General features: G+C 35.8%; 2 protein-coding genes across 2 annotated transcripts; both read right to left on the bottom strand.

The window, feature by feature from the left end:
• Positions 1–28,528: 28,528 nt before the first annotated feature.
• Positions 28,529–66,550, bottom strand: LOC118761266 (protein mono-ADP-ribosyltransferase PARP14-like). The gene is made up of 5 exons (XM_036499032.1): positions 66,472–66,550; positions 48,427–48,796; positions 35,016–35,149; positions 34,154–34,331; positions 28,529–29,532 (listed from the first exon to the last, which is right to left on the bottom strand). The coding sequence occupies exons 2-5, from the start codon at positions 48,671–48,673 to the stop codon at positions 29,267–29,269; spliced, it is 825 nt and encodes a 274-aa protein (XP_036354925.1). The 5' UTR covers positions 48,674–48,796; positions 66,472–66,550; the 3' UTR covers positions 28,529–29,266.
• Positions 66,551–66,576: 26 nt separating this feature from the next.
• LOC115228864 (protein mono-ADP-ribosyltransferase PARP14-like) lies at positions 66,577–100,969 on the bottom strand. The gene is made up of 6 exons (XM_036499033.1): positions 100,888–100,969; positions 91,804–91,940; positions 91,299–91,526; positions 90,465–90,692; positions 81,498–81,549; positions 66,577–66,680 (listed from the first exon to the last, which is right to left on the bottom strand). The coding sequence occupies exons 2-6, from the start codon at positions 91,885–91,887 to the stop codon at positions 66,592–66,594; spliced, it is 681 nt and encodes a 226-aa protein (XP_036354926.1). The 5' UTR covers positions 91,888–91,940; positions 100,888–100,969; the 3' UTR covers positions 66,577–66,591.
• Positions 100,970–115,889: the final 14,920 nt, after the last annotated feature.

The raw sequence follows: 115,889 nt of genomic DNA, 5'->3' as shown, positions 1-115,889 counted from the left end.
TTTAAATTAAAGAATTATGATAGAAAGAATACTTAAAGTAAAGAATTATGATAGAATGAATACTTAAAAAAAAGAATTATTATAGAAAGAATACTTAAAGTAAGAATTATGATAGAAGAATACTTAAGAAAGAATTATGATAGAAAGAATACTTAAAATGTAAAGATTATGATATAATGAATACTTAAAATAAGAATTATGATAAATGAAATACTTAAAGTAAAGAAGTATGAGATAGAAAGAATACTTAAAGTAAAGAATTATGATGAAAATACTGATTTAAATTAATAATTATACCTAGAATGAATACTTAAATAAAGAATAATGATAGAAAGAAGACTTAAACTAAGAATTATGATAGAATGAATACTTAAATCAAGAATTATGATAGAATGAATACTTAAAATAAAGAATTATAACTAGCAATAATACTTAAATAAATTATGATAGAATAATATTAAATAAAGAATTATGATAGAAGAATACTTAAATAAAGAATTATGTATAGAAGAATACTTAAATGAAAGAATTATTGATAGAAAGAATACTTAAATAAAGAATGCTGATAGAATGAATACTTATAAAAGATTTATGATCTATGAATACTTAAAGTAAAGAATTATTATAGAATGATACTTAAATAAAGAATTATGATAGAAGAATACTTAAACCATAAGAATTATGATAGAAAGTATAACTTAAACTAAGAATTATGATAGAAAATACTTAAAATAAAGAATTATGAAGATAGAATGAATACTTAAATAAAGAATTATTATAGAAAAATACTTAAAATAAAGAATGATGATAGAATTAATACTTAAAATAAGAATTAATGATAGAAATACTTAAAATAAAAAGAATAGATGATAGAGTATACTTAAATAAAGATATGATGAAAGATCTTAAAATAAAGAATTATGATAGAATGAATACTGAATAAAGAATTATGATAGAATGAATACTTAAATAAAGATTATGATAGAATGAATACTTAAAGCAAAGAATTATGATAGAAAGAATACTTAAAGTAAAGAATTATGATAGAATGAATACTTAAAATAAAGAATTATGATAGAATGAATACTTAAATAAAGAATTATGATAGAAAGAATACTTAAAATAAAGAATATGATAGAATTAATACTTAAAATAAGAATTATTATAGAAAAATACTTAAAATAAGAATTATGATAGAAGTATACTTAAAATAAGAATTATGATAGAAAGAATACTTAAAATAAGAATATGATAGAATGAACTTAAAATAAGATTTAGACATAATGAATACTTAAAGTAAAGAATTATGATAGAAAGAATACTTAAAATAAGAATTATGATAGAAAGAACTTAAATTAAAGAATTATGATAGAAGTGACTTAAAATAAAGAATTAATTTAGAATGAATACTTAAATAATATAGAACTATGATAGAAAGAGACTTAAAATAAAGAATTATGATAGAGAAGTATACTTAAAATGAAGAATTATGATAGAAAGAATACTTAAAATAAAGAATGATGATGAATGAATACTTAAAAAAAATAAGATTTATGATAGAATGAATACTTAAAGTAAAGATTATGATAGAATGAATACTTAAAAATAAAAATTATGATAGAAAGAATACTTAAAATAAAGATTATGGAATACACAGTATACTTAAAATAAAGAATTATGATAGAAAGTTTACTTAAAATAAAGAATTATGATAGAATGAATACTTAAAATAAAGAATTATGATAGAAGAATACTTAAAATAAAGAATGATGATAGAATGAATACTTAAATAAAGAATTATGATAGGAATACTTAAAATAAAGATTATGATAGAAAGTATACTTAAATAAAGAATTATGATAGAAAGTAATACTTAAAATAGAATTATGATAGAATGAATACTGAAAATAAAGAATTATGATAGAAAGAATACTTAAAATAAAGAATTATGATAGAAAGAATACTTAAAGTAAAGAATTATGATAGAAAGAATACTTAAAGTAAAGAATTATGATAGAAAGAATACTTAAAGTAAAGAATTATGATAGAAATAATATTAAAATAAAGAATTTTGATAGAAAGAATACTTAAAATAAAGAATCATGATAGAAAGAATACTTAAAATAAAGAAAATATGATAGAATAATACTTAAAATAAAGAATTATGATAGAAAGAATACTTAAAATAAAGAATTATGATAGAAAGAATACTTAAAATAAGAATTATGATAGAAATAATACTTAAAAAAAGAATTATGATAGAAAGAATACTTAAATAATGAATTATTTTAGAAAGAATACTTAAGTAAAGAATTATGATAGAAAAATATTTAAAGTAAAGAATTATGATAGAATGAATACTTAAATAAAGAATAATGATAGAAAGAATACTTAAAGTAAGAATTATGATAGAATTAATACTTAAAGTAAAGAATTATGATAGAAGAATACTTAAAGTAAAGAATTAGATAGAGTAATACTTAAAATAAAGAATTATGATAGAATGAATACTTAAAATAAAGAATTATGATAGAATGAATACTTAAATAAGAATTATGATAGAAAGAATACTTAAAAAATAAAGAATGATGATAGAATGAATACTTAAAATAAAGAATTATGATAGAAGAATACTTAAAATAAAGAATTATGATAGAAAGTATACTTAAAATAAAGAATTATGATAGAAAGTATACTTAAAATAAAGAATTATGATAGAATGAATACTTAAATAAAGATTATGACATAATGAATACTTAAAGTAAAGAATTATGATAGAATGAATACTTAAAATAAAGAATTATGATAGAAAGAATACTTAAATTAAAGAATTATGATAGAAAGTAATACTTAAAATAAAGAATTATGATAGAATGAATACTTAAAATAAAGATTTTATGATAATGAATACTTAAAGTAAAGAATATGATAGAATGAATACTTAAAATAAAGAATTATGATAGAAGAATACTTAAAATAAAGAATTATGATAGAAAGTATACTTAAATAAAGATTATGATAGAAAGTATACTTAAAATAAAGAATATGATAGAATGAATACTTAAAATAAAGAATTATGATAGAAAGAATACTTAAAATAAAGAATTATGATAGAATGAATACTTAAAATAAAGAATTATGATAGAAAGAATACTTAAAGTAAAGACTTATGATAGAATGAATACTTAAGGTAAAGAATTATGATAGTATGAATACTTAAAATAAAGAATTATGATAGAAAGAATACTTAAAATAAAGAATTATGATAGAATGAATACTTAAAGTAAAGATATGATAGAATGAATACTTAAAATAAAGATTTATGATATAATGAATACTTAAGTAAAGAATTATGATAGAAAGAATACTTAAAGTAAAGAATTATGATAGAAAGAATATTTAAAGTAAAGAATTATGATAGAATGAATACTTAAAATAAAGAATAATGATAGAAAGAATACTTAAAGAAAGACTTATGATAGAATGAATACTTAAAGTAAAGAATTATGATAGAATGAATACTTAAATAAAGAATTATGATAGAATAATACTTAAAATAAAGAATTATGATAGAATGAATACTTAAGTAAAGATTTATGATATAATGAATACTTAAAGTAAGAATTATGATAGAAAGAATACTTAAATAAAGAATTATGATAGAAAGAATATTTAAAGAAAGAATTATGATAGAATGATAGTAAAATAAAGAATAATGATAGAAAGAATACTTAAAATAAAGAATTATGATAGAAGAATACTTAAAATAAAGAATTATGATAGAAAGAATACTTAAAATAATGATTATGATAGAAAATACTTAAAGTAAAGAATTATGATAGAATGAATACTAAAAAAAGAATTATGATAGAAAGAATACTTAAGTAAAGAATTATGATAGAAAGAATATTAAAGTAAAGAATTATGATAGAATGATACTTAAAATAAAGAATTATGATAGAAGATAATACTTAAAGTAAAGATTATGATAGAATGAATACTTAAAGTAAAGATTTATGATAGAAAGAATACTTAAAATAAAGAATTATGATAGAAAGTATACTTAAAATAAAGAATTATGATAGAATGAATACTTAAAATGAAGAATTATGATAGAATGAATACTTAAAATAAAGAATTATGATAGAATGAATACTTAAAATAGAGAATTATGATAGAAAGAATACTTAAAATAAAGAATGGATAGAAATGAATACTTAAAATAAGAATTATGATAGAAAGAATACTTAAAATAAAGAATTATGATAGAAAGAATACTTAAAATAAAGAATTATGATAGAAAGAATACTTAAAATCAAGAATTATGATAGAATGAATACTTAAAATAAAGAATTATGATGTAATGAATACTTAAATAAAGATTATGATAGAATGAATACTTAAAATAAGAATTATGATAGAAAGAATACTTAAAATAAGAATTATGATAGAAAGAATACTTAAAGTAAAGAATTATGATAGAAAGAATACTTAAAGTAAAGAATTATGATAGAAAGAATACTTAAATAAAGAATTATGATAGAAAGAATACTTAAAATAAAGAATTATAGAAAGAATACTTAAATAAAGAATTATGATAGAAAGAATACTTAAAATAAAGAATTATGATAGAAAGAATACTTAAAGTAAAGAATTATGATAGAAAGAATACTTAAAATAAAGAATTATGATAGAAAGATACTTAAAGTGAAGATTATGATAGAATGAATACTTAAAATAAAGAATTATGATAGAAAGAATACTTAAAATAAGAATTATGATAGAATGAATACTTAAAATAAAGAATTATGATAGAAAGAATACTTAAAATAAAGAATTATGATAGAAAGAATACTTAAAATAAGAATTATGATAGAAAGTATACTTAAAATAAAGAATTATGATAGAATGAATACTTAAAATAAAGAATTATGATAGAAAGAATACTTAAAAAAAAATAATTATGATAGAAGTATACTTAAATAAAGATTATGATAGAATGAATACTTAAAATAAAGAATTATGATAGAATGAATACTTAAAACAAAGAATTATGATAGAAAGAATACTTAAAGTAAGAATTCTGATAGAATGAATACTTAAAATAAAGAATTATGATAGAAAGAATACTTAAAAATAAAGAATTATGATAGAATGAATACTTAAAGTAAAGAATTATGATAGAATGAATACTTAAATAAAGAATTATGATAGAAAGAATACTTAAAATAAAGAATTATGATAGAATGAATACTTAAAGTAAAGAATTATGATAGAATGAATACTTAAAAATAAAGAATTATGATAGAAAGAATACTTAAAATAAAGAATTATGATAGAAAGAATACTTAAAGTAAAGACTTATGATAGAATGAATACTTAAAGTAAAGAATTATGATAGAATGAATACTTAAAATAAAGAATTATGATAGAAAATACTTAAAATAAAGAATTATGATAGAAAGTATACTTAAAATAAAGAATTATGATAGAAAGAATACTTAAAATAAAGAATTATGATAGAATGAATACTTAAAATAAAGAATTATGATAGAAAGAATACTTAAAGTAAAGAATTCTGATAGAATGAACTTAAAATAAAGAATTATGATAGAAAGATACTTAAAGTAAAGACTTATGATAGAATGAATACTTAAAGTAAAGAATATGATAGAATGAATACTTAAAAATAAAGAATTATGATAGAAAGAATACTTAAAAAAAGAATTATGATAGAATGAATACTTAAGTAAAGAATTATGATAGATGAATACTTAAAATAAAGATTTATGATATAATGATACTTAAAGTAAAGAATTATGATAGAAAGAATACTTAAAGTAAAGAATTATGATAGAAAGAATACTTAAAGTAAGAATTATGATAGAATGAATACTTAAAATAAAGAATAATGATAGAAAGAATACTTAAAGTAAAGACTTATGATAGAATGAATACTTAAAGTAAAGAATTATGATAGAATGAATACTTAAATAAAGAATTATGATAGAAAGAATATTAAAGTAAAGAATTATGATAGAAAGAATACTTAAAATAAAGAATTATGATAGAATGAATACTTAAGTAAAGAATTATGATAGAATGAATACTTAAAATAAAGATTTATGATATAATGAATACTTAAAGTGAAGAATTATGATAGAAAGAATACTTAAGTAAAGAATTATGATAGAATGAATATTTAAAGTAAAGAATTATGATAGATGAATACTTAGAATAAAGAATAATGATAGAAAGAATACTTAAACTAAAGAATTATGATAGAAGGAATACTTAAAATAAAGAATTATGATAGAATGAATACTTAAAATACAGAATTATAATAGAAAGAATACTTAAAATAAAGAATGATGATAGAATGAATACTTAAAAAAGAGTTTGTAGATAGAAATAATACTTAAAATAAAGAATTATGATAGAAAGTAATACTTAAAATAAAGAATTATGATAGAATGAATACTTAAAATAAAGAATGATGATAGAATGAATACTTAAAATAAAGAATTATGATATAATGAATACTTAAAGTAAAGAATTATGATAGAATGAATACTTAAAATAAAGAATTATGATAGAAAGAATACTTAAAATAAAGAATTATGATAGAAGTATACTTAAATAAAGAATTATGATAGAAAGATACTTAAAATAAAGAATTATGATAGATGAATACTTAAAATAAAGAATTATGATAGAAAGAATACTTAAAATAAAGAATGATGATAGAATGAATACTTAAAATAAAGAATTATGATAGAAAGAATACTTAAAATAAAGAATTATGATAGAAAGAATACTTAAAGTAAAGAATTATGATAGAATGAATACTTAAAATAAAGAATTATGATAGAATGAATACTTAAAATAGAGAATTATGATAGAAAGAATACTTAAAATAAAGAATGATGATAGAATGAATACTTAAATAAAGAATTATGATAGAAAGAATACTTAAAATAAAGAATTATGATAGAAAGTATACTTAAAATAAAGAATTATGATAGAAAGTATACTTAAAATCAAGAATTATGATAGAATGAATACTTAAAATAAAGATTTATGATGTATGAATACTTAAATTAAAGAATTATGATAGAATGAATACTTAAAATAAAGAATTATATAGAAGAATACTTAAAATAAAGAATTATGATAGAAAGAATACTTAAAGTAAAGAATTATGATAGAAGAATACTTAAAGTAAAGAATTATGATAGAAAGAATACTTAAATAAAGAATTATGATAGAAAGAATACTTAAAATAAAGAATTATGATAGAAAGAATACTTAAATAAAGAATTATGATAGAAGAATACTTAAAATAAAGAATTATGATAGAAAGAATACTTAAAGTAAAGAATTATGATAGAAAGAATACTTAAAAAATAAGAATTATGATAGAAAGAATACTTAAAGTAAAGAATTATGATAGAATGAATACTTAAATAAAGAATTATGATAGAAAGAATACTTAAAATAAAGAATTATGATAGAATGAATACTTAAAATAAAGAATTATGATAGAAGAATACTTAAATAAAGAATTATGATAGAAAGTATACTTAAAATAAAGAATTATGATAGAAAGTATACTTAAAATAAAGAATTATGATAGAATGAATACTTAAAATAAAGAATTATGATAGAAAGAATACTTAAAAAAGAATTATGATAGAAAGTATACTTAAAATAAAGAATTATGATAGAAAGTATACTTAAAATAAAGAATTATGATAGAATGAATACTTAAAATAAAGAATTATGATAGAAAGAATACTTAAAGTAAAGAATTGATAAAAATACTTAAAATAAAGAATTATGATAGAAAGAATACTTAAAGTAAAGACTTATGATAGAATGAATACTTAAAGTAAAGAATTATGATAGAATGAATACTTAAAATAAAGAATTATGAGAAAGAATACTTAAAATAAAGAATTATGATAGAAAGTATACTTAAAATAAAGAATTATGATAGAAAGTATACTTAAAATAAAGAATTATGATAGAATGAATACTTAAAATAAAGAATTATGATAGAAAGAATACTTAAAGTAAAGAATTCTGATAGAATGAATACTTAAAATAAAGAATTATGATAGAAAGAATACTTAAAGTAAAGACTTATGATAGAATGAATACTTAAAGTAAAGATTATGATAGAATGAATACTTAAAATAAAGAATTATGATAGAAAGAATACTTAAAATAAAGAATTATGATAGAATGAATACTTAAAGTAAAGAATTATGATAGAATGAATACTTAAAATAAAGATTTATGATATAATGAATACTTAAGTAAAGAATTATGATAGAAAGAATACTTAAAGTAAAGAATTATGATAGAAAGAATATTTAAAGTAAAGAATTATGATAGAATGAATACTTAAAATAAGAATAATGATAGAAAGAATACTTAAAGTAAAGACTTATGATAGAATGAATACTTAAAGTAAAGATTATGATAGAATGAATACTTAAAATAAAGAATTATGATAGAAAGAATATTAAAGTAAAGAATTATGATAGAAAGAATACTTAAAATAAAGAATTATGATAGAATGAATACTTAAAGTAAAGAATTATGATACAATGAATACTTAAAATAAAGATTTATGATATAATGAATACTTAAGTGAAGAATTATGATAGAAAGAATACTTAAGTAAAGAATTATGATAGAAAGAATTTAAAGTAAAGAATTATGATAGAATGAATACTTAGAATAAAGAATATGATAGAAAGAATACTTAAACTAAAGAATTATGATAGAATGAATACTTAAAATAAAGAATTATGATAGAATGAATACTTAAAATACAGAATTATAATAGAAAGAATACTTAAAATAAGAATGATGATAGAATGAATACTTAAAATAGAGAATTATGATAGAAAGAATACTTAAAATAAAGAATTATGATAGAAAGTATACTTAAAATGAAGAATTATGATAGAAAGAATACTTAAAATAAAGAATGATGATAGAATGAATACTTAAAATAAGATTTATGATATAATGAATACTTAAAGTAAAGAATTATGATAGAATGATACTTAAAATAAAGAATTATGATAGAAAGAATACTTAAAATAAAGAATTATGATAGAAAGTATACTTAAAATAAAGAATTATGATAGAAAGTATACTTAAAATAAAGAATTATGATAGAATGAATACTTAAAATAAAGAATTATGATAGAAAGAATACTTAAAATAAGATGATGATAGAATGAATACTTAAAATAAAGAATTATGATAGAAAGAATACTTAAAATAAAGAATTATGATAGAAAGTATACTTAAAATAAAGAATAATGATAGAAAGTATACTTAAAATAAAGAATTATGATAGAATGAATACTGAAAAAAAAGAATTATGATAGAATGAATACTTAAAATAAAGAATTATGATAGAATGAATACTTAAAGCAAAGAATTATGATAGAAAGAATACTTAAAGTAAAGAATTATGATAGAATGAATACTTAAAATAAAGAATTATGATAGAATGAATACTTAAAATAAAGAATTATTATAGAAAGAATACTTAAATAAAGAATGATGATAGAATGAATACTTAAAATAAAGAATTATGATAGAAAGAATACTTAAAATAAAGAATTATGATAGAAAGTATACTTAAAATAAAGAATTATGATAGAAAGTATACTTAAAATAAAGAATTATGATAGAATGAAAACTTAAAATAAAGATTTATGACATAATGAATACTTAAAGTAAAGAATTATGATAGAAAGTATACTAAAATAAATAAAGAATTATGATAGAAAGAATACTTAAATTAAAGAATTATGATAGAAAGTATACTTAAAATAAAGAATTATGATAGAATGAATACTTAAAATAGAGAATTATGATAGAAAGAATACTTAAAATAAAGAATTATGATAGAAAGTATACTTAAAATGAAGAATTATGATAGAAAAATACTTAAAATAAAGAATGATGATAGAATGAATACTTAAAATAAAGATTTATGATATAATGAATACTTAAAGTAAAGAATTATGATAGAATGAATACTTAAAATAAAGAATTATGATAGAAAGAATACTTAAAATAAAGAATTATGATAGAAAGTATACTTAAAATAAAGAATTATGATAGAAAGTTTACTTAAAATAAAGATTATGATAGAATGAATACTTAAAATAAAGAATTATGATAGAAAGAATACTTAAATAAAGAATGATGATAGAATGAATACTTAAAATAAAGAATTATGATAGAAAGAATACTTAAAATAAAGAATTATGATAGAAAGATACTTAAAATAAAGAATTATGATAGAAAGTATACTTAAAATAAAGAATTATGATAGAATGAATACTGAAAATAAAGAATTATGATAGAATGAATACTTAAAATAAAGAATTATGATAGAAAGAATACTTAAAGTAAAGAATTATGATAGAAAGAATACTTAAAGTAAAGAATTATGATAGAAAGAATACTTAAATAAAGAATTATGATAGAAATAATACTTAAAATAAAGAATTTTGATAGAAAGAATACTTAAAATAAAGAATCATGATAGAAAGAATACTTAAAATAAAGAAATATGATAGAAAGAATACTTAAAATAAAGAATTATGATAGAAAGAATACTTAAAATAAAGAATTATGATAGAAAGAATACTTAAAATAAAGAATTATGATAGAAAGAATACTTAAATAAAGAATTATGATAGAAAAATACTTAAAATAATGAATTATTTTAGAAAGAATACTTAAGTAAAGAATTATGATAGAAAGAATATTTAAAGTAAAGAATTATGATAGAATGAATACTTAAAATAAAGAATAATGATAGAAAGAATACTTAAAGTAAAGAATTATGATAGAATGAATACTTAAAGTAAAGAATTATGATAGAAAGAATACTTAAAGTAAAGAATTATGATAGAAAGTATACTTAAAATAAAGAATTATGATAGAATGAATACTTAAATAAAGAATTATGATAGAATGAATACTTAAAATAAAGAATTATGATAGAAAGAATACTTAAAATAAAGAATGATGATAGAATGAATACTTAAAATAAAGAATTATGATAGAAAGAATACTTAAAATAAAGAATTATGATAGAAAGTATACTTAAAATAAAGAATTATGATAGAAAGTATACTTAAAATAAAGAATTATGATAGAATGAATACTTAAAATAAAGATTTATGACATAATGAATACTTAAAGTAAAGAATTATGATAGAATGAATACTTAAAATAAAGAATTATGATAGAAAGAATACTTAAATTAAAGAATTATGATAGAAAGTATACTTAAAATAAAGAATTATGATAGAATGAATACTTAAATAAAGATTTATGATATAATGAATACTTAAAGTAAAGAAATATGATAGAATGAATACTTAAAATAAAGAATTATGATAGAAAGAATACTTAAAATAAAGAATTATGATAGAAGTATACTTAAAATAAAGAATTATGATAGAAAGTATACTTAAAATAAAGAACTGATAGAATGAATACTTAAAATAAAGAATTATGATAGAAAGAATACTTAAAGTAAAGAATTATGATAGAATGAATACTTAAAATAAAGAATTATGATAGAAAGAATACTTAAAGTAAAGACTTATGATAGAATGAATACTTAAGGTAAAGAATTATGATAGAATGAATACTTAAAATAAAGAATTATATAGAAAGAATACTTAAAATAAAGAATTATGATAGAATGAATACTTAAAGTAAAGAATTATGATAGAATGAATACTTAAATAAAGATTTATGATATAATGAATACTTAAGTAAAGAATTATGATAGAAAGAATACTTAAAGTAAGAATTATGATAGAAAGAATATTTAAAGTAAAGAATTATGATAGAATGAATACTTAAAATAAAGAATAATGATAGAAAGAATACTTAAAGTAAAGACTTATGATAGAATGAATACTTAAAGTAAAGAATTATGATAGAATGAATACTTAAAATAAAGAATTATGATAGAATGAATACTTAAAATAAAGAATTATGATAGAATGAATACTTAAAGTAAAGAATTATGATAGAATGAATACTTAAATAAAGATTTATGATATAATGAATACTTAAAGTAAAGAATTATGATAGAAGAATACTTAAAGTAAAGAATTATGATAGAAAGAATATTTAAAGTAAAGAATTATGATAGAATGAATACTTAAAATAAAGATTATGATAGAAAGAATACTTAAAGTAAAGAATTATGATAGAATGAATACTTAAAGTAAAGATTTATGATAGAAAGAATACTTAAAGTAAAGAATTATGATAGAAAGTATACTTAAAATAAAGAATTATGATAGAATGAATACTTAAAATAAGAATTATGATAGAATGAATACTTAAAATAAAGAATTATGATAGAATGAATACTTAAAATAGAGAATTATGATAGAAAGAATACTTAAAATAAAGAATGATGATAGAATGAATACTTACAATAAAGAATTATGATAGAAAGAATACTTAAATAAAGAATTATGATAGAAAGTATACTTAAATAAAGAATTATGATAGAAAGTATACTTAAAATCAAGAATTATGATAGAATGAATACTTAAAATAAAGATTTATGATGTAATGAATACTTAAATTAAAGAATTATGATAGAATGAATACTTAAAATAAAGAATTATGATAGAAAGAATACTTAAAATAAAGAATTATGATAGAAGAATACTTAAAGTAAAGAATTATGATAGAAAGAATACTTAAAGTAAAGAATTATGATAGAAAGAATACTTAAAATAAAGAATTATGATAGAAAAATACTTAAAATAAAGAATTATGATAGAAAGAATACTTAAAATAAAGAATTATGATAGAAAGAATACTTAAAATAAGAATTATGATAGAAAGAATACTTAAAGTAAAGAATTATGATAGAAAGAATACTTAAAATAATGAATTATGATAGAAAGAATACTTAAAGTAAAGAATTATGATAGAATGAATACTTAAAATAAAGAATTATGATAGAAAGAATACTTAAAATAAAGAATTATGATAGAATGAATACTTAAAAAAAGAATTATGATAGAAAGAATACTTAAAATAAAGAATTATGATAGAAAGTATACTTAAAATAAAGAATTATGATAGAAAGTATACTTAAAATAAAGAATTATGATAGAATGAATACTTAAAATAAAGAATTATGATAGAAAGAATACTTAAAATAAAGAATTATGATAGAAAGTATACTTAAAATAAAGAATTATGATAGAAAGTATACTTAAAATAAAGAATTATGATAGAATGAATACTTAAAACAAAGAATTATGATAGAAAGAATACTTAAAGTAAAGAATTCTGATAGAATGAATACTTAAAATAAAGATTATGATAGAAAGAATACTTAAGTAAAGACTTATGATAGAATGAATACTTAAAGTAAAGAATTATGATAGAATGAATACTTAAAATAAAGAATTATGATAGAAAGAATACTTAAAATAAAGAATTATGATAGAATGAATACTTAAAGTAAAGAATTATGATAGAATGAATACTTAAAATAAAGAATTATGATAGAAAGAATACTTAAAATAAAGAATTATGATAGAAAGTATACTTAAAATAAAGAATTATGATAGAAAGTATACTTAAAATAAAGAATTATGATAGAATGAATACTTAAAATAAAGAATTATGATAGAAAGAATACTTAAAATAAAGAATTATGATAGAAGTATACTTAAAATAAAGAATTATGATAGAAAGTATACTTAAATAAAGAATTATGATAGAATGAATACTTAAAATAAAGAATTATGATAGAAAGAATACTTAAAGTAAAGATTCTGATAGAATGAATACTTAAAATAAAGAATTATGATAGAAAGAATACTTAAAGTAAAGACTTATGATAGAATGAATACTTAAAGTAAAGAATTATGATAGAATGAATACTTAAAATAAAGAATTATGATAGAAAGAATACTTAAAATAAAGAATTATGATAGAATGAATACTTAAAGTAAAGAATTATGATAGAATGAATACTTAAAATAAAGATTTATGATATAATGAATACTTAAAGTAAAGAATTATGATAGAAAGAATACTTAAAGTAAAGAATTATGATAGAAAGAATATTTAAAGTAAAGAATTATGATAGAATGAATACTTAAAATAAAGAATAATGATAGAAAGAATACTTAAAGTAAAGACTTATGATAGAATGAATACTTAAAGTAAAGAATTATGATAGAATGAATACTTAAAATAAAGAATTATGATAGAAAGAATACTTAAAATAAAGAATATGATAGAATGAATACTTAAAGTAAAGAATTATGATAGAAAGAATACTTAAAATAATGAATTATGATAGAAAGAATACTTAAGTAAAGAATTATGATAGAATGAACACTTAAATAAAGAATTATGATAGAAAGAATACTTAAAGTAAAGAATTATGATAGAAAGAATATTTAAAGTAAAGAATTATGATAGAATGAATACTTAAAATAAAGAATAATGATAGAAAGAATACTTAAAGTAAAGAATTATGATAGAATGAATACTTAAAGTAAAGAATTATGATAGAAGAATACTTAAAGTAAAGAATTATGATAGAAAGTATACTTAAAATAAGGAATTATGATAGAATGAATACTTAAAATAAAGAATTATGATAGAATGAATACTTAAAATAAAGAATTATGATAGAAAGTATACTTAAAATAAAGAATTATGATAGAAAGAATACTTAAAATAAAGAATGATGATAGAATGAATACTTAAAATAAAGAATTATGATAGAAAGAATACTTAACATAAAGAATTATGATAGAAAGTATACTTAAAATAAAGAATTATGATAGAAAGTATACTTAAAATAAAGAATTATGATAGAATGAATACTTAAAATAAAGATTTATGATATAATGAATACTTAAAGTAAAGAATTATGATAGAATGAATACTTAAAATAAGAATTATGATAGAAAGAATACTTAAAATAAAGAATTATGATAGAAAGAATACTTAAAGTAAAGAATTATGATAGAAAGAATACTTAAAGTAAAGAATTATGATAGAAAGAATACTTAAAATAAAGAATTATGATAGAAAGAATACTTAAAGTAAAGAATTATGATAGAAAGAATACTTAAAATAATGAATTATGATAGAAAGAATACTTAAAGTAAAGAATTATGATAGAATGAATACTTAAAATAAAGAATTATGATAGAAAGAATACTTAAAATAAAGAATTATGATAGAATGAATACTTAAAATAAAGAATTATGATAGAAAGAATACTTAAAATAAAGATTTATGATAGAAGAATACTTAAAATAAAGAATTATGATAGAAAGAATACTTAAATAAAGATTTATTATAGAAAGAATACTTAAAATAAAGATTTATGATATAATGAATACTTAAAGTAAAGAATATGATAGAATGAATACTTAAATAAAGAATTATGATAGAAAGAATACTTAAAATAAAGAATTATGATAGAAAGAATACTTAAAATAAAGAATTATGATAGAAAGTATACTTAAAATAAGGAATTATGATAGAAAGTATACTTAAAATAAAGAATTATGATAGAATGAATACTTAAAATAAGATTTATGATATAATGAATACTTAAAGTAAAGAATTATGATAGAATGAATACTTAAATAAAGAATTATGATAGAAAGTATACTTAAAATAAAGAATTATGATAGAAAGTATACTTAAAATAAAGAATTATGATAGAATGAATACTTAAAATAAAGATTTATGATATAATGAATACTTAAAGTAAAGAATTATGATAGAATGAATACTTAAAATAAAGAATTATGATAGAAAGAATACTTAAAATAAAGAATTATGATAGAAAGAATACTTAAAATAAAATTATGATAGAAAGAATACTTAAAATAAAGAATTATGATAGAAAGAATACTTAAAATAAAGAATTATGATAGAAATAATACTTAAAATAATGAATTATGATAGAATGAATACTTAAAGTAAAGAATTATGATAGAATGAATACTTAAAATAAAGAATTATGATAGAAAGCATACTTAAAATAAAGAATTATGATAGAAAGAATACTTAAAATAAAGATTTATGATAGAAAGAATACTTAAAGTAAAGAATTATGATAGAAAGAATACTTAAAATAAAGAATTATGATAGAAAGAATACTTAAAGTAAAGAATTATGATAGAAAGAATACTTAAAATAAAGAATTATGATAGAAAGAATACTTGAAATAAAGAATTATGATAGAAAGAATACTTAAAATAAAGAATTATGATAGAATGAATACCTAAAATAAAGAATTATGATAGGAAGAATACTTAAAATTAAGAATTATGATAAAAACAATACTAAAAATGAAGAATTATGATAGAACGAATACTTAAAAGGAAGAATTATGAATTAAAACCAGAATTTAAAAAAATTCTGTTGGCTTGCTTTCCTTGATTTCAGCAAAATGTATTTCTGTAGTGGGTATATAATATGATGGGGAAATTGACGATTAAAATAGGCATGGATTTACTTTTTCTTTTGCCCTTGTTTATATGTTGTTTATAACTTTAACCTTCGAAGTTATTTTAGTATGCTGCCACTTTTTGATTGAACTTTTTTCTGTAAGAAAACTTCATCTCATATTAGTAGTAGATGTATATATATATATACACGTGTATATATATATATACATATATATATATATTATATATATATATATATATACACACACGTATATATATATATATATATGTATACACACGACAGCAGGCTCCCTTCAGTTTCCAAATCCACTCACAAGGATTTGGTCGGTTGGAGGCTATAGTAAAAGACACTTACTCAAGGTGCCACACAATGTGACTGATTCCGAAACCATATGGTTTGTTAAGCAAGCTACTTATTACACAGCCACTCTTGTGCCTGTTATAGATCATTCATTTTAATAACATAATTTGGTTAGTAAACGAATTTCTCTTATAAACAATTTCACCACGAAAAATTTCTCTGATATAAATCTTTGCAGAAAGATGATTAGATCAATCAAATATTTTTCTTCATTATTTTATCGCAAATACTGTTACAATAGTTACAATAAAGTGTTCATTTATTTTTTAATTTTTTTGTTTTGTTATGTCAACTGATTTCCTTTTCAGGTATGGTACATGCGCACTCATATCGTTTCATTTTCTGTCATTTTCAGTCAAACAAGCAATGGAATACAAGGATCCCAGTATACAATATTGTAAACATAATTCTCAGGTTTATTCTCTATAAATTTCAATGGTATGTAACATGAAATTTCTTTGATATTTTCAATAAATTCGTGTTGTATGTGCATCACATGCATATGTGGGTGGGTGTCAAGAGAGTTTGTTGGAGATTTTGCTGTTATTTCAGTAGGATCTAGTCTTTCTCAATCACACACCCCCCCTTAATTTTGCTCAGATTGCTTTCATTTTTGATGTATCCATGCAACTCTGAATTTTGATTACGATCAACCAATTACTTTATCTCGTAAATTAAAGAATCTGGTGTTATTTGGAATTAAAGCTGGGAAATTTAGGTAATTTTAGCCAATCAACATACAGTGTGGCATTAACAGCTTGTTACCATGACAACAGGGTGCTGCATTGTGGTTCACTTTACTGTTGTCTGCGAGTTCGTGGTCCACTTTCCTGTTGTTTGTGACGCACATTGTTCGATGTTGATTTTTTACAATTGATTCTTCACACCACAAGATTCTTTTCACCCGCATGTTTTGTTTTAATTTTTCTGTGTTAGTATATTACATATTTTTCTGGACTTCTGTGTGTTACTCCTTTTCTGTGCTTTTAGTGTATTTATTCTTATTGTAGTTTACAAATCCAAGCACGAAAACGTTACTCAACTTTGGTGTCTCCAAAGAGACAGACGTCCCCTTTTCACACACACACTTATATATTAATGATGTACATAAATACATGGCAGGTATACATAATACTGAAATACACCTAAAGTAAATACATGCAGACAAATGTATTAATATAACAAATTTTAAGAAATTTTAAAAAATACAATCAATGAATGAGAAAGACTAAATCCAGATGATAGATGTTGATTTTATTAGGTATTTCTGTTTATTTACAAACCTACACTGAACAGGTGAGATGCTACATTTCACAGAGTACAACCTTAAAGTTGACACTGCTTGTCTCGCTATAGGCAAAAAATACCCAGGTTTTTCGATTTTTAAACCTCTGTAACTTTTTTCTCTGAGTTTTTTATCCACAACATCATATCTTCGAAGCAATGACACTGGAATGCTACATTATTATAGCCAATTTTCAGATTATTTTACTGTCTTCTACAAAAAGCAGATTTTTTTGAATGGAAAAAAACTAGATCTGGAAAGTACTCACATTTTTTGTAAATGCCCCTTCAAGTTTTATTTTGTAGGAAAAAAAAAACAGGAAATTTCCAACCATTTCAGTTGTGAAAAACTGAATACTTTATTTTAATTTTTTGCAACACAATATATATAATACCTTTTTACCGCAGGAAATTTCTCTGAAATTTTATCGCCAAGATACAAAGCTGACCAGTATGAGATTTTTGTTGAAACTCATCCCCACCTCTAGGAATAACTTTTTCCAAACATTTCCGATATAATTGACTTCTAGGCCATATGAAGCATATATGTAAAAAGATTTATTTAAAAATATGTAAAAGAGTTTGTATGAGATTTGGCTGTTATTTCTAGCATGTGAATAGACTACTTGAAGGCTTATTTAATGTATGGGAGTAGGTGGGGTACGTCTCTGCCATGTACACCCAATTTTGATTTCAAAGTATTTAAAAAGTTATTGGAAATCATAAAGAGAAACGAATGACAGAATCAGGCTGACTGCATTTTAAAACCAAAGATTTAAAAAAAAATTCCAAAAAACTTTTCCCTATGTCGCCCACCCATCACCACACCACTTCCAGAGTTTCACTTTTAGCATAGCAGTCAATGCATGTGCAATGGCGAAAAGGGTTTCAAAACTTCATGTTTATGCCGTAGATTGCAAAGGGTAATTTTTTTTTTTATTGAGATTTTACAAAAGTTTGGGGAAATTTTTTTCAGAATCATTTCGGAAAAAAATCAAAAATGAAGAAATTGGGTGGTGGAGAGGATTGAAATTTTGAAATACCCATTTTTGCCAATTTTTTTTTCCAGATTTGTAGTCTCTGTGCACAAAAATGGAGGTTTCTATAAAATAAATAAACAAAGGGAGGATTTTGGTGGGGTACAAAAGGAATTCTTTCCTTTAACAAACTAAATTTGATTTCTATTAAAACTGAATTAGTGAGACTGCTTAGAAGACGCCAACTTTGACAAAAAAGCTCTGTTAAGAATATTATTCAGCTGCTACCATAGTTGAATGATAAAACATACATACATGCAAACAAACAAAAATACCTTATTGTTGATGTTGAAATTCCAATGAAGGAGCTTTGGATCTAGATTAGAAACCTGTTCCTTCTCTATTGGCAAGACATCTTGAAATAAACTGAATAATGACATACATACATGATGGCTGCCAATTTGTGTTCGAGTATTGTCATCGCCTGAACGAAATTCCTACATATGTGATGCTCGTACATAACTGTTCAGTCCAGCCAAAGATCTAAATTCTTTATGACACTGTTGGTAAGTGTGAATGACATTGGAGCTCTTTTGCGATTCATCCTTGCTGTGCATATTCATATGGCGCTTGAGTTCTCACGAGGAGGCACACTCCTTTCTACAAACCTTCCCATTTCATACTCAGTGTAGCTGGCAACCGCTTTTTTAAGATGACTGCATTGATGGCCTTTCAATCCCACCAAACTGAGGCAAATATGCCCACAGTCATTATAAATCCCTTCATTTCTTCAAGGAAATTCTGATAATGGCTAAGGGTATCCTTTCCTAGAATTTCTTTTATTTTTCAGATACATACATACACATATGTATACATACATACAAAAATATATATGTACATACATACATCATACATATATACATACAAATGTACATACATACATACAAACGTACATATATACATACAAATGTACATACATACATACAAACGTACATATATACATACAAATTTACATACATAGCATACATACATACAAACGTACATACATACTTACATACTTGCATGTATGCAGAGATGTGTCGAAATGTCTGTAGAAATCTCTGAGATGATAGTGAAATTGATCATCAAAGCAATCCATCATCGACCAATAGCCAGATTATTACCTCCCACTTTGAAGTGTATGTGTTTGCTATCCAGGAAATGGAAATATCAAATATCTGATGCACAAAAGGGATAGAGATACAGGAAAAGCAGTAAAATGTGATGACTGATGCAGGCTTTGTGGTATTAACACCAAATATATCACACACATCATAAGCAGTTGTCTGAAAATGTCATCACGGTATTATCTACCAATGGGACATGATGTTGTAGCTAGGACACTATAATGAAATCCATTCGAAGAATAATCCCCAGGACAAAGAAATAAGAGCCCACAATTTGATAGAAGCCATAGCCACTCATAATTATAAAAGGAGTACTGGTGAAAACCTCAATAAAATGTAAGCACAACAGACCTGATATAATGATTTGGGATAGAGAAGAGAAACTATGCACAGTTGTCGAAATTAACCACCCAGCAGATGTTAACATAAAGCTGAAGGTCAGTGAAAAGAGAATACCTAAGCTGAACTATGGAGAAATCTTCAGTTACTCTATCCAGATTACGAAATCATGTTTGTAACTGTAATTATTGGGGCCCTGAGATATATAACACACTACCTAAATACCAATCTTGAGAAATTAGGCTTCTCAAAACCAGAAAGGAGAAAGCTGATTTGGAGACTACAGATCCAGTCCAACACTGGAACTGTAAAACTTTCCAGAAGTTTATCCTTTGAATATCTATGAGCATGTCTAGGTATGTAACTACATGCATGAGAATACATAGCTGTACTGTCTGAAATAAGAAAACAACACAGAAATCTTGTGACAGTATGGCTTGTCTATAAGAAGGCATTCAACTCTATCCCTCATTCATGGCTGTTGAAGTGCCTACACCTGGCAAAAGTACCTTCCACTCTAATTGTGAGTCTCTGTAGAGAGACTCACAAAGACATGGACAACAGTTCTCACCCTTCCAACAGAGAACACAATAATTATTTCTGATAGTAAAGGCATTTCAAAGGGAATATTCCAGGGAGATGGTCTTTCTGTACTTCTTTTCCTTTTGCCACTGAATCCATAATCGTTCCTACTGCAGAAAACAAATGGCTACATACTAGGATCTTCAACTGCTAGAAGTATCAATGAAACTCATAATTTCTTTGTAGACAACATCAAGATCTATGCTAAAAGCATTGACAATGCCAAAATACAAACTGGAATTAGTAACATTTTCAGCGGATATAGGCATGGAATTTGGCCAACAGAAATGTTTGTATTTGGTCATAGAACGAGGAAAGTCAGTTCCCCAAACCCCAAACCTGTGCATCAACAGTCTCTCTATCTCCCCATTCCACATAAAGAATGTTACAAATACCTAGGGCACATATATGAAAGCACTGAGAATAAAAATAGTGTGACCTGAGAATGTTACACCAGACTTAGGACAATATGGTAGTCAGGACTCTCCTCTAGCAACAAAACAATATCCCACAATGCATTTGCAATACCAGTGCTGACCCCCAACATTTGGGATACTTGATTGGTCTGCAGAGGAAATCCACTCCATACATATTAAAACCTGCAAAATCCTGACACCAACCGGGAACTTCCAAAGAAACAGTGATGTGGACAGACTCTACCTAAGAAGAAATGAAGGTGGTGGAGGCCTGAAATCAGTGCAGACGGCCTTTGAGTGAAGACCACTACATCACATCATGCTTTGAAGGCTACGTGTTTGCAATCCAGAAAGAGGAGATTGCCCCAAAGTACCTGGTGAACAAGAGTGACAGTGATGCTCTTGTCATCCCAAAGTGCAACCGCATGTGTAGGCTATGTCATGTTTCAGTGGAAGACATCATGCATGTGATTAGCAGTTGTCTTAAAATGTCTTCATGGTACTACCTCCCTATGCAGCACAATGTTGTCGCTAAAACAATTTTCAATGCCATCTGCAAAAAAAAATAACTGTCTTGAAATAAACTTAGAAAATTCCTCTGTTATGAAATATTCCCATCAAAACTTCTGTCAAATGTAAACATAGCAGGTCAGATTTTGTTGCTTGGGACAGAGGGGCAAAGGTATGTACCGTCATAAAGGTTAGCTGCCCTGAAGATATAAATATCTTTTTGAAAATCAAAGGACAAGAGGACAAACCTCCAGATCCATACTATGAATTCATATTCATACCAACAATACATCCCAAAGATGGAACCCTGTATCTTTGTTGAAAACCAGCTCCCACCTCAGTAGAAGATTTATAATGATTAAAGAATTGAAGAGATATACATACATAGATATGTCAGTAGAAAGCTCCGTGATGATAGTAACATTGATCATCAAAGCAGTTTATTATGGACCAACAACCGGATTAAAACCTCCCACTTTGAAGGGTATGCTTTTGCAATCCAGGAACAAGAAATATCAACCAAGTACCTGATGCACAAAAGGGATAGAGATGCAGGAAAAACCAAGTGATGCAGATTTTGTGGAGTTCACACTGAAGATATCATCTACATCATAAGTTGTCTGAAAATGTTATCATGGTATTATGTGCCAATGAGACATGATGTTGTAGCTAGGACACTATAATGAAATCCGTCAGTCTAAGAAGTAAGAGCCAACAGTATGGAAGAAGCCATAGCCACTCATAATAAAAAAGAATACTGATGGAATGTTCTGGTGAAAACCTCAATAAAATGTAAACACGACAGACCTGATATAATGATTTGGGATAGAGAAGAGAAACTGTGCACAGTTGTAGAAATCAGCTACACAGCGGACATTTACATAAAACTGAAGATCAGTGAAAAAGAGGATATTTACACTGGACTATTGAGAAATCTGTAGTTACTCTATCTGATTACAAGTTCAGGTTTATACCTGTAATTATTGGTTACCTATAAATGCTTATCAATATAGGATTCCATTATTCTATATTATCAAATTATTCTATTTTATCATTATTCTATATTATCTATACTTTGATAATATAGAATAATGGAATCCTATATTTGGAATACAAGACAATATAATGGATTTTACACATAACTATTATGGATTATTACAGAAGACTAACCAAGGAAGTATATATGGATTTAAAGACTCATACTAAAGTGTATTTATGTATTTACCAAAATCAAAAGCAGCAATTTTTAATTTTAATTTAAATTTCAAACAAACACCATTTTATAGTATTACTTCAAATTTAAAAAAAACTACCATTCGAAATGCTATACAAAATTCAAATTTTATATCTTTGAAGAGCAAAGGAGTTGTCTATAAATGCTTATCAATATAGGATTCCATTATAGGGACAACTCTTCTGTGAAACGATCGTAAAATGCTTTAAATACTTAATTCAAAACTTTTAAACTGTCATTATTATATATTTATACTTATACATATATTTTTATATATATTTATATTTTTAATACAACAATTATTTTACACATGTATACATCTTTCTGAAGAATTTTCTAATATTGATTTCCTGATAATAATAATAATAATAATAATAATAATAATATATTATAAAATATATATTATTGGGACCCTGGGATATGTAACACACTATCTAAATACCAATCTTGAGAGATTATCATCATCACTTAACGTCCACTTTCCATACTGGCATGGGTTGGATGGTTTGACTGAGGTCTGGAGAGCCAGCGACTGCACCCAGTTCCAATCTGATTTGGCAATGTTTCTACAGCTGGATGCCCTTCCTAATACCAACCACTCTGTGAGTGTAGTGGGTGCTTTTCACATGTCACTGGCACAAGAGCCATTCAGCAGGTACTGACATTAGTAACGATTGGTTGATGCCTTTTGCATGGGGGGCAGTTATTCGGACCTGGCATCGACAACGTTTGGATGGTGCTTTTTACGTGCCACTGGCACGGGAGCCAGTCAGGCGAACCTGGAATCGACCAACTTTGGATGGTCCTTTATATGCTACTTGCATGGGAGCCAGCCAGGGGCACCGGCCCTAGCTATATTGCTTTTACTTGGCTCAACAGGTCTTCTCAAGCATATCATATCTCCCGATGCATCAGGGGTATTCTTAACAGGGCTGGGCATGTGTGGTTGCCATCTCACTTTAGTTGCCGGGTCTCCTCAATCACAACACACCTCCAAAGGTCCCAGTCTCCTGTCATTGCCTGTGAGGCTTAATGTTTGAAAGTCATGCTTTATCGCCTCATCCCATGTCTTCCTGGGTCTACCTCTTCTACATGTTCCTTCTACAGGTAGGGAGTGGCACTTCTTCACAGTCTTCATTCATATATAACGCATGACCATACCAGCGCAGTTGTTTCTCTTGCACACCACATTTGAAGCTTCTTATGCCCAAATTTCCTTTCAGGGCGCTTACACTCTGTTGTGTATACACACTGACATTACACATCAAGCTATTCTTACTCTAGTCGCTACACCTCTGCTACAGACTTGGTCACCTAGGTAGCAGAAGCTATTAACTACTTCTAGTGTTTCCCCTGGCATGTGTTGGAATCTGTTATTTGTCCCTCTTCAGTGGTCATTGCCACTGAGCATTTGCCACACACAAAAACTATCTTCCCATTTAACCTTCCTTTGCTATTTCCACACCTTTTATGTGTTCATAGCTTACACTGGGTACATTGTATGGTTTCTACTCACACCTTTTCTACAGATAAAGCAGGGTCATCTACCCAAAGGGGTTTGTGATTTGACAGCCTTCCTGCTTACTAAGACTTTGGTTTTTGCTAGGTTAACCCTAAGGCTCTCTGATTCTAGATGTTGCTTCTACACCCTAAACTTCGTCTCCAGTTCTGGCAGTGACTCAGCTATTAGAGCCAGGTCATCAGCATAGAGGAGCTCCCAGGGGCAGCCTGTCATGAATTCCTCTGTTATTGCCTAGAGGACTATAATGAATAAGAGGGGGCTGAGGGCTGATCCTTGGTGAACACCTACTTCTACTCAAAATTCTTCTCTATACTCATTGCCAACCCTCACCTTACTGACAGCAGCCCTGTACAGGGCTTGTACAGCTCTTACCATCCACTCATCTATCCCTAGTTTCCACATTGACCACCAGATAAGGGATCAGGGGACCCTGTCAAAAGCTTTCTCCAGGTCAACAAAAGCCAAGTACAGAGGTTTATCTTTGGCAAGATATTTCTCCTGCATTTGCCTTACCAGAAATGTAGCATCAGTGGTGCTTCTCTCTGGCACAAAACCAAACTGCATCTCATCTAGACTAACTCTCTCCCTAATTAGTTGGGCTATGACCCTCTCTGTAACTTTCATCACCTGATCAAATAATTTGATACCCCTGTAGTTATTCCTATCTAATGCATCATGTTTACCAGTGTAGCAGTTGATTATGGCGCTGCTACACCAGTCATTGGGTATGACTCCTTCGTGAACTACCTGATTTACGATACAGGTGAAAGACCCTAACCCACACCACCCCGATATTTGAAGCATCTCTGAAGTGATTCCTGATGGGCCAAGTGCTTTCCCTGTCTTCATATCCTCAATTGCTTTATCTCCCACGGTACTATCGATTCAGGTAGCTGGTTCCTCTACTGGGTCAACCTTTGGTAGACTCTCCTTCCCATTCATTCTCCACATTCAACAGTCTTTCATAATGGCATCTCCAAGCCTCTTTCTTTGCAGAATCATTAAACGCAAGGGCACCTTCATCCATGAAGACACATTTCTCTCCTATGACATCACGGTTTTTCTCTCACAGACTGTCTTGCGATCCAAAATACTTCAGTTCTCTGGACCTCGTGTCACTGAACATTGGCAAACTTCTTCTTTTCTGCATCAGCAACCATGTATGGGTCTCAGAGCAACTCCCAGATGACTGGATCGAGAGCATCATCCTCCGCTTCCAGAAAAAAAAAAAAGAATGGCCACAAACTCATCAGCAGAGTCATCACTCTCTTCTCCATCTCAAGCAAGCTCTTCACCAGGATCCTTCTCAGCCATGCTTGTCCTGCCATTAGAAGTAGATTCTGCCTACATCAAGCCAGATTCATGCCAAATCGATTTACCCCCTACTGTACTTTTGCCTTTGTCTCATCATTGAAAGATCTTGGTAGTTCTGCAAAGATTTGCCACCTCTACATCACCATCATCAACCACATATTCCACTGGAAAATCCTCAAGCTTGTTGGTACACTTCTCAAGATCACCGCCCTGTTCCAATGGCTCTATTGCAGTTCGGAGAGATGCATGTGGGTGAATGTGAAAGACTCTGACTTGCAAAGAGGACAGCATGGTCACTCTCAACTTCTTTGACTGTATCATTATTTATCTGATGATCAAGGTCTGTGAGTGGGTCTCTCGCATTACTTGAAGTATGTGGATGATACCATCCTATTCAACAACTCAGTTGACCAGCTCAGGGACACACTGACCAATTACAGAGATGAATCAACAAGGCTTGGACTTCACGTGAGTTGAGTGAAGACCAAGCTGATGCATGTCAGAGATGGCCTGGATCCTCCCCCACTCTACACCGGGCCTGATGCCATGGAGTTTGTTAGCTCCTTCATATACCTGGGTTCTACAGTCACCAACAATGGAGATCTGACACTGGAGATTAACTGCAGATGTGGGCTTGCCACTGGGGTCATGTACTCCCTATAGAAGCCCCCTCCTGTGCTACTGCTCTATTTCCCAGAAGACAAAGCTCCACATCTACAATGCATCTGTCCTCTCCATTCTCCTCTGTGGAGCAGAAATGAGGCCCCTCTTGAAGACTTTGGCAAAGAGGATTGATGGCTTCAGAAGCAGAACCCTGAGAACCAATGAGAACACCAGATGTTACCTGCATGTTTCCAACAAAGACTTGCATGCACTGTACAGGCATGTCCTCCATCTCCTATTAGATCATCCTACCAAAGTTTAACTCCCATTCAATGCAAGAGCTGCAGGCTGGAAAGGTCTGTGGCAGACCCTGTACCAAATAGCTGAATATGGCTAAAGAAAATCTCCAGTGACTCAATGTTACCTTGGAAGATGTACAGTAGGGCTGGCACAGGACCACCAGCAATGGGGGTGGGGAGTACTAATGAACCTGGTTGGCTCTACATATGATGATGTTCCTGGGGTCACTAATCTGGGATGACCTCACCCCCATCATACAAGATCACGAAGGGCAAGCAATTTTTGCAACATGGAAGTTAGACTATTCTGTAAAAAAACACTTTGAGAATTACCCTACATTTTCCATGATACTAGTTGAGAATTCCAAGAAAGATGGTGAAAGTAATGACAATAGTGTTCTGTATCCTAATAATACCCAGTATTAAACCACTAAGAGGGTGGCTGTTATCTGGTAATTTTACTCAAAAATGGTAAGCATGAATACTCCACTGGTTTTTTCACCAATTGTGTCTGATAAGCATTTAATGTGTACCAGATGGGCTCTGTCTGATCATGTGAACAAGGCTTTGGTAAGAAGGAAGAATTTTTTCATCTTAAAATCACATTTCCAAAATCAGAGGGCAATGTCTACCATGCCATAAATAAGTTTATGTTTTATTTTTTTAAATACAATATAGAATATTAAGTTTTAACAAGATTTGAACTTGCAGCCTTTATTTTATTTTAAGCAATAATTATTTCTGATGTAAAAAAGAAAAGATCGAAAATGTTAACATAACATGATGATACAGTGCAAATAATTCACAAAATTTTATGTTCAATAGTTTTAGTGTTACAAATTTGACCCCCTTTGCTCATAAATGACCATGGGACTGCACTTAGAAAGTTCTCCTCCAATGCACAAATCTGAACAAAACTGCTTACGAAAGACCAGCAGTCACCCATCAGTACCAGCCTCCCTCTTCCATGTCACTAATGTTATCCAAGAGAAAAGCAAAGGTTGACACAGCTTGGCACCAGTGACATTGCAACTCATTTCTACAGCTGAGTGGAGTGGAGCAACATGAAATAAAATGTTTTGCTGAAGAATACAACACACAGCCCAGACCAGGAATTGAACTCACTACCTCGTGTTTGGGAGCCCAATGTTCTAACCACTGAGCCATTACAAATTTGAATAGTTTTAGTGTTAAAAATCTGAATATGAGGTGTAGTCAAAAAATATCCAAAAGATAAGTATTATTAAAAGATTCACCATTTTGATTTCGTCCCCTTCAAAGTATTTGCCTTGGGAGTCTACATACTTCAGCCAGTGTTCCTGCTACTGCCGGAAACATTTCTGGAAACCACTTTTGAGGATTCCGTAGAGCTGTGATGTTGAATTTTGTTTAATGTCTTCTGTTGACTCAAATCTTCCCTCTTTGAATGTTATTTTGAGCTTTGGGAACAGCGAAAAGTCACACAGAGCCAAGTCTGGGAAGTAGGAAGCCTGATGAACAAGTGGTGTGTTTTGCTTGATGCTTGGACGATGTAGGTAGAAGGAGTGGGTGCATTGTCATGTTGGAGTTGTCAGTTCTTTGCTGCCCACAGGTCGGGTTGTTTTTGTCACACAGTTTCACAAAGGTGATGAAGAATACCCACGTAGTATTCTTTGTTAATTGTCTGACCTTGTGGTGCATATTCATGGCTCACTGTCCACTGAGGTGCAGCCATCTTTGAACTGGCTGAACCATTCCTTCATTTGTGTTTTCCCCCTGGCATCATCTCCAAACACCTGAATCTTCTCGATAGTTTGGGCTGGCGTATCACCAAGTTTTGGGCAGAATTTGATTGAGTATCTTTGCTCAATGCTCTCAGTTATCTTCACTCAAAAAAGGAAAGTCACACAGCACACTCTCCACGTCTGTACTCAATGTGTCACTGCAGGCATGAAAGTTTTTGCACATGCTCATGAAGGACATGGTTACTTAACCATATGGATTTTGCTCACACATAATTATTTTGTGCAAAAACAATCAAGGTCAGATACTGTTGATTACATGTAGTTTTAGTGTGACAAGTCTGCATAGTTTCAGCGTATACAAATTTGAATAGTTTTAGTGTTACGAAAGACTTCATTTTCAAACAGAGAATGTAATCAAATAATTAGGATATGCCTGAAAGTCATGGAAAACAACATAAATCCTGGGTCTTTGAATATCATCAACAGCAGAATTGTAAGAATCCTGTAAAACTTTTAATCTCCGGTGTCCTTGCATCATTCTTCCCACAAGAACACTGCATTTGTATATTCTCTTTGTTTTGTTAGCGTCAGGAACAGAATATTTATCATTTGCAGAATAACGGATGCGTCTGGCAAAATAAACTCCATTCCCAAATGCGGTGGCTAAAAATAAAGAAAGAAAAAAAAGATAAATATATAAGCAAAGTAGCTAGTTGTAAAATCTCAATAAAGGGTGAGAGTAGTAACTACAAGTAAAGTTATATACAGGGAACAGGCTGCACTTATAACCAGCTGGCAGATCTACCTAGGGTTAAAACAGTAGTAACACTGAATATTCAGTTTCTGGTTATTTTCTCTTATTCCTTTCTGTTGAAGAGTGTAGGCTCAAAATGTCCAAATTCATCAACATCATCGTCATCATTTAATGTCCATTGTCCATGCTGGTATGGGTCAGATGGTTTGACCAGGGCTGGCATGGTGGAAGGCTGCACCAGACTCCAGTCTGATTTGGCATGGTTTCTACCGCTGGATACCCTTCCTAACACTAACTACTCCGAAAGTGTAATGGGTGTTTTTTCAAGCCATCAACACAGGTGCAATTTACATGACACCAGTATCTGCCACGACTGTGGTTTTATCTTGCTTGATGGGTCTTCTCAAGTGCAACATAATGCTAAAGGTGTCAGTCATTGCCTCTGTGAGGCCCAACACTTGGAAGGTGCTTTTGTGCCACCAGTATCTGCCACAACTGCGATTTCACTTGGCTTGATGAGTCTTCTTCTCAAGCATATCATAAGGACAAAGGTCTTTGTCACTGCCTCTGTGAGGCCCAACACTCAAAAGGTGCTCTTTGTGTGCCACCAGCATGGGTGGCAGTTACATAACACCAGCATCAGCCACAACTGATTTCACTTGGCTTGACAGGTCTTCTCAAACACAGCCTTTTGCCAAAGCTCTCAGTCACTAGTCATTGCTTCTGTAAGGCCCAAAGTTTGAAGATCATGCTTCACTATCTCATCCCATGTCATCTTGGGGTCTACCTCTACCACAGAGATCAGCACTTCTTTACATGGCTGTCCTCGTCCAAACACATCACATGACCATACCAGTGCATTCATCTCTCTTGTACATCACATCTGATGCCTCTTATGCCTAACTTTTCTCTCAAGATGTTTACATACTGTCGAACATGCACACTGACTTTGCACATCCAGTGCAATGTCATCAAGCCTACACATTTCCTTGGGTGTCACAGCCCATGTTTCACTGCCATGTAGCATAGCTGTTCATACACTGGCATCATACAATCTGCCTTTCACTGTGAGGGAGAGGCCTTTTGTTGTGAGCACGGATAGGAGCTGTCTGAACTTTGCCCATCTTAATGTTATTCTCAGAGCATCCATCTTTGCTACTAACTTGGTTACCTAGGTAACAGAAGCAATCTACTACCTCTAGCTTACTTCCATGGCAATTGATGGAGTCTATTTTCTGTACGTTTTCAGTGTTTATTGTACGAGTGCATCTTCCACATACAAAAGCTGTTTTACCTGTTAACCTTCCTCTGATATTGCTGCACCTTTTATGTGTCCAAAGGTTAGATTAACTCTTATGGCCCTTTGATTCTAGATCTTGCTTCTATACCTGGAACTTCTGTAGTTCTGGTAGTGATTCAGCTATAAGAGCAAGGTCATCGGCATAGAGGAGTTACCAGGGACAGCCTGTGTTTAATTCCTCTGATATTGTCTGGAGGACTATGAGGAACAAGAGAAAGCTTAGGATAAATCCTTGGTAAACCCCTACTTCTACCCTGAATTCTTCACTGTACTCGTTGCCCACCTTCACCTTACTGGTAGCATCTCTGTACGTGGTTTATACAACTCTCACCAACCACTCATCTATTCCTAGTTTCTGCATTGACCACCAGATAACAGATCGGGGGACTCTGTCAAAGGCTTTCTCCAAGTCAACAAAAGCCAAGTACAGAGGTATTTGGCTAGGTATTTCTCCTGCAGTTGCCTTACCAGAAATTTAGCATCAGTGGTGCTTCTACCTTGCACAAAGCCAAACTGCATCTCATCTAGACTAACTCTCTCCCTGATTAGTTGGGTTATAACTCTTTCCTCAACTTTCATCACTTGAACCAACAATTTGATACTTCTGTAATTATTCCTATTTAATGGTTTCTTTATTACCCACAAGGGGCTAAACACAGAGGGAACAAACAAGGACAGATAAATGGATTAAGACGATTATATCGACCCCAGTGCTTAACTGGTACTTAATTTATCGACCCCGAAAGGATGAAAGGCAAAGTCGACCTTGGCGGAATTTGAACTCAGAATGTAGCAGCAGACGAAATATGGCTACGCATTTTGCCCGGCGTGCTAACGTTTCTGCCAGCTCGCCGCCTTATTATTCCTATGTAATATGTCACCTTTACCTTTGTAGCAGTTGACTATAGTGCTGCTACACCAGTCATTGGGTATGGCTCCTTCATGGACCAACTGATTGACTATATGGGTGACTAGACCATAACCTACACCACCAGATGTTTGAAGCATCTCTGCAGTGATTCCTGAAGGGCTGGGGGGGGGGCTTTCCCTGTCTTCATGTCTTTAATTGCTTTATCTACCAAGAGACATATGTTGATCAGATCCCTTTAAACAACCAAGTGGCAACATGTAAGTAGAAAATGTTTATAATATTTCCATTCTGTAAACTATACAACACAAGTAAACTTGAGAGAAAAGTCAGAGAAAAGAATTCTATTGATAAATTCGAACCTGTTTTAAATGGACAGTTATAGTAATGGTGATAATTATAATGATGATGCTGATAATAATAATAAATAGTACTGCTGCAGCCACTGATACCACCACTACCACCTCTAACAACAACAAAAAAAAAAAGGTGATGATTAGGATGGTAGTAGCACTGAGCATATGACCATAGACTAAATTGAAATGTAAATATTTCTGGAATAATAACAAAAGAATTCAATGAAAACAAGAATGTTGTTTACAACATTCCAAAATATAGCCAAACAATTATTCCTTTAGGTGCAGTCAAAGTAAAGAATCTTTGATGTACCTACCAAGCTGTGACATCTAAGCCACATACTGATAGGTCAAAATACTATTAGAATGTAGTTGGTGCACCCACCAAACTGTGACATTGAAGCCACATGCTGATTGGTCATAATACAGCTCATAAGATTCAACCTGCTGCAGCCTTTTGCTGGGTATTTAAAAGATAAATCTAAGCATTTCACTAGAGCTGTCAATTGTGGAACATGCCTTAGACACAAATAATTACAGAGGCATCGGATTGCTGGATCAAATGGTGAAAGTCACAGAAAGTGTCACACCTCAATTAATCAGGAAGAGAGTTAGCATAGATGAAATGCAGTTTGGATTTGTGCCAGGAAAGATCACGACTGATGCCATATTCCTGGTTAGGCAACTGCAGAAGTATTTAATCAAAATTAAACTTCTGTACCTGGATTTTGTCTGCTTCCTTATCTGGTGGTCAATGAGGGAGCTCAGGGCAGATAAGTGGTTGGTGAGAGCTGTACAAGCCATGTACAGTGAAACTGTCAGTAAGATGAAAGTTAGCAATAAATATAACAAGGAATTCAGACAACAAGTTGGAGTTCATCAAGGATCAGTCCTCAGCCCCCGTTTGCACATCATAGTCCTCCAGGCAATAACAGAAGAATTTAAGACAGGCTGCCCCTGGGATCTCCTCTATACTGATGACCTTGCTCTTATAGCTGAATCACTACCAGAACTAGAGAAGAAATTTCAGGTGTGGAAACAAGGACTAGAATCAAATTAACTTAGCAAAACTAAAGTCTTAGTAAGTAGGGGAGCAGACAAATTACAATTTTTTTCTGGTTGATAGCCCTGCTCTATCCATAGAAGAGGCATAGGTAGAAATTCCATAAGATGTACAGAGTGTAAGCTATGGACTCATAAAAGGTGCAGCAATATCAGAGAATGATTAAAACAGAGAAAATATCTTTTGTGTGTGAAAAGTGGAAAAGTACAATAAACACTAAAAATATACAGAAAATAGACTCCATCACATGCCAGTGGGGGAAGCTAGAAGAAGTTGATAACTTCCGTTACCTAGGTGACCAAGTCAGTAGCGGAGTTGGATGCTCTGAGAGCATAGTTGTGAGAATAAGAATAGGCTGAGCAAAGTTCATAGAGCTCCTACATCTGCTGACAACAAAGGGCCTCTCTCTCTCTCAGAGTGAAAGGCAGATTGATGCCTGTATGCAAACAGCTGTGCTGCATGGCAGTAAAACATGGGCTGTGACAGCTGAGGACATGTGTAGGCTTGAAAGAAATGAAGCTAGCATGATCCGTTGGATGTGCAATATCAGTGTGCATGTTCGACAGAGTGTAAGTATCTTGAGGGAAAAGTTGGGCATAAGAGGAATCAGATGTGGTGTACAAGAGAGACGACTGTGCTGGTATGGTCATGTGATGCGTTTGGACAAGAACAGCTGTGTAAAAAAGTGGCAAACTCTAACTGTGGAGGGAACCTGTGGTAGAGGTAGACCCAAGAAGACATAAGATGAGGTGGTGAAGCATGATCTTCGAACTTTGGGCCTCACAGAGGTAATGACTAACGACCGAGACCTTTGGTCTTCCTCTGTCCTCTCTGTGTGAGAAAGGATTCTAAACAGCAATCAATGTGGAGAGTGACTGTCCAGCTCAGGACAATAGGAAGGGTGGGTAGATGATGATGATGATGTTGATTATAATATACTTACCGTTTTTACCACAATAGCTACGGTTGAATCCTGATTTATTTATTCCATCAATAGATCCTTCAGCAGTACCATGCCAAAGGCCATCAACTTCATTTGTAATGTTTGGATTTTCTACCTCAAATTTTCTTTTCAATGCTTGGTATCCCTGGTACAATGTTTTATTTTGAATTCTCTCAATCTGTAGAAAAGGAAAATACATTTATGAAAAAACAATCAGTTCACTTCTTTGACAAGGAAATAACGTTTGTGGTGAAATCCACCAACCTTATCTGCTTTTGGTTTTATTTGATACCAAATGTTGTGTAGTGGCTAGAATAAAAATGGGTTGGCCAAAGCTCAGAGCTAAACCTAATATTTCAAACTTTGTTTGTAACAAAGGGCCTTTCCCTCAGAATAAAGGCAGGTTGCATGATGCCTGTGTATGAATAGCTATGCGACATGGCAGTGAGACTTGGGCTGTGATGAAGTGGTGAGAAAGGATTTTCAGACGTTGGGCCTCACAGAGATGACAAGGAACCAAGACTTTGACAGTTTGCTGAGCTAAGTAATATCATGGCCAACTATGCGTACAGGCACATCTTCTACATCCCTTTCTCAGCTGCGAGATCCTAATCTTGCAGGCTCATGTGTGCTGGTGCCATGTAAAGTGGTTGTCATTAGAAAAGGCATCTAACTATAGAAACAATGCCAAAACAGACAAATGGAGCCTGGAGAGCCCTCAAGCTGGCTAACTCTTGTCAAACCAGCCAACCTATGCTAACAATGATGATGATGATGATGACAATAAGCCATCCAAAATAGGTTGATGTAATGAGATTTAAATCTTTTATACAAACAATAAATAGAAGTAGAAAATACAAACTTTGATTATACGATAGGAAGGCAAATTCCGACTGAAAGTGGCCTGGATGTCATCATATTCTGGTCCATTTTTGACTGGAACAATTTTAATTAATTCCCCATCTTCCATTGGTGACCATGTATCTGGGATTGGTTCTAAAGTTCAAACAGAAATCAAATATTTCAGAATTAAAATAAAATTATGAACCCTTTCTGTTGAAAGTTTAAAAAAAAAACAATGCAGGAATATTTTGACTAATTTTGGGGTTTAGACAACAAATATTGAAATATAAAACACAGCACTGTAGTCTAGTAATAGTTGTAGTGGGGGTGTTGGTGAGATAATGGTTGTGATGGTGGTGGTGCTAGTGGGTGTGGTGATGAACTCCTACCAAAGCAGACATTAGAGCACTGACATCAAACCATCCAACCCATTTCTGGCATGGAAAACAGATGTTAAAAGATTATGATGATGATGATGGCCTCAGATATATATATATATATATATATATATATATATATGTGTGTGTGTGTGTGGTGTGTGTGTGTGTATATAAATGTATGTATGTATGTATGTATGCATGTATGTATATATATATGTATATGTATATATATATGTGTGTGTGTTTGTGTGTGTGTGTGAGTGTGTGTGTGTGTACACATTTATCCTCAGCTACCTGGACAACTGCTCCCAGCAATCGTCACCCAACAGTGTAAAATTAACAGCGGACCTTGAAGCAATCCAGAGAAGATTCACAAAGAAGATCGTCTCTTTGCAACAGCTCAGCTACTGGGAAAGGTTGAAACAGCTAAGACTCTAATCCCTGGAGAGAAGACGGGAGAGGTATGCAGTAATATATGTCTGGAAGATCCTGGAAGGAATTGTGCCAAATTTTGGCATTGACAGCTACACCAATGCCAGAACGGGACGACGCTGCACAGTGCCAAAGATCCCAGCAATGCCATCACGCTTCAGGACCAGCTTCTGCAAAAGCCTGGGTTTCAAGGGCCCACAGCTTTTTATTATTCTCTGAAAGAACCTGAGGGACCAACACAAAGTGAATGTAGGCGTTTTCAAATGAAAACTGGATCTCTTCCTGTTGAGAGTCCCAAAGAAACCTATCTCGTGGCAAGAGGTACAAATGAGGGCAGCAATATCAAACTCTCTTAGTCACCAAATGCCACATATTAGAGGAAGCTCTCAATAATAACAGTGTAGCAAAATGGCAGGGCCACAGCTCTGAGCTGAAACTACAATATATATATATATACTGTTTGAAGTGGTGTATAGATTTTATGTATTAAGAACAAGGAAGTAGTCAGAATTTTGGTTATTACCCAGAAAAAAATGAAAGGAAAGTTGTCTTTCTCTTTTTCTTTCTTCCTTCTTATCTTTTCATTTCTTTATTTCTTTTGCTCTTTTTATCTGTCTAACCAAGCCTCCAAAAATTCACCACAAAAACTTATACACACATACATAGATTCAAAATAAAAAGAACTTTCTCTTTGCAATTCAACTCCAGATTTTTTTAACAAACCCTCATATGTATAAAACCATGAATTTTCTGTAACTAAATGATTCTTGATAAATATCTCAAAAAAATATGAAAGCCCTAAATAAATAATTATCCAGTATTCTGACTACTTCCTTTTTCTTAATATATATCTGTGTATATAGTTAGATGGTAACTTCAGTACGATGAGCACCACTATACACCACATGGTTTAGCAAGAGTTATCGCATTCAAATTTCCATTTATTTTGATATGGGGCAAAGTGTATAATATGTCAGATAATAAACTTTGTTCATCATATGTTATCCCCCTTTTGTCACCTATACAAGTTGCAAGCATGCTTTCGTAACTTCCTGTGTTAAGATCTTTAGGGATCACATTATTCTATCACTTTGTATGTATGTATGATTATGTACATGTATATCTCTATATATATAAAACTGAGAATGTGTGTCTGTCTGTCTGTCTGTCCGTCCGTCTGTGTGTTTCCCTAAAACTTGAGAACTACACAAACAATTTCATTCAAATTTTACACATGCCTTACTTGGGGCCTATGTAGTTTCATGGGCAAAAAACATGTTCAACTTCTTGCCTAGAGCGAGCCCATAGCAATATCATATCTTCTCCACTATTTCAGTATTACGTGTTAAAAGTAAAACAAAAATATTTCTCTATTTTATGTCAGATGCTTTCACTTTAACAATAAAAATAATAATAACAATTGAATTATATGTAGTAAGTAATAATTAAAATCAAACTAAAGTATAATATAATCGTAACATAACAAAAGTAAAAATAGCAATTGGTATAAAATTGCATCAATGACTTGAACTTGAATAAGTGGTTTCACATGAATGGGAATAAATTGAAAATAAAATTAGCATGCAGAAATGGAATAGTCCAGATGGACTATTATACATAAAGGACTATAGCTTCAACTGCGTACTGTTGTTATTATTATTACTGTTTAATTATTGTTATCACGTTTGTTGGTTCCTCGTAAGGGAAACGTTGTTGTGTTGCATTTGTTAAATAATTGTAAACTGTAACCCTCCCCCTTTGGGAGAAGGAGCTTTGGTTATTGTTTAAAAATTGAATTGTATCCCCATTTGGGGAAATTGACAATATTTTCACCGTTTACACAGAAGCATTTTCGTTAGAATGCCTTCGATAGAAGAAAGTCCAAAAAGGAATTTCGCTGCAGCCGTCAGCGGGCGCGAAATCATTAAAATTAAAATGGAAGAAATACAAACCTATTTCGGATTGATTACCGACAAAGACGGTGAATCTAGGATAACACCACCAGACAAAATAAAAAATTAAATTAAAGAAAAGACTATTGTCTATAACGTATACAATGTAGAGAAAAAAAAGATTTGAACACCTGGAGGAAAGCACCATCGAAAAGTGTCTTGGTGCGACTATGAAAGATAGTCGCGGTAAATCGCCACAATAGAAGCAAGGTTCAAGTCAACAGAGCATGCAAGGGAGTACTCGACTCGAACCTTGCAAAGTGGAAATATTTTATTTTCACCTTTATATCTGGGACGTCCTACATCCCAGATAAAAATTTAAAGTGTCCCCTCAGAAGTAGAGGTAGGCTGGATTGTAGCCACACTTCTATACAAGAGGGAGGAAAAGATACAATTGATCGAAATTGCAAGATCCAGTTTGTTATATATTTTGAGTATTGTTATCACTAGCGATATCAAGATATAACTTTATATTTTGTATTTTATGTGTAGATGTATATATATAGATGTACATGTAATATGTACAGATATATATACACATATATACATGCACTAGTACTATAACCCAGCAACGACGGGTCATAATGCTAGTATATTTTCACTTCATAATTTGACACTGAATTGTAAGTATGTATTTTATTTATCCTTATGTCATATTGTTATTTTGATATTCTGGTTAATTACGATGTATTTAATGTTGTTTTCATAGGAGTGTTTATGTATATGAGATTGTGTGCGAGTTTTTAGTTGTATAATTTATTTATCTGTATGAGTGGGGTGTGTAAATATTGTTGTATATATCGAGTTTAGTGAGTATGTATATGCGTATATGTGAGGGAGTATATGTATCTGTTGTGTGTGTGTGTTTTGCGTGTGTGTGTGTTTTGTGTGTGAATGTGTATATGGGTTTGTTATTTAGGTTTTGGGATGTATGTGTTAATTTGTCTGTGTGGGAGGGAGTGGGTTTTGGTGTATATGGAGGTTTAAAGTTAGTATAGGTATGTGTATAAGTCGTGGGTCTGTGGTTTACGTGTGTGTATTTGTGTGTGAATGTTTAGGTTAGGGGGATTGCTATATAAGTTTGTTATAGGGTTTAGCAAAGGGAGGTTTTATCGTTATATGTTTTTAAGAGTTTTGGTTTATCATGGTTTTTTTAGGGAATTCGTAGTAATTTGTCTATTTTCGATGTTGGTTGTTTTATTACATTGTTTCATTCATAATTTTTGAGTGGTGTTCGTTTTGCCACGTGAATATTATTTTTAATTCCATTTATTCATTTCTCCATTCATTAATTTAGAGATGTTCGTTTCCAGAGCGGTTATACTTTTTATACATATGTTAAGTTCCTTGGTAAAGTAATTTTGTTTGGTGTATATGTTGAGGCTTATATGTACTTGTGGGTGTGTGTGAGTGGGGTGGGTGTTTGTATTTGTTATGGGTGTGTGGTTTACGTGTGTTTTTGTGTGTGAATGTATAGGTTAAAGGAATTGCTATATAAGTATGTTATAGTGTTTAGTAAAGGGAGGTTTTATCATTTCTGTTTTGTGAGTTTTAGCTTATCATGGTAGTTTTATAAAAGAATCCATTTATAATTTTTGTGTTTATTTGTCTGTGTGGGGTTGAGTGGGTTTTTGGAGTATATGTTGAGGTTTATATGTATGTATTGGTATGTGTAAGTGGTGTGGGTATTTGTATATGTCGTGGGTGTGTGGTTACGTGTGTGTATTTGTGTGAATGTTTAGGTTAGGGGGATTGCTATATAGGTTTGTTATAGAGTTTAGTAAAGGGAGATTTTCATTATATTTTTTATGAGTTTTGGTTTATCATGGTAGGTTTGTTAAGGAATTCGTAGTAATTTGTGTCTATTTGCGATGTCTGTTGTTTTATTGCATTGTTTCATTCATAATTTTTAAGTAGTGTTCGTTTTACCAAGTGAATATAATTTTTAATTCCATTTATTCCATTTCTCCGTTCATAGTTTTGAGTGATGTCCGTTTTCTAGAGCGTGAATGTGGGTTGTATGTGTGTGTGTGTGGGAGTATGAATAAGTATTGTGTTGAAGTATTTAGCTATTTTATTTATTTATAGTTGCCTAGACGTTTTTATGTGTATGTATAGGGATATATATATAGGTGTGTGATTTAGTGTATGTAGTTAGATATGGTTATATATAATTAGGTATATGTGTATGGGTGTATATATAGTTTATTATTATATTTTATTATTTTTTTTTTGTTTTGTTTTATTTTTATATCTTATATTTTATATTTTATATTTAATTGTTGATAGGTTTTTTTAGTTTATATATTGTTTATATATTGATTATATATGGATTATATATAGGTTATATATGGATTATATACTTATATTTTTTCATTCATACTTTAATTATTTTAAAATTATTATTTTTATATTTTAAAATATTGATTTTTTAGATTGGAAGTCCACCTGAAGATTGTCGATCAAGACAAGAAACGATTGTAGTGGCGGTTTTTTTGACTATTTATTAAAATTTTATGTATTGATTAAGTCTTTCCTTGTTTGTTTTGCAAAATAGTGGTTTTGTCTCTAATAATATTTTATAATATTTTACTATAAAATTGGATTTAATCCTAAATCTGATTTTTTCCCTGTAAATTTGGATTTATTCCCTAATATTTATTATATATATATTATATATATATATATATATATATATATGTGTGTGTCTCTTCTGTTTTTTAATTATTATAAATCTTCCATGATGAGGCAGCCAGTTTTGAACAAAGATACAAGACTACTACATCTTTGGGATGTGGTTAACACCGACAAATTCACATTTGGAACTTGAGAAAAGTCTTGCATGTTTTTACTGTTCCACTTGCAGATTGCACTTGTAATGTACAAATTAGATGGTTACTTTCTCTTTCTGAAAATCCCAATTCGTCCTGATTCACCCTTAAGCATTTACTAACGAAACCTAGTGCTCCAATTATTATTGGTATGAATATGAATTCATAGTCTGGATATAGAAGCTGGAGGTTTCGAAGCAGTTGTCCATGGATATCTTCTTTTTCTTTGATTTTCAAAGAGATATTTATATCTGCAGGGCAGCTGACCTCTATGATGGTACATACCTTTGCCCCTCTGTCCCAAACAACAATATCCAGTCTGTTACGCTTACATTTGACTGAAGTTTTGATGGGAATATTCCACCAGTATTCCTTGGGTTGGTGCTTATGAATGTATTCCATAGCATATGGGTTTTCAAAGTTTATTTCAGGACAGTCTTTTTTATGGATGGTGTTGTAAATTGTTTTAGTAACAACATCATTCTGCATAGGGAAGTAGTGTAAGGACAGTGTGATGCGAGGTAACAAGAATGGCTCTTTAGTACATCACACAGCTCTTACAATAAATATATATTGGACTAGTACAATTATTTGCCAGAGAGAAAAAGGAGACACAACCAAGTAGAATGATTAAGGGAAGATTTATTGATATATTAATATGTATGTCTGTGTGTGCATCATGTATACAGAATAATAGGCAGGCCATTATGAGAACAAAGTGTGTGTGTGTAAGCATAGATATATGTGTGTGTTAAGAACATATAAGGATGGCAATGAAGAAGAAGACAGGGAAAGAGTCTATAAAGAGAAATGAGGAGAATGTTCATAGACACAAGTAAGATAAATAATACCAGTTCATAGTTAGTACACGGTAGTTGAAATACTGCATAAAGAAGTTGCAGCCATGATGCTGAGCTGGTGACAGGTACATGTCATACGTGAAGTTGTGGCTGTGATGCTGTTGCTACCTGAGTCACTTGGTACAGGAGTTCTTGCAGGTTATATCTTCACTGTTGATCCATGGTGAAGTAACTCACAAACAAAGAAGTTTTGGAACCTGGGTGAGTTGCTTGCTGAGTTGTGTATGTGGAGATGTTGACATTAGGATGATGGTGGCGACAGAGATCGAGGTTGCAGAATGCTGTTGGATGAAGTTGGTGAGCCTCAACATAGCTGCTGTGGTAGCATGTTGTCTGGTGTCATCGCTGGAACTGGCTGTCTATGTGGTCAGTGGCTTTACCTTAAAAGGTCAGGAACTAAAGACATGTATTGAGGGAAAAACTGAGTTTTTATATAATGTAGCAGGCTCAAAATAGGGTTTGGGAAAGGTTGTCCCATGTGATCTTAGTAATATGCAGCAGTTGGTGCAATCAGGTAAGAGACATAATTGTGCCAACACCAACTAATCAGAGTAGTGGACACAACAGGAACCAAATAGTGATCAAAGGCTACCTCTTATCTGCTATGTACATACATATAGTCTACAATACAGTAGTACCATGAAGACATTTTAAGGCAGCTGCTAATCACATGCATGACGTCTTCCACTGAAACATGACATAGCCTACACATGCGGTTGCACTTTGGGATGACAAGAGCATCACTGTCTCTCTTGTTCACCAGGTACTTTGGGGCAATCTCCTCTTCCTGGATTGCAAACACGTAGCCTTCAAAGCATGATGTGATGTAGTGGTCTTCACTCAAAGGCCGTCTGCACTGATTTCAGGCCTCCACCACCTTCATTTCTTCTTAGGTAGAGTCTGTCCACATCACTGTTTCTTTGGAAGTTCCCAGTTGGTGTCAGGGTTTTGCAGGTTTTAATATGTATGGAGTGGATTTCCTCTGCAGACCAATCAAGTATCCCAAATGTTGGGGGTCAGCACTGGTATTGCAAATGCATTGTGGGATATTGTTTTGTTGCTAGAGGAGAGTTCTGACTACCATATTGTCCTAAGTCTGGTGTAACATTCTCAGGTCACACTATTTTTATTCTCAGTGCTTTCATATATGTGCCCTAGGTATTTGTAACATTCTTTGTGTGGAATGGGGGAGATAGAGAGACTGTTGATGCACAGGTTTGGGGTTTGGGGGACTGACTTTCCTCGTTCTATGACCAAATACAAACATTTCTGTTGGCCAAATTCCATGCCTATATCCGCTGAAAATGTTACTAATTCCAGTTTGTATTTTGGCATTGTCAATGCTTTTAGCATAGATCTTGATGTTGTCTACAAAGAAATTATGAGTTTCATTGATACTTCTAGCAGTTGAAGATCCTAGCATGTAGCCATTTGTTTTCTGCAGTAGGAACGATTATGGATTCAGTGGCAAAAGGAAAAGAAGTACAGAAAGACCATCTCCCTGGAATATTCCCTTTGAAATGCCTTTACTATCAGAAACAATTATTGTGTTCTCTGTTGGAAGGGTGAGAACTGTTGTCCATGTCTTTGTGAGTCTCTCTACAGAGACTCACAATTAGAGTGGAAGGTACCTTTGCCAGGTGTAGGCACTTCAACAGCCATGAATGAGGGATAGAGTCGAATGCCTTCTTATAGACAAGCCATACTGTCACAAGATTTCTGCGTTGTTTTCTTACTTCAGACAGGACGGCTTTGTTTATTAAAAGTAGTTTAGCACATCCCCACACTCCTTTCTTTCTATCAGCATTGTTCATCAGTCACAATGTTGTTCGACTCACAATGGACCTGGAGGAATTGATTCAGGTGACTTGTGCACAGTCTGAAGTAATATTTATAAAATTTCATCTTCTTACAAGTTAGAAAGACCCCTCTATGTGGACTTAACACCCACAATTTAGTCATTTTATCTAAGCAAAAAGCGAATACAGTTGCGCTCTTTGAAGCTGTAGGTTACCTGAGCATAAAAGATGAGCATTATTTGTAATTCAATGGTACAACAGTGTAACAGTTTGCTTTACCATACACTTACATTGTGATTTCTGCAAAGTGCTGCATAAATTGTCAAGTAAATGAGAGGCATCTTTGCCTCCACAGATTCAGTTGCAAGGTGTTGAGTAAAGTTATTTGATTGTAGATCTCCTTTCAGTCTTTTTATTATCACTGGGTCACACATAGTCCCCAGATGGTAACATTGATTTCAAGGCCTTCCCAGATGAGTGACTGGTTATTCAAAGACATTTATAGATTTTAAATTTATTCTGTCCAGTTACGTATCAGTATAGTGTTCATTTGCAAACTCCAGAGGTGACACTTTCATTTCCCTTTAGCCCTCACGTCACACAGTTGTTAATGTTGATTTCAGTTGGGTCACGCCCTTCCAATTACTATAGATTCGTAATGCATCTTACGGCTGTGCCTGTCTCCTGGATGGTGAGGAATCCTACATTAGGAGTGGTAACGACTAGGGTAGGGTAGCTGACTGCTTATTGTGATCATTTGTCTTTTGGTTTCCTGTAGCTTTGCTCTCTTTTACAAACCCAGTGAACATATATTTCCTATTTCAAAGAAATTCAAACAATAGATATAAGATCCTAGTTAAAAAGATTCTCAATAATTCAACTTCTCTGGTTGACATTAAGACACTCACCCCCAATAGGGGCCTTAACTCCCACATTTTTGAGCTCCATGACCTCCATTTTTCAGGAGCAAAATCTTTTTGACAGGTTCAATAAGACTGGAATTTTTATGTGCATAAAAATCAGTAGTATGAGATACATGTATCATGATTACAATTTCTTTAGGATGTGTAAAGAGGGAAATAACACTCATCTGCAATTTTGATGAAATTCGAAACAAAGATATTCCAATTCATTACAGAAAATATAACAGAAAAGTGTAATTCATGGAAATCGATCAATGGAAATTGCAGATGTGTTACCAGTGCCGGTGGCATGTAAGAGAACCTTCCGTTTCGCGACCGTTGCCAGCACCGCCCCGTTTCGTGTCCGTTGCCAGCCTCGCCTGGCCCTTGTGCCGGTGGCACATAAAAAGCACCATCCGTTCGTGGCCGTTTGCCAGCTCTGTCTGGCACCTGTGCGGGTGGCATGTAAAAAGCACCCACTACACTCACGGAGTGGTTGGCGTTAGGAAGGGCATCCAGCCGTAGAAACACTGCCAGATTTGACTGGGCCTGATGAAGCCTTCTGGCTTCACAGACCCCAGTAGAACCGTCCAACCCATGCTAGCATGGAGAACGGACGCTAAACGACGATGATGATGATGATGATGATGATGGTCAACGCCGGGTATCTCTGCTAGTATATTATAAAAATATGTTAGTGTTATTTAATTTCTGAATGGTTTTACTGCTGTTTGTTTATGTAGTTTGATTTGTTTATCCATCAGTTTCTATTAAGATAGAGATGTGAGTAAAATTAATAATAGAGAAACGAAGATAAAACTTTGGAAACAGCCTAAAGGGAGATAATTGAGAAAGACTTGAAAGTCAACATAAGATCATAACCATGTAAAGTAAAAATAACAAATAATCCAGAATCCTTGTCCGGTACAGGATTGATCCCAAAATCTAATCAGTTCATGCCAGTCACAAGGCCAAACATCCGTGAAAGTTTTATCTGAATCCATCCAGTGGTTCTTTAGAGATCTTGTCCACAGATAGACAAATAAACAAACATGACTAGAAACTATGCCTCCACCCAAGGCGGAGGTAATAAAACAAACATCGCAATCTAAAGGGTGGCAAGCTGGCAGAATCATTAGCACGCTGGGCAAACTGCCTCGTGGTATTTCGTCTGCCATTACTTTCTGAGTTCGAATTCTACTGAGGTCGGCTTCACCTTTCATCCTTTTGGGGTCGTTTAAATAAGTACTAGTTACACACTGGAGTCAATGTAATCGACTTAATCCCTTTGTCTGCCCTTGTTTGTCCCCTCTGTGTGTAACCCCCCCCCCCCGGTGGGCAATAAAGAAATAAAATCTACTTCACAGAAAACATCCATCACTGTAGTTTTCTTCTCCCCACCTCTCCTCTCCACTTCCTCAGTAGCTCTCTTCTCCCTTCACTCTGTAGTTTGCTGCTCCCTTCTCCCCCACTCTCTGTAGCTCTCTTCTCCTTCCTCTCTAGCTTTATTGGAACACACTTTCGTTTGTTTTCTTCTCTCGGTAGCTTTCTTCTCCTCCCTCTCTAACTCACTTCTCCCCTCTCTCAGTAGCTTTCTTCTAACCCTCTTTCTGTTACTCTCATTTCCCCCACTTTCTATTGTTCTCCTCTCCCCACTCTCTGCATCTTTCTTCACCCCCTCTTTTTGTAGCTTCCTTCTGATCCTCTTTCTGCTATTATCTTCTCCTCATCTCAATTTAACTCTTTCTCCCCTCTCTCTGTAGTATTCTTCTGACCCTCTTTTTGCAGCTCTCTTCTGCCTCTTTCTCTCTGTAGCATGCTTCTCCCTTCTCTCTCTAGTTCTCTTTTCCCCTGTCTCAGTAGCTCTCTTCTCCCCTTTACTGTAGCTTTCAGTTGCTCTCTTTTCCCCTCTCTCTCCCTCTGTAGCTCTCTTCTCCACTCTTTTGTTGCTCTCTTCTTGCATCTCTCTGTTTAGCTCTCTCCGTGGACATTCTTCTGATCCTCTCTCTGTATCTCTCTTCTCCCCTCTCTCTCTCTGTAGCTCTTTTCTCCTCTCTGTACCTTTCTTATGATCCTCTTTCTGTTTTAATATTCTCTCTGTCACTTTGTAGCTCTTTTCTCCCCTCTCTCTATAGGCCTCTTCACTTCTTTCTCTGTAGCTCTATTCTCCCCCCCACTCTCTGTAGTTCTCTCCTCCCCTCTTTCTGTTGCTCTCTTCTCCCCCACTCTCAGTTGCTCTTTTCTCCCCTCTCTGTAGCTCTTTCCCCTCCCTCTGTAACTCCCTTCTTCCCTCTCTCTGTTGCTTTCTCCTGACACTCCTATAGCTTTCTTCTGACCTTCTTTCTTCTTTCCCACTCATTGTAGCTCTATTCTCCCATCTCTCTGTAGCTCTCCTCTTCTCTCTCTCTGTAGCTCGCTTCTTGCCACTGTAGCTTTCTCCTAACACTTCATCAGTAGTTCTCTTCTTCTCTCTCCCTGTAGCTTTCTTCTGACCTTTCTGTTGTTATCTTCTCTCCCACTCTATGTAACTCTCTTCTCTCTTTCTCTCTCTCGGTAACTAATTTTCCTCACTCTCTGTAGCTCTCTTATGACCCTCTTTCACTGTAGCGTTTTTTACCCTCTTTCCACTGCTCTCTTCTAGCCTCTCACTGAAGCTTTCTTCTCCACTCTCTCTGTAGCTCTTTTCTTATACTTCTCTATAGCTCTCCCTTCTCTTTGTAGCTCTCTTCTTCCCTTGCTTTATAGCTTTCTTCTCCCTTTTCCCTGTAGCTCTTTCCCCCCTTACTCTGTAGCTTTCTTCTGACCCTTTTTCTGTTATCGTCCTACTCACTCTCTGTAGCTCTGCTCTATTCTTCCCTATCTCTGTAGTTCTTTTCTCCTCTCTCTGTGTAGATCTCTTCTTGTCTCTCTCTGTAGCTCTCTTCTCTCCTCTCTTTGTAGTTTACTTCTGATCATCTTTCTGTAGCTCTCCTCACCCTCATGCTGTTGCTTTCTTTTCCCTCTCGCTGTAGCTCTCTTCTTGTCCCCTCTCTGTTGTTTCCTTCTCCCCACTCTCTGTAGCTCTATTCCTTTCTCTCTCTAGCTCGCTTCTCCTCTCTTCATGTAGCTCTTTTCTCCCCCCCTCTCTCTCTGTAGCTTTATTCTGACCCTCTCCTGGTTGTACTCTTCTCCCCCTCCCTCCATAGCTTTCTTCTCCCATTTCTCTCTAGCTCTCTTCTCATCTCTTTCTGTAGCTCTCTTCTGACCCATTTCTGTTGTTCTCTTCTACTCCTTTCTCTGTAGCTCTCTTCTCTTCTCTCTCTCTGTAGCTCTTTTCTCTCCTCTCTCTCTGTAGCTCTCTTCTCCCTTCTCTCTGTAGCTCTCTTCTCCCCTCTCTTTGTAGCTTTATTCTGAGCCGCTTTCTGTTGTTTTCATCTCCTCCTCTTTCTGTAGCGCTTTCCTTCTCTCCCTCAGTAGCTCTCTTCTTCCTTCTCTCTGTAGCTCTTTTCTCTCTCTATCTCTCTGTAGTTCTCTTCTTCCTTCTCTCAGTTGCTCTCTTCCCCTCTCTCTTTGTAGCTTCTTTCTAACCCTCTCTTCATCCCCACCCTCTTTTGCACACTTTTCCCTCTCACTGTAGCTCTCTTCTTGCCCACTCTCATTTGCTCTCTTCTCCCCCCCCCTCTCTGTCTATGTAGCTCTTTTCTATCTATCTCTTACGGAAGCATTCTTGTATCCCTCTATCTCTATAGTTCTCCTCTCTCCCTCTGTTTGTTGCTCTTTTCTCTCTCTCTCTTTGTACAATGTAAAGTGTGACTAGAGAAACCAACCAACCAACAGTTATCTTTAGATATAAAAGTGAGGTTGTGTGTCTGTCTCCTACGATTTAGATTCCTAACTACTCCCACATTTTGCGGTGCAGTTTAACCAAAACCGGGTATCTTATAGTCGTGATTCATATCGAGCCCTTCTGGGTATTAGCGTGCGTCTATGATGAGTCTACGATTTAAAAAGAAATTTACCATCATTTTTTTCCATTTTAATGCATTTTTTCGCTATTATATAAGGGAAGTAACTCTCTAAAAATGTCTACGATGAGTCAACAATTTAAAAAAATATTTACAATCATTTTTTTTTTTCCATTTTAATGCATTTTTTGGCTATAACTCTCTAAAAATGCTTATATAGTTATTTCCCTTACAAACCCGAGCAACGCCGGGCGATACTGCTAGTTACTGATAAAAAGACAACAAAAAACAAGCAAGAACGTCTTTATAGTAAAAAAAATATGCACGTACCATACCTTAGGTTTTGTTTTCTCTTCATTTTAAATTTCCTCCCTTCGTGTTGAAAACACATTTTCTTAATATCATATTTTATTTTCTTCAAATTAAGGAATCTTTTTCCCAGTGAGTATGCTTTCTCAAGCATGGCATTTTCTTTGTCACTAAACATTCTTATGTTTTCTGGATTATTTTCATCAAAGTAAGACCATTGTGCAATGTCTTTAAAAATGATTTCCTCATCAGCCTCTTTGTATTCCATTAATAATGATTGGACATCAAGTTTAGCATTTTTTACATGAGAATGTCTGCCATGAATTTCAATTTTGTCCCTGATAGAAATCTGGACTTCATGATCTGTACCAATACTCTTTAAATTCGGCTTCTGAAAAGATAAAATAAAAAACCAAATTAATTCTAGAAATGATACAGATCATTGTCATCATCGTTATCATCATCATATAAAGTTTGCTTTTTTTTTATGCTAGCATAGAGTGGACAGTTTGAGAGGCTCTGGCAAGCCACAGGGCTATGGTGATCTCCAGTCGTCTGTTGTGGCATAGAGTCTGTGGCTGGATGCCGTTCCTAATACCCACCACTTTACAGAGAAAGGCACTGGGTACTTTTTCTTTCTTGACCCACCAGCACAAGTGAGGTTGTCAAGTAACTTGCAAGGTAGAAAGAGAGAAGAATGAAGAAAGGAAAAACTCCTGATATGAAGTGAGGGACGTGGGCGGGGGAGGTGAGTATTGGAGGGAAGAAGGAAGTGGGTTTATGCTAAAGCTTAAAGTATGACTGGGGGAGAAGCATTGATGTTTTGCTACAGAGGGGAATACATGGGTACCACACATTATCTAGGGGTGGCTGGGGGTAGTTGGGAGGAGATGATAGTGATGCAGTGATAGAGCAGACTCTTAGGGGACAGGAAGAGGAATATAGGAGAGGAGAGAGAGGTTCAGGGAAGGAAGGGGTTCTTGTATATGTGAGGGGAGAGTGGCTGGTGGTTAGAAATGTGGGGTGGGTAGGAAAGAGAAGGTTCAGTTGATAGGGAATGTTTGTATGGTAGAGGGGGGGTTAGGTGAGAGACAGACCAAAAGATTGATGGGGGGAGGGCAGTGGTGTGCAATGTTTAGGAATGGAAAATAGGGAGATGTAGCAGTATCTACGGGGTGGCTAGAGTGAGTGGGGTGTGATGGCATAAATGAGAGGGTGCTGAGGGTGAAAGCAGATAGGTGAGATGTCTTAATGAAATGGAATGGAATGTGGCAAAGGAGAGAGAAAAACTAAAGGCAAAGAAAAGTGATTGGTGAAGTAGCATGGGAGGAGGAGGAGGAGGAGGAGGAGGATAATATGTGGAGTGATGGAGGGCTGGGTGTTGGGAGAATGCTTGATGGGGCAGGATGGGTTACAATCATAACAAGAATACTTTCTAGACATCATTTTTGCTGTGTTGGATGATGAGTCTTTTCAAACACAGTGAATCACTTGTCATCTGAGTTCTTTATCATCTCCTCTGTGAGGCTCAACATCTTGAGATCAGCCTTCACTATTTCCTCTCATGTCCTCCTGGGCCTCCCTTTTTCATAAATTCCACCCACTTTGAGTGACTAGCACTTGTTCGTGCAGCTGTCCCCCTCCATAAGCATCACATGACCAAACTAACACAATAATCTCTTCTACACATCACATTTGATTCTTCTGGCACCTAACTTTTCTTTCAAGACTATAGCACTTTGTTGTATATGCACACTGATGTTGTACATCCTCCAGAGCATGCTAGTTTCAGTTCTCTTTGATTTTCACATCACCATTTGTAGGCCACATCTCACTACTTTGTTGTATTGTTTTTCAAACACATGCATCATACAACCTACCTTTTATTGAGAGAGAGAGAGAGAGAGAGAGAGAGAGAGAGAGAGAGAGAGAGAGAGAGAGGAGAGAGAGAGAGAGAGAGAAAGAGAAAGAGAAAGTAAAGAGTTCTTTCATAGCCAACAGAGGTAATAACTCCCTGAATTTTCTCCATCCAGTTCTTATTCTAGCAACTATACTTTCAGTACATCATTTCTTCTAAGGAGTTCCCAAGGTATTTGAGAAAATCTATTTCCTATTGTCTCCTTAGTATCTTCCACATACAATCACTTCTTCCTCTTTTAGCTTCCCTGTGATTCCACTGCACTACTTATGCATCCATAGTTTGCACTGGGTACTCAGAACAGAATTCCTACCAACACATTTCCCATACGTCAAGTGAGACTTGTGGGCAGTGGAGTCTTGTCTGCTTTCCTGCTTTCTATAGAACTTTGGTCTTGGCTAAATTAATCTTAAGCAACTTCATTTCTAAAGTTTTCTTCCACACCTGGAATCTCTTTTCTAATTCTACAATAGATTCTGCCTTGAGAATGATGTCATCAGCATAGACTAGCTCCCAAGGGCACCCAGTTTAAATTCTTCTGCTATGTTATGAAGAGTAATGATGGATAAGAGAGGACTGATAACCGAGTCCTGTTGCACTCCTACCTGTAACCTAAATTCATTACTGTACTCATGGACAACGCTCACCTTATTGATTGCACCCCTGTATATGGCTTGTAGGTCTCTCACAAGCCATTAATCAACTTCTAGCTTCCTCAGAGTCTACCTCATCATACAGCAGAGAACCAGTGAAAGGCTTTCTCCAGGTCAACAAATACCAAGTACCATTCACTGAATGTGACATCTTCTCGTATAGTCTGATTCACAGCATTAGGTCATAGCTGACTCCACCGGATACTTTCAGCATCCCAACAGTAATTCGTGATGGATCAAGGACTTTCTCTATTTTCTCATACCCTTTTAATCTGTGTCTGTCATACTGCTGTCAACTTGGGTGGCTGGTCCCTCTGTTGGGTCCATATTGGGAAAATTCTCTTTCTCCCTGTCATTCTCTACATTTCATAGCAGCACTGGCATCATACCTCTTTATTCTTTTCAGGATCATTAAGTGCAAGCATACCACTAACCATCTGCACAATATTTTGATTTCCTATGATACTCTCTCTTGAAGTCCAGAATATCTCACATCTCTGATTTCCATACTGTACAACATTGGACAGCAGTCAAGTTATGAAATATAATCTTCTTAATTATTTGAAATATTCTAAATCATTCTAAATTCTAAATCATCTGAAATATTATTTTTTAAATTAGCCAAACAATTTCTTCTTCAGATTCTCTTAAAATGTATTTTCTGGTCAAAAACACAGATCCATGCTATTTACTTTCGTGTTTTTGTTTTTACGTAGTCTCCCTTGTCACTGAGAGAGGAGAGGCAAGATACAAATAGAGCCTAACTTATGCAAGCATAGAAAAGTGGATGTCAGAATGATGAAGTTAATGATAATACATACATATATACATACATACATATATATATATATATATATATATATATATATATATATATATATATATGAGGGTCAAAATATATATATGAGAGTCAAAAAGTAATGCCATTTTGTTTAGGGCAGGAATAATTACCAACACAGGAACATGTATCATACATCAAAATGAAGCTGGTCCTCTCTACTTCTCAACATAGTCACCATTCCTCTCAATAGCAATGTTCCACCTTCAAATGAGAGCATGTATTCCTGCCCCATAAAATTCTGTTGACTGTTCTTTGAGCCACTTCTTCACTACAGTCGTCACTGGAATAATGTTTGCCTCTCAAACATTCTTTCGTTGCGCCGAAGAGAAGATAGTCTGAAGGAACTAAATCTGGTGAGTGTGGAGGTGGTGAAGAAGTGGCTCAAAGAACAGTCAACAGAATTTTACAGAGCAGGGATACATGCTCTCATTCAAAGGTGGAACATTGCTATTGAGAGGAATGGCGACTATGTTGAGAAGTAGGGATGTGATCCACAGAGGACCAGCTTCATTTTGATGTATGATACATGTTCCTGTGTTGGTAATTATACCTGTCCTAAACAAAATGGCATTACTTTTTGACTCACCCTCGTATATATTAGACAGAATGAGATAAAAACAAGACTGTGAAGAGTTTTCAGAACATTTATAATGAAATAATCTTTCAGCTGTTTCTGGGATATTATGGATATTTCTTCATCAAAGACGGTGTGAGAAAATATTTGAGTTCGAATTATTGTGGAAAAGGAGGAGATATGGTATAAAGCACCCATGCTGGCATTGCATAAAGGACATCTGGGATGGCACCACATAAAAGCACCCAGTACACTCTGTACAGTGGTTGGCATTAGAAAAGCAGTCAGATGTAGAAACCATACCAAAACTGCTGCAGCTCTCTAACTTGCCAGCTTCTTTCAAATAGTCCATGCCAGCAGGAAGACTAGATGGTAAATGATAAAGATGGTGATCTCTCTCTCTCTCTATATATATATATAAAGGGAAAGTTTATGAAAATAAACAAAAGACGAAGACAGGTGGTGTACAAACAAACAGATGTATTAGTATAGCGCTCAGGAATAGAAAAAGTCTCTTACATTTCGAGTATATATATATATATATACACTTTCTGCTGTTTTTAAATAAAGCATATTACTCTGCCTCTGGTATTTGAGTACTCTTTTTTCCACCTTGTTTCACATTTATGTGCTTACTCCGGTAAATATATATATATATATATATATATAAATGGAGTTAAACACAGGTGTTATTTAAATTCTTTTACTTCTGACATATGTTCTGGAAACAACATTGCTATTATTCCAGAAAGAAACCAAACACATCAATGAGACATTTTAGCAGAATGTGATGACTGCGTATAATGATGAAGGGAATGCTATTAAGTTATTTTAAAAAAAAACCGTTAGTAGATATAATGTCTAAAGTAGTTTATAGAAAGAGAAGGAAGAGAAAGAAAGAAATTAGCAGAAAACTAGTAGTGGAGAGATATAGAGCGATAGGTGAATTAGAATAAAGCTTAAAAGCATGGAAGTAGATATATTTAGTGGAAGTGAAATGTAAGAAGACAGTTAAAGGTCGAATTTTATCGATTAGTGGAAATGACTTATAGGAACTAAAGGTTTGGTTTTGCCAATGTTTGCAATGATAAACATGTTCTATAAATGTATTTATTAATATATCTAAATGTAGAGTAATGATTAGATATTCTTTTGGACAACTGAGATGAAGAACTACCTATATAAAAAACAAAGACATCAGAACTGGAAGTAATTTTACATTGATAGAGTTTCTAGTCTTAGAATTACTGCTAAGAAATCGAATAACTCTGCTGTTATTATTTAAAGAATGGTTAGTATTAACAAAATTAATGTTGGTATTTTTCAGTAAGTGGATTTGTATTTAACAACTCATTATTATGCAAAGAGATGGTTTTTGAAAGATTCGGTGTGAAGTAATAATCAAATAGTATCTTGAGTTTTTCGAGAAATTCTTTTCTATAGCTTCACGAAACTGGTCAGGGAAGTTATATTTGATCTCTTTAACATATGGAAGTATTAACCAAACAGTTTGGAAGGAATTAACTTTGTTATTAGGGTAATTATCTTTAAAATACATCGATGTACCTTTATAATGAAAAAAGGGTATTAAATAACGGTTATCTCCCTTACACTGCAGAATTACAATTACTTGATTTGGTGTCGTAATTGGAAATAAAATTAATATTGTTAATATCTTAATGACTTGATTTCATGCCCTGATTAATAGAGGTAGAATTAATGTCACTAGGGTTAATAAAGGTAATGCTTTTCTTTATAGCTGGTCTCTTTCTTTGACAATAAAGACATTAAACAGCCCTCAAACGATCCAGCTTCAGAATTCCAAAAAGTTATTTAAATCTAAAAACAATCCTCCACCTAACCCAAGATTGAAACAGTTTGAAGATGATTTCTGGTCTATCGTGAGGAATGTGAAACTCCAGCATTCACCCTCAAGGAATAAACTCTTACCAAATTAGGATAGTTTTTTTCTAACACAAAAAATCTTTCACAAATCATCTCTTCGCATAATAATAAGTTGTTAAATATATATAGAAACAAAGTTGAACACACATACACGAGGTTAGTTTGTCGGGTAACTGCATTTTTAGGCATAAGGGAATAGAATTTCAATACGCTTGTTGTGAAAACACCCAAACAGGTCACAGCCAAGAGAGACAACTCACATCAGATCCCTTTTTTTTTTCATTTTTTTTTTCAGACGGTGAGACGTCAATGTTTTGCCTTGTTCTGACTTATCAATGCCGTGTACTAACCAAAGAGCCTGCTGTGAGCTGTCAAACTGGATATGACACTATATTTTAAATGGTTTAAGAACCATCTGTTGGCATGTCCCAACATATCATGCCATGGACAAGATTCAAATATGAATTAGAAGCAGCATAAGGTAAATGAACAAAGTCGAACACACATACATGAGGTGTGTGTGTGTTGTTCGTTTGTCAGGTGGCTGCAATATATATTAGAGAGAGAAGACCGTACCCTACACAGGTAGGTGACCCTGTCCGGAAGGTATAAGCTGGAATTTCATATGGTGCACCCAGTGTAAGCTACGGACACACAACAGGTGCAGTGGATTAATAGGTAGCTTATCAAGAGAAGACGGTTATCATATGTGGAAGATGCACAAGATCCATAAAAAAACTTTAGAGACTCAGGAAGTTGATTCTCTTAAACGCCTTGGTGGCTCATTAGAGGTAGTATATAACTTCTGCTATCAAGGAGAGTAAATTAGTAGTGGGGGAGGATGCATGGAGAGTGTAACAGCTAGAATAAGAATGGGATGGAGAAAGTTCGGAGAGCTGTTACCTCTATTGGCCCCAAAAGGTTTCTCTCTCCGAGTGAAAGAAAGATTTTATGATGTATGTATATGGACAGCAATTCTACATGGTAATGAGATGTGGGCCCTGAATGCAGAGGGCATGTGAAGGTTAGAGAGGAATGAGGCCAGTATGCTCTGCTGGATATGTTTGACAGGGTGCCACTGTTCTGAGAGAGAAGTTAGGCATAAGAGGAATTGGTTGCTGTGTGCAAGAGAGAAGCCTGCACTGATTCGGTCATGTGATGCACACAGCTCCATAGAAAAAAGTGATAATCTTTCAAAGGAGATGGAACACATAGAAGAGGGAGACCTAGGAAAACATGGGAAGAAGTGCTGAAGAATGACATTAGGACATTAAAATTTCAGGCAAGGTGACAAAGGACTGAAACGACTGGCATCCTGCTGTACTCAAGAAGACCCATAGACCTTGAGCAGATCAAGAAGATGTACAGCAGAAGTGTCAACACCAATCCCCATCATAGTGAGGATTGACTTGCAAGAGTCCTGGGCTGGTGCCATGTAAAAGTCCAAATATAGCACGATGTAAAAATGCCAAGCACTCTCTGTAGAGCAGTTGGTGTTAGGAAGGGCATCCAGTCATAGAAACCAAGCCAAAGCAGACTGGAGCCTGGTGCAGCCCATTTCGCAGCTTGCCAGCTCTGGTCAAACTCTCCTACTCATGCCAGCAGGGTAATATGGGTAATAACCATATAATAACCTATCATCTTCCCAACAACAATCTTGGGTAGCTTTTTCAGTTCCATATGTTTAACACTCGTGGACACGTTAACAATATCAAAAACCAACACACCCTCCATGACTTTCAGAAACATTTTTGCACTCTCAGAATTGCTGAAGCATGGAATAAACTACTCACATCAGTCTTTAGCCATCAAGGCACTACATCCTTCAAAACTTCCATGCTTTCAGAAATTCACCAACAGTACACCTGATGTCTCCTCCTCCTTTTTCTTCTTCTTTTTCTTCTTCTTCTTCTTCTTCTGCTTCTCCTTCTTCTCCCCTCCTCTTCCTGTACCTATAGCAGGCTTATTACATGCAGCCTATACTACCGTGGTATTCATTCTTGTCAGCTACCTAATACTTTCCTGATTATTATTATTACTGAGTGAGAGAGCAGTGCATGGCCTATCAGGTGGGGCCCAGTTAGAATTCTCTTTAGGTCGGGTAACCCATCCCACTCAAAAGGTCCCAGAATAGAACTTTTTGTTTTGTTCAAAGAAGCGCTGGTGTTTCTCGTAGCGGCGGATCCTTTGTGCTTTGGCAAGGATATCTTGCTTCAGCTTTTCTTTTATCTCAGGTAAATCTTTTTCTGTGATGTTGTATTTGCACAGTATTTTTGTTTTCTTTTTGTTGCTCAGTAGCGTTGATTGTCTACTGATTTCATTAAGAATCGACAGATCTTTTCTCATTTTTTGTATTTTGTTTTGGATGTTATTTATCCACAGGGTTTGTTTGGGTGGTGGTACTCCTGTTTGGATAGATTTGAGTGAGTATCCAGCTTCTTTTGTGGCTGCAGTGGCTGCTGCCTATATTATGTCATTTAGCTCAGTGATATTGCCATTTGTTTCTGTGGCTATTAGTTCCGTGACAGCCAGGTTTATGCTATTTATTATCGATGTTGTTTTTTGGTCTATTTTGATTTTTGGGAGGTATGGTTGGTGGTCCATTTTGAGATCTGTGTTTTTCGGTTCTTTGATTATTCTATTTTTTATGGTATCATAATCATTAGGCTCCCCTTCGTTGTTTCCAGGTTTTAGATTTGTGTCGCTTTTTTTCTCATTCGTATGTTTGTCTGTTGTGTTTTGGTTTACTGCTTTTCTTACATTATTATTCATCCTTACGGTCTGGGTTTGTTGTTTTTTGTTTACTTCGTTTTTATTGGAAATGTTACGTTTGTCTTCGTGTTTTACTGTTTCAGTGTTTATATTATTGGGCATTGTTGTGTGTTTACTATCTACATTTTCCTGGTGTATTTTTTCTTATAAATGTTCTATTTCTATTTCTGATATTTTTTTGCGTTGAGAATGTATCTTCGTATGTTAGCTAGTTTATTAGGGTTCATTGCTGTATCCAAGTCTTTGTTTAGGTTATTTTTCTTCCATATTTTATATGTTGTTGTGTTTTTGTTCTTTGGGTAGAGCACTGCTGTGAAGTGTAGGATAAAAATATATTCCTCACGTGTCCATTTATGCCTTTTTGGTTTTATTTGCGGGACATGAGGAACAACGTCCGGCCCATTATTTTGACGGTCGCCATTTTCGTAGGGTACTGGTCCGTTCATTTCTGTTGTCACATTGTTTTGCACATGTAGCTTTTCGTACATTTTGTGTTGTAAGTTTAAAGTACGTACCTCCCGATTGTTATTCTTGGGTTGAATAATATCGGTGGTATTTAATTTCTTCGTAGTTTTTTTGTACATGGTGTTTGGGGTTGGGGATGATCTGATGTTGATGGATCGTAATGTCCACGCATGTTTACATGTGTTGTGGTAGAGGTGGAGATGATATCGAGTTAAAATACATCATTTCGTTTCGAAAATAGTAATAAATTATTATTATTATTATCATTATTATTATTATCATTTTATTATTATTATTATTATTATTATTATCATTATTATCATTATTATCATTATTATTATTATTATTATTATTATTATTATATTATTATTCATTTGTGCTCTTCTAAGGTTATTGGCTATCATATGCTAATCATATGCTATCATACTGCAGAAATATTCCTTTTGCTGGATAAATATGTGGGAATCAATCAGTATATACAAAATCCATGCTAAAAAAATTCCTAATACCAGAAAATGGAATGAACCGGATTTAATCAAAATGTGGGCATTAGCAACAGCTGTCACTTGCTGAGTGTTTCATATAATACACATATTATATAAATATAAAAATTGGATGCAGCAATAGCTGGGCACTCACACAACCTCAGGTGAGTGGCTTTGAGAGCAGTGATGGATCACCTATTGTTTCCCCCTTGTTTTATACTGACATTCATGTTTTACAATTCTCTTGATAAAGAGCAACATGTAGATTCAAACAGACACAAGTTATTAAAAAATACCAAATAAATTAAAGGAAACAAACTACTAGAAAGTAAGTATTACAAGATGTTGTGGGAGTTTAACATTCAGACTGGCAGAGTAATAGAAGCTAGAAGGCCTGGTTTAGTAGCAGTAGATAAAGAGAATAGAAAGTGCCAGATAATTGACTTTACAGTCCCAAATGATGAGAAAGTCAATATAAATGGTTTAGAAAAAAATAGCAAAGTACCAGGACCCAACCACTGAATTACAGAGACTATGGAAAGTGCGGGTAAAATCTATTCCAGTAGTTATAGGTGCATTGGGAACTATCGCTAAAGATTCGAACAGATGGATAGAGGAAATAGGCATAACACATAATTTAGTACAGTTCCAGAAAACAGTGTTATTAGGACAGCTTGGATGCTTAGGAGGGTTCTTGGCATCTAAGGTTACTCTGTTGTAGCCTGATGTTAGGATTTTTCTTTTCAACAGTCTAATCTGTTGTACATATATGAATAATAACATAAAATTTTCTCATTGAAATTGGAAAATGTGGTTACAGTGCCAGTGATTGTAAGAACATTTGGACTGATCAAAAAAGGAACTGAAAATTATATGAGAATGACCCCAGCACAAGAAGTACAAATGGTTGTGTTAACTGATACGTTACATGTTTAGTAGAAAATTGTTGATATGAGAATGATAACCATCCGTGTAAATTTTGTTTTCTACATAACTTCATTTGATTTTGTAAATGAACAACCTGGTGTGTTTATTTTAATTGCCTATCAATGTACAAAGTGAGGTTTTTTTTCCCCTGGGTGTCAGGAAGACACTCGGCAAGAAATGGAAACAAAATTGAAAGAAAAACAAATAATAATAATAAAAAAAATAGTAAATGCCCTGATGCTCTTCCAGGCAGTGGCCCTCATGACTTTTGGATGTGTTATCATGTACATTGTTTTGGTATAAAAGATGGGTTGCAGCAATTATTCCACTCAATACCATAGACTTGCTTGTCAGTTGTTTGACTGTAACCAGTTGAGCCATGTGTTGAGAGGAATTCTTTGGAGTTTGAATAATTCATCCCTGGAAATATGGGTGTTTTGTACATCACCTTTATTCAGGGACCTTTTGAGAAGGATGGGCTACTTGACCTGAAGAAAATTTTAACTGGGCCCCACTTGCAAGGTCATACACTATTTATCTTGATATGAGATCACCATGTCACATACATATGGTTGTGATGCATGTGGCTGTTGTATCCTTTTCAGATGGGTAGTCATGGTGGGTATACTGGGCTCCGTATATTTATACCCCAGTGTCACTTTGATGGCATCTATTGCCCTTTCACTCAATAATAATAATGATAATAATAATGATAATGATAATAATGATGATAATAATAATAATAATAATAATAATAATAATAATAATAATAATATCCTTATGTGGTGTAAAGATTAGAAAATGGCAACATTCCCACAAAAAGCCTTCTTGGCAAGAGCGTCTGCAACAACAAATTAAACTATTTAGATCTGACATTGAATATTTGAAAAACCTTAAGGTTCACAAGACTACCAAACCTACAAAAACCCAAAAATTAATGAAAAAATACAATATGAAAACTATACTTGATATTGATGCCACCATAGAAACCATCAAGCAAAAGGTATCTGCCAAAGCTGCCCGCATAGCGAGGTATGAAAAGCGTGTTAGATTTTTCAAGGACAACAACATGTTCAAAAATAACCCCAAAATGTTTTACAGGAAGATAGGAAAAACAGCAGTTACTGTAAGGTCTGTACCATCAAAAGAAGAAGTGCAGGGATTTTGGAATAAAATTTGGGCAGAAGAAAAAATACACAACGAAAAGGCCCCCTGGATTGACAGAATATCTACAGAACTGGACCCCTTAGAAGAGCAAAAGTGGGAGGGTGTCAAGGTAGAAGATATAAGATCTGCTCTCAGGAGGGCAAGTAAATGGAAGTCTCCAGGAAAGGATAAAATTCCTAACTTCTGGCTGAATGCCTTCCCAGAGAGCCATGAACTGCTAACAGAACTTTACAATGATGTTTTGCAACAACCTAGTAGGATGCCTCCTTGGCTAGTTAATGGGTTAACATTCCTGCTTCCAAAAAGTGAAGAAACAAATGAACCAAAAAACTATAGACCCATAACCAGCTTAACAACTATGTATAAAACGCTAACATCTGTCCTATAGTTTTTTAATAGACAGCAGCATATTCCCTAATGAACAGAAAGGATGTAAACGTGGATCCTATGGTTGTAAAGATCAACTACTCATCAATAAGATGATCTTAGAAGATTGCCACAAACAACACAAAAACTTATCAATAGCCTGGATAGACTATAAAAAGGCTTTTGATAGCCTACCACATAGCTGGATTAGGAAATGCCTGGAAATGTATAAGATAGCACCTACTCTGCAAAACTTTTTGACTGTAAGTATGAGATCATGGAGAACCACACTAACTTTGAACAGTCACAATGAATCTCTAAATGCTGGTGATGTAAACATTTCGTGTGGCATTTTCCAGGGTGACTCACTGTCACCACTCCTCTTTTGTTTAGCCTTAATACCTCTCTCAAAACTGCTCAATGTTGCACAGTACGGGTATAAAATGTTTGATAAAAATATAAATCATCTCATTTACATGGATGATTTAAAGCTTTTTGCAAAAAATGACCAACAACTCAAGAACTTACTAGCGATACAAACAATTCAGTGACGACATCAGAGTGCAATTTGGCCTCGATAAATGTGCAAAAGCTACCTTTATCAAAGGAAAAATGACAGAAACATCTAACGTCAACCTTGACCAGCAGAATGTCATAAAAGAATTACACCCAGCGGAGAGCTACAAGTACCTAGGGGTAATTGAAGGGGACGGAATAAGGCATTCACAGATGAAGGAAAGGATCAGGAGAGAATGTTATCGAAGAGTGAGAGCAATACTCAAGACAGAGCTGAATGCAAGAAACAGGATCGAAGCGATCAATGCTTTAGCCAGACCAGTCGTGACTTACAGTTTCAATATCGTTAACTGGTCAATTACTGAAATCTGTAATCTTGACATAAAAATACAAAACCTGTTGACAATGCATAGAATGCACCACCCTAAGGCAGATATAGAGCGACTTTATCTGCCAAAAAGAGGGAAGTCATGGTCTTTTACAACTGGCAATAACAATGAAGATTGCTACAATTGGCCTAGAGACACCTACCTAAAAACTCTGAGGACTGGATGTTAAAACTTGTCTCAAAACATGAAACACAAAAGCATCATACTCAGTAACAAAACAGGCAAAGGAATATCTAAGTGAATTCCGAATACAACAAATTTTGGAATTAGACACACAAGAAACAAGCACAGAAAAAGCTAAGCGCATGAAAACACGTGCTAAAACTGCTGCCTTAGATATTCTTACGGATAAATGGCAAGAAAAACTTCTCTATGGCAAATACCCAAAGAGAGTGAATGATGCAGATGTTGACAAAGCCCTGACCCATCAATGGCTAATGGCCTGTGGCTTAAAATCTGAAACAGAAGGGTTTATCATAGCAGCTCAAGATCAATGCCTACCTACAAGGAACTACCAGACCAACATATTAAAGAACAGCAGTAGCCCAACATGTCGTGTATGTCAACAGCAAAATGAAACCATTGATCATGTTGTCTCCAAGTGCAGTCTTCTAGCGCCTACAGAGTATCTCAACAGGCATGATAGAACTGCACAATATATTCACTGGGTAATTTGCAAAAACCTGTTTGCCCCATGAAAAAAACTGGTGTGAACACGATCTACCTCCAGTGAAAAAAACAATCCAACTCCTCCTGCTTAAAATGATCACATCTCAGGAACTATTCAAATAACAGAAAGATATGAAATAGGCCAGACATCATACTGAAAGACTTCAGACAAAGAACATGCCTCCTCATTGATATGACTGTCCCAATCTATATAAACTATCTGTCAAGACCTACCAAAACTGAGCAAATATAAAGATCTTGAAATAGAAATCAGCAAAATGTGGAACCTGAAGACTAAAACAATACCTGTTGTCATAGGTGCCCTGGGAATGATAGCGAAAGGGGCTGATTGCTACCTAACTCAGATACCAGGAAACCCCAAAATGGCAGAAATTCAAAAGATAGTGCTCATAGGAACTGCTTATATCCTACGCAAAATACTCTCTATGTAATCTCAAGGTTTAAAACAAACAATTTTATTTATTTATTTATTTATTAGACATTCACTAGTACAACACCAAAAAAAAAACCAAATATATGGCACACTAGGCATAACACAACGTGAACTTCCAACCTGTTGTCTCTTGAGGTCTCTGGGTGAGACATGGAGCCAACTTGTACAAATATAAAGCAAAAGTCAAACATATAATAATAATAATAATAATAATAATAATAATAATGATAATGATGATAATGATAATAATGATAATGATAATAATAATAATAATAATATAATAACAATAATAATAATAATGGAAGGAAGCGGGTGGAGTCTCCCCATGTCCTGATTAAAGATACATCTAGTGATGGTGTCACAATAAAAACACTGGTAATTACGCAACCCGATAATGGCCACCTCATATGAGTGTCAACGAAAAAACAAAATATTGTGAATGATGGTGGGAATGAAACTGAAGCCAATTTTGGTGACAGAGTTACACCTGGTAGGCTCAGAGAATCTGGTCCAGCTCCAACCTGTCGATATCCAGAAAGGGACCACCACACACGGAGTAGATGGAGCAAGCAAATTAATGCTGTGGTCATGGAGTATTGCTACCTAAGCAGCCAGGTAGATGAAAATGGTACTCAAATAAGGGGTTATGGGATGACTCTAGAGCAGGGGTGGGCAAACTACGGCCCACGGGCCGCATGCGGCCCGCCATAGGTTTTCATGCGGCCCGCCGAGAGGAATATTTCACAAAATTTCCTTTCAATCAATTGTGTGTTTATAGGTCTATAACCGCCTTTAAAAATATTTTCACTTGATTTTTATAAATGAGGCCCGCCAAGGTTCCAAAGACGCACTGTGCGGCCCGTGATCAAAAAAGTTTGCCCACCCCTGCTCTAGAGCAATAAGAAAAAATTGTTAGTTCACCGAAGTAGAGCTTGAAGCTATCAAAAGACGGGTCATGGAAAATAGCAGCAGAAATAACGATGAAAATACGTTCTTAATAATAAAAGTAATCCATAGCACAAGAGAGGAGCAGTGGTAGTTAACTTGATGAGAGACAAATAGATGATCTAAAAGAAGACAATAAAAATAATGGCGACATGACAGACGAACAAAAGGCAATCTACGACAGAATAAAGATAAGACTACAGGAGAACAATAGTAACATTATTTGCAACCTTAAAAATGTTGACCGGTGGAAGGTGAACCAGAGACGAAAAATGTGAATGAAATTCTGAAATACATCAGAACAAACAACATCACAGAAACAAATAATTTGATCATGGCAGCAAGTATTGTTGTAGAACGTGGGTGTCGATGTCAAGAAAAAGAAACATAATGGGAGTGACAAAAGAAAAGATCCATGGTGGAAAAGAAGGAACCAGGCAGGGTTAGACATGCTCTCGTAGGAAATTTCTGTGTTAGACTGAAAAGAGAAACGGGAGCTTAAAAGCTAACAAAAATACAGGTGCTGAAAAGGAAGTATAATATTGAAAGAAAGGGCCTGAAAGTGGTAATGGGGGAACTGAAACAGTGCCTTGTTGCAAAGAAAGCAAAGATGGTAAGATTCGGCCAAAGAATGAAGGGTTACCACCAGAACAGGTTTTTAAATTTAGATCAGAAGAGATTCTATAAAGAAATAAATGGAGAATGTACAGGTGAAAAGTTGATACCAGATAACATCGAAAGTCAAAGGTTTTGGAGTGACATCTGGAGCAAAGAGAAGAATGCTGAATGGTTGCAAGAACTGAAACAAACAGTGGTCTGTCCAAAACAGGCAGAACTAGCCATTTCAGTTAGGGAAGTGAAGGAAATCAGCAAAAAAGCAAAAAAAAAATTGGCAACTTGAAGGCACCAGGACCAGATGGAGTTCAAGGTTACTGGATCAAGAGATTTGGTGAATGTCACGCACGAATAGCTGCACAACTCAACACCTTGTTAAATGTCGACCAAGGAACACCAGAGTAGTTGACATTGGGTAGGACAGTACTGTGCTTGTAAAACATTGAAAAAGTCACTACAGTAGACAATTACAGGCTGATATCCTGCTTGCCACTTATGCGGAAGTTCTTGACTGGAATACTCGCAGAGTCAATGTAAGAACGTCTGGAAAAAAATGGAGTCCTCCCACATGAGCAGAAGGGTTGCAAGTATAAGTGCAGAAGTATCAAAGATCAACTCCTGATAGATAAAAATGTACTCAGAGACTGCAAGAGGAGGACAAGTAACTTAGCTATGTCATGGATCGACTATCGTAAGGCATATGTTATGATTCCACGTTCTTGGATTATGAGTATGATGAGCCTATTTGGTAATGCATCAAGTGTTGAGCGATTGCTTGGTAAAAGTATGGTGAATTGGAGGACGGACCTGACAGCATACGGAAGAAGTTTAGGGACAGGAGAAATTAGGAGGGGCATCTTCCAAGGGGACTGTCTGTCCCCACTGATCTTTGTACTGTGCTTAATACCATTAACACTGATTCTGAGGAAAGCAAAGGCTGGGTGTGTATTCAAAAGCTGCCAACAAAAAGTCAACCATTTGTTATTCATGGATGACCTCAAACATTTTGGTAAAGATGAATCCCAAGTCAGTTCCCTGACTTCTATTATCCTTTATATTTATTAATAATATAAATATATATTAAGTTATTGTATGAAAGTATATGCGACCATGAGTAGATTGGTTTTGAGGTATCACTTTAACCGTCATTCATTGCTCTTGCTCTTGAAAAAGCTACATAAAGCTGGCCACGAGTGAAGCATGGCTCTGGCAAATGTATACCAACTCTATTGAATGATTGCCATTGTGCTTTATTGATTGTCATAGAATAGGACAGACAAACTAGGAACTGGGTCCGATGCAGAATGCATGGAATGTTTGTATTGCTTGGAGTAAGTTTGATTCTTGGAATCAGTTCTCTCGTGTGAGAATGAGATCCACTTATAATTGATGCTTCGATGCTATGCTCATGGAGCTGAAGTACTTCCAAGAGAGTTCCGTTGCATAGAGCTTGTGTTATAGAGAGGTTTCTAAGAAGCATAATAATTGCTCCAACTTTCAAGTTAAGGTGATGGGGAGGCATTCCAGAAGGTGTAAGAGAGTTTATAAACTCCATGGGATAATTCTGGGCTTCTTCTTCATTATCAGAAGTTATTGAGTCGGTGCTTAGATATGTCTTAGTTTCAGGGGGCAATCTCCTTAGAATTTCTTCATTTACTGCTGAGCAGTCTGAAGTTTTAGGGAATAAGATCACTCTATTTTTCATTTCTTCTGCTGTACAATTGTCAAATATATTAGATACCATAGAATTGTTACACATGCATGCCTCAGGAATATCAATAGCATCTTCTGAAAGATCATCAAGAGAGCTTTGAAGAAATCCACTTCCAAGTTGTAGCAGCCACTTCGGAAAATCTTGTCCATTTGCATTTGTTTTCATGTTTTGTGTAAGTTGCATTTGATGAAAATTATCCCACATAGAGGAGCGTTTGAGGCAGGCATCAAGTCCAGCTGCAGGAGGAGCTCTGGGAATAACTGGGAGAACTTATCTAACATCTCCTCCTAGTACAATAATTTTCCCACCAAATATACTGTTACTATTCATAATAGCTCTTAAACAATTGTCTACAGCTTCCAAAGCATAAACTGGTATCATTGAAGCTTCGTCAATACTGAAGACTTTTACTTGCCTAAGAATGTTTCCTTGATCAGAATTTGGTGGAACATTGCACATTTATTTCACTCAAAGGAAATGGAAGCTTGAATATACTGTGAAGATTTACCACTACCTTGCAAGAGAGTTGTAGCAACGCTAGTACAGAAGCCAAGGGAAATAGCTTGAATTTAATCCTGACTTATCTCCCTTAGCAAGATAAACACCGACGGTGCAGGTGTAATAATATGGAGATAATAAATAAATAAATAAATAATTAAATAAGAACCCTGTATTGTTGTGGACAACTTACTCGAGATTCTGTCAAGTCCACATCAAATGGTATTTTCTCAGTTGTTAATAGAGAATCGTATCGTACTCCTTTTAACAGTTTCTATAGCATTGTCAAGATTTTGGTATTTAGCAAAGAATTTCAATGTGACACCAACGTCTTTTGACCAGCAGAGACATCATATTCTATTTCTTTATCTTCATCATCTTCATCATCTATATCTTCATCATCTGATATAGAAGAAATGTTCATTTTGTCAATGAAAAATAACCAAACAAGCAGCAGAAGATTTCTTATGTTCAGGCTTCAAAATTAAATATAATTCTAGTGTTTTCTGTTTTTCTGTTTAGTGAAGAGTTATAAGTTCCTGAAATAATGAAGTTAACCTGAAAAAGACTATCACTTATCCCTGTGGGGAGTGATATCAACTGCTCTTTAATTATTGCTATATATTACCATCTTGTACATCACTGCTACCATCTTGGGACTCTTGAATAGTGAATGATGTCTAATGATAAATATTTTGAGAAACCCTAACAAAAAAGATAATTTCTGTTGCATTCAACTAAATTTGAACGGGCCTCACAGAGGCAATGGCCAAGACCTTTGGCATTATGTCATGCTTAAGAAGAAGACCCATCAAGCTAAGCAAAATCACAGTCATGGCAGATACAGTCAAGGTCACGCAAATGGCACCCATGCCAGTGGCACATAAAAGCACCCATTACACTCTTGGAGTGGTTGGCATTAGGAAGGGCATCCAGCCATAGAAAACTGCCGAATCAGAATGAAGTCTGGTGCAGCCTTCCAACATGCCAGCTCAGTCAAACCATCCAACCCATGCCAGCATGGACAACAGATGGTAAATGATGATGATGATAGTGATAATACAGAATTTACTAAAATATCCTAGTCATTACTAAGCTGGTAACTGGAGCATAAATTAACAGCAATAGTAATAATGATAAGAAAGGAAATAACAATGTCAGATGCATTTTGAAGCAGTCAAGATAAAAAACACAGATGAACATTGCCTTAATTCAGGTTGTGAGAGACCTGAATTTATACAGAAACTCTAGTGATAACAAATGAGGCTAGACCTTTAAGGGAAGGCTTCTCACTCAGCAGTGGTTGAAGAAGGAAATGGGGTCAATGGTGCAGCTCTATCTAGAAAGTGAATCCAAAGTAGGGGTTACAGGAAACGCATGTTAATGCTTTGGCTGCAAAAAAAAATGTATGTTTGAAGTAACAGAGCAGAGACTAGTGAACTAAGCTAATGCTATTAGGAGAAGAAAGTGGATGACAGAATTGGCGATGGAAAAGATCACAAGACAACAAAAAGAGAGAGAGTCAAGAATTAGAACAGCTAAACAACATCAGTGATACAGTTCAAGCAAATGAAGAGCCTAGAAGACAAAACAATAACTGATCAGGAAAAGAAACCTGATACCAGCAACATAAGTGAGGAAGATGAGCAGATTTTAAATAAGTTGAAGGAAGTAATGGGTAAAGAAGACAGGAAAAAGATGACTAGCATTAAGAGGAAGTTGCTAGATGTTACCAGAAAAGTATATTCTGTTATCAGTAGGATAGGTACTAAAATATAGTAGACACTAACTTATTGATCTATGCAGGACGTGGGGTAGTAGTTATGTTGTGGTGAATAGAGAGTAACGCCCCTGTGGGATTGAAAGTAGATTCATAAAAGAGTAATGTACTTCATTGAGAGGCAGAAGGCATTTGGAGTCTGACGTTGAAGTATTAGTAGTGTGTCATGTGAATACATTGCTTTTGCCCAGCTTCCATTTTAATCCTATATCCAAACAACAAGAATGTAAAAGTGATGATGAGGTGTTTGAAGCTTGCATTCAGACGCTCAAATTTTTTTGTACGAAAAAATCGTTAACATGGAGGACTTATTGGCCTGCATAGTGCAGTTGCAAAAGCAGCAACAACAACAAAACCAACAGTTGGTGCATGTAATATTCAAGATATCCAAAAGTATGTCATAGTCATTGTCAGCAGATAATGGAGTAAACTGAACTGGAGGAGAGTTCAGTTATGACTCAGAAGAAGAAGAAGGAACAACATTTTCTGCACATTTTTGAAGAGACGAAGAAATCTTGAACAAGAATGTCAAAACTGGACTGACAAGAAGAAGTGGACCACTTTTAAGAAAGTTATCCCTGCTGAAGAATCAAGCTGAGATTTGTTTTGAGGAAAAATTTTATTGAAAATTTTCAATGAAATGAGTTCCCGGTTCAATACTCACTGGCAGTATTTAAATTTGGTTGCAAAATATGATGGAAATTTCGTCACCTATGTTGGGGTGTTAGAGAGAATGTGAAAAATTCAAATTAAATAAACTGACCTCAGACATGTTCAAATGTCTAATTTTCGTTCTAGGGCTAACCGAAAGCAAAGATGCAGGTACATATTCTCAGATATTAACAAAATTAGAACAGAACCAAAAATTAACTCTACAGGCAGTGCAGCAGAAGGATGTGAGAGAATTATGAATTTAAGGCATGATACTGATGTAAATGAAGAAAAGATTGCTCTTATATTTATGCATGCCAACCTGTAAAGGATTAGAAAAAAGAAAAGAAAAAAATATATCAAGATTGAATGCTATGGGCCATGCTATGGTGCAAAGGTTTACATTTTAAATGTAATTGACCATTCCAAAAAGTAAAAAACATTTTCAGTGTGGAAAAATTGGACATAAAAGCTCACATTGTAGAGTGAAACAAAAACAAAGGCTGAATGAAAAAATTCTGTCAAGAAAGTATTCATTATCATCATTGTCATCATTTAACGTCCATTGTTCAGGCTGGCATGGGTTGGACGGTCTGACCAGGGATGGTAAGCTGGAAGGCTGCACTAGGCTCCAGTCTGATTTGGAGTGGTTCTATGGGCTGGTTGCCCTTCCTAATGCCAACCAATCCAAGAGTGTAATGAGTGCTTTTACATGCCATCAGCATGAGTGCCATTTGCATGACAGTGGAGTGTGTTTACATTCCACCGGCACAGGTGCAAATTTATGTGACACTGGTATAGCTATGACTGCAGTTTTACTTGGCTTCATGGGTCTTCTGCTCAAGCATAACATAATGCCAAAGTTCTTGGTCATTGCCACCATGAGGCCCAACACTTGAAAAGAACTCAACCACTTTGCCTCCATGAGGCACAACGTTCAAAAAATGTTCATTACTTGCCACCAGCATAGGTGCACTTGGCTTGATGGGTCCTCTCAAGTACAGCACATCACCAAAGGTCTCGGTCACTAGACATTGCCTCTGTAAGGCTCAAAAATTGTGCTTCACCACATCGTCCCATATCTTCCTGGGTCTACCTTTACTATGGGTTCCCTCAGCATTTACAGATTGGCATTTCTTTACACAGCTGTCCTCACTCATATGCATCACATGACCATACCAGCACAGCCGTCTCTCTTGCACACCACATCTGATGCCTCTCATGACTGACTTTTCTCTCAAGATGCTTACACTCTGCGAAACATGCACACTGACATTGCACACCCAGCAAAGCATACTGGCTTCATTTCTTTCAATCCTACGCATCTCCTCAGCTGTCACAGCCCATGTTTCACTGCCATGCAGCATAGCTGTTCACACACAGGTTTCATACAATCTGCCTTTCACTCTGAGAGAGAGAGAGGCCTTTGTTGATAGCAGGGGTAGGAGCTCCCTGAACTTTGCCCAGCCTATTCTTATTCTCACAATATACTCTCAGAGCATCCATTTCTGCTACTAACTTGGTCACCTAGGTAATGGAAGCTATCTACTACCTCTAGCTTGCCCCACTGGCAGTGATGGAGTCTATTTTCTGCATATTTTCAGCGTTATTGTACCTATGTACCTTCCACATACGAAAGCTACTTTACTTGTTAACCTTTTATGCATCTTTTATGTTGTGTGTCCAAAGCTTACACTGGGTGCATCTTATGCAGTTTCTACCTACGCCTTTTCTATAGGTCGGGCAGGTCTGTCTACCTGAGGAGATTTGTGATTTGTCTGCCTTCCTACTTACTATGACTTTGATCCTAGACCTTGCTTCCATACCTGGAACTTCTCTAGTTCAGTGATTTAGCTATAAGAGTAAGATCATTAGCATAGAGGAGCTCCCAGGTGCAACTTGTCTTGAATTCCTTTGTTATTGCGTGGAGGACTATAATGAACAAGAGGGGGCTGATGACTGATCCTTGTTGAACCCCTACTTGTACCCTCAATTCTTCACTGTACTCATTGCCAACCCTCACCTTACTGGTAGTGTCCTTGGACAAGGCTTCTATGGCTCTCACCAGCCACTCACCTATCCCTAGTTTCTGCATTAACCACCAGATAAGGGATTAGGGGACCCTGTCAAAAGCTTTCTCCAAGTCAACAAAAGCCAAGAACAGAGGTTTATCTTTGGTTAGGTATTTCTCCTGCAGCTGCCTTATCAGAAATATAGCATCAGGGGTGCTTCTACCTTGCACAAAACCAAACTGCATCTCATCTAGGCTAATTCTCTCCCTAATTAATTGTGATATGACTCTCTATGCCTTTCATCATCACTGAGCCAACAATTGATAGCTCTGTAATTATTCATCTAGGGCATCGCCTTTACCTTTGTAGCAGTTGACTATAGTGTTATTACACCAGTCAATGGGTATGACTTCTTCGTGAACCACCTGATTGACTATATGAGTGATTAGACCATAACCCACACTGCCAGATATTTTAAGCATCTCACCAGTGATTCCTGAATGGCTGGGATGTTTTCCCTACCTTCATATCTTTAATTGCTTTATATACTATGTTGATTCGCATAGCTGGTCCCTCAGTTGGGTCAATATTTGCCAGACTCTCTTCCTCCCATTCATTCTCCACATTCAGCAGTCTTTCCTAATAACATCGCCAAGCCTCTTTCTTTGCAGAATCATTAAAAGCTAGTGCACCATCATCTATGCAGACACATTTCTCTCCTGTGACATCACAATTTTCTCTCACACACCATCTTGCAATCCAAAACACTTCAGTTCTTTGGTCCTCATCACGCTGAACATAAGCAAATGTCTTCTTTTCTGCTTCTCCCTTGGCTAGATATACCTGTCTCCTAGCTATCTGATACAGTTCCCTGCTACCCAACACTTCCAGACCTGTTTCTTTGCTCCAATAGCCCTATCTAGAGTATTGTTCCACCACCATGTTACCCTAGGTCTGGAAGGGACTTGCACCAGCCACAGATTTGGTCTGTGGCACTCAGCAAGCTGTCTCACAGGAATTCCCAGCTGCCTTCTGTGTCACAGAACTGTAGCTCTTCCTCCCTATCATCAAATTTCTCAATTAGGATGTCCCTAAATCTCTGACCATGTGAAGGGTTCTTAAGCTTCCAAGTCCTTCTTTTCCACATTGGTCTGCTTCTTGGCATCCTTCTGGCCTGGAGTCTAAAGTCACTAATGACTAGTCTATGCTGGAGGGTACATTCTTCACCAGGAGGGTCTTTGTATTTAAGAGCAACCATGCATCCTGTTATCTGGTGAGAATGAAATTGATCTAGCTAGCAGAGTCACCTGACTGATAGGTTATTGAATGACTGGCTTCCTGAAATTGATGATGTAGATCAAAAGGTTATTTGCATCACAGAACTTCAGGAGCCTAGTTCCCTCTTCATTTCAGGAACTAATACTATGGCCCCCATGAACACCATGGAAGATACCAGGATGCCATCCAACATGCCTGTTGAAATCCCCAGCCACAAAGATGAGATCATTGTCGTTCGTCCTTGAGGTAGCCTGCAGCGAGGCTCAGAAATAAAATTTGTGTCCATAAAATTGAATAATGTGAACATCATGTTACAACTGGATACAAGCAGTGATATCATGATAATTAACACAGATACGTGAAGGAAAATCAGGAAGCCTAGACTGAAGGAAACTTGAAAGTTGCTTGTTGTGTTTCAGGAAAAAAATTAATTTTTAAGGGTGAAATGATAAGTGATGTTATCTTTCGTGGAAAAACCTTAAAAGCCAAACGTTTTATGCTGAATAATACAAAAAATTTATTTAGAACAGACTGCATGGAATTATTTGAATTATAGGACCTCTCCATAATTTTTTCTGTAAAACGTGAATGGTTCTTTCTGCCAGTACAAATAAAGTGTCAGACAAATTATAAGAAATGATTAAAAAGGAATTTTCCCAAAGTTTTTTCTAATCAGTTAGGTGCTTGCACCAAAACAAAGGCTAAGTTTGATGTAAACGAAAACATTTCTCAGTATTTAAAGCAAAATGAACTGAACCCTTCACAACAAGTCAACAAAGAATTAAATAGACTTGAAAAACTTGGGGTTATTGAAAAAATTTATTACATTCAATGGCATCACCAACAGTTTATGCGAATAAAAAAAAAATAACAAAATCTGTGTATGTGCTGATTTTTCAACAGAGTTAAAGGAATGTTTGATGCTATATAATTACCTGTTACCAAGTCCAGAAGAAATTTTTGTGATGTTGAATGGAGGAAAATATTTTTCAAAGTTGGACCTATCTGAAGCATATTTGCAGGTAAAAGTTGATGAAGAATGTTCAAAATTATTAACAATAATTACCCATAAAGTATTAACATATTTAATCGACTTCCTTTTGGCATAAAGTAGCACCAGACATTTTCCAACAAGTTATGGACACTACACTTGCAGATTCATATTTCACTACAGCTTACCTTGTTGACATGCTCATAAAAAGCGAATTTTGTGCTCAGCAAGATGAGCATGTTAAAAAGATCATCCCACAAAATAAAAGATTAAAGCTCAGCGAGGAAAAGTGTGAATCTTTTATGCCAAGAATAAAATATCTAGAGCAGATTATTGATGAAAAATGTATGTAGACCAGATCCATTAAGGGTGAGTGCAATAAAAAATATTACAAGCATTTTGGGGGCTTGCAAATTGCTACCAGGTATACATACTGAATATGCATGATTTAAGAGCACTCCTGAATAACTTGTTAAAAAAGGCATTAAGTGGAATTGGCAAGACATGTGCCAAAAAGCTTTTGAAGAAATTAAAAACATTCTAATGTCAGAATTGTTGTTATCACGTTTTGACTCAAACTTAGAAATAGTAATGGTATCAGACGATCGTGACAGTGGTATTGGAGCTGTGATTTTACACAAAAATGAAGAGTGTAGCCTGAAAGCTGTAGCTCATGCTTCACATTCCTTATTGCCAGGTAAGAAAAGTTACTGTCAGATAGAGAAGGAAGGATCAGCTATCATATTTTCAGTAAGGAAATTCCATAAATTTATACATCTATTAGTCTACAAGTGTTGTCTTCCCTGTCTTTAATAACTATATCTGGTCTATTTGCCTAGATTGTTCTGTCAGTGATGACAGGAAAATCTCAGAGGATAGTGACATTTTTACCTTCAACAACTGGCTCAGGATAATGTTCATGTGAGTAAGCAGGAGTGATGATTTTGTAGTGTTTACATATTTTCCAATGTAAATACGTCCTACCTTATCATGGCAATTTTTGTAATTCATAGGTGTAATCACAGGGCATATTAAAACAAAATGGTCGATTGTTCATCAAATGTATTGCAGAATGTGCATTTAGGGTCAGAACCAATTTGAAGAATGTTAGCCTGGTAGGTTTTGGTAAGCAAGCTTTGGTCTTGAGCTGCTAATATGAAACATTCAGTCTCTGTTTTCAGTCTTACATTATCATTATTATTATTATTATTAATATTATTATTATTATTATTATTATTACCATTATTATTAATTATTACCATTATTATTATTATCATTATTATTATTATTATTATTGTATTATTATTATTATTGTTATTCCTTCGTAACACAGTGTAGGTAAAAATGCACTGGAGTCTTTAGTCATCTGTCAAGTCACAACAAGGACCTCAGACGGATAATACTTTCCTTAAGATGTGCGCTGTGCCCAGATAGGCTGCTTTTGTAAGACATCAATCTTGCAAAGGATTTCCAGTTGCCTTAAGAAGTTTTGAAGTTTCAATGGGATTGAACCCAGCATTCTGATCACCACTGGTATCACTTTAACATTACCCTCTCACTTTCCATACAGTCTTGCCATTTCCACTTTCAATTCGGAGTATTTGGTGATTTTTTCAACCTCTTCTCTCACGACATTCATGTCATTTGTATGGCTACATCAATGATCTGACAGTATTTGTCTCACTTTCTCAATATGACAATATTATTATTGTTGTTGTCATCGTCGTCATCGTTATGATTATCATTATCATTATTATTATTATCATTATTATTTATGGGTTTTTCTTCTTTCAAATTTGCTTCCATTTCTTGTCGAGTGTCTTCCCGACTCCTAGGGCAAAGAAACTCATAGTATACATTGGTAGGCCATTAAACTAAACTTACTAGTTCGTTCATTTTTTTTTTCGATAGAAATAAAGTTAAATTAAAATACATGGGTAGTAATAGTTCTCACATCGACAATGCTCTTCTCAATACGTGTGATGTACCAGTTAAGACAATCTTTTGCACTTCTTGCAGGGATGGTAAGCCAGGGATCATTCATAAATAATTTTCGGTTCCCTTCTTGATCATTCCTAGTGCTCCTACGGTCACTGGTATTGTAACTGCCTTGAGATGCCACATTTTCTCAATTTCAATGAGCAGGTCTTTATATTTTCTGAGCTTGTCAAATTCTTTCGCCGAGATATTATGATCACAGGGGATGCTCATGTCGATCAATAAGCAAACTTTATTGTTTTGGTCTTTCACAACAATATCTGGTTTATTGGCCTTGATGGTTCGGTCTGTATGTACTGGAAAGTCCCGCAGAATCGTTACATTTTCTCCTTCAGTTACAGCTTCAGGGTGGTGATTATACCACTTGTCGGCAGTTTTGATATTGCAATGCCGACTTATTAGCCAGTGTAGATATTGGCCAACTCTGTCATGTCTTAATTTATACTCCACTGGTGCTAAGACTTTACATCCAGAGATTAGGTGGTCCACTGTTCAATCATGACGTTGCAGAATCAGCATTTGGGTCTGCTCCATTTTTCATCACATTGGCCTGGTAGTTCCGGGTTAATAGGCTTTGATCTTGAGCAGCCAGGATGAAACCTTCGCTCTCTGCTTTTAGCCCTGAGCTCCGTAGCCACTGATGAGTTTGCTTCTGGTCAACATCAGCTTGTTTGCTACGGGCCACATATTTGCCATGCAGAGGTTTCTCCTCCCACCTATCAGCCAATTGCTCGTGCGCTTTTTTCGTTGCCATATTTCACCTTCTTTGCAACAATAGTTGCCGTACTTCCCTCGGGTTGTTCAGTTTGGGTATCCTGCACAAGATCAATAGCAAATTTTTCGCTTTCCTTATGATAGAATGAAGCTTCTTTCGTATCTCGTGATTTTCCACGAGCTTTAGCATCCAGTCATTCGTTATTTTGAGATATTTGGCCAGTCCAATTGTGGTTGTTTTGTAAGCTAGTTCAAATTGAATCAGGCCTCGACCTCCTTGGGCTCTGGGAAGGTAAAGGCGATCTACGTCTGCCTTTGGTGGTGCATCCTATTAAACTCAGCAGCTTGCGTATTTTCCTATCTATATTCTTTACTTCACTCATATCCAGTTCAACACATTGTAGCTATAAGTAACAACTGGAACTGCTAAGGAATTTATAGCTAACACCTTGTTACGTGCATTTAGTTCAGATTTCAGGACTGCACGAACTCTCTATAACATTCCTTCCTGATCTTCTCTTTCATGCTTGCATTCTGAATACCAGAGCCTTCATTTATCCCTAAATATTTGTAGGTTTGTTCTTGCTCAGGCTCTCTTTAGGGATAGTTCCCAATGCACCTATAACTACTGGAATAGATTTTACCCGCACTTTCCATAGTCTCTGTAATTCAGTGGTTGGGTCCTGGTACTTTGCTATTTTTTTCTAAACCATTTATATTGACTTTCTCATCATTTGGGACTGTAAAGTCAATTATCTGGCTTTTGTATCCTTGTTTGCAGATACACTATTTTAACAAACAGGAGTAAATATATTCACAGAGGTTAACTTTCAACTCCCAGCATACAAGACTCCAAATGCCTTCTGTTGTCAATGAAGTACGTTGCTCTTTTGTAAGAGTCCAATGAGTCTACTTTCAATTTCACAGCATTCAAGCATAATTGCTACCAACGTCGCCTTACTGGCACCTGTGCCGGTGGCATGTGTAAAAAGATTCGAGCGAGATCATTGCCAGTACCGCCTGACTGGCCCCCATGCCGGTGGCACGTAAAAAGCACCCACTACACTCACGGAGTGGTTGGCATTAGGAAGGGCATCCAGCTGTAGAAACACTGTCAGATCAGGATTGAAGCCTGGTGCAGCCATCTGGTTCAGCAGGCCTCAGTCAAAATCATCCAACCCATGCTAGCATGGAAAGCGGACGTTAAACGATGATGATGATGATGATGTTGCTGTCTGTCACCGCAACATCTCCTCCTTTGAGATTGACTTCTGTTGGGAAAATATTTTTTTCCATATCACATCTTCCATTTCGAGATTTACTTTCCCCAACAGATTAATATTTAATTCGTTTTGGAACACTGCCTCCAACAATTCTGTATGTTTTCTTTTTCTTGTACTGGTATGCTTTATTTCAATGATTTCTTACAGAATCAGCTCATCAAATATCTCTTGGAGAACTTCCATGGGTACTTCTTTCCTTGTAACCCTTTCTTCAGCAAACCTTCTTTTCAGCTGATTCAGGTGTTTTTTTATGTTGTTCCCATTTAGAATCTCACTTCATGTACATAATTTTACAGATCCATTTTATTATTTCACCATCTTCTCCGACCTTCTTTTCCATTTCTGTACACTCTGAAAAACTCCTGATCACCACTTATTGAATACTTCATTGTATTTTTAGCGTTTTCCCTAGTTTTTATTTTTCTGCTGGGTAATAATTTCTCAAAAACTGACCTAACTTTTCTTATGAACATCAGTTTAGCAGGCGACATGCTTGAAGGGGTTTTTGTGTTTGGCGTTACACAGTAAACTCTCAGGAATTGTTACAATGCTACATCATCCACTACCTCATTTATAGATTTCCTTAACACCCTTCTAATGTGTTCACAAAATGTTCAGCTTGTCCGTTTAATCTTGGGTGATACAGAGGAGTAGTGATATATTCAATTGAGAACACTTGCAAAAATTCTTAAATTTATTTGCCATGAACTGTGTACCATATCTTGCTAAAAGTTCAAGTGGAAAATCCACTCTTACTGTGGAGGTTAGTTTTTCTACACATTTCTGGTCATTTTGTAAAACTATCTATCACTATTAGATAATATGATCTGCTTAGTACTCCTGTGTAGTCTAGGCCATGGAATATTGGTTTTGGGCCAGGGTTGAAATTTGGTAGATGGTGATTTTTGCTGTAGAGCTCAACCTCTGTGAATACCAGCCTCTCAATATCTAGGTCCATTTTCAGCTAGTAAATATAACTCCCCAAAAGTGACTTCATCCTAGAAATTCCTGGATGTCCAGTGTGGAATTCCTTTAACATTCGATTGTAGTGAGACAGGCATTACAACTCTCGGTGCCACCCAAAAGTACATTGTCACGTATCAAAATGGACTTCAAACGGTGTCAAGTCCAACCACATGCATTTTTTTATTTGTTTCTTCTGATCGTTTGTTTTTTTTTACTTTCATGATAAAGTCGTCTCTTTCTGCCTAATTTTTATTTCCTCCAGTGTGACAGGCAATTCACATACAACGTTGCACAAATCCATTTTTTATTTCATGATCATCTCTTAATGCCACTATCACTGTGTTTTCTAGTGGTTCACTGTATGTTGGTATTGTCCTTGACAAACCTTCTGCATGCCCCAATCTTTTAAATGGTAAATACTCCATCTGAATAAGCTTGCAGTTATAAGACACGCCAATATGCATGATAAAGAACCACTTCATAATCTCTCAAATACAACCCAGAATAGAAAACAAATTAAAATTGGAAACTATGTAACAAAGGAAATTATTCAAGAACTAAAACCAGATTTCACTGAATTAAATGAAATGATTTATGCAGCTGCTAAGACAATTGAAAGCAGTTGTATGCCTCTGAGAAAAGTCAAGAAATACAAACCTGAGAAGAATTCCAAACTGGAAAGGTAAAATTGAAAAAGAGATTGAAATAAAGAGAAATGAAATATCAATATTGAATGAACTAATTTGTGGAAACGATGTAAGAAAAATGAAGAGAAAACAGATTCTCACCAAGAGAAGAACTGCTTTCAGCAAAAGAAACACTGCAACAAAAGAATCCAAGCAAATGAAGATTTGAAAAAAAAACAGATTTTACATAGAAAATAAGCTGTTCACATCCAATGTGAAAACATTCTACAGAGAAATAGGCAAAGACGGAATAATCATTGAAGACCTCCACTGCCATGGGAGAAGTTGAAGACTTCTGGAAAAATATCGGGAATGATGAAAAGAGTTACAATTGAAATGCTGACTGGATCAGACACACAGAGGGATCCTAGCAAAATTTATCAGAACAAGCAAGGGAAGATCACAATAGCAGACCTAAGGATGACACTCACGAAGGACCATAAGTGGAAATCCCCTGGTAATGAAAAGGTGCCAAATTTTTGGCTCGCCTTGTTCCTGTGTGCACATGGAAAGTTAGTCCAGTTATTCAATGAAATAATGAGAGATCCTGCGAAAACACCCGACTGGTTAGCAAGAGGTATTACTTACCTACACCTGAAGAATAATGGAACCAACTTTCCCCAAGACTATCCACCCATGACATATCTATCTGCCACGTATAAAATTTTAACATCCATCCTCATGGAGAAAAACATACAAATTTATGGAACAGAATGATATTTTCCCCACTGAACAAAAAGGTGCCGACAAGGCTCATATGGATGCAAAGACCAACTCTTAATGAATAGCATGGCCCTTGAGGAACTGTCATAGCAAATGCAGAAATCTCAGTTCTGCATGGATTGATTATCAAAAAAGGCCTTTGACAGCATGCTGCATTCATGGATCTTGAAATCGCTGGATATCTTCCAAATTTCTCTTGTGATTTCACATTTCCTGAGGCACAACATGTCAATGTGGAATACAAATCTCCAATTATACCACTCTGATGGAGTTCTGACCACAAAAAATATTAATATCAACTGTGGCATTTTCCACTTTCATCCTTAATTTTATTCATAGCCCTAATGAACTTAACAGAACAGGGTATGGATATAAAATTGGCAAGAGGAAAACAAGTCATCTGTTTTATGTGGATGACTTAAAACTTTATGGCAAAGACGATAATGAGCTTGAAGGACTACTACGTACTGTGAAAGCATTTAGTGATGACCTTGGGATGGAATTTGGTTGATAAATGTGCCAGGGTCACTTTCCAGAAAGGAAACTGAAGACCTCACATTCAGTGGAGTTGGATGTTGACACAGTCATAGAGAACTCAAGCAAGAAGAAACTTACAAATACCTCGGAATAAATGAGGGTTCTGGCATTCAGCATGCAAGAATGAAAGAGAAGGAATGGTAAAGGTGAGTTCAAGCAGTCCTAAAATCCGAGTTAAATGCACGTAACAAGGTGTTAGCAATAAATTCCTTAACAGTTCTGGTTGTTATTTACAGTTTCAATGTATTCAACTGGAATATGAGTGAAATAAGGAAGATTGACGGGAAAATCCTTGAGTTTCTGAGTTGCAAAAAGAGGCACCAACCAAAGGCAGATGCAGATCGTCTTTACCTACCCAGAGCTCAAGGAGGTCGAGGCTTGGTTTGATTTGAAACCTCCTACAAAACCATCACAACTGGACTGGCCAAATATCTTGAAACATCTAATGAATGGATGCTAAATCTCATTGAAATTGGAAGTGCAACAACTGTAGCTGCAAAGAAGGTGAAATGAATAGCAAAGCAAAATGCGCTTGAACAATTGGATGATGGGTGGGAACAAAATCCTCTGCATGGCAAATATGTGGCCCGTAGCAAACAAGCTGATGTATACCAGAAGCACAGCCATCAGTGTCTAGGGAGCTCAGAGCTTAAAGGCAGAGAGAGAGAAGGCTTTATCTTGGCTACCCAAGATCAGAACTTATTGTCCTGGGACTGTCAAGCCAATGTGATGAAAAATGGAGCAGACCCAAAGTGCTGATACTGCAACAATGATATAGAAATAGTGGACCACCTACTCTCTGGATGTAAGGTTTTAGCACCTGTATAGTATAAATCAAGGTATTGCAGATAATGTGTTGGCATTATAAAATGAAAAGTGCTGACAAATGGTACAAGCACCACCCTGAGGCTGTTAGAGAGGGGAAAATGTAACGATTCTTTGGGACTTCCCAGTATGTACAGATGTGACCATCAAGGCAAATAAACCAGAGTAATTGTTGTGAAAGACCAAAACAATAAAGTCTGTTTATTGATTGATGTGAGTGTATTTTGTGTCTATGATGTCTCGGCAAAACAATTTGATAAACTCAGAAAATATAAAGATCTGCTGATTGAAATCGAAAAGATGTGGCATCTCAAGATGGTTACAATACCAGTGACTGTAGGAGCACTTGGAATGATCAAAAAAGGAACTGAAAATTATTTATGAATGATCCCTGGATTACCATCCAGGCAGGAAGTGCTAAAGATTGTCTTAACTGGTAACTGGTCACACGTATTGAGAAGAGCATCGTTGCTGTGAATTTTCTTTCCTTTTTCCCTTTTATTTTCTTTGTTTACTTTTCGTATTTTTTTACTTTTTCTCTGTCATATGACTTTGTAAATGAATGAGTTAGCGTGTATATTTTAATTGCCTACCGATGTATACTGTGTGTTTCTCTGCCCTAGGTGTCAGGAAGGCACTCGGCAAGAAATGGAAACAGAACTGAAAGATGATGATGGAAATAACAACAACAACAATAAAATTGATAATAATCAGAGTGTTTAACACAGACATGACAAAGCACAATGATATTCATATTAATGAACAAATTGTTTACCTTTTGAATGAAATCCTTCATTTTTCTCTCTATTTAGATATTCAGTAAATAGCTGTGAAAAAAAAAATAACAATCAATCATTTTTATGTTTAATTTTTTTGTCATTTTATAAAGAGAAGAAAAGAGAAAAAGCAAAATCAAAGGAAGGTTAATGGGGAAGATAGTTTTTGTGTGTGGCAAATGCTCAGGGGCATTAAACACTGAAAAATGTACAGAAAACAGCTTCTGTCACATTTCGTTAACTAGGTGACCAAGTTAGTAGCAGTGGTGGATGCTCTGAGGGCATAGCTGCTAGAATAGGAATAACCTGGGCAAGTTCTTATCTCTACTGGTAACAAAGGGCCTCTCACTCAGAGTGAAAGGTAGATTGTATGATACATGTGGGTGAACAGCCATGCTACATGGCAGTGAAACATGAGCCATGACTGCTGAGGACATGCATAAGCTTGCAAGAAATGAAGCCAGTATGCTCCGATGGATGTGTAATGTCAGTGTGCATACACAACAGAGTGTAAGCGCCCTGAGAGAAAAGTTGGATTTAAGAAGCATAAGATGTGATGTGCAAGAGACGACAGCACTGGTATGGCCATGTGTTGCGAATTGTTGAGGAGAGCTGTGTGAAGAAGTGTCACACCCTAGCAGTTGAAGGAACCTGTTGAAGATGTAGACCCAGGAAGACCTGAGATGAGGTGGTGAAGCATAACCTTTGAACAATGGGCCCCACAGAGGCAATGATGAGCAACGGAGACCTTTGGAGATATGCTGTGCTTGAGAAAACTCAGTAAGCCAAGTGAGACCATAACCATGGCCTGTGCCAGTGTAGAATAACCAGCCCATTTAAGAGTACCCTTCAATCATTAGCCAATAAACTGCACTTGAGGAGACCTGCTGAGACAAGTGAAGTCGTTGTCATGGCCAATGATAGTACCACCTGATTGGCACCCGTGCTGGTGGATTGTAAAAAACTCCATTCAAGCTTGGTCAGTGTCAGTACTGTCTAACTGATCCCGTGCCGGTGATACATAAAAAGAAAACATTCGAGTAGAATCATTACTTGTGCCGCCTGACTTGTCCCATGCTGGTGGCATGTAAAAAGCACCATTCAAGCGTGGCTGATGCCAGTATCGCTCGACTTGCCCTCGTGCAGGTGGCACATAAAAAGCACCCACAACACTCTCAGAGTGGTTGGCATTAGCAAGAGCATCCGGCTGTATAAACATTACCAGATCAGATTGGAGCCTGGTGCAGCCATCTGGTTCGCCAGACCTCAGTCAAATCGTCCAACCCATGACAGCATGTAAAGTGGACGTTAAACGATGATGATAATAATTTTTTAAACAGAAAAGATTTAATTTAACAAAAGACAAACAAAATATTTAAAATATTTAATGATTTATTTCTAATCAGTAATAAGTAAATGAGGAAAATTACTTTTATCACTCAGATCAAAGATATTCCATCCATGGCCTTCCAGTCTACTGGGAGACATGGTATTATAGTGGATGTGGCAGAGAGACCTCTCACATGGCCACTGATGTGGTGTTAGTGAAGTTAAACATGTGGCCATGGTGTCTTCATGTAGCTGAAGTTGTATTGTTTCTTCTCTCCACTCACCATTCTGATTAAAACTGCTGAGTCTTGTGTTTGCTGTTGAAATGTCTATCAAGAATGTTGAAGTTGAGGTTCTTTGGTGCATCTTGTGTCCCCAAGAATATTTGCAGCACAAAAGCAGAGTACAAGGTTATTATTTTCATATTGTAAGCAAGAAGGAGGAGGTGGAGGAGGTCCAACAATTAGGGTCATGGTCATTCATAAGAGAGATGACAAAGGAAAAGAGAAAAGATTCAAAAAGAAAGAACTTCACAAACAGTTCTACAGTGGACAGGAATTTCCCCTATTTCTTCATTACAGCGTATGGACATAAAGAAAGCAGTAGATAAGAATTGTGTAGGTTGTCCACATTTCCATATAGTCAGCTGCACAGACTACAAATTTGTAACTTGTACACTTGACTCAGGTAAGACAAATAGGCCAGGTCTCGGTTAGTGGAAGCTGACTGCGTCATTCACAGCACGCCAGGCTTACAGGGACTAGATTAGCACATTAGTTAAGAGGGCATCGATGGGTGCCATTATCAACAACAGATGGTAGTATGCTCTAAAGAAAGCAATTAAAAAGCTGAATCGGTTAGGTACAGTAAGGCCCTAGCATTAGACCAAAATAGAATAGAGGGAGACCTAGTTAAGAATTTAGAAGAGGCACTTAGAACTGGCATTGTGTCCAATGTACTGGGAGCGAGGTTGGCCCTCGACCAACACCTAAATGCCAAACACAAAGAACACATTGACCAGAGCTAGGATGCATGCTCTGAGGAAGGAGTTGGAGCCACCCGAAAGGCCTAAGTGGCAGAGGCGCAACGAGGCAACAGAGCCACCATTAGGTCACTTACAAATGAACAGGAGTGCGAATTACTCGAGCCTGAATGAATGTGTGAAGCCTTTCAACAACACTTTGCCTGACTGTTTGGGACAACTGGTGGGTCAGAATGCAGAGTGGACTTTAGTGCCTACCTGCTTGCCCTGCCACGAGTCTCAGCAAGAGAGGCAGAGTGTTGTGAAAGACCCATCACAGCCGTGGACATATGGGATGCGATGGCAGGCTGCACGAGAGACAAGTCACCAGGCGTGGATGGTCTGCCCTACGAACTTTATTGTCATATGCCAGACTTGTTTAAAGGCATCTTGGCAGCAGTCTACTGCAACTGGCAGCAAAACGGAAGTATCCCCATCTTTGTAAAGTGAGGAGCAGTGAAACTGCTAAAGAAAGATTCAAACAAGGGAGACGACATAGATTACTTCAGGCCCATCACTCTGCTCAACGCAGATTTGAAAATAGTCGACAAGATGCAATATGCACCATGCCAGGTCGGAGTATCCATGACAACCTCCATCTGATGCGCTACATCATAGACAGGGTAGTTAAGGATCCTGGCATGGGTGGGGCGCTGATCAATTTGGATCAATCAAAACCCTTCGATAGGGTAGATCATCACTACTTGGAGGCTGTCCTTAAAGCAGCTGGTTTTGGTCCCACCTTCTGTAATTGGATCACTGCCTTATACAGCGGCATCAGCCTGGTAGTTCGCGTAAATGGTCATCTATCCAAACCATTTAACATCATGCATTTGGTTCATCAAGGATGCCCCCTCTCGTAGCTCTTGAGTCACTACTGCGGAAGCTGGTGATGCTGAGGGGCATCCCATGAGAGCTGGGATGCAGGAGAAGTGTGTCTGCATATGCGGACAACATCACCATCATAGTGTCGAGCCACAAGCACATCGATCTGGTCGGCAAGACACTAAAACAATACAAAGTGGTAACGGGAGCAAAAATTTACTGGGAAAAGTCAGTGGGTTTGCAGCTTGGCACCTGGAGAAGCAAGCCCATGCCGTCCAACAGCGTCTCCATCATGGGACACTGGACCGATTAAATTGCTCATTGTCTGGTTCAGTCCGGACCTCCAAATGGAGAAGAACTGGGGTGAAAGAATGACTAGGGTGACCACTCTCACCCAGCAATGGGCTGAGAGGAAGCTATCCCTAAAAGATCAGGTGGAGGTGGCGAATGCATACATCACATCCATCATCGAGTACCGTCTGACCATTGTACCTTGTCTCGACCCTACCATCACCAAACTGGAATGCATATTCTTCCACTTCCTGTGAAAGGGAAGCGTTCTAATGGTTAGGCGATCCATTTGCTGTCAACACCTGCTAAATAAAGGGCAAAGCATGCTGTGGTTGATGATTTGTAGACATGCACTGAGACTGTGACATCTCTGGCACTTCATAGATGACCGTGAACAGGTGTGGTCGCCGTTTGTGCGGCACACTTTTCCACAGCTCATCTCCTTGGCCGAACTACAGTCGTGGATCAAACAGAGACCGAGGCTAGACGAATGGCACCACAAGTGTCGCTTTGCTCTAAAGCAACTCTGCTGTGCGACTTCATTACAAAAAAGGTGTTCTATAGAGGATTAGTGAAGGAGAGGTGCGACAACGTTTTTAGGCAGAATCTGGGCATCGACAAGGAACATCTGACCCACCTATTCAGGACAACTTTCAGGCTGGGACCTATGGACAATCACCAAAGATTGCTGACCTGGCAGTGCTATTGAGAAGCATAACCTGTTCGGGATAAGCTCTACAGGCACGGTTCGAGATACACCAGGCCAACTTGCCCAAGATGCGGTCAGAGCAATGAAAGCATTCTGCACACACTAGTGCAGTGTCCAACCGTTTTGGACCTGTGGGCTTATACTGAACGGCTGCTGTCACATGTGGGACGAGTTCACCTGTCAGCTAAGTCTATCGTGACAATTGCTCTTCCACCTTCCCTCAACTGGGGAGGCAAGGCAATCTTCATCGTACTGGTGGCCATGGTGAAAGAATGTGTGTGGTGGACTCAAGCAAAAGGATTAGAGACAACACTTACCTCTCTGGCCAATCGCTCATCACTTTTACAAGTGCCACTTGAAAAGGAAGGTGAGAATGGAAAGGCGGGTTTTGTCTCGTGAAACTTTCAAAAAAAGGTGGGAGAATGTTTCAGTCATTGTTACTTGTTTCAGTCATTAGACTACAGCCTTGCTGGAGCAATACCTTGAAGAATTTTTACATGAACTAATTGATCTTTTAAGACAGATGCTTGTTTTAACATGTCATTTGCCAGACATCTAAGTTATGGGGACTTAAACAAACCAACATGGGTTCTTGAGTGGTGTATTCTGGGACTGACACAGCCACAAAGACACACATACACACTTGTGTATATGTATGATGATGATTATCATGATCATGATGATCATCATTGTTTAAACGTCCACTTTCCCTGCTGGCATGGTTTGACTGAGGGCTGGAGAGCCAGAAGGCTGCACCAGGCTCCAATCTGACCTGGCAATGTTTCTACAGCTGGATGCGCTTCCTAACGCCAACCACTCCGAGAGTGATATGTGGATGCATTTTACGTGCCACAGGCACAGAAGCTGGTCAAGCGGTCCTGGCATCCATCACGTTCAGATAGTGCTTTTTATGTGCTACTGGCACAGGAGCCAGTCAGAAGGTACTGGTATCAGTCACATTGGGGTGATGCATTTTATGTGCCACTGGAATGGAAACCAGTCATGGGGCACTGGCCACAGCTGTGATTTTTGGTTTTACCTGACTCAACAGGCCTTCTCTAGGACATCATATTGCGTGACGCATCAGGTGTACTCTCAACAGGGTCAGACATGCAACACTGGCATCGGCCATGGATACGATTTCACTTTAGTTGCCAGGTCTTCTCAGTTGCACAACATATCTCCAAAGGTCACTTGCCATTGCCTCAGTGAGGCCCAATGTTCAAAGTTCATGCTTCACCACCTCATCTCATGTCTTCCTGGGTCTACCTCTTCCATAGCTTCCGTCTACAAGTAGGGAGTGGCACTTCCTCACACAGCTGTCCTCATCCATACTTAACCCATGACCATACCAGCGCAGTCATCTCTCTTGCTCACCACATTTGATGCTTCTTCTGCACAACTTTTCTCTCAGGGTGCTTACACTCTGTTGTGTATGCACACTGACATTACACATCCAGTGGAGCATACTAGCTTCATTTCTTTCAAGCCTACGCATATCCTCAGCAGTCATGGCCCATGTTTTACTGCCGTGTAACATGGCAGTTTGCATCATACAGTCTACCTTTCATCCTGAGCGAGAGGCCTTTAGTTGCCAGGAGGGGTAGGATCTCCCTGAACTTTGCCCAGGCTATTCTTTTTCTAGTGGTAACACTCTCTGAGCATCCACCCCAACTACTACCTTGCCCACCTAGGTAGCAGAAGCTAACAACTACTTCTAGTTTTTTCCCTTGTCATGTGATAGAATATGTTTTCTGTATATCTTCAGTGCTTATTGCCCCTGTGCATTGGCCACACACAAAAACTATTTTCCTGGTTAACCTTCCTTTGATTTTGCTAAACCTTTTATGTGTCCATAGCTTACACTGGGTGCATTGTAAGGAGCTTCTACCCATGCCTTTTCTACTGCTCGGTTCACAAATGGCCTTTACAAACTCTTTACATGAACACCACCCTGTACATAACTTCATGTCCCCCTACATGGCCTTGCTTTTTGCTTTTTGAGCCAAAAAACTAACCAACTAACTAACTAACTACAGATCAAGCAGGATCATCTACCTGAAGGGGTTTGTGATTTGTCAACTTTCCTATTTACTAAGACTTTCGTTTTTGCTAGGTTAACCCTAATCCCCTTTGATTCTAGACCTTGCTTTCACACCTTAAATTTCGTCTCCTGTTCTGACAGTGACTCAGCTATTAGAGCAAGGTCATCAGCATAGAGGAGCTCCCAAGGGCAGCCTGTCTTGAATCTCTCTGTTATTGCCTGGAGGACTATAATGAACAAGACCGGCTGATGACTGATCCCTGGTGAACCACTTCTAACCAGAATTCTTCACTATACTCGTGGCCAACCCCCACCTTACTAACAGCATCCCTGTGCAGGGTTTGTACAGCTCTTAACAACCACTCTTACGAATCCCCAGTCTCCACGTTGACCACCAGAGAAGGGATCAGGGGACCTGTCAAAGGCTTTTTTCATGTCAATGAAAGCCAAGTATAGAAGTTTATCTTTGGCTAGATATTTCTCCTGCAGCTGTCTTACCAGAAATATAGCATCAGTGGTGCTTCTGCCTGGCACAAAACCAAACTGCATCTTATCTAGGCTAACTCTCTCCCTAATTAGTTGGACTATGACCCTCTCTGTAACTGTCATCACCTGATCCAATAATTTGATACCTCTGTAGTTATTTCTATCTAAAGCATCACCTTTCGCCCTTGTGACAGTTTGAATATGGTGCTGCAACACCAGTCATTGGGTATGACTCCTTCATGAACTACATGATGGTGGGTGACAAGACCCTAATCCACACCACCCGATATTTTAAGCATCCCTGCAGTGTCTTCATATCCTTAATTGCTTTATCTACAGGGTCCCTCAATTGGGTCAATCTTTGGAAGATTCTCCTCCTCCCAATTCATTCTCCACATTCAGCAGTCTTTCATAATGCCATCTCCAAGCCTCTTTCTTTGCAGAATCATAAACACAAGGGCACCATCTTCCATGCAAACACATTTCTCTCCTATAGCATCACAGTTTTCTCTCACACACTGTGGAAACTAGGGATAGATGAATGGTTAGTGAAAGCTGTGCAAGCCATGTAAAAGGATGCTGTCAGTAAGGTGAGGGTTGACAATGAGTACAGTGATGAATTCTGGATAGGGGTAGGGATCCACCAAGGATCAGTGCTCAGCCCCCTCCTATTCACCACAGTCCCCAGGCAATAACAGAGGAATTCAGGAGAGGATATCCCAGGGGAGCTCCTCTATGCTGATGACCTTGCTCTAATTGCTGAGTCACTATCAGAACTAGAGGAGAAATTTCGGGTGTGGAAGCAAAGATTAGAATCGAGGGCCTTAGAGTCAACCTAGTTAAAACCAAAGTCCTAGTAAGTAGGAAGTCAGACAAATCGCAAATTCCTTCAGGTAGATAGCCCTACTCGATCTGTAGAAAAGGTGTAGGTAGAAACTCCGTAAGATGTACCCAGTGTAAGCTATGGATGCATAAGAGGTGCAGCAATATCAAAGGAAGGCTAACTGGAAAGATAGTTTTTGTATGTGGCAGATGCTCAGGAGCAATAAACACAGAAAATGTGCAGAGAACAGCTTCTGTCACATTCCTAGGGAGAAAAACTAGAAGTAGTTGATAGCTTCTCTTACCTAGGTGACCAAGTCAGTAGCAGGGGTTGATATTCTAAGAGTGTAGCTGCTAGAATAAGAATAGCCTGGGCAAAGTTCAGAGAGCTCTTACCTCTGCTGGTGACCAAAGGCCTCTCGTTCAGAGTAAAAAGTAGACTGTATGACATATGTGTGCAATAAGCAATGCTACATGGCAGTGAAACATGGGCCATGACTGCTGAGGACATGCGTAATCTTGCAAGGAATGAAACCAGTATGCTCCGCTGGATGTGCAATGTCAGTGTGCATGCACAACAGAGTGTAAGCACCCCGAGAGAAAAGTTGGACTTAAGAAGCATCAGATGTGATGTGCAAGAGAGATGACAGCACTTGTATGGCCATGTGTTGTGTATGGATGAGGACAGCTGTACAGCTGTGTGAAAAAGTGTCACACCCTAGCAGCAGAGAGAACCTAGCAGTAGAGGGAAGACCTGGGATGAGGTGATGAAGCACGACCTTCGAACATTGGGTTATACCGAGGCAATGATAAGTGACCGAGACCTTTGGCGATATGCTGTGCTTGAGAAGACTCAGCAAGCCAAGTGAGACTGTAACCATGACATATGCCAGTGTAGCTTAACCAGCCCGTTTAAGAGTACCCTTCAATCATTGGCCAATAAACTGCACTTGCAAAGACCTGTTGAGACAAGTGAAGTCATTGTCACGGCCAATAACAGTACTTCCTGATTGGCTCCTCTGCCAGTGGTACATTAAAAGCACCGTTCAAGCGTGATCTTTGCCAGTGCCACCTGACTGGTTCCTCTGCCAGTGGCATGTAAAAAGCATCATTTGAGCATGGTCGATGCCAGTGCCAGCTGACTGGTCCTGTCCTGATGGCATGTAAAAAAAACCAGTCGAGTGTGATCATTGCCAGTACCACCTGACTGGCCCTTGTGCTGGTGGCATTTGAAAAGCACCCACTACACTCTCAGAGTGTTTGGCGTTAGGAAGGGCATCCAGCTCTAGTAAGTTTGCCAGATTGGAATGAAGCCTGGTGCAGCCTTCTGGCTTGCCAGCCCTCAATCAAACCGTCCAACCCATGCCAGTTTGGAAAGCGGATGTTAAATGATGATGATGTTGAACATAAAACAACAAACAACAAATACATCAACCAACCTTTGCTATTTCTGTGTCTTGAGGATAAACCACAAAGTTTACAACTTTGATCTGGCTTGAATTTAGATCTGAGTAGTTTTTCACTGCTTCATACATTGTTCTGGGTAGGTTTTCAATGGGGTACTTCAATGTTCCAGCCCCTAATATAGGAAATGCAAGGCTTTTTGCTCCCAATCCCTCAGCCTTTTCCAGACAAGTGGTTATTATTTGAGTCAAGTTTGCCAGAATCTATAAAAATAAGTGTTTAGCAATTGATAATGAACATTTTATTAAATATTTTCTTATAACAGAAGAAACCATTTAGTTGTAATAAATATATTCTCCTCTCACAATTCCTCTCACTCCTACCACTTCTAAACACAACTGTCATTCCTATCACTCTTTAGTCCTGCAAGGGACAAGGCAACCTCACTCATGTTGCTGCTACAATAAAACAGACCCAATCCACCGTATAAAATGATTGGTGAATGAAGAGAGACAATGCAGACTCAAGAGGAGTCTTTAGTGTTGTGAGGACATGACAACCTCTCTAGTGCTCGTGCCATGACAGAGAAAAACTCACCAATACAGACAGTAAAACAGAGAAATATGTTTTAATATAGTCTTATTTATCAGTCACATAACTGCTGTTAGGCCATGAGGCTTTTTCCCTTCTATTTATATATAAAAGTGTCCTGTTCATCGATATCTTCTGCTTCCTTCCAATGATAACTTGGAAGAACAAATATTAAACAGGATGCTGACATTTGCTTTATGATTCTCACACAACATGCATAAGGTTCTCTTCAAACATTAACTGTTTCAATAAATCAATATCATATTATTGATACTTACTGAATCAGGGGAATTTTCATCCCAGGGAGGTAATACCAGATGAAATACATTCTTACAGTTGAGGTTATATCCTTTAGTGACGGCTATTTTAGATGTAGAAATACCTTGAGGATATCTCTGGTTACATTCGTTTTGTATCTCAGGACCAGCAGCAAGGAGAATAAATTTGGAGATAGAACCATTGTTAAGCTCAAGGTTTTTATTGGTGCTGTTAACGATGACATCAAGCTGAAAAAGTAATTAATGGTAAACAACTAAGGAACATTCCATGGAGAGAAGAGAGATACATTGTTGCAGTTGATATTGTTGTTAAGAAAGGCTCTACAGAATGGCTGTAGTAAGTTTGAGGTTGTTAAAGTTAGCAAAAGATATACTCAAGATATCAGATGTGAAGGAAATAGAATGTTTGAGTTTGAGAAAATGTTTTAATTAACTTTAATGATTCCTCATTTGGAAATGAAATAACAATTAAATATAAATAAGTTACATGAATCTATTTACTCACAGATACATTAGAAATTGAATCAATCATTAGGTTTATTTCAATGCCATCATATTCTTTGGATGTCTCATTAGTTCTGGGTGTCATAGAGGATGGTTCCTGTTGTGAGCCAGGAAGGGATGCATTTGACGATGCAGTGTCTGGAAATAAACAAAATTCTTTATTTGCTTTGTTTTGTTTCTAATTTTTAATCAAACATTCTTCTCTGTATTTAAAGAACTACTTTATTCCATATCGGTTGGAAATTTTGGCACAGGGCCATCAATTTCAAGAGGCACCAAAAGTTGATTTTTTTGACTCCAGTTTTCAACTGGTTCTCATTTTATAGACCCTGAAACGATGCAACTCAGACTGATGAAATGCAGCTAAACATTTCACCCAATTTGCTGATGATCGTACCTTACAATAATAATAATAATGATAATAATAATAATAAAAATTTAGAATGGAATTTGGATTCAAGAGTATGATGTAATCTACCTAAAAAGATGCAAGGCACACTCCCTGACAGAAACAGAATTACTGAATATAGACTCGTTTGAGCAAATTGAAATGGAAGAACACAAATATCTTTGTGTACTAGAGTTCAATGAGATAATGGAAAAGGAAATGAAAGAGCAACTGAGGATGGAGTATTTCTGAAGACTGAGGTTGGTGCTGCACTCAAAATTGACTGGATGGAATAAAGTCCTGGCAGTTAATACGTTGGTGATAGCATTACTTCGGTATGGAGTGGGAATTATAAAATGGAAAAAAAAAGAGAGAGAAGTGAAGAAAAAAGATACCAAGACCAGAAAAATGTTGACAGTACACAGAACCTTCCACCCTAAGAGTGACGCCAATAGGTTGTACTTGTCCAGAAGAAAGAGTTGGGGAGGTTTGATCAGTTGCCTGGATGATATCAAAGGAGAGAGAAACAGCTTAGGGTGATATATAAAAAATTCTGTGGAGCCAGTGTTGAAGGCTGGCATCATCAAAACTGAGAATTGAGTAACTAAAGAAAAATTTAAACAAGAAATGAACAAATAAAAAGGCAAAAAAACATGGAAGGAAAAAAATGTGTGGTGAGTTTGCAAGAGATGTGAATGCCAAGACAAATGCAAAAGACCAGTATCTGTGGATGAGGTGGAATGACCTGAAGATAGAGATAAAAGCACTCATATGTGCAGCTCAGGAACAAGCATTAAGGACCAATTATATGAAATGCAGAATTGACAACACTACCTATAGCGACAAATGCAGAATGTGTGGTGAGAGGGGTGAAACAGTATGGCACATCATTAGTGAATGCCCGAAATTGGCACAACATGAATACAAATGCCATCATGATAATGTAGAATGAATGATCCATTGGAAGCTCTGTGGAAATCATGGCCGACAAAGAGCAGAGACATGATATGAGCAAACCCCAGAAGAAGTCACCAAAAATGAAAACTGTATGTAATGATCCAGTGCAATCACCTAACCAGACATAGGAAACCAGACATTGTTGTGGTGAATAAAAAAGAAAGAACATGTGTGAGTATCAACATAGCATGCCCCGGTGACAAGCGGATCAATGGGAAAGAAGAGAAAATAGGCAACTATGATGATTTAAAGGAATATAAAGGCTGTGCTTAGTGAGGAGAGTAGATGTAAGACCAATAGTAATTGGTGCACTTGGAATTATCAGCACTCATCTACTAACATGGCTGAAAAAGATCGGTACAAGTGTGAAGGAAGAACACCTACAAAAATCAACATTGCTTGGATGTGCAAGAATTCTTTGTAGGGTTCTTGAAGCATGACCAGTAAACAAGTGTCACCTTAGTCTGCTGGCTGTGGACAGCTGACATTTTCCATCATACCCAGCAAAATAAACTGGGTTTTCATATAATAATAATGATAATAATAATAATAATAACAATAACAATAATAATAATAATAACAATAACAATAATAATAATAATAACAATAATAATAATAATAATAATAACAATAACAACAATAATAATAATAATAATACTCAATACCACAGATTTGCTATTCTGCTCAATACCACAGATTTGCTTTGTTTTGTCTTGGTATAAAAGATGGCTACAGCAAATATTCTGCTCAATACCACAGATTTGCTAAATGCCCTGATGCAGTACCAGGCAGCTGCTCTCATAGCTTCTGATCTTAACTGATTGGAAGTGTTATCATGTACATTGTTTTGTCTTGGTATAAAAGATGGGCTACAGCAATATTCTGCTCAATACCACAGATTTGCTAAATGCCCTGATGCAGTACCAGGCAGCTGCTCTCATAGCTTCTGATCTTAACTGATTGGAAGTGTTATCATGTACATTGTTTAGTCTTGGTATAAAAGATGGGCTACAGCAAATATTCTGCTCAATACTGCAGATTTGCTTGTCAGTTGTTTGACCATAACCAGTTGAGCATGTCCCTTAGTGGCTGACGATATGTGCATCTCTGATCACGAGCAGAAGTAGTGGGGGAGCATCATGGACATGTGTTCAGAGGGATTCTTTGGGGTTTGAATAATTCACCTCTGGAAACATGGGTGGTTCTTTCAACATCCTTAACAACCCTTATTCAGGGACCTTTTGAGCGGGATGGGCTGCTCAACTTGAAGGAAATTCTAACTGGGCCCCACCTACAAGGTCATGTGATGTTTATCTTGATATGAGATCACCATGTTGCGCACATATGGTTGTGATGCATGTGCCTGGTGTACCCTTATCAGACGGATAGTCATGTTGGGTATATTGGGCTTCGTATATTTTACCCCAGTGTCACTTTGATGGCATGCACTGCTCTCTCACACAATAATATAACAATAACAATAATAATAATAATAATAATAACAATAACAATATAATAATAATAACAATAATAATAATAATAATAATAATAACAATAACAACAATAATAATAATAATAATACTCAATACCACAGATTTGCTATTCTGCTCAATACCACAGATTTGCTTTGTTTTGTCTTGGTATAAAAGATGGCTACAGCAAATATTCTGCTCAATACCACAGATTTGCTAAATGCCCTGATGCAGTACCAGGCAGCTGCTCTCATAGCTTCTGATCTTAACTGATTGGAAGTGTTATCATGTACATTGTTTTGTCTTGGTATAAAAGATGGGCTACAGCAAATATTCTGCTCAATACCACAGATTTGCTAAATGCCCTGATGCAGTACCAGGCAGCTGCTCTCATAGCTTCTGATCTTAACTGATTGGAAGTGTTATCATGTACATTGTTTAGTCTTGGTATAAAAGATGGGCTACAGCAAATATTCTGCTCAATACTGCAGATTTGCTTGTCAGTTGTTTGACCATAACCAGTTGAGCATGTCCCTTAGTGGCTGACGATATGTGCATCTCTGATCACGAGCAGAAGTAGTGGGGGAGCATCATGGACATGTGTTCAGAGGGATTCTTTGGGGTTTGAATAATTCACCTCTGGAAACATGGGTGGTTCTTTCAACATCCTTAAACAACCCTTATTCAGGGACCTTTTGAGCGGGATGGGCTGCTCAACTTGAAGGAAATTCTAACTGGGCCCCACCTACAAGGTCATGTGATGTTTATCTTGATATGAGATCACCATGTTGCGCACATATGGTTGTGATGCATGTGCCTGGTGTACCCTTATCAGACGGATAGTCATGTTGGGTATATTGGGCTTCGTATATTTTACCCCAGTGTCACTTTGATGGCATGCACTGCTCTCTCACACAATAATAATAACAATAATAATATAATAATAATAATATAATAACAATAATAATAACAAAAACATAATAATAATAATAATAATAACAATAACAATAACAATAATAATAATAATAATAACAATAATAATAATAATAATAATAATAACAATAATAATAATAATAATAATAATAACAATAATAATAATAATAACAATAACAAAATAATAATAATAACAATAACAAAAAATAATAATAATAATAATAATAATAACAATAATAATAATAATAACAATAACAATAACAATAATAATAAATAATAACAATAACAACAATAATAATAATAAAATAATAATAATAACAATAATAATAATATAATAATAATAACAATAATAATAATAATAATAATAATAACAATAATAATAATAATAACAATAACAATAACAATAATAATAATAATAACAATAACAACAATAATAATAATAATAATAATAATAATAACAAAGCATTTACTGCAGTAATATTGCAAAGATTGAACAAGCACCTGGACAAAAACAACCTGTTCCCAGAAGAGCAGAAAGGATGCCGCAAGGGCTCATATGGCTGTAAAGATCAACTAATGATCAATAAAGCCATAACTGAAGACAAACACAGAAAGAAGAAAGGCCTCAGTATGGCCTGGATCGACTACAAAAAGGCGTTAGATAGCATTCTCCACACATGCATCCTCGAAACACTAGCCATTAACAAAGTTGCACCAACAATTATAAAACACATAGGACACACTGTGAATAAATGGCAAACAGTGCTACAGCTCCAAACAAAAGAGGGACTCGTGAAAACCAAAGCCATCCCCATTAGAAGAGGTATATTCCAGGGAGACACTCTCTCTCTCCACTCCTTTTCAACTTGGCACTGACACCTCTATCTGATATGCTACATAGAACTGGATGCGGATATAAATGTTACAGCAAAACAATCAGCCACCTTTTATATGTGGATGACCTAAAACTATACACTACAAATGACAAACAGCTGGAAACACTACTAAAGACAGTTCATGGATTCACCAAAGAAAGAGATATGAAATTTTGATTAGAGAAATGCACCAAAGTAACCCTGAAAAGAGGAAAACTAGGTAAGAGTAGCAACATCACACTAGATAAATCAAATGAAATAAAAGAATTAGACCAAAGCCAAACTTACAAATACTTAGGAATCAATGAGCTAGATACGATACAACATACACAATGAAAGAGAAAATAAAAAAAGAATATCATAGACGAGTTAGATCAATACTGAAAACAGAGCTCAATGCTAAAAACAAGATAACAGGTATTAACACTTTAGCCATCCTAGTTATAAGTTACAGCTACAATATCGTTAACTGGACACTAAATGAACTGACCAAAATAGATAGGAAAACAAGAAAAATAATGACGGGAACTAGGATGCATCACCCAAAATCTGACATAGAAAGGCTATATATACAATGTATAGGAGGTGGTAGAGGCCTTATACAGCTGGAAAACTATTATAAAATAGCCACCATAGGACTGCAAAAATACCTACTTCAGAAGCAAGGAAAACTGATACAAATAGCGGAAAAAACACGAGCAAAACAAAAAACTGTTCTCAGTATTTAAGGAAGCTGACAAATACAAACAAGAAATCATACCATCTAACAAATATGAAGAAGAAGAAGAAACAACAAAAGCTATAAAGCAAATGAAATCAAAACTAAAACTAGAACAGCAACGGACCATGATAAAACGATGGCAAGAAAAGCCTCTTCATGGCAAATACTGGACTAAACTAAATGCAAAAGAAATAGACAAAGAAAAATCCCAACAATGGTTGAGAAGCTCAGGAATCAAAGCAGAGACAGAGGGATTTTTAATTGCAGCACAAGACCAAAGCCTCCCCACCAGAAATTACCAAAAACATGTAATGAAAAGAAATATAACAAGTAACTGCAGAATATGTGGAGACGGACAAGAAACAATAAATCATATTATCTCTGGCTGCCCAGTCCTGGCTGAGAAGAATATATTCACAGACATGACAGAGTTGGAACCTACATACACTGGAAGCTATGCCAACATTATGGAATAACAACAGAAAAAAGATGGTATAGGCACCTGTCAGAAAAGGTCACAGAAAACGAGAAAGCAACCATACTCTGGGATTTGCCAATACACACAGATAGAGAAATTAAGGCCAACAGACCAGATATAGTTGTCAGAGATCATGAAGAAAAAAAATGTTTTCTAATTGATGTATCAATACCAGCAGATGACAACGTGTCTCTAAAAGAAATGGAGAAACTTTCAAAATACAAAGATCTGGAAATAGAGGTAACCAGAATGTGGAATCTAAAAGCAGAAACAATTCCTATCATAGTAGGTGCATTAGGCATGATAAAAAAATATTCAGACAAATACATAACAAAAACACTAGGACTTACAAACACATATAACATACAGAAAATTGCACTACTAGGCACTGCACACATCCTATGCAAAACACTTTCAATACAATAACCATCAGAGTATCACAACAATTCACAGCACATACCCAAGGCACACAGAGCTGCGCTCGGTAGTGAAGTGAAAGCACGATATAAAAAATATACTACTGAATAATAATAATAATAATAATAATAATAATAATAATAATAATAATAATTATAATTATAATAATAGTAATAAACATGAAAGACCGAAAAAACTTCACTCTATTCTCAACGAGAACAAAAAATTTGCCACTGATCTCTTAGATACCCACCAGATTGACCAAGTTGCAGGAAATGTGCCAACTGCTGCTGCAAAGAAAATAAGATTAATTGCAAAGACAAAAGTACATGAAAAATTAGCTAGCAGGTGGGAACAGAAACCTCTCCATGGCAAGTATGTGGCCCATAGCAAACAAGCTGATGTCAACCAGAAACAGATGCAACAATGGCTATGAAATTCAGGGCTAAAAGAAGAGAGTGAAGGTTTCATATTAGCTGCTCAAGACCAAAGCTTATTAACCCGGAACTATCAAGCCAATGTGATAAAAAATGGAGCTGACCCAAAATGCCGATTCTGTAATGATGAGATTGAAACAATAGACCACCTAATCTCAGGGTGTAGAGTCTTGGCACCTGTAGAATATAAAGCAAGACATTACAGAGTCGGCCAGTATTTACATTGGACAATATGTCGGTATTATAAAATCAAAACCGCTGACAAATGGTATAAACATCATCCTGAAGCTGTGACTGAGGGAGAAAATATGTCGATTCTATGGGACTTCCCCGTACAGATTGACAAAACGATAAAAGCTAATAAACTGGATATTATTATAAAAGATCAGACAAAAAAGATGTGTTTATTAATTGACATGAGTATTCCTTGCGATCACAATATAGCGGCGAAAGAATTTGACAAGATTAGTAAATATAAAGACCTGCTAATAGAAATTGAAAAATGTGGCATCTCAAGGCGACTACAGTACCAGTGATTGTAGGATCTCTAGGAATGATAAAAAAAGGTACTGAAACCTATTTGAAAATGATACCAGGCTTACCATCCCTACAGGAAGTGCAAAAAATTGTATTAACTGGAACAGCTCATGTACTGAGAAGAGCATCATTGCTGTGAAAATAACATCCATCCATGAATTTATTTCATCATCATTCATTTAACGTCCGCTTTCCATGCTAGCATGGGTTATTTATTAATTTTTAAATACATATCTTATCTGTGAATTTGCATGTGCAATCTGGGCGTCTATGTTTAGTTAGTGTGTGTGTGGGGGGGGATGCCTGTAATATTTGTATCTTCTGTTTATATACGTTCATGTAATTTGGTTTTTTTTTTTTCATTTTTTTCATGTTTACATCCACTTATTATTATTATCATTATTATTATTATTATTACGTATGCTTGTATGTATGTATGTATAACAACAATACTAGTAATAACAATAATAATAATAATAATAAAACATTAAAAAAAAAATTTTTAATTAAAAAATTTTTTAAATCTTTTAAATTAAAAAAAAACCTATATAGCTATTTATTTCTATTTGTTCATTTATCTGTGTATTTTATTTATTATGTTTTCGGTTTTGTTTATACTGTAACCAGTTTATGGGGATCCTTTTCTGTCATATGTTGTGGTGTGTGCTAGTGTTCCATTCCAGTTTCCTATTCAGGCTAGGTTTATCTTCTGTTATGTGTGTAGCTTCTGTAATTTGTCTGATTGTTGCATCTGTTCTATTTGTGGACAAGATTTTAACCTCTATTGTTGTTGATTGATCTCCTGTGTTTCTGCTCAGTGTGTTGGTAAATGTACATTTACCCACTCTCCTATGCTTCGTGCTGTTTCCCCTACGTATGTTGTTGTCTTGTTACTGCATCGTCCCTCTATACATCTTATACTATAGACTACATTTCTGGCTTTACAGTTTGTTTGTGGGCTAAATCTACACACAGTACAGTATCTATCCGTACAGGGGGTTCTACTAAAAGGGGATCAATCAACAACAATAGAGGTTAAAATCTTGTCCACAAATAGAACGGATGCAACAATCAGACAAATTACAGAAGCTACACACATAACAGAAGATAAACCTAGCCTGAATAGGAAACTGGAATGGAACACTAGCACACACCACAACATATGACAGAAAAGGATCCCCATAAACTGGTTACAGTATAAACAAAACCGAAAACATAATAAATAAAATACACAGATAAATGAACAAATAGAAATAAATAACTATATAGGTTTTTTTTAAATTTAAAAGATTTAAAAAATTTTTTAAATTTATTATTTTTTTTAAATGTTTTAATATTATTATTATTGTTATTACTAGTATTGTTGTTATACATACATACATACAAGCATACGTAATAATAATATAATAATGATAATAATAATAAGTGATGTAAACATGAACAAAATGAAAAAAAAAACAAATTACATGAACGTATATAAACAGAAGATACAAATATTACAGGCATCCCCCCCCACACACTAAATAAACATAAACGCACATAGAGATATAAGCATGCGCAAATGAAGACATACAATAGAAATACAAAATGGCTGATGGTTAGTAAGGAGAGACACAAATAAGAAAGAAGAAAGCAAAGGACCACTGATGCGGTCACAGGAGTGTGACGAAAGAACTCTGGCCGAAATAAGATTAAGATTAATGTAAAAAATAAATAACACTGAAGCAAAGTAACACCAAATATATAGTGTGTGTGTTTTTATAGGCTAAACTGGCAAAATGACCATTCCTAAATATAACAATAATAATAATCAGTGATGTTTAATAGAGAAGACACCATAATATTCAATATCAATAAACAAATTGTTTACCTTTTGAATGAAATTCTTCACTTTCCTGTTTACTTAGGAGATATTCATCAAATTTCTGTAAAAATCAAAACCATGATTATCATTTTTGTTTAAGTTTTTGATTTTTTTTAAAGAGAAGAGATTTAATTTAACAAAAGACAAACAAAATATTTAAAATATTTAATGATTTATTTCTAATCAGTAATAAGTAAATGAGGAAAATTACTTTTATCACTCAGATCAAAGATATTCCATCCATGGCCTTCCAGTCTACTGGGAGACATGGTATTATAGTGGATGTGGCAGAAAGACCTCTCACATGGCCACTGATGTGGTGTAGTGAAGTTAAACATGTGGCCATGGTGTATTCATGTAGCTGAAGTTGTATTGTTTCTTCTCTCCACTCACCATTCTGATTAAAACTGCTGAGTCTTGTGTTTGCTGTTGAAATGTCTATCAAGAATGTTGAAGTTGAGGTTCTTTGGTGCATCTTGTGTCCCAAGAATATTTGCGGCACAAAAGCAGAGTACAAGGTTATTATTTTCATATTGTAAGCAAGAAGGAGGAGGTGGAGGAGGTCCAACATCTCTCTTATGGTCATTCATAAGAGAGATGACAAAGGAAAAGAGAAAAGATTCAAAAAGAATGAACTTCACAAACAGTTCTACAGTGGACAGGAATTTCCCCTATTTCTTTATTACAGCATATGGACATAAAGAATGCCTTTTGGTATTAACACTGCTTCTGTTGCTATTAATTATCTTTAATAAGCCTTCAGGCTATTTGTGACATCAGTGTCTATATATCGTTGACACAGAGATTTGACTGTTATGTTGCTACAGGGCGTCTGTCACTGATGAACCTGAGCAGAGCGAAAATACGTGATCTGGCAGTTTTGGTGCCTGTAGCAGATGACTGACATCTACCAACAATATAAATATGAGTGCTTTTATGGACCGTGTGTCCATATGAGAGGGCCTCTCAAGGTAAATAAGGCAGTATTTGGTGTTCTAACACAACATCCACATTTAGTTGGACATAAAGATTGCTTCTTGTTACTAATGCTGCTTCTGTTGCTATTACTTTTAATTTCCTTGATTTAGGTTCAGTCCATCTGTCCGTCCATCAATCCATCGATCCATCCATCCATCAATCTGATTGGCTATTGTTTGCATCGTCTCACATAAGTTCATATATTTATGTATTTATGCATATATGTATATATTTTTGCCAGAAAGGTGCCTAACAACATCTGCTTGCTATGAGTGAAGCTTGCTTGAAAATTAGCCCATTAAGGGTGAATTTTCATATTGCAAAATCTTATCTCATAAACATTTTCATCTGTCTGGGAAACATACATGGACAGTGCAGCTAACACTATCAGCGTTCCTGTGTTCCAGTTAGAAGTGGAATTTCTACCATACCGACCACTTTGAAGAAAAAAGAAAACATTGATGCACTCACACACACACACACACACATATGAACAACAATACGCATAGTGACACAAGCTTTCCTTCCAAACAAATGGGAAGGGAAGGCAAAGAGATGAACGGTGCAACCACCTCTATTATCTCTCCTTTTACTACCACTGTTACAAAAACCACTACCACCAGCAACACTACAGTTGACAGACCGAATAACTTTGCAGCTATTTTAAGACAAAAAAAGACAGTGAATGTCCTTCTCACAGAAGAACTACTACAATGCAAAAAGTTATTAAACAAAGAAAATAGGAGTATAAACCTCAACACCCCAGAAAGCATTTTGCAGGACAAAATCTAAAATAAACAATAATATATAAAACCCTAAACATAAAGATTAAAAAACTAGAACAAGCCACTCAACAAACAGTAAAGAACTGTCTACGGCCCGTATGGGCTTATGAAACATATATCACAAGGGGCAAAAGATTTACCACCATCCAGGTAGGATTTGACATGGAGGAGCGCATGAAAGGTTTCTCAGGGAAATTCCTCAAATGAGAGGACTTGATAATGATTCCCACTTACCTTGGTTGTCGGGTGATGAAGGTGAGACACAAAGATGTCCCCTCTGAGATACAAATAAGATGGCTGGTGTCAGCTGTCAGTTATGATTTTGAAGAAAATTTAAACATATTTAAAATTGCTGTCCTGGAACAGCAAAACTGGGTTGGATGAGGGGTGGAGCTTGTAATCCAAACAAATAAGGAGACAATTGAAATTCTCCCAGATTTAATAAAGCTACCAGATGGCATGAACCTAAATGTCACCTTTGAGGGCAGAAGGCCACGTTGCTACCTTTGTGGTAGCAAACACCATTTAAAAATTGACTACAAATTGGCAAAACAACAACAACAACAAGACCAGAGTACCAAGAGCAAACCAGCACAATTACCCACATGACCATCAACACAAAAAATGAAACAGCTCTTTATTTATCTATACCTTTATCTATATGAAACAGCTCCACAAACAGATGAAAGAACTCCACAAAACAACCCACCGACTTAACCAACCTAAGCAGTCAATGCCGCCTCTCTACCCCAATGCAGAAGAGAGATTTCAAAAATATCTCCCGGAAAAACTATATAAAAACCTCCTGACAGAAACGTCTAAGGAGGAAAGCAACCAACTTTCAAACAGTAAGTGACTCTCTCTCTCTCTCCCTCCTTTTTCTTTTTGTCCCTGAGTGTAAAACACAAGTTTCGTTAATGTCATGTTCAAAATAGGTAGTGCAAATGTGCATAGCTTGGTATCCCTTTGGAAACAAGGTTACCTGTTAAATGAGATCAAATCACAAAATGTAGATATCATAGCTATTGGCGAGACCAGACTCCACAACCCATGGGCCCTCGACCCCATGTTTGCCAGACAATTTGACGTTTATTTTTCTCTGTGTCTGCCAAGAATGGGCAGCGGTGGTACTATGGTGCCTTTTCAAAAGAGTCTGAATCTGAAAGTAAGGGCAATATTCCCTGACCCAGAGGGTAGGCTGGTTGTCTTGGATGCCCATAGCAGTTATGGGTGTGCTTTTCGACTGGTGGCAGTATATGCACCGTCCTTATCAGGTTGGCCAGATTTCTTTCAATGTCTACAGGTTTTCCTGAGTATGTCTCAACTTTTACTTTTAGTGGGGGATTGGAACACTATCTTGGATATGTGTCAAAGACCTTCTCAGATGTTTCCAACTGTCTGACAGGTACCGACAGGTTGGCCCTCAACTAACACTTCAATGTCAAACACAAAGGGTGCGTTGGCAGGGCTAGGATGTGTGCTCTAAGAAACGAAGGTGTTGGAGCTGTGCAAGAGGCCCAGGTGGCAGAGGGCAACAGGGCAACAAAGCCACCATTCGGTCTCTGATGGATGAACATGGGTGCAAATTACTCGAGCCCAGTAAAATGTGTGATGCCTTTCAGCAGTACTTTACCTGACTGTTTGGGATATGTGGTGAGTCATAACACAGTATAGACTTTAGTGCCTATCTGCATGTCCTGCCACAACTCTCGGAAAGAGAAGCAGAGTGTTGTGAAGGTTTCATCACAGCTGCTGATGTACAGAATTTGATGGCAGGCTGCGTGAGAGACATGTTGGTGGGCTTGGGTGGTCTGCCCTACATGCTTGTAGCATGGCTCGGTGATATCCTCACTGTTTGAGAGAGATCATAGAAATGATGTCGTGTTAGATAGCAGCCAGCCTACGGCTACATGGAACTGGTTGTGTCCACTGCCCTGATTGGTTGGTTTTGATGCAGTCTTATTTCGTGCCAGTGTGTAAACCAACCAATCACGGCCTTTGGATAGGGTCCCATGACACAGTCTTTTGGGTTTTCACTCTTGCTTTAAAAGACGTCATCAATTCACTATATCTCGTCTTTGGTCTTCAACCACTGACTACAACCAGACCAGCCAGTTCCCACGACTCAACCAGTTCCAGCGACTTCAGCCACGTTCTTGTGATGACACCAACATGCAGTATCTCAGGAGGTTTTCCACCACCGTCGCCTTTAAGGTGACCGTGCATCATTTAAAAAGAGACATTTCTGTCACCATCTCCTTTACGTATGGTTGTCACTACATTCTTTATTGTCATATGCCAGACTTGTTTGGGGATCTCTACTGCAATTGGCAGCAAAATGGGAGTACCCTGAGTTTTGTGAACTGAGGAGCAGTGACACTGCTAAAGAAAGACCCAAACAAGGGGGATGTTATACATAATTTCAGGTCCATCACTCTGTTCAATGCAGATTTGAAAATTTTGGCCAAAGTGCAAGCCAAGAGGTTGGCATTTGTCATGGAGAAACTGGTCAACAAGGCACAAACATGCACCATGCCAGGCAAAAGCATCCATGATAACCTCCACCTCGTGCGCTACATCACAGACAGGGTAGTTATGGAAACTGGCATGGGTGGGGCACTGATCAATTTGGATCAATCAAAAGTTTTCAATAGGCTCAGCCATTGATACTTGGTGGCTGTTCTCAAGGCAGCTGGTTTCAGTTCTGTCATCCGTGGTTAGATTGCTGCTTTATACAGCGGCATCCACTCAGTAGTTCAAGTGAATGGCCATCTGTCCAAACCCTTTGACATTATGTTTTCGGTTTATCAGGGATGTCCCCTCTTGTCACTTCTGTATGTATTGACTCTTGAGCCACTACTGTGGAAGCTGGTGATACTGAAGGGCATCCCACGAGAACTGGGATGCAGGATGAGTATGTTTGCATATGTAGATGATGTCACTGTCAATACTGTCAAGCCTTAGACCTATTGACTTGGTTGGCGAGACACTAAGGGAGTACGAATCAGTAATAGGAGATACAATTAACCAGGTTAAGTCAGTGGGTTTGGGTCTCAGCACCTGGAGAAGCAAACCATTGCCATCCAGCAGTGTCTTCACCATGAGACGCTTGACTGATGAACCAGTTAAATTGCTTGGTGTTTGGTTTGGTCCTGAACTTCAAATGGAGAACTGGGATGAGATAATGAGAAGAGTGGTCGATCTCACCCAGCTATGGGCTGAGATGAAGCTATCTCTAAAAGGTCGGGCTGAGGAGGAAAATGTGTACATCACATCAGTCATCTACTGCTGTCTGACCATCTTACCTTGTCCTGATGCTACCAGCATGAAAATGGAATGTATACTCTTCCACTTTCTGCGGAAGGGAAATGTTTCTATGGTCAAGTGATCCATTTACTGTCAGCACCTGCTAAATGGAGAGCTGGGTATGCCATGGTTAATAATGTACAGACATGTGCTGAAACTGCAACATTTCCAGTGTTTAATTGACGATGGTGACCAGGTGTGGTCACCATTTGTGAGACATACCTTCCTGCAGCTCGTCTCTTTCATCATTGATCAAGCAGAAACTGAGACTGGGCAAATGGCATCGTGGGTGTCACCTAGCTCCGGAACAGCTTTGCTGTCCAGGTATAAATAACTTCAAATCCACTCAGGTGTTCTTTAGAGGACTAGTGGAGGGGAGGTACTATGCTTGGGGAGAATCTGGACATCGACAGGGAACACCTGACCTGCCTCTTCAGGACCACTTTCAGGCCAGGACCTATGGACAATTTCCAGAGATCCTTGGCCTGGCAGTGCTACCGGGAAGCATTGCCTGTTTGAGAGAAGGTCTACAGACATGGTTCAAGAAACACTGAACCGACCTGCCTGAGATGCAGTCAGAATGATGAAACTGTTCTGAACACACTCATACAGTGTCCACATATTTGTCAGCTGAGTCTATCCTGAATATTGCCCTGTCACCTTCCATTTTACTGGGTGGGCAAGGCAGTTTTCGTCGTATTGGTGGCTATGGTGAAAGAATGTGTGTGGTGGACTCGTTTGAAAGGTTTAGAAACAAATACTTTCCTCTCTGACCAATCTCTCATCAACTGTTTCAGGTATTACTTGAAAAAAAGGAAAGTAAGAGCAGAGAGGGAAATTTGTCTAATGAAAGATTTAATAAAAGGTGGGTGAATGTAGCAAAAAGGTATGCATGAATGACGGAACCAATTTGAGCCTTAACTTGTAAAACAAAGAGAGAGAGGGCAATTTGCTCTCATAGAAATTTTCCTTTTGCTGAGGTTACCATGGTTATTTTTCATAGGATTTTCTTTCCATGGATAACTCTAGTCAGTGTTATATTTCTCCTCCTGTTGGGAATTCAAATTGTTAAGAAAAGATGCCACTTGTTATCTATTTCTGCACACGCCCCCCAAATGTGTTCTTTTTTCAATCTCTTTTGATCAATTTTGCAAAAGAAAAAAATCTACATTGTATTGTTTCCTCTGTGTTAAGTCCTGTTTGACTAAATAAATCTATCTATCTATGTCTGTCTGTCTGTCTGTCTATCTATCTATCTATCTACCTACCTACATACCTATCTATCTATCTACCTACCTATCTATCTATCTATCTATCAATCTATCAATCTATCTGTCTTTCTGTCTGTCCGTCTTTTCGTCCGTCCATCCATCCATTCATCCATCTATGTGTTGTTGTATCAGCTTTTAAGGTTGTAGCGTAGCTCAGTGATATCCTCACTGTTTGAGAGAAATCATAGAATGCTTGGGACCGGTTGTGTGCTGCCCTGATTGGTTGGTTTTGGTGCAGTTTCATTTTGCGCCTGTGTGTAAGCCAACCAATTAGAGCAGCGGACACACACAGTCCCAAGCAGCCATTGGCTGGCTGCTATCTAACACGACATCATTTCTATGATTTCTCTCAAACAGTGAGGATATCACTGAGTTATGCTACAAGGTAATCGCTTTTTCTACCGTTTATTGAATAAGTTTTGTTACATTTTCGTACGAGATGTGTAAGGCACCCAGCTTTCATCTGGGTGCATTCCAAGGGGGAATTTGCCCCTAGGGGCAATTTCAGCCCTATTTTAATATCTAATTTGCTTTCTCAAGTTTTATAAATGTCGAGAAATCTATCTGTCATCTGACATTTTCGTGTCATCGGCATTTTTCATTGAACAAGCTTTGTCTACATTATTGCATTGGAGGTGTGTGAAGCACCAGCTTTTCATTTGGGTAATTTTAAGGGTAGAATTGCCCCTAGGCGCAGTTTCAGAACTACTTTAGTATCCAGTCTCTTTCTCAATTTTATGGAGCGCTGGTTGGCATCCTTCATGAATGAAACATTTCCTAGCCTGGGAATGATGGAAGAAATAAAGAATGAATCTTTCACACACACACACACACACACACACACGCTAAAGTAAGCACTGTTACAGCAACAAATGTAAAAGATGGAAAAGAAATTGCTGTCAACACCATGAATACTAATTCCACAATCGTTAACAGCCCTGTCATCACCACCACCACCAAGACTACCACGTCTACCACTGCCACCCCACAACAACCCTTAATAACAACAGCAACAACAACAACACTATCGCTACAATTGTGCCTATTGATTCCATAAACTGATTATCTCACCTATTACTGGTGAAGATCTTAATACTATTAATAAAAATATACCATCCACTGTTTCTACTATCACCACTACAAACATTACCACCACCAACAACAACAAAAAGAGCACCATGGTTGCTAAACCAATTGCTCCAAGCAATGCCTGTACACCATCAACTAAAACTATTGACGCCAATTTTGCCTGCAACAATCGCCAACACCATCACCAACAACAATACAAAGAAAATTCAATAAATTTTGTAGATATGTTAAAGCACATCATCATCATCATCATCATCATTTAGCGTCCGCTTTCCATGCTAGCATGGGTTGGACGGTTTAACTGGGGTCTGTGAAGCCGGAAGGCTTCATTAGGCCCAGTTAGATTTTGCAGTGTTTCTACGGTGGATGCCCTTCCTAACGCCAACCACTTCGCGAGTGTAGTGGGTGTTTTTACGTGCCACCTGCACAGGTGCCAGACAGAGCTGGCACAACGGCCACAAAAGGATGGTGCTTTTACGTGTCACCGGCACGGGGCCAGGCGATGCTGGCAACGGACACGAACGGATGGTGCTTTTACGTGCCACCAAAAGGGGCCAGACAGAGCTGGCAAACGGCCACGAGCGAATGGTGCTTTTACGTATCACCGACACGGGTGCCAGACGAGGCTGGCAGCGGACACGGATATATGATTTGATTTTGATTGTTCTCACTGGTCTTGCCGGGTCTTCTCACGCACAGCATACTTCCACAGGTCTCGGTCTCTGGTCATTTCCTTGGTGAGACCTAGAGTTCGAAGGTCGTGCTGAAGGAAATTGTACATTTCACAAATGAAGAATTACTTGAGACCAGGTCACTCTTCACAACATCTGGACAAAACTTAATCTTATACACACCACAACACATTAGAGAGGACGTTGAAAAAAGGACAATTATGTACAAAATAATTAAAAGAAACCCCAAATCAACAGAACAAGTTGCACAAACAGCTATAGAAAAATGTGCTAAACTCATAATGAAAATCAAAGAATATATAAACTGGGGTCCCCATATAATATCGTGCAGGTCCACTTCCACAATCAGGAAGAGGTAAAACAGCATTCTACACAACCATTACAAAATGATGAACTTGTCATGGTCTCATACTACATGGGACAAAGAGTCAGCAGGATAAAAATAAAGAATGTCCCACCCGAAATTGAATCAAAATGGATCATGTCAGCGATATGTTTTCATTTGAAAACAATAAACCTTATAGAAATCGCTGTTTCTCATAATGAAAATTGGACCGGCAGATCAATTGAAATCACAATTCAAATGGACCAAGATTCAATCGAAAAATTGTTAAATGTGATCCAACTTGATGGAAGGGAAAAAACTGCGTTGCTATTACTACTGCTGCTATCAGAATTTACTGCTGCTGCTACTACCGCTGTCTGAATTATACCGGTGGCACCAATGAAAAATCCCTTTCTTTCTCTGCGTTGGGAGAAAAGAGAATTTACAGTAAAAACAAACCCTCAGCCCTCCCTCCACGTCAAATGATATTTAACTGTGTGGAATCTCCCTAACAAGTGTGTGCATTATAAACACACCAACCATTGACTCCTTACATCTCTTGATTACACATATAATTGCATCTTGTATACACACATACAATGGGGAAAGTGAAAACAGTTAACAGCAATAACAACAACAAATAATATCTTATTTATCTCCCTAACAAGTGCTATATCTTCAGTTTTTTCTTTCTTTCTTTCTTTCTTTCTTTACCTTTTGTACTACGGTACGGATGGGCAGACAGAACAAAACTGTCACGTTGTCATCCGTGGATGAGCCATGCGACAAAACTGGTCGCTGTCCCAATATAGAGCGTTGCCCAACAAATCACATCTGTCATCTATGCACAGGACTCGAAAATTCCTTCCGAAATAGATGGTTGAATGCAGTAAATGTCGTGTTTCGATCTGCTTTCAATGAGCCACAAACTTTCAAAAGATCCCAGCTGTTAAAAAAAGGACACCATACTTCTATGATGGATAAACTCTGGGAAATGGTCAGCTACCAAACTGGTCATTTCAGTGCCTAACTTGTGTCCCCTGCCACCGTTGCTGCTGAACAGCAACAACAAAACCCGACAACCGTGTCTTCCTCTGCCATTGCTGCTGAACAGCAACTAAAACCGACTACTATGTCTCCTAATACCATTTCTGTTGATAAAGAACAACAGCAAAAACTAAAGCCGCCCGTGTCTTCCTCCCCTGTCACTCTTCAACAGCAGCAACAAAAATCGGCCATTCATGTTGAAGAACAACAAAAACAGAAACTTGAACCCCTTATGTCTTCCTCCCCTATTGCTCTTCGACAACAAAAATTGATCATTCCAGCTGAAGTACATCAGCAGGAACAAAAACCAACCATGCCCTCCTCCCCTGATGCTTCCTAACTAAAACAGAGATTGACCATCAGCACAGAAGTTGCAGAAAATAGACAAATGATTTCTGCTTTGAGTCGTGAAGTAGCAGGACTCAGAACCAGTGTCTGTCCGAAAACTCGCAGCGAAGGGTCATATCGGAGTGCCCTGCTCAGCAACTTACCTGTAGCTCGTACAGAACCTCAACGCATCGAGGGAGTTGCTGAACCAGCCACTCATGAATTAATAGCCATTGGAGTGCCAGAAGATGTGGCAGATCTGCAGGCATTCATTGGAATCACAGCTAGGGATCTCAGCTGTGTCCCTCCAAAAAGTGCTTCCCACCTTGGCCGACCGGGATCCAAACCCAGGCTGATCAGGCTGTTGTTTACGGGCTTTACTGAGGCGCGGACATTCCATCTGGCTGCTGACAGAGCTCGGCGTGACAACATTATCAACTTTAGAACACGTCCTGGCCTACCACCCGATGTACGCCCAAAGCTAAGATCTGTGGCTTCCCTAAATCGCAACTCTGTGCCACGGGAGAGTTTTAGCCTCCGCGATGATGGGCAGATCTGGAAATTTGTCAAGTCTGGTGAATCGTGGATAAGGGATGCCAGTTGGACTGAGCAGACTACACCCACAACAACAACTGGTAATACAAAAATCTCGGGAAACTAACCAAGAACAATCAGCCATCCCCTGTATATCATCATCTGAAATTCAGATATAAACTGCTGTCCTTGAATGCCCGTAGTTTATGCAACAAGGTGCATCTTTTTGTCTCCTACGTCAAAAGTATCAACCCAGATTTCATCACAGTCACGGAAACATGGGCACACTCTGCACTCTGTGATGGAGTTTTCAGCATAGCCGGCTACAACCTGTTCCGCAAAGATCGCATTCATCGCCGTGGAGGGGGTGTGATGATTTATGTTCGATCAAGTCTATCGGCAATCTCCTGTGATGATTTGAACCAATCTCAGCAGGAGGTATTTTTCTGCAATATACACATGACCATGTCAACACTTCTGCTCGGAGTTGTTTACCGTCCTCCAAATTATCATCAAGACGCACAGCTTTTCGATATCCTCAGAGCTGCTGCCATGAAAACAGCCACATATGTGTATATTGCGGGGGACTTCAATTTCCCTGAGATTGACTGGGAGGCCTTCCGTTGGCCGCAAAGTGCAGACGATTTCCTTGAACTGGTGCTGAATTCAAATTGGTCCTAAGTTGTTACCTCCCCCACAAGGGGTAACAACACTTTGGATCTGCTACTTACCGCTTCTCCTGAAACAATCATTAGTGTCACTACCGAAGAACCTTTAGGTGACTCTGATCATTCCATGATCATGGCCGACTTGTCTCTGATTGGTTGTAACAAAAATCACAACCATCTTCAAACTGCCCGCTTTAACTGGAATAAAGCAGACTGGAGCTCTTATTGTACTGAGCTGCAACGACCAAACTGGCTCGAATTTTATGCCTCTGGAGATGTGGACACTATACTCCAGAACACTAAACTGAATTCAATATGGGCAGCATGTGCAGCATCAGTACCACGCAAGCACAAAAAACCACCAAATAGTGCAATTTGGGAGACTGCAGCAGTCCGACTTGCCAGGAAAGAACGCCGTAATGCTGAACGGGAATACAAATTGCACAAATCAGAGAGCAACAGAAAAAAGCGCAATAGGTCAGCCAACCACCTCAAGCAGGTGACAAAAAAGGCAGTGCTTGAATTTGAACAACGCATTGCAGCTAACCTGACAGCAAAGTGTTCTGGAAGTATGTGCACTCAAAGCAGAGACCCCACTCTCCAGTTGGTCCCCTTCGCAATCCCCACACAGGACAGATTACTGGCAATCCCGAAGAATGTGCAGAAATCATTGCTGGATGCTATGCCGGCATCTTTACTGTCGAAGACCAAAATGTTCCATCATCATCACCACTGACATCGGACTCTATATCTACTATGCAATTTACACCAGCAATGCTGCAACGCCACCTTAAGAATAAACGCAATATGCCTCTCCTGGTCTCGATGGTGTTACATACCTACTTCTCAAATGCGGTGGGTACTTTCTGCTAAGCCAAGTTTCTCTATTCTTCCAATTCTGTCAGGACAATGGTGTTACTCCAGAACAGTGGAAACCTGCCAGTGTCATCCCTCTGTTCAAAAAAGGCGACCGCACATCACCTGTCAACTATTGCCCCGTCAGTCTTACTAGCTGCATCGCCAAACTGATGGAATCCTGTATCAGAGAAACCCTCTGGAACTTCTGGAAGTCTCACAGCCTCATCCAGCCGTCACAATTCGGATTTATTCCTAACTCCAGCTGCTGTAATCAACTCATCGAGTTTCTTGAGGATGTTACCCAAATCACTGATCGCGGATCCTGGGTGGATGTTGTTTACCTGGACTTTGCTAAGGCTTTTAACTCTGTGCCACACAAAAGACTTATGGTGAAGCTCTCTGCATTGGGCGTAAGAGACAAACTCTATAACTGGTTGAAGTCCTTTATTTTCAGCCGAAAAGAGGTTGTCACAGTTCTAGGACAGCACTCTTCACCCTATGAGATGACATCTGGTGTACCACAGGGATCTGTTCTTGGCCCCCTTTTATTTGTTGCATATGTTAATGACATAGATGCCAACTTAAAGAATGCCAAAGTGCTGAAATATGCAGATGACATCAAGCTGTACCTCCAAATAAAGAGGTCAAATCCTGTACACTATAGATCTCTATTGCAAGCAGACCTGGACACAATGCAGCAGTGGATCATGGACTGGCAACTCAAGCTGGCTGTGGACAAATGTACCACCATGCATTTTGGGAGGAGAAACCCAGCGTCCACCTACTCCCTCCACAACACTAGTCTAAAAAGTCTTCATGTGAACGTGACCTGGGTGTTATTGTCGACAGTGATTTGCGTTGGACAAAACACATCGCTAAAATTGTCAGCAACAACAACAACATCAAAATTATCACAAAGCTGTCCACCATGACCTCTACCAAAGACATTACTGCCAACAACAACACTACTACTGCAACTTCTACTGCTACAACTACAACCTCTGCTACCACCACCACCACCACCACCATCAATGACAACAACAACAACAAAACAAATTTCGCTGAAGTTCTACAGCAAAAGAAAACAATTGTCACATTCACTGCCCAGCAAATTAATGAAGCAAAAGCACTTCTTAGTAAAGAAGGATCAAATTTATGTCTACGCATTCCTAAGAACATTATAGAACACACACAAAAAAGAACAATTATTTACAAAGTAATAAGCACAAAAACAAGAAGACCAGAAAATGCACCACAACAGACAATTGAAAAATGCCTTCGCCCTATATGGGCATGCAAAGAATATGTGAACTGGTGGCACAAATATGGTACAGTTCAAGTCCAATTTCAAACTGAAGATCTGCCCAAATGGTTCTCAACACTAACTCTCCACACAGATGAGTTAGTGATGATAACGACATATCTCCACCAAAGAGTGACAAAAGTCACAATAAAATAATGTGCCTCCAGAAATAGATACACAATAGCAAATATCTGCCATCTGTTTTGAAATGGAGGAGAGCAACATACTGGAAATTGCTGTAATGGATGGGTAAGGCGATCGAAATCCTGCTACAAATCGATCAGGAATCTATCAACAAAATTCCAAATTCCACTGAACTAACAGACGACCACAAACTATATATAGTGGCAGAAGGCAGGAGGCGATGCTGTTATCTGTGTAACAGTGAAATGCATTTAAAAGTAAGTGTCCAACTGCCACAAAACAAGAACAACAATCACCACCACAACATGAAAAATTTGAAAAAAGGTCTACAACCCACACCACCATCAACACAAAAGATAAACAACAAAGGGAGTACAACAAAAGAAACACACCAACCAAACCCACCACCAATTGAGAAATCAACAGCACCAGGAAAAACATCACCAACAACAGCAAGAACTACAGAAACAGAAAAGCAAAGAGAAAATAGAAAACTGATTCCCCTTCCCCTATATCACATACACCACACACAAACAATCAACAACCAGCAGCAATGAAAACAATAACACAACCACTTACACAAACATGCATAGATGCATACACAATATGCCCTTACTCTCTTCCAATTCCTCAGAAATTTTGTCAGAACACCAAAGCAGTGAGGAATGGCAAAGAGCCAGAAAAAGAAGGAGGAGGAGGAGCAAGAAAAGAACAAAACCAAACGCAAATAAAACTGGCAGGTATACAACTCCCGAAAACATTTTGAACACTAGCTCAAACACCACCAACACCACAAAAACATATGCAGCAACGATGCTCACAGCCATCAACATGAGAAATACAGAGTTGATGGAATACATTAATACAAAAGCAAACTTGACACACAAAGACATCAAAACAAGCAATCACCCAAACACAACATCACCAGAACACATTAAAATATTGCATATCACACCAACCCTGCACCACAGACTAATTACTATTACTATTGTAATCTCCTTGAGGAAAAACCTAAGGAGGAGACACAAAAACTTTCGAATGGTAAGTAAGTCTCTATTCCTTTCATTTGTGTTTTAAAACACACACACACACTTCATTAGTATTATGATCAAGATTGGTTGTGTAAATGCTTGAGATTCCCTTGGAAACAAGGGTACCTCTTAAATGACATAAAGTCTCATGATTTAGATATCATAGCCACAAGTGAGACCAGACTCCATAATCACGGGCCCTAAAGTCCATATTTAGCGGACAGTTAAACATTTATTTTTCTCCCTCTCTACCTAGAATAGGCAGTAGTGGCATGATGGTACTTTTGCGCAAGAGTCTGGATCTCGAAATAAATACAATATTTGTAGAGCTGGAGGGTAGACTGGTTGTCCTGGATGTTGGCAGCATCAGTGGGTGTGCTTTTCAACTCATATCAGTCTATGAAGTGCCTTTAACAGGTCAGCTGGATTTCTTTTGACGTCAAGAAGTATTTCTAGGAACATCTCATCCTTTACTTTTAGTGCACGATTAGAATGCTACCTTGGACATGCATCTAGACTATGTAGGGACTGATAGGAATAGATGGGGATGCAAAAGCCTGAGTGACCTGCTCAGACACTTCCGACTATTGGACAGGTACTGACTCGACACCTGAATGCACCAATGTGAACATGGAGCAACCGCATTGAGT

This window comes from Octopus sinensis, unplaced genomic scaffold (assembly GCF_006345805.1).
Source record: "Octopus sinensis unplaced genomic scaffold, ASM634580v1 Contig11185, whole genome shotgun sequence".
NCBI classification, from domain to species: domain Eukaryota; kingdom Metazoa; phylum Mollusca; class Cephalopoda; order Octopoda; family Octopodidae; genus Octopus; species Octopus sinensis.
The sequence above is the reverse complement of the archived record's forward strand: the minus strand, read 5'-3'. Positions and strand labels throughout refer to the sequence as shown.

Excerpts from the sequence above, each read along its gene's own strand:
- LOC118761266 (XM_036499032.1), bottom strand. The coding sequence starts at position 48,673 with ATGGAATACAAAGAGGCTGATGAGGAAATCATTTTTAAAGACATTGCA. Across the intron at positions 35,150-48,426 it reads AAAACAAAACCTAAGGTATG|AACCAATCCCAGATACATGG; the intron begins GTACGTGCATAT and ends TTTGAACTTTAG. Across the intron at positions 34,332-35,015 it reads CTTCCTATCGTATAATCAAA|ATTGAGAGAATTCAAAATAA; the intron begins GTTTGTATTTTC and ends CCTTTTCTACAG.
- LOC115228864 (XM_036499033.1), bottom strand. The coding sequence starts at position 91,887 with ATGACACCCAGAACTAATGAGACATCCAAAGAATATGATGGCATTGAA. Across the intron at positions 91,527-91,803 it reads ATTCAATTTCTAATGTATCT|CTTGATGTCATCGTTAACAG; the intron begins GTGAGTAAATAG and ends TTACTTTTTCAG. Across the intron at positions 81,550-90,464 it reads AAGACACAGAAATAGCAAAG|CTATTTACTGAATATCTAAA; the intron begins GTTGGTTGATGT and ends TTTTTTTCACAG.